This window comes from Scyliorhinus torazame, chromosome 4, assembly GCF_047496885.1.
Source record: "Scyliorhinus torazame isolate Kashiwa2021f chromosome 4, sScyTor2.1, whole genome shotgun sequence".
Lineage (NCBI taxonomy): Eukaryota > Metazoa > Chordata > Chondrichthyes > Carcharhiniformes > Scyliorhinidae > Scyliorhinus > Scyliorhinus torazame.
The window spans coordinates 222,221,414-222,365,592 of record NC_092710.1 but is presented as its reverse complement, the minus strand read 5'-3'; the positions used below and the strand labels follow the sequence as shown (position 1 = coordinate 222,365,592).

Genomic DNA, 144,179 nt, shown 5'->3' with positions numbered 1-144,179 from the left:
GAAAGCCGGGACATTGAAAACAGCGCGAGTGGTGAGAAAGCCGGGACATTGAAAACAGCGCGAGTGGTGAGAAAGCCGGGACATTGAAAACAGCGCGAGAGGAAAGTGAGCCGGGACATTGAAAACAGCGCGAGAGGAGGGAGAGCCGGGACATTGAAAACAGCGCGAGAGGAGAGAAAGCCGGGACATTGGAAACAGCACGAGTGGAGAGTGAGCCGGGACATTGGAAACAGCGCGAGTGGAGAGAGAGCCGGGACATTGAAAACAGCGAGGGAGGAGAGAAAGCCGGGACATTGAAAACAGCGCGAGAGGAGAGAGAGCCGGGACATTGAAAACAGCGAGGGAGGAGAGAAAGCCGGGACATTGAAAACAGCGCGAGTGGACAGTGAGCCGGGACATTGAAAACAGCGCGAGTGGACAGTGAGCCGGGACATTGAAAACAGCGCGAGTGGACAGTGAGCCGGGACATTGAAAACAGCGCGAGAGGAGAGAGAGCCGGGACATTGAAAACAGCGCGAGTGGAGAGTGAGCCGGGACATGGAAAACAGCGCGAGAGGAGAGAAAGCCGGGACATTGAAAACAGCGCGAGAGGAGAGAAAGCCGGGACATTGAAAACAGCGCGAGTGGACAGTGAGCCGGGACATTGAAAACAGCGCGAGTGGAGAGAAAGCCGGGACATTGAAAACAGCGCGAGTGGAGAGAGAGCCGGGACATTGAAAACAGCGCGAGAGGAGAGAGAGCCGGGACATTGAAAACAGCGAGGGAGGAGAGAAAGCCGGGACATTGAAAACAGCGCGAGTGGACAGTGAGCCGGGACATTGAAAACAGCGTGAGTGGACAGTGAGCCGGGACATTGAAAACAGCGCGAGTGGAGAGTGAGCCGGGACATTGAAAACAGCGCGAGAGGAGAGTGAGCCGGGACATTGAAAACAGCGCGAGAGGAGAGAAAGCCGGGACATTGAAAACAGCGCGAGTGGAGAGTGAGCCGGGACATTGAAAACAGCGCGAGAGGAGAGAAAGCCGGGACATTGAAAACAGCGCGGGAGGAGAGTGAGCCGGGACATTGAAAACAGCGCGAGTGGAGAGTGAGCCGGGACATTGAAAACAGCGCGAGAGGAGAGAAAGCCGGGACATTGAAAACAGCGCGAGTGGAGAGTGAGCCGGGACATTGAAAACAGCGCGAGAGGAGAGAAAGCCGGGACATTGAAAACAGCGCGAGGGGAGAGTGAGCCGGGACATTGAAAACAGCGCGAGTGGAGAGTGAGCCGGGACATTGAAAACAGCGCGAGTGGACAGTGAGCCGCGACATTGAAAACAGCGCGAGTGGAGACTGAGCCGGGACATTGAAAACAGCGCGAGTGGAGAGAAAGCCGGGACAGTGAAAACAGCGCGGGAGGAGAGTGAGCCGGGACAGTGAAAACAGCGCGAGAGGAGAGTGAGCTGGGACAGTGAAAACAGCGCGAGAGGAGAGTGCGCCGGGACATTGAAAACAGCGCGGGAGGAGAGAAAGCCGGGACATTGAAAACAGAGCGGGAGGAGAGCGAGCCGGGACATTGAAAACAGCGCGGGAGGAGAGAAAGCCGGGACATTGAAAACAGCGCGAGAGGAGAGTGAGCCGGGACATTGAAAACAGCGCGAGAGGAGAGTGAGCCGGGACATTGAAAACAGCGCGAGAGGAGAGAAAGCCGGGACATTGAAAACAGAGCGGGAGGAGAGTGAGCCGGGACATTGAAAACAGAGCGGGAGGAGAGAAAGCCGAGGCATTGAAAACAGCGCGAGAGGAGAGTGAGCCGGGACATTGAAAACAGCGCGAGTGGAGAGAAAGCCGGGACATTGAAAACAGTGCGAGAGGTGAGTGAGCCGGGACATTGGAAACAGCGCGAGAGGAGAGAAAGCCGGGACATTGAAAACAGAGCGGGAGGAGAGTGAGCCGGGACATTGAAAACAGCGCGAGAGGAGAGAAAGCCGGGACATTGAAAACAGCGCGAGTGGAGAGTGAGCCGGGACATTGAAAACAGCGCGAGAGGAGAGAAAGCCGGGACATTGAAAACAGCGCGGGAGGAGAGTGAGCCGGGACATTGAAAACAGCGCGAGTGGAGAGTGAGCCGGGACATTGAAAACAGCGCGAGAGGAGAGAAAGCCGGGACATTGAAAACAGCGCGAGTGGAGGGTGAGCCGGGACATTGAAAACAGCGCGAGAGGAGAGAAAGCCGGGACATTGAAAACAGCGCGAGGGGAGAGTGAGCCGGGACATTGAAAACAGCGCGAGTGGAGAGTGAGCCGGGACATTGAAAACAGCGCGAGTGGACAGTGAGCCGCGACATTGAAAACAGCGCGAGTGGAGACTGAGCCGGGACATTGAAAACAGCGCGAGTGGAGAGAAAGCCGGGACAGTGAAAACAGCGCGGGAGGAGAGTGAGCCGGGACAGTGAAAACAGCGCGAGAGGAGAGTGAGCTGGGACAGTGAAAACAGCGCGAGAGGAGAGTGAGCCGGGACATTGAAAACAGCACGAGGGGAGAGAAAGCCGGGACATTGAAAACAGCGCGAGAGGAGAGTGAGCCGGGACATTGAAAACAGCGCGAGAGGAGAGAAAGCCGGGACATTGAAAACAGAGCGGGAGGAGAGTGAGCCGGGACATTGAAAACAGCGCGGGAGGAGAGAAAGCCGGGACATTGAAAACAGCGCGAGAGGAGAGAAAGCCGGGACATTGAAAACAGAGCGGGAGGAGAGTGAGCCGGGACATTGAAAACAGAGCGGGAGGAGAGAAAGCCGAGGCATTGAAAACAGCGCGAGAGGAGAGTGAGCCGGGACATTGAAAACAGCGCGAGAGGAGAGAAAGCCGGGACATTGAAAACAGCGCGGGAGGAGAGAAAGACGGGACATTGAAAACAGCGCGAGAGGAGAGTGAGCTGGGACATTGAAAACAGCGCGAGTGGAGAGTGAGCCGGGACATTGAAAACAGCGCGGGAGGAGAGAAAGCCGGGACATTGAAAACAGCGCGAGAGGAGAGTGAGCCGGGACATTGAAAACAGCGCGAGTGGAGAGTGAGCCGGGACATTGAAAACAGCGCGGGAGGAGAGAAAGCCGGGACATTGAAAACAGCGCGAGTGGAGAGAAAGCCGGGACATTGAAAACAGCGCGAGAGGAGAGTGAGCCGGGACATTGAAAATAGCGCGAGTGGAGAGTGAGCCGGGACATTGAAAACAGCGCGAGTGGAGAGAAAGCCGGGACATTGAAAACAGCGCGAGAGGAGAGAAAGCCGGGACATTGAAAACAGCGCGAGTGGAGAGTGAGCCGGTACATTGAAAACAGCGCGAGTGGAGAGTGAGCCGGGACATTGAAAACAGCGCGAGAGGAGAGTGAGCCGGGACATTGAAAACAGCGCGAGAGGAGAGAAAGCCGGGACATTGAAAACAGCGCGAGTGGAGAGAAAGCCGGGACATTGGAAACAGCGCGAGAGGAGAGAAAGACGGGACAGCAAAAACAGCGCGGGAGGAGAGAAAGCAGGGACATTGAAAACAGCGCGAGAGGAGAGTGAGCCGGGACATTGAAAACAGCGCGAGAGGAGAGAAAGCCGGGACATTGAAAACAGCGCGGGAGGAGAGAAAGACGGGACATTGAAAACAGCGCGAGAGGAGAGTGAGCTGGGACATTGAAAACAGCGCGAGTGGAGAGTGAGCCGGGACATTGAAAACAGCGCGGGAGGAGAGAAAGCCGGGACATTGAAAACAGCGCGAGAGGAGAGTGAGCCGGGACATTGAAAACAGCGCGAGTGGAGAGTGAGCCGGGACATTGAAAACAGCGCGGGAGGAGAGAAAGCCGGGACATTGAAAACAGCGCGAGTGGAGAGAAAGCCGGGACATTGAAAACAGCGCGAGAGGAGAGTGAGCCGGGACATTGAAAATAGCGCGAGTGGAGAGTGAGCCGGGACATTGAAAACAGCGCGAGTGGAGAGAAAGCCGGGACATTGAAAACAGCGCGAGAGGAGAGAAAGCCGGGACATTGAAAACAGCGCGAGTGGAGAGTGAGCCGGTACATTGAAAACAGCGCGAGTGGAGAGTGAGCCGGGACATTGAAAACAGCGCGAGAGGAGAGTGAGCCGGGACATTGAAAACAGCGCGAGAGGAGAGAAAGCCGGGACATTGAAAACAGCGCGAGTGGAGAGAAAGCCGGGACATTGGAAACAGCGCGAGAGGAGAGAAAGACGGGACAGCAAAAACAGCGCGGGAGGAGAGAAAGCAGGGACATTGAAAACAGCGCGAGTGGAGAGTGAGCCGGGACACTGAAAACAGCGCGAGAGGAGAGAGAGCCGGGACATTGAAAACAGCGCGAGAGGAGAGTGAGTCGGGACATTGGAAACAGCGCGAGTGGAGAGTGAGCTGGGACATTGAAAACAGCGCGAGAGGAGAGAAAGCCGGGCCATTGAAAACAGCGCAAGTGGAGAGAAAGCCGGGACAGTGAAAACAGCGCGGGAGGAGAGTGAGCCGGGACATTGAAAACAGCGCGAGAGGAGAGTGAGCTGGGACAGTGAAAACAGCGCGAGAGGAGAGTGCGCCGGGACATTGAAAACAGCGCGAGAGGAGAGTGAGCCGGGACATTGAAAACAGCGCGAGAGGAGAGAAAGCCGGGACATTGAAAACAGAGCGGGAGGAGAGTGAGCCGGGACATTGAAAACAGCGCGAGAGGAGAGAAAGCCGGGACATTGAAAACAGCGCGAGAGGAGAGTGAGCCGGGACATTGAAAACAGCGCGAGAGGAGAGAAAGCCGGGACATTGAAAACAGAGCGGGAGGAGAGTGAGCCGGGACATTGAAAACAGCGCGGGAGGAGAGAAAGCCGGGACATTGAAAACAGCGCGAGAGGGGAGAAAGCCGGGACATTGAAAACAGCGCGAGAGGAGAGAAAGCCGGGACAGTGAAAACAGCGCGAGTGGAGAGTGAGCCGGGACATTGAAAACAGCGCGAGAGGAGAGTGAGCCGGGACATTGAAAACAGCGCGAGTGGAGAGAAAGCTGAGACATTGAAAACAGCGCGAGAGGAGAGAAAGCCGGGACATTGAAAACAGCTCGAGTGGAGAGTGAGCCGGGACATTGGAAACAGCGCGAGTGGAGAGAAAGCCGGGACATTGAAAACAGTGCGAGAGGAGAGAAAGACGGGAGATTGAAAACAGCGCGAGTGGAGAGAAAGCCGGGACAATGAAAACAGCGCGAGAAGAGAGACAGCCGGGACATTGGAAACAGCGCGAGAGGAGAGAAAGCCGGGACATTGAAAACAGCGCGAGTGGTGAGAAAGCCGGGACATTGAAAACAGCGCGAGAGGAGAGTGAGCCGGGACATTGGAACCAGCGCGAGTGGAGAGAAAGCCGGGACATTGAAAACAGTGCGAGAGGAGAGAAAGACGGGAGATTGAAAACAGCGCGAGTGGAGAGAAAGCCGGGACAATGAAAACAGCGCGAGAAGAGAGACAGCCGGGACATTGGAAACAGCGCGAGAGGAGAGAAAGCCGGGACATTGAAAACAGCGCGAGTGGTGAGAAAGCCGGGACATTGAAAACAGCGCGAGAGGAGAGTGAGCCGGGACATTGGAAACAGAGCGAGATGAGAGTGAGCCGGGACATTGAAAACAGCGCGAGTGGAGAGAAAGCCGGGACATTGAAAACAGCGCGAGTGGAGAGTGAGCTGGGACATTGAAAACAGCGCGAGTGGAGAGTGAGCCGTGACATTGAAAACAGCGCGAGAGGAGAGTGAGCCGGGACATTGAAAACAGCGCGAGGGGAGAGTGAGCCGGGACATTGGAAACAGCGCGAGTGGAGAGAAAGCCGGGACATTGAAAACAGCGCGAGAGGAGAGAAAGACGGGATATTGAAAACAGCGCGAGTGGAGAGTGAGCCGGGACATTGAAAACAGCGCGAGAGGAGAGAAAGCCGGGCCATTGAAAACAGCGCGGGAGGAGAGAAAGACGGGACATTGAAAACAGCGCGGGAGGAGAGTGAGCCGGGACATTGGAAACAGCGCGAGTGGAGAGTGAGCCGGGACATTGAAAACAGCGCGAGAGGAGAGAAAGACGGGAGATTGAAAACAGCGCGAGTGGAGAGAAAGCCGGGACAATGAAAACAGCGCGAGAAGAGAGACAGCCGGGACATTGGAAACAGCGCGGGAGGAGAGAAAGCCGGGACATTGAAAACAGCGCGAGTGGAGAGAAAGCCGGGACATTGAAAACAGCGCGAGAGGAGAGTGAGCCGGGACATTGAAAACAGCGCGAGTGGAGAGTGAGCCGGGACATTGAAAACAGCGCGGGAGGAGAGAAAGCCGGGACATTGAAAACAGCGCGAGTGGAGAGAAAGCCGGGACATTGAAAACAGCGCGAGAGGAGAGTGAGCCGGGACATTGAAAACAGCGCAAGTGGAGAGTGAGCCGGGACATTGAAAACAGCGCGAGTGGAGAGAAAGCCGGGACATTGAAAACAGCGTGAGAGGAGAGAAAGCCGGGACATTGAAAACAGCGTGAGTGGAGAGTGAGCCGGGACATTGAAAACAGCACGAGTGGAGAGTGAGCCGGGACATTGAACACAGCGCGAGAGGAGAGTGAGCCGGTACATTGAAAACAGCGCGAGTGGAGAGTGAGCCGGGACATTGAAAACAGCGCGAGAGGAGAGTGAGCCGGGACATTGAAAACAGCGCGAGAGGAGAGAAAGCCGGGACATTGAAAACAGCGCGAGTGGAGAGAAAGCCGGGACATTGGAAACAGCGCGAGAGGAGAGAAAGACGGGACAGCAAAAACAGCGCGGGAGGAGAGAAAGCAGGGACATTGAAAACAGCGCGAGTGGAGAGTGAGCCGGGACATTGAAAACAGCGCGAGAGGAGAGAGAGCCGGGACATTGAAAACAGCGCGAGAGGAGAGTGAGTCGGGACATTGGAAACAGCGCGAGTGGAGAGTGAGCTGGGACATTGAAAACAGCGCGAGAGGAGAGAAAGCCGGGACATTGAAAACAGCGCGAGTGGAGAGAAAGCCGGGACAGTGAAAACAGCGCGGGAGGAGAGTGAGCCGGGACATTGAAAACAGCGCGAGAGGAGAGTGAGCTGGGACAGTGAAAACAGCGCGAGAGGATAGTGCGCCGGGACATTGAAAACAGCGCGAGAGGAGAGTGAGCCGGGACATTGAAAACAGCGCGAGAGGAGAGAAAGCCGGGACATTGAAAACAGAGCGGGAGGAGAGTGAGCCGGGACATTGAAAACAGCGCGGGAGGAGAGAAAGCCGGGACATTGAAAACAGCGCGAGAGGAGAGTGAGCCGGGACATTGAAAACAGCGCGAGAGGAGAGAAAGCCGGGACATTGAAAACAGAGCGGGAGGAGAGTGAGCCGGGACATTGAAAACAGCGCGGGAGGAGAGAAAGCCGGGACATTGAAAACAGCGCGAGAGGAGAGTGAGCCGGGACATTGAAAACAGCGCGAGAGGAGAGTGAGCCGGGACATTGAAAACAGCGCGAGTGGAGAGAAAGCCGAGACATTGAAAACAGCGCGAGAGGAGAGAAAGCCGGGACATTGTAAACAGCGCGAGAGGAGAGAGAGCCGGGACATTGGAAACAGCGCGAGTGGAGAGAAAGCCGGGACATTGAAAACAGTGCGAGAGGAGAGAAAGACGGGAGATTGAAAACAGCGCGAGTGGAGAGAAAGCCGGGACAATGAAAACAGCGCGAGAAGAGAGTGAGCTGGGACATTGAAAACAGCGCGAGTGGAGAGTGAGCTGGGACATTGAATACAGCGCGAGTGGAGAGTGAGCCGGGACATTGAAAACAGCTCGAGTGGAGAGTGAGCCGGGACATTGGAAACAGCGCGAGTGGAGAGAAAGCCGGGACATTGAAAACAGTGCGAGAGGAGAGAAAGACGGGAGATTGAAAACAGCGCGAGTGGAGAGAAAGCCGGGACAATGAAAACAGCGCGAGAAGAGAGACAGCCGGGACATTGGAAACAGCGCGAGAGGAGAGAAAGCCGGGACATTGAAAACAGCGCGAGTGGTGAGAAAGCCGGGACATTGAAAACAGCGCGAGAGGAGAGTGAGCCGGGACATTGGAAACAGAGCGAGATGAGAGTGAGCCGGGACATTGAAAACAGCGCGAGTGGAGAGTGAGCCGGGACATTGAAAACAGCGCGAGAGGAGAGTGAGCCGGGACATTGAAAACAGCGCGAGGGGAGAGTGAGCCGGGACATTGGAAACAGCGCGAGTGGAGAGAAAGCCGGGACATTGAAAACAGCGCGAGAGGAGAGAAAGACGGGACATTGAAAACAGCGCGAGTGGAGAGTGAGCCGGGACATTGAAAACAGCGCGAGAGGAGAGAAAGCCGGGCCATTGAAAACAGCGCGGGAGGAGAGAAAGACGGGACATTGAAAACAGCGCGGGAGGAGAGTGAGCCGGGACATTGGAAACAGCGCGAGTGGAGAGTGAGCCGGGACATTGAAAACAGCGCGAGAGGAGAGAAAGACGGGAGATTGAAAACAGCGCGAGTGGAGAGAAAGCCGGGACAATGAAAACAGCGCGAGAAGAGAGACAGCCGGGACATTGGAAACAGCGCGAGAGGAGAGAAAGCCGGGACATTGAAAACAGCGCGAGTGGTGAGAAAGCCGGGACATTGAAAACAGCGCGAGTGGAGAGTGAGCCGGGACATTGAAAACAGCGCGAGAGGAGAGTGAGCCGGGACATTGAAAACAGCGCGAGTGGAGAGAAAGCCAGGACATTGAAAACAGCGCGAGTGGTGAGTGAGCCGGGACATTGAAAACAGCGCGAGAGGAGAGAAAGCCGGGAAATTGAAAACAGCGCGAGAGGAGAGAGAACCGGGACATTGAAAACAGCGCGAATGGAGAGTGAGCCGGGACATTGAAAACAGCGCGAGAGGAGAGAAAGCCGGGACATTGAAAACAGCGCGGGAGGAGAGAAAGACGGGACATTGAAAACAGCGCGGGAGGAGAGTGAGCCGGGACATTGGAAACAGCGCGAGTGGAGAGTGAGCCAGGACATTGAAAACAGCGCGAGAGGAGAGAAAGCCGGGACATTGAAAACAGCGCGAGAGGAGAGAAAGCCGGGACATTGGAAACAGCGCGAGAGGAGAGAAAGCCGGGACATTGAAAACAGCGCGAGAGGAGAGTGAGCCGGGACATTGAAAACAGCGCGAGGAGAGTGAGCCGGGACATTGAAAACAGCGCGAGAGGAGAGAAAGCCGGGACATTGAAAACAGCGCGAGAGGAGAGTGAGCCGGGACATTGGAAACAGGACGGGAGGAGAGAAAGCCGGGACATTGAAAACAGCGCGAGTGGAGAATGAGCCGGGACATTGAAAACAGCGCGGGAGGAGAGAAAGCCGGGACATTGAAAACAGCGCGAGTGGAGAGTGAGCTGGGACATTGAAAACAGCGCGAGTGGAGAGAAAGCCGGGACATTGGAAACAGCGCGGGAGGAGAGAAAGCAGGGACATTGAAAACAGCGCGAGTGGAGAGTGAGCCGGGACATTGAAAACAGCGCGAGAGGAGAGAAAGCCGGGACATTGAAAACAGCGCGAGTGGAGAGTGAGCCGGGACATTGAAAACAGCGCCAGTGGAGAGTGAGCCGGGACATTGAAAACAGCGTGAGAGGAGAGAAAGCCGGGAGACTTAAAAAGCGCGGGAGATTTTAAGAGCGCGGGAGGAAAGAGAGCCGGGCGGGACATTGAAAACAGCGCGAGAGGAGAGAGAGCCGGGAGATTTAAAAAGCGCGGGAGATTTAAAAAGCGCAGGAGCTGCGAGTCAGAGCGGAGGTTTTAAAAGATCGCGGGCTAGTTTCGGGAGCCGTTCGGAGAAGGAGGAGCAGTCTCTGTCAGGGAGAGAACCTGAGAACATCTAAGACACTCAGAAGGTAAGAAGGTAGGTAAGTGATTTTTACTCATTTTTACTTTTATACCTTTTTCAAGTTGTGTGTGTCGGGGGGAAACTGAAGTGACATCACAGAAAAGCTGTGACCTGAGTGGCTGGTTGGGAATCTACACTAAATTTAAAAAATTAAGCATTGGTAACTAATTAAACATAGTTACTGAATTATAATTTAGAGGGGTATCTAAGCCAGTAATCGGAGAGTACTATATTTAGCTTTCGCATTTATATTAGAAATTTAGTGCTAGGAAACAGATAGTTAACAGTAACTAAAAAACATTTTTTAAAAAAAAATATTTGTAAAAATTTTAAACTTTTAATTTTAATTAATTGACGCAATGTCAGTTAGAGGGGTGCAGTGCTCTGACTGTGAGATGTGGCAGGTCCGGGAGGCTTCCAGCATCCCGGATGGCTTCATCTGCAGAAAGTGCACCCAACTGGAGCTCCTCACAGACCGCATGGTTCGGTTGGAACAGCAATTGGATGCACTTAGGAGCATGCAGGTGGCGGAAAGTGTCATAGATCGCATTTATATAAATGTGGTCACACCCAAGGCGCAGGCAGAGAAATGGGTGACCACCAGAAAGGGCAGGCAGTCAGTGCAGGAATCCCCTGTGGTTGTCCCCCTCTCAAACAGGTATACCCCTTTGGATACTGTCGGGGGGGGGGGGATAGCCTATCAGGGGAAAACAGCAGCAGCCAGAGCAGTGGCACCACGGCTGGCTCTGATGTTCAGAAGGGAGGGTCAAAGCGCAGAAGAGCAATAGTAATAGGGGACTCTATAGTCAGGGGCACAGATAGGCGCTTCTGTGGACGTGAAAGAGACTCCAGGATGGTATGTTGCCTCCCTGGTGCCAGGGTCCAGGATGTCTCCGAACGGGTAGAGGGCATCCTGAAGGGGGAGGGCAAACAGGCAGAGGTCGTTGTACATATTGGTACTAACGACATAGGCAGGAAGGGGCATGAGGTCCTGCAGCAGGAGTTCAAGGAGCTAGGCAGAAAGTTAAAAGACAGGACCTCTAGGGTTGTAATCTCGGGATTACTCCCTGTGCCACGTGCCAGTGAGGCTAGAAATAGGAAGATAGAGCAGCTAAACACGTGGCTAAACAGCTGGTGTAGGAGGGAGGCTTTCCGTTATCTGGACCACTGGGAGCTCTTCCGGGGCAGGTGTGACCTATATAAGAAGGATGGGTTGCATCTAAACTGGAGAGGCATAAATATCCTGGCCGCGAGGTTTGCTAGTGTCACACGGGAGGATTTAAACTAGTATGGCAGGGGGATGGGCACGGGAGCAATAGGTCAGAAGGTGAGAGCATTGAGGGAGAACTAGGGAATAGGGACAGTGGGGCTCTGAGGCAGAGCAGACAGGGAGAAGTTGCTGAACACAGCGGGTCTGGTGGCCTGAAGTGAATATGTTTTAATGCAAGAAGTATTACGGGTAAGGCAGATGAACTTAGAGCTTGGATTAGTACTTGGAACTATGATGTTGTTGCCATTACAGAGACCTGGTTGAGGGAAGGGCAGGATTAGCAGCTAAACGTTCCAGGATTTAGATGTTTCAGGCGGGATAGAGGGGGATGTAAAAGGGGTGGCGGAGTTGCGCTACTGGTTAGGGAGAATATCACAGCTGTACTGCGGGAGGACACCTCAGAGGGCAGTGAGGCTATATGGGTAGAGATCAGGAATAAGAAGGGTGCAGTCACAATGTTGGGGGTTTACTACAAGCCTCCCAACAGCCAGCGGGAGATACAGGAGCAGATAGGTAGACAGATTTTGGAAAAGAGTAAATACAACAGGGTTGTGGTGATGGGAGACTTCAACTTCCCCAATATTGACTGGGACTCACTAAGTGCCATGGGCTTAGACGGGGCGGAGTTTGTAAGGAGCATCCAGGAGGGCTTCTTAAAACAATATGTGGACAGTCCAACTAGGGAAGGGGCGGTACTGGACCTGGTATTGGGGAATGAGCCCGGCCAGGTGGTAGATGTTTCAGTAAGGGAGCATTTCGGGAACAGTGACCACAATTCAGTAAGTTTTAAAGTGCTGGTGGACAAGGATAAGAGTGGTCCTAGGATGAATGTGCTAAATTGGGGGAAGGCTAATTATAACAATATTAGGCGGGAACTGAAGAACATAGATTGGGGGCAGATGTTTGAGGGCAAATCAACATCTGACATGTGGGAGGCTTTCAAGTGTCAGTTGAAAGGAATTCAGGTCCGGCATGTTCCTGTGAGGAAGAAGGATAAATACGGCAATTTTCAGGAACATTGGATAACGAGAGATATTGTAGGCCTCGTCAAAAAGAAAAAGGAGGCATTTGTCAGGGTTAAAAGGCTGGGAACAGACGAAGCCTGTGTGAAATATAAGGAAAGTAGGAAGGAATTTAAGCAAGGAGTCAGGAGGGCTAGAAGGGGTCACAAAAGTCATTGGCAAATAGGGTTAAGGAAAATCCCAAGGCTTTTTACACGTACATAAAAAGCAAGAGGGTAGCCAGGGAAAGGGTTGGCCCACTGAAGGATAGGCAAGGGAATCTATGTGTGGAGCCAGGGGAAATGGGCAAGGTACCAAATGAATACTTTGCATCAGTATTCACCAAAGAGAAGAAATTGGTAGATGTTGAGTCTGGAGAAGGGTGCGTAGATAGCCTGGGTCACATTGAGATCCAAAAAGACGAGGTGTTGGGTGTCTTAAAAAATATTAAGGTAGATAAGTCCCCAGGGCCTGATGGGATCTACCCCAGAATACTGAAGGAGGCTGGAGAGGAAATTGCTGAGGCCTTGACAGAAATCTTTGGATCCTCACTGTCTTCAGGTGATGTCCCGGAGGACTGGAGAATAGCCAATGTTGTTCCTCTGTTTAAGAAGGGTAGCAAGGATAACCCAGGGAACTACAGGCCGGTGAGCCTTACTTCAGTGGTAGGGAAATTACTGGAGAGAATTCTTCGAGACAGTATCTACTCCCACTTGGAAGCAAATGGACGTATTAGTGAGAGGCAACATGGTTTTGTGAAGGGGGGGTCGTGTCTCACTAACTTGATAGAGTTTTTCGAGGAGGTCACTAAGATGATTGATGCAGGTAGGGCAGTGGATGTTGTCTATATGGACTTCAGTAAGGCCTTTGACAAGGTCCCTCATGGTAGACTAGTACAAAAGGTGAAGTCAGACGGGATCAGGGGTGAGCTGGCAAGGTGGATACAGAACTGGCTAGGCCATAGAAGGCAGGGAGTAGCAACGGAAGGATGCTTTTCTAATTGGAGGGCTGTGACCAGTGGGGTTCCACGGGGATCAGTGCTGGGACCTTTGCTGTTTGTAGTATATATAAATGATTTGGAGACCAATGTAACTGGTCTGATTCGTAAGTTTGCAGATGACACAAAGGTTGGTGGAATTGCGGATAGTGATGAGGACTGTCAGAGGATACAGCAGGATTTAGATTGTTTGGAGACTTGGGCGGAGAGATGGCAGATGGAGTTTAATCCGGACAAATGTGAGGTAATGCATCTTGGAAGGTCTAATGCAGGTAGGGAATATACGGTGAATGGTAGAACCCTCAAGAGTATTGAAAGTCAAAGAGATCTAGGAGTTAAGGTCCACAGGTCACTGAAAGGGGCAACACAGGTGGATAAGGTAGTCAAGAAGGCATACGGCATGCTTGCTTTTATTGGCAGGGGCATTGAGTATAAGAATTGGCAAGTCATGTTGCAGCTGTATAGAACCTTAGTTGGGCCACACTTGGAGTATAGTGTTCAATTCTGGTCGCCACACTACCAGAAGGATGTGGAGGCTTTAGAGAGGGTGCAGAAGAGATTTACCAGAATGTTGCCTGGTATGGAGGGCATTAGCTATGAGGAGCAGTTGAATAAACTCGGTCTGTTCTCACTGGAACGAAGGAGGTTGAGGGGCAACCTGATAGAGGTCTACAAAATTATGAGGGGCATAGACAGAGTGGATAGTCAGAGGCTTTTCCCCGGGTTAGAGGGGTCAATTACTAGGGGACATTGGTTTAAGGTTAGAGGTGCAAGGTTTAGAGTAGATGTACGAGGCAAGTTTTTTTACGCAGAGGGTAGTGGGAACTCGCTACCGGAGGAGGTGGTGGAAGCAGGGACGATAGTGACATTTAAGTGGCATCTTTACAAATACATGAATAGGATGGGAATAGAGGGATAGGGACCCAGGAAGTGTAGAAGATTGTAGTTTAGTCGGGCAGCATGGTCGGCACGGGCTTGGAGGGCTGAAGGGCCTGTTCCTGTGCTGTACATTTCTTTGTTCTTTGTTCTTTGTAGTGAATGAGTTGGGTGAGCGGACAATGAGTGAATGGATCAGACAGTTAGTGAATGGGTGAGTCGGTTACTGGGTGAGGTGAGTGGGATTGATTATAGAGATGGAGAGGGTTTAGTTGTGGAGCTCAATTGAGTTATACTGACTCGTCATGGAGTTCGATCAAATATTAAACCGTGTAACATTTCTAGGGTAAGTACCCAGGTAGATCCCATGTTTCTGAAACAAGTCTTCAACCCTGAGCTCAGTGTTGGAGACATTTGCAGAGGGTCCAAGCGAGCGGAAATTAGCCTATCGGAAAGGTAAATTTCTTGGGCAATTTCTGTGCATGTGTGCATGACCGGACGTCTGCGGGGTCCTGACGTGAAAATCCCAACTTAATCCGGAGACCAGAAGATTTGAGCTCAGTGTTTTGGCAACCTCAGCAGTAGTTCAGTTCAGTTGAGAGTTTTGCTTTAAAGGAAATGCAAGAACCATAAACATTACAAATTCCTTATTCTTTACTCGAATGACAATGTTTAACATTGCTATCCAACAAAACAAGACTATCAGTTGGCTCTATCAATGCTACCTTTGCTTTGGATGATTGCAGATATCAGAGACATCCCTGAAGAAAATGAAACAATGCCAGTACTACTGGAGACACAAACTCCCTTCAGAGGAAGTTTTGCTGTGTGGCTTCAACCAGTGACAACAAACATGTATGAACTGTGGCCATTATCACCATTACATTGCATTGACACTTGGTGACCAGCCATAGGTAGCAAAAGGGGAAGATGCAGGCCAAATTCAGAAAAAGTGCTAATGTGACTTCATACTAGTTTTTAGTGTGAATTTCACATGTGTGGATTTGCTTTAAAATGTACTACTTTGTAGCAATTATACAAATCTCATACACGTCCAATTATCCATTATTTCTAAACCTGCTGGATTCAGGTCAGACTAGGTTAGATATTTTTCCATTTAGATGTTAATTTTTGATTAAAGAGGCACTAAGCTTTAGCTTGTTACAACACTTCCTTCCACAAATTATTAATGCACCATAATCCATACTTGGCATGTGAGCAACAAAGTAGGATCCAGAATCAATTTAGGGGTTCAGTTATAGGAGCTTGCTATTTCGTGCTTACCACAAGTCATTTATCCGGAATTCTCCGACCGCTGGGATTCTCTGTTCCCGCTGGTTGCGCATCCCCGCCTGCGGGTTTCCCGGCAGCGTTGGGTGTCTTCAATGGGAATTCCCATTGAACAGCAGTGGTGGTCGTTCCTGGCTGCAGCACAGACTGTATTTTGCTGAGCCCTACTTGGGCCGAAGACTTCTTTAAACCAGCGTCACTTACCTCAGTGGGAGCATGGACTGTATTTTTTTTGCTGGGCCCCCTCCCGTGCTGAAGATCCCCAATCCTCCCACCCTCCAGCTTCACCCGGAGTCTCAAGAGTCTCTCACCTCGGGCACCATTCCATCTACAGTGCCCCACACTCCTGTGATGCTGACTTGTGCTCCTTGTTCTCTCTTCTCTTCCCTGCTTTGCTCCCCTATATACCTTCCAAGGGGGCGAGTACGTCATTCCACCTCTCTCGTCCCCTGACAATCACCTTCCTACTATCTATTTTGTTAATTAAATTCCAACGCGACAAAGCCCACATTGCGGATGGCGTGGCAATCCTGATGGCCACTCCAGCTACGCCAGTGGCGGGGCCGACCAGAGCCACCGATGCGGGGTTGGTAGCCTCTTCGGCCTCCACTGCTCCCGCAGCCCCGCCATCATTTTGGTTGCTGGCCCGGAAGCTGGGCGTAAAGTGCTACGCTCACCCCACCGTCACCATAGAGACGTGCGTTCGCGCAATGGCCGGGGTCCTTGGCCCCTCGGCCATTGTGGCCGCCTCTCGAATGTACAGGAAAGTTGTGTTCTTCCTGAGGGCCGAGAGGGCAGTTCACCTCGTCCTTGAAAAGGGGCTCGCGGTGGGCGGGTGGACCCTCTTGAGGCCACTGTCAAGCGGGTCATATTGTCCAATGTCCCACCTTACCTCCCTGCCGAGCTCCTTCTCCCCCACCTCCAACTACTAGGGGGGGTTCGTTCTGAGGTAGCGCCGTCCCCTCTCGGCCTGAAGGATGCCCCCTCAGCCACATCTACTCTTTCTGGCGCCAGGCTTTCATCCGCTTGGCCCGGGAGAATGTATTAGAGGGGGGATTCGAGGTCTCCCATCTCGGGGAGACCTTCCGCATCTTCTGGTCTGCAGATGGCATGCGGTGCCACGCCTGCAAGAAGGTGGGGCACATGCGGAAGAACTGCCCCGCTTCCAATGCCACCACTGAAATAAAGGTGGCTGCGAGTGGCACCGCCGGCCCCTCCCCCTCCATTGGCATTACCACCCCGACCCTACAGGGGGAGACCGTGCTGGCGCAGACTGGCCAGTCGGCTGCCGGAGTGGAGGAGGGAGGGCATCCACCAGGCCGAAAGAAAGCAAGGCAGGGATCGGCTGCAAATACCCCAGACCCCATCAGCCTCGAGACCCTTGCGCCCCGGAACTCTGGCCTGGGGGCCACCGTGGACACTCAAGCTCATCCCGGGCTCATTGATGCCACAGATATAACTCGAGGAATTGTATAAAACACTGGTGAGGCCACAACTGGAATATTGTACGCAATTCTGGTCACTACATTACAGGAAGGATGTAATTGCCCTGGAAGAGTGCAGAAGAGATTTACAAGAACGTTGCCAGGGCTAGAAAAGTGTTGAGATTGGATAGGTTGGGGTTATTTTCCTTGGAATAAAGAAGGTTGAGGGATGACTTAATTGAGGTGTACAAAATTATCAGGGGAAGAAATAGGGTGGACAGGATAAAATTGTTTCCCCTGGTGGAGAATTCCAGAACCAGGGGACAGAGACTCAAGATAAGTGGCAGTAAGTGTAGAGGGGACATGAGGAAGAACTATTTTACGCAGAGGGTAGTGAGAGCCTGGAATTTGCTGTCTGAGTTTGTGGTGGAGACAGAGACCCTAAAACTCTTTTAAAAAGTACCTGGACCTGCACCTTAAGTGCTCTAAACTACAGGACTATGGACCAGGTGCAGGACGATGGGTGTCCTCAGGCTGGCATTGACAGTTTCAAATTCCTAGGGGTGCACATCTGCAAAAACCTGTCCTGGTCCACCCACGTCGACGCTACCACCAAGAAAGCACAACAGCGCCTATACATCCTCAGGAAACTAAGGAAATTCGGCATGTCCACATTAACTCTTACCAACTTTTACAGATGCACCATAGAAAGCATCCTATCAGGCTGCATCACAGCCTGGTATGGCAACTGCTCGGCCCAGGACCGCAAGAAACTTCAGAGAGTCGTGAACACCGCCCAGTCCATCACACAAACCTGCCTCCCACCCATTGACTCCATCTACACCTCCCGCTGCCTGGGGAAAGCGGGCAGCATAATCAAAGATCCCTCCCACCCGGCTTACTCACTCTTCCAACTTCTTCCATCGGGCAGGAGATACAGAAGTCTGAGAACACGCATGAACAGACTCAAAAACAGCTTCTTCCCCACTGTTACCAGACTCCTAAATGACCCTCTTATGGACTGACCTCATTAACACTACACCCTGTATGCTTCATCCGATGCCAGTGCTTATGTAGTTACATTGTATATGTTGTGTTGCCCTATTATGTATTTTCTTTTCTTCCCTTTTCTTCCCATGTACTTAATGATCTGTTGAGCTGCTCGCAGAAACATACTTTTCACTGTACCTCGGTACACAAGACAATAAACAAATCCAATCCAATCCAATCCAAGATGGGCCAAATGGCCTCCTTCTGTGCTGTAACCTTTCTATGGTTTGGGTAGCTTCATATCAAAGTCTCAACATTGAAAGAGTATAAGGTTGGTTTGCAGCCTTGGGGGAATGAACACAATAGTAAAGGGGGCAAAGGTGCATCATATCTTCCATCCCATCAGTGGAGGGCAGGCCTGGGTTAACATTGAATGTCATTTATCACTGGCCAAATGGATTCCACTCATTGACCACGAGCAACTGAAAGTCATAGTTATGTTAAGAAAATTAAGAATGGAGTGCAGAGCTACATTGGTTTAATCATTTCAGTCACAGCTTATCACCCCGAGAAGGCTCAAGATGTCCCATCTCAGGAATGGAATGTTGCTCACCTCTCTGTGTGTGTTAGAGTCTCAGGGATAAGGCTGCATCAAACACATTGCAATCGCAGCACCCAAAGCAGTGCAGCCCCTCACCTCCCATCAGTCCCTCAATCACAGCTTCCCTTTAGCCATTGTTGTACTCAATATTTACTTCAGAGAATGTACAAGGACTATTTGATCCAGGGCTCACTGTTGCTTTTCTCAGATTCCACATTCAATGGGTGAGAAGAGAGAGAGAGACACGTCAGTACATGGAGCTCCAGCAGGAGGCTCCACCTGCTGGTCATGGCCAATAGGAATCTAAGCATAAAGAGGAGGGCGAGGAGGAGTCACACAGTGGAGGGAACTTGCCAAAATGAGGGTTTGTAACTTAAAATGAGTGAGGGGCAATGATGGGCATGCTTGATTGTCCAGTGACCTCGTAAATCACAAAAGCTACTGTGGTAGTCAGCACTGTTGTATTGTATATACTGTATACGAGAGTATTACGGTAAGGCCCCTGTACTACAGGTACGGGGGTAGATCCCTGCCTGCTGGCTCCGCCCGTAGGCGGAGTATAAATGTGTGTGCTCTCCGAACTGCAGCCATTTCGGCAGCAGCTGGGGGAGGCTCCAAATCTCTGCACAATAAACCTTCGATTGCTCTCTACTCTCGTCTCATCGTAATTGATAGTGCATCAATTTATTACGCAGAGATTTTACAACGATGGACCTCCGCATCAAGCCTGACCGCCTGCGGCTGCACCCTCAAGCAGACAACGCCAAGTCGGCCTTCGCACATTGGCTAACTTGTTTTGAAGCATACATTGGATCTGCGACAGACCCACCCTCAGAGGCACAGAAGCTCCAGATCCTTTACACGCGACTGAGCTCCGATATCTTTCCCTTCATCCGGGACGCACCGACCTACGCTGAGGCCATGGCGCTACTGAAGGTGAACTACACTCAGCAGACTAACAAAATCTACGCCAGGCACCTCCTGTCCACGCGGTATCAACTCCCCGGTGAGTCTGTGGAAGATTTCTGGCGTGCCCTGCATGCCCTGGTGAGAGACTGTGATTGCCAGGCCATTGAACATTCTGACCAGCTAATGAGAGACGTGTTCGTTATGGGCATAGGGCCAGCCTACATCTGCCAGCGCCTCTTAGAAGGGGCTAGCCTCGACCTCGCGGCGACCAAGAAACTAGCACTCTCGCTCACAGTCACCTCACGCAATATACAGGCGTATGCCCCGACCGCACAGCCCACCCCTCCTGGGCATCGTGGACCCTGCCAGCGAACAGCCCACATTGGACCCCTTAAGCATGCTCCCCCAGCCAACACCGCGCAGCAGCCAACCAACCCTGGGGGACCCAAGTGCTACTTCTGCGGACACTCAACACACCCCCGGCAGCGCTGCCCGGCATGGAGCGGCTCTGCAAGGCCTGCAGGAAGAAAGGACATTTTCTGCTGTGTGCCAGGCCCACTCGGTCGCCGCTATTGTCCCGGCAGCCCCCATGTGCGACCCGCAGGCGCCGCCATCTTGCTCCCGTCACAACACGTGCGGTCCATGGGTGCCACGATTTTGCTTGCCATCTTGATCGCCTCACAACACGTGCATCCCGTGGGCGCGGCCATCTTCCCCGCTTCAGGACCCCTGCTCATCGGGCACCTCATCGGGCCGCTCATCACCTGCAACTGCCGCTGACCAGCCACGCCTGGCCTCCATCACGATCGACCAGTCCCGACCGCACAACTTCGCGACCACGTCGACGACAGTGAAGGTCGATGGGCACAAGATATCCTGCCTTCTGGACTCCGGGAGCACTGAGAGCTTCATCCACCCTGATACGGTAAGGCGCTACTCCCTCACGGTACACCCCATCAACCAGAGAATCTCCCGTATATTGCACCGCCACCCTCACCATCCAGGGTTCATCGGCTTCCGGCTCTACGTCCTCCCCAACCTCTGCGCTGCCTTGCTACTCGGCCTGGACTTCCAGTGCAACCTCCAGAGCCTAACCCTGAAATTTGGCGGCCCTATACCCCCCCTTACTGTCTGCGGCCTCACAACCCTGAAGGTCGACCCACCTTCCCTGTTTGCAAACCTCACCAGGGATTGCAAACCCGTCGCCACCAGGAGCAGACGGTACAGTGCCCAGGACAGGACCTTCATCAGGTCTGAGGTCCAGCGGCTGCTGCGGGAAGGCATCATCGAGGCCAGCAACAGCCCCTGGAGAGCCCATGTGGTAGCGGTGAAAACTGGGGAGAAAAACAGGATGGTCGTTGACTACAGTCAGACCATCAGTCGGTACACACAGCTCGACGCGTACCCCCTCCCACACATATCTGATACGGTCAATCAGATTGCACAGTGCCGGGTCTTCTCGACAGTGGACCTGAAATCTGCCTACCAGCAGCTCCCCATTCGCAAGCCGGACCGCCAGTACACCGCGTTTGAAGCGGACCGCCGCCTTTTCCACTTCCTTAGGGTTCCCTTCGGCGTCACTAACGGGGTCTCGGTCTTCCAACGGGAGATAGACCGAATGGTTGACCGGTACGGACTGCGGGCCACTTTCCCGTACCTGGATAACATCACCATCTGTATCTACGACCAGCAGGACCACGACGCTAACCTTGCCAAATTCCTCCACACCGCCAAACTCCTCAACCTAACCTACAACAAGGAGAAGTGCATGTTCAGCACAATCCAATTAGCCATCCTCGGCTATGTGGTTCAGAACGGAGTTCTCGGGCCCGACCCGATCACATGCGCCCCCTCATGGAACTCCCCCTTCCCCACTGCCCCAAGGCCCTCAAACGATGCCTGGGCTTCTTCTCGTACTGCGCCCAGTGGGTCCCTAACTATGCGGACAAGGCCCGCCCACGTATCCACGCCACAGTTTTTCCCCTGACGGCCGAGGCTCACCAGGCCTTCAACCGTATCAAGGCCGACATCGCCAAGGCCGCGATACACGCTGTCGACGAGACGCTCCCCTTCCAATTCGAGAGCGATGCATCAGACGTCGCTCTGGCCGCCACCCTGAACCATAGAACATAGAACATAGAAAATACAGCACAGAACAGGCCCTTCGGCCCACGATGTTGTGCCGAACCTTTGTCCTAGATTAATCATACATTATCATTGAATTTACAGTGCAGAAGGAGGCCATTCGGCCCCCTGAGTCTGCACCGGCTCTTGGAAAGAGCACCCTACCCAAACTCAACACCTCCACCCAACACCAAGGGCAATTTTGGACACTAAGGGCAATTTATCATGGCCAATCCACCTACATGCACATCTTTGGACTGTGGGAGGAAACCGGAGCACCTGGAGGAAACCCACGCAGACACGGGGAGGACGTGCAGACTCCGCACAGACAGTGACCCAAGCCGGAATCGAACCTGGGACCCTGGAGCTGTGAAGCAATTGTGCTATCCACAATGCTACCGTGCTGCCCTTAAGAACAAATAAATCTACACTATATCATTTTACCGTAATCCATGTACCTACCGAATAGCTGCTTGAAGGTCACTAATGTTTCCGACTCAACTACTTCCACAGGCAGTGCATTCCATGCCCCCACTACTCTCTGGGTAAAGAACCTACCTCTGATATCCCTCCTATATCTTCCACCTTTCACCTTAAATTTATGTCCCCTTGTAATGGTTTGTTCCACCCGGGGAAAAAGTCTCTGACTGTCTACTCCATCTTTTCCCCTGATCATCTTATAAACCTCTATCAAGTCGCCCCTCATCCTTCTCCGTTCCAATGAGAAAAGGCCTAGCACCCTCAACCTTTCCTCGTAAGACCTACTCTCCATTCCAGGTAACATCCTGGTAAATCTTCTTTGCACCTTTTCCAAAGCTTCCACATCCTTCCTAAAATGAGGTGACCAGAACTGTACACAGTACTCCAAATGTGGCCTTACCAAAGTTTTGTACAGCTGCATCATCACCTCACGGCTCTTAAATTCAATCCCTCTGTTAATGAACGCGAGCACACCATAGGCCTTCTTCACAGCTCTATCCACTTGAGTGGCAACTTTCAAAGATGTATGAACATAGACCCCAAGATCTCTCTGCTCCTCCACATTGCCAAGAACTCTACCGTTAACCCTGTGTGGTAGTATGCATTAGGGGTCATGTGGGACTGTGAAGCCGTGATGCCATTGGCTGACAGATCCCGGGTCCTGGTTGGCTGTTGATCTCTAGCTCCGCCCTGAAGGCGGAGTATAAGAACCAGGAGTTCGCCCCGCAGCTCCAGTCTGTTGCTGAACTGCGGGGAACGAGTCACGCTTAATAAAGCCTCATCGACTTCATCTCTATTCGTCTCTCGTAAGTCTTTGTGCGCTACAATTTATTAAGCGTGACTCGTTCCCCGCAGTTCAGCAACAGACTGCCTATTGTAGCGCACAAAGACTTCCGAGAGGCGAATAGAGATGAAGTCGATGAGGCTTTATTAAGCGTGACTCGTTCCCCGCAGTTCAGCAACAGACTGGAGCTGCGGGGCGAACTCCTGGTTCTTATACTCCGCCTTCAGGGCGGAGCTAGAGATCAACAGCCAACCAGGACCCGGGATCTGTCAACCAATGGCATCACGGCTTCACAGTCCCACATGACCCCTAATGCATACTACCACACCCTGTATTCCGCATTCATATTTGTCCTTCCAAAATGGACAACCTCACACTTTTCAGGGTTAAACTCCATCTGCCACTTCTCAGCCCAGCTCTGCATCCTATCTATGTCTCTTTGCAGCCGACAACAGCCCTCCTTACTATCCACAACTCCACCAATCTTCGTATCGTCTGCAAATTTACTGACCCACCCTTCAACTCCCTCATCCAAGTCATTAATGAAAATCACAAACAGCAGAGGACCCAGAACTGATCCCTGCGGTACGCCACTGGTAACTGGGATCCAGGCTGAATATTTACCATCCACCACCACTCTCTGACTTCTATCCGTTAGCCAGTTCATTATCCAACTGGCCAAATTTCCCACTATCCCATACCTCCTTACTTTCTGCAGAAGCCTACCATGGGGAACCTTATCAAATGCCTTACTAAAGTCCATGTACACTACATCCACTGCTTTACCTTCATCCACATGCTTGGTCACCTCCTCAAAGAATTCAATAAGATTTGTAAGGCAAGACCTACCCCTCACAAATCCGTGCTGACTATCCCTAATCAAGCAGTGTCTTTCCAGATGCTCAGAAATCCTATCCTTCAGTACCCTTTCCATTACTTTGCCTACCACCGAAGTAAGACTAACTGGCCTGTAATTCCCAGGGTTATCCCTAGTCCCTTTTTTGAACAGGGGCACGACATTCGCCACGCTCCAATCCCCTGGTACCACCCCGGTTGACAATGAGGACGAAAAGATCATTGCCAATGGCTCTGCAATTTCATTTCTTGCTTCCCATAGAATCCTTGGATGTATCCAGTCAGGCCCGGGGGACTTGTCTATCCTCAGGTTTTTCAAAATGCCCAACACATCTTCCTTCCTAACAAGTATTTCCTCGTGCTTACCAATCTGTTTCACACTGTCCTCTCCAACAATATCGCCCCTCTCATTTGTAAATACAGAAGAAAAGTACTCGTTCAAGAACTCTCCTATCTCTTCAGACTCAATACACAATTTCCCGCTACTGTCCTTGATCGGACCTACCCTCGCTCTAGTCATTCTCATATTTCTCACATATGTGTAAAAGGCCTTGGGGTTTTCCTTGATCCTACCGGCCAAAGATTGTTCATGCCCTCTCTTAGCTCTCCTAATCCCTTTCTTCAGTTCCCTCCTGGCTATCTTGTATCCCTCCAATGCTCTGTCTGAACCTTGTTTCCTCAGCCTTACATAAGTCTCCTTTTTCCTCTTAACAAGACATTCAACCTCTCTTGTCAACCATGGTTCCCTCACTCGACCATCTCTTCCCTGCCTGACAGGGACATACATATCAAGGACACGTAGTACCTGTTCCTTGAACAAGTCCCACATTTCACTTGTGTCCTTCCCTGACAGCCTATGTTCCCAACTTATGCACTTCAATTCTTGTCTGACAACATCGTATTTACCCTTCCCCCAATTGTAAACCTTGCCCTGTTGCACACACCTATCCCTCTCCATTACTAAAGTGAAAGTCACAGAATTGTGGTCAGTATCTCCAAAATGCTCCCCCACTAACAAATCTATCACTTGCCATTACCAAGTACTAAATCCAATATTGCCCCTCCTCTGGTCGGACAATCTACATACTGTGTTAGAAAAGCTTCCTGGACACACTGCACAAACACCACCCCATTCAAACTATTTGATCTAAAGAGTTTCCACTCAATATTTGGGAAGTTAAAGTCACCCATGACTACTACCCTGTAACTTCTGCACCTTTCCAAAATCTGTTTCCCAATCTGTTCCTCCACATCTCTGCTACTATTGGGGGGCCTATAGAAAACTCCTAACAAGGTGACTGCTCCTTTCCTATTTCTGACTTCAACCCATACTACCTCATTAGGGTGATACTCCTCGAACTGCCTTTCTGCAGCTGTTATACTATCTCTAATTAACAATGCCACGCTCCCACCTCTTTTACCACCCTCCCTAATCTTATTGAAACATCTATAACCAGGGACCTCCAACAACCATTTCTGCCCCTCTTCTGTCCAAGTTTCCGTGATGGCCACCACATCGTAGTCCCAAGTACCGATCCATGCCTTAAGTTCACCCACCTTATTCCTGATGCTTCTTGCGTTGAAGTATACACACTTCAACCCATCTCCGTGCCTGCAAGTACTCTCCTTTGTCAGTGTTCCCGTCCCCACTGCCTCATTACACGCTTTGGCGTCCTGAATATCGGCTACCTTAGTTGCTGGACTACAAATCCGGTTCCCATTCCACTGCCAAATTAGTTTAAACCCTCCCGAAGAGTACTAGAAAACCTCCCTCCCAGGATATTGGTGCCCCTCTGGTTCAGATGCAACCCGTCCTGCTTGTACAGGTCCCACCTTCCTCAGAATGCACTCCAATTATCCAAATACCTGAAGCCCTCCCTCCTACACCATTCCTGCAGCCACGTGTTCAGCTGCACTCTCTCCCTATTCCTAGCCTCGCTATCACGTGGCACCGGCAACAAACCAGAGATGACAACTCTGTCTGTCCTGGCTTTTAACTTCCAGCCTAACTTCCTAAACTTGTTTATTACCTCCACACCCCTTTTCCTACCTATGTCATTGGTACCAATGTGCACCACGACTTCTGGCTGCCATCCTCCCTCTTAAGGATCCTGAAGACACGATCCGAGACATCCCTGGCCCTGGCACCCGGGAGGCAACCAGGCAGGCAGCCCCATGGCATTTTTTTCCCGCACCCTCCATGCCTCCGAAATTCGGCACTCTTCTGTCGAAAAGGAGGCCCAAACTATCGTTGAAGCTGTGCGGCATTGGAGGCATTACCTCGCGGCAGGAGATTCACTCTCCTCACTGACCAATGGTCGGTTGCCTTCATGTTTAACAACACACAGCGGGGTAAAATCAAAAATGATAAGATCTTGAGGTGGAGGATCGAGCTCTCCACCTACAACTACGAGATTTTGTATCGCCCCGGTAAGCTCAACGAACCCCCCGATGCCCTATCCCGAGGTACATGTGCCAGCGCACAAGTGGAACTACTCCGGACCCTGCATGATCTCTGTCACCCAGGGATCATCCGCTTTTATCACTTCATAAGGGCCCGCAATCTGCCCTACTCCATCGAGGAAGTCAGGGCTATCACCAGAGACTGCCAGGTCTGCGCGGAGTGTAAACCGAACTTCTACCGGCCAGACCGTGCGCGCCTCGTGAAGGCCTCCCGCCCCTTTGAACGCCTCAGCGTGGACTTCAAAGGGCCCCTCCCCTCCACCGACCACAACACGTACTTTCTTAATGTGGCCGACGAATATTCAAGTTTTTCCTTCGCCATCCCATGCCCCGATATGACGTCTGCTACAGTCATCAAAGCCCTCAACACCATCTTCGCTCTGTTCGGTTTCCCCGCCTACATCGACAGCGACCGGGGATCCTCATTTATGAGCGATGAGCTGCGCCAGTACCTGCTCAACAGGGGCATTGCCTCGAGCAGGACGACCAGCTACAACCCCTGGGGAAACGGGCAGGTGGAGCGGGAGAATGGGACGGTCTGGAAGGCCGTCCAGCTGGTCCAGAAATCTCCCGGCCTCCCGCTGGCAGGAGGTCCTCCCCGACGCCCTTCACTCCATTCGGTTGCTCCTGTGCACGGCGACTAACAAAACCCCCCATGAACGTCTCTTTGCCTTCCCTAGGAAGTCCACCTCCGGGGTTTCGCTCTCAACGTGGCTGGCAGCTCCAGGACCCGTTCTCCTCCACAAGCACGTGTGGCTCCACAAGGCGGTCCCGTTGGTTGAGAGGGTACAGCTACTCCATGCAAACCCGCAGTACGCCTACGTAGCGTACCCCGACGGCCGCCAAGACACAGTCTCCCTCAGGGACCTGGCACCAGCTGGGTCGCCACACCCCCCCCTTCTGCCCGGTGCCACCCTCACTCCTCCCGGCGCACGCCACCACAGCCCCCGCTCCAGGACGATCCGTCCTCTCCTTGGTCCCACCCGGGGATGAAGATGAGGTCGACACGCTCCCGGAGTCACCGGCGACCGAGCCAACGCTTGCATCGCCACCGGGACTGCGGCGCTCGCAACGACGGATCAAGGCGCCCGACCTTCTAAATTTGTAATCTCTTTCTTAAATTTTAAACAATCTGTATGTATATAGTTTTCCACCACCCCCGCTGGATTCTTTTTTAACAGGGGGTGAATGTGGTAGTCACCACTGTTGTTTTGTATATACTGCATATGAGGGTATTACGGTAAGGCCCCTGTACTACAGGTACGGGGGTAGATCCCTGCCTGCTGGCTCCGCCCAGTAGGCGGAGTATAAATGTGTGGGCTCTCCGAGCTGCAGCCATTTAGGCAGCAGCTGTAGGAGGCCACACATCTCTGTGTAATAAAGCCTCGATTACTCTCTACCCTCGTCTCGTCGTAATTGATAGTGCATCAGCTACATTCTGCATGAAGACTTGACGCCATATGGGATTGGAGGCTTCCCCCTGCCAAAGGCTTTGAAGGTGAAGGCAGCATTGAATTCTGTTGCCTCTGCACCTTCCCAGGGGATCAACAGGAAACCTGTGCAGCCTTTTCTCAGTCTGGAAAATATCTCTCCATAAAGGAGATGACCGATACCCTTTTCAGGAAGGCCCATGATGACGTCAGGTTTACTCTGGATGAGGAAAGTCAGGCTCACAGATTCACTGACTTCACAGCTATTTCAGGCTTCCCAAAAGTGCAGGGAGGAATAGACTACACCGCTGTGGTTATACATGCTCCATATTTATAAACCCCAAGGCCTACCATTGCATTCATGTGCAAATCGTATGTGACCGTCACAAGTACATTCTGCACTTGTGTGCACGTTACCCTAGGTGTTGCCATGATATTCAAACATACATCATAACACATACATAATGATAGACAGACCAACGGACCAATTAGCACACATAACACGACAGCCAATCACAGACAAGAGCAGACACAGTGTAAGACAAGAAACACGACACTTCCTGGGCAGTCCATCTGGAGACAGCACAGGGCCAGGACCTCATTAGCAAGACACTCACACAGTCACAACGTGCTGAGTACCAAGTCAGATGTATAAATAGTTGGATGGAATAAAACTGCGTTGTACCAATCGCAACCGTGTTGGTTCGTCTGTACCTCAGAGCACCCAACACCTCAGGTTTTGCCATGCTTCCTCATTTTCAGTCACTCCTGGGTACCTAGGATTTTCAAAGGATCAGAGTATCTGCAAGGATGATTGCTGGGGGTTAAGGACTATCCATTTAAACACTGCCTGATAACTGCTATGCGTTGCCGTCAAACACGTACCAAAGAAAAGTACAATACTTCTCACAGCTGCATGTGCTCCCTCACAGAGCAAACCATAGCGCTTCTGAAGATGCAATTCAGGTACTTGGACCACTCAGCTGGCTCTCTGCAACGTGCACAGCAGGATGTTTCCCACATGATCAATTTGCCGTGTCCGTTGCAATCTGATTATGCAAAGAGGGAAGGCCCTGCCAGAGGGTGAGCTGGAGGATGATTAAAGCTCACTGGAAGATGAAGAGGTACAAAAAGCCCAGTGGGCTGCTGAGGGATAGTATAATTGCGCTGATGCCATGGAGGAAGGAAGATGTGGGAGACATGCCCGTGATACTTTTATTGCCGACAGGTTCCAGGAGAAATGCACTGAGGTGAACCATCGCTGTGAGAGCAAGTCCTGCATTTACACTTGCGCATTCTGACCTTATGGCTCGCTTGGATTTGATCTTCACTTTGGTCAGCAGTGACTGGCTAGTGCGCTGTCAATTTTAAAAATCTAGTGAGGCATGGCTTGATGCTTTCAAAGGCATCTCATGACGCAACACTGACACGATGAGATGCGGAACAGCTTAGGGATCTCAGCTTAGGTTTGGACACTAACAGTGAGGAGACCCAGATGTCGTATCATTACTGATTAGCTGTCCTCAATCATTGCTGCCCCTTGAGAAATAAGGGTTCAAGACTTTCCCAGCATACACTTCCAATAAAGATATACACACATCTCCCTGACAACATACAAAACCTTGAGATAAAAGGATTCCAAAGTACAAAATCAAATGCATTCAGCTGTCCAGAACATTCACATACCTATCCAATAGATGTCAATGTCTATGTTAATGTTTATACTCCACTCAAGCCTTCTACCATATTTCCTCTTCTACATCTGTTATTGTGATCCTTTATTCATCCCCATTTGATTGTCTAGCTTCAGAAATATGTAATTTGGCACTCAAATGCAAGTATAGCACAAACATTTGCATGCATTGCATTTTAGGTTTGGTACTGAACTCTGACATAGAGTGCATGAGTGACAAGATATGTGTTAAATAAATTCTTACACTCCATAGTACAATTGTTCAGAGCCATAACTTGATTTTGGACATGGGTAAACATCTCCCTCTGGGGCTTTGTTAAGATATTAGCAGTTCCCCGTCATGCCTCTGGGTGCCCCCTCAATAAAGTGCTCTTGTTGTTAACCAATTAGCTGTCACAGTCCCAGTTACACCAGCAGATGGAGCTATGGAAACTCCACATTATTCACCACAGGTACTTCAGCCTTCAGGTAAATTTAGAAAATAAATTGTCTTTTACAGTATTGGATCAGACAAAAAAAGCTGTGTGAAACTTGACGGCTTCACAGTTGCCTTTTCGTGCCTAATTTAACAGCACCCTCTTCAATTTTACAGTGCTGGGGAAGATCACACAGCCAGTTGGAGGAGTGGGGCCTAAACGCACCGGCAAAGCCGGGATTCTGATATCGGGGTGCCCTTTTTAAGGGGATCTCCAATCTTAAAGTTACATTAAAGCCCCCCCCCCCCTCCCCGCACAGCCCCCCCCCCCCTCACCCCCTCCATGGAGAGCGAGTCCCCCTGGCGCACAGAGGGAATACGCCCCCAACCTCATGCAAACATCGGGGCAATGCACCAGCCATAGCGCTAAAGTTGGGGCATCTCCTCCTCACCATGCAAGTATCGGGATGATCAACCTGATTCCCCCCCCCATAGTGAGGCATTCTCTCATGGTGACACAATGGTTAGCACTGCTCCAGTGTCCAAGGTTCAATTCCGACCTCGGGTGACTGTGTGTGGAGTTTGCACTTTCTCCCTGTATCTGCGTGGATTTCCTCCGGGTGCTCCGGTTTCCTCTCACAGTCCAAAGACGTGCAGGTTAGATGGTTTGGCTATTCTAAATTGTCCCTCCGTGTACAAAAGATTAGGTGGGGTTACTGGGTTACATGGGAGGGATGGGCTTAGGTAGGGTGCTCTTTCCAAGGGCTGGTGCAGACTCGATGGACCGAATGGCCTCCTTCTGCACTGTAAATTCTATGATTCTTTGATTCTCCCGCCCCCACAGGAATCAGGATGGCCTCCCTCCCCGTCATTGCCCCCGCCCATCTTCACCGGCACCTACCCCACCTCCCACCCACTAACAAGCACTGCCCCTACCCTTAAAAAGCATCGTCTACCCCAGCCAACACACAAGAAGCCCCCCAATGGAGCTCCCCAGAGGGCTCACCCTTGGCAATACCACTCCGGTTGGCACCTGTCAGAGAGCCAGGGCACTGCCCAGCCATGGCCCTCACCACCTGAGGCTATACATTCGTCTTCTCCCCTGGCATCATCACCACGACTGCTTTTAAATTCTGAATACCAGCAGTGATTTGCGTCAGCTTGACATCATGCCACTGGGTGGGAGGATAAGGTGCGGGTGGATGTTTTGGCTTCGAGACCGGTTATGTAGATGTTAATGTATGAAAATTATGGAAATCAGATTCATACCCATACGTCACTGGCAGGGTGGAAAGGGGGCGGGGCAGGGAAAATCTCAAACGGAGATCTCGCCGGCATAAATCCCATTTTTGGCCGCTGGAAGATTTAGTACCCATTAGGGGATTTACACCCGGGATCAACGGAGCTGCTAAATCAAGGCCAATAGCTTTCAGATAATTGGCTAGGTTTCGAAAGATTTAAAAAACATTATGTTAACTATTTTTATTCTTACCTCTTCATCTTTTCCCCCACTGCCTTTTGCAACTTTCAACTTTAGTAGTCAGCCTACCACTGTTCTAGATGATACAATATATTCTCCTACTTATATCTTTACTTTCCCCATCAACACTGCAAATCATCAGCTCAAGGTATCCTTCCTTCTACCTCTTTCTCCTTTTATCCATCTTTGCACATTGCTTCCTCTCCTGATCTTCTGGCAGGTCTTCCATTCTGCTTGTGGGTCGTGGGCCAGAATCTTGCATTGTTTGGTTGGATGATGCATCTGGAAGCGAGCAAAATCACGCACGATGTCGTCAGACGCCATCACATGCTATGGGGATATTTTTATTGGTGGGCACGGGTGTGCGTTGGAAGCATGCCTGTCAACAATCAGGAAGTCAAGTCAAATTAATTGAACTGGAATTTTACTTTGTCCATCTGCCGTTAATGTTGGTGAGTGGGCCGAATGGCCAGGCAGCTTTTATGTTTCAGCTACAACATCGAACCAGGGTGGGATGAAAGTCAGGGCTGAAATAAAATTAACAAATGTGCCTGGGGACTGTGGTCCGTGTATGACTGAGCAGCCTAGATACTTATGGCATAGCTTTTCCCATGATATTCATTTTTTTTGGCAAGGCAGCAGCTCCCTCAGTCAGCTCTGCAAGTGGCTGTCCCCCTGAGGGAGCACATTGGAAGCGCCAGCACATACCCTCTCTTTCCACAGTGCCCACCCTCCCTGGGAGTGCTCAGCCTTTCACAGAACTTGTTTCACGCTAGATAGCCAAGCAGCGTAATATCACATTAACAACGTGACCTTGGGCGATCCACTCCCCCGTCACACACACTGACCTCAGGCGCGACCTTAATAGAGAATCCATGTCCTGTTTATTTCTGTTTCAATCACTGCATTTTCCACTCAGTTACACTATACCAGTCCTGTGAAAGCCAGCTACCTTAATTAATTCCACATAATTGCTTACTCTTTTCAGGGCCCCACTCCCCCCCACTCCCACCCTGTACTGCAAGACACACAGCTCTCCTGCAATGCTCCAAATAATTTTGGGCCCTGCTTCCTCTAATATTGCACTTCCAGCACGTCTGCCCCACATTCAGGCAGCTTTGATGATAGATGTCACACTTTCCTCTTCAAACCTGCTTACTACTAAATGGAATCCAGAGAATTATTTAATTAAAGGATGCATGGCAAAATAAATTCAATTTCGCCAATTAATATCGTAATTAAATTAACTTTCCTGGTTGAGAGAACAGGAAAACTGTTTTTAATTGTGCAACCGAGTCAGACAAACTATATAATGTCCTGCTGAGCCAATAAAATCCCACAGAAAAATAAACACGTGACCAGTTAATTAATTGTGTTAAGTGCTGGCAAGTCTCTGGGATCCAATGAATTAAGTTGTCAATAGATGACTAGAAATTCACCACATTCATCCAACAATCTGCGGCACAGTGAATGAAATACAAATTTTTACTTACCACATCGCTCACTTAGATTATGGTTTGTCCTAAATCCCTTGAAATACTAAGAGCCCCTTTCCCCCACAATGACTAACTGCACATCCGTATCACATCATTACTTTGTATTGTCCCTTAAATATCCTCCCTCTTCCACCACCTGCTCTTTATGCTCCCACAATTGCTTACTGCTTGACAATGCGTCTCACTTCTGGGTCCCTGACTTATCTCTCAAATTAGCCCACTATCAACACCACCTCCCAAACATTGCATCCCTCACCAACATCACACCACTGCTATTTATTTATGAAACAAAAATTCTCCATCGTTCTATCAATATCTGCTGGAAAATCCACCATGATGTTTGTCATGCTGAATTAGAGAGCACATAATAATCTTTATTGTCACAAGTAGGCTTACATTGCAAGAAGTTACTGTGAAAAGTTTAAAAAATATATATTTTTATTCCAATTTTTAAAGAATCACACATAAATATAAACAACAATAATAACAAATTCTATCTCGATTGTAATAATAAAGAATAAAAAACATCCCTTTTCCGACCCCCCATTTGTTGAACAATTAATCGTCATCAACTTAAAATAAACGGTTGCCATCTCTGGTGGAGTCCATCAATTGAGTCCTTCATCGTGTACATGATATTTTTGAGATTACAAATTCCATAATATCTTCAAGCCATATTGAAGCACTTAGTGGAGAAGAAAATTTCCATCTCAGCACGGTAGCAGAAGTGGCTAGCACTGTGGCTTCACAGCACCAGGGTCCCACGTTCGATTCCCTGCTGGGTCACTGTCTGTGCAGAGTCTACACGTTGTCCCCGTGTTTGCGTGGGTTTCCTCTGGGTGCTCCGGTTTCCTCCCACAGTCCAAAGACATGCAGGTTAGGTGGATTAGCCATGATAAATTGCCCTTCGTGACTAAAAAGGTTAGGAGGGGTTATGGGATAGGGTGGAAGTGAGGGCTTAAGTGGGTCGGTGCAGACTCGATGGGCCAAATGGCCTCCTTCTGCACTGTATGTTCTATGTTCAAAATTAGTAACACTTGACGAGCAATTAATGAGGAAAAAGCGAGGACATCAGCCTCCGTCCTGGTCTGCAAATTCGGTCAGTCCAACATTCCAAATATGACTTCCAGAGGACAGGGATCCAATTTAGTTTGTAGAGTGGCCAACATGGTGCTGAAGGAGGAGACCCAAAAATCTATGAGTTTAGAACAAGACAAAAACATATGCATGTGATTAACCGGCTAATTCTACATCATTCGCACCCATCTTTCACTCCTGTAAACACCCTACTCATCTTTGATTTGGCTAAATGGACTCTATGAACAATGTCAATTGAATTAATCCTAATCTAGCAAACGATCATAGAACAGTACAGCACAGAACAGGCCCTGGTGTTGCATTTATTCCTCGTAGAATTTTATACTACACCTTCAAGATTAAATTCCAGTTTTAATCCCAACTAAAGATGTAGCTTCATCGCTATAAGTCTCTTTAGGGCAGCATGGTAGCACAAGTGGATAGCACTCTGGCTTCACAGCGCCAGGGTCCCAGATCGATTCCCCGCTGGGTCACTGCCTATGCGGAGTCTGCACGTTCTCCCCGTGTCTGCGTGAGTTTCCTCTGGGTTCTCCGGTTTCCTCCCACAGTCCAAAGACATGCAGGTTAGGCGGATTGGCCATGATAAATTGCCCTTAGTGACCAAAAAGGTTAGGAGGGGTTATTGGGTTACGGGGATAGGGTGGAAGTGAGGGTTTAAGTGGGTCGGTGCAGACTCGATGGGCCGAATGGCCTCCTTCTGCACTGTATGTTCTATGTTCTTATAAACTCACAAGGCTGGATTCTCCGCTGGGGATTTCTCTGTTCCACCAGAAGCGCACACACGCCCGGGTATTTCCCGATGGCGTGGGTCTGCCCACAATGTGAAACTGCATTGGATGGCTGGAGGGACAGAGAATCCTGCTGCCACCAGGGAGGGGGCGCTGCACCAGAAAACTGGTGCGGCGGAGCGCAAATCCCGCCCCAATGTTTTGCCCTCCTTCTTCCCAGTTAATTTTCTCGAACAATAAGGAAGGTGGTAACTCTGGAAACTTTAAAGAATTAACTATTTTTTACATTTGAGAGACTGATGAATTTATATATTTGCAAGGTGGTAACTCTGGAAAAGATGGAAAAATCTTTCTTGTGAAATTATATATTTGCAAATATAGAAATTCATCAGTGTCTCAAATGTCAAAATTAGTCAATTCTTTAAAGTTTGCAAATTGGCCTTCCACAAATAAATCTTTCATAACAAATATCCCTTTCTCCTCCCATATCCAGAATTTACTATTAAGTTTCCTCGATTCAAACGTATGGGCGGGATTTACCTGCTGTTCAAGCTGGCGGGAAAATCCAGTCCCACACCAGCGCACGGGTTTCCCGGTGATGAGGGGGGCTGTCAATGGGACAATGCCGGGACCAGTATATCCTGCTGGCGGGCTGCTTCCACCACCAAAAAACAAGGTGGGGGGAGACGGTTGTCAATAAGTCCCGCCCATGGTTTGCACATATCGGCACCAGATTTGATACTGCATTCAGTTTAAATTGATGGCAAAATGGTCCCGATATTTTTAATGTTGACGTTACTATTGGATTTCTAGAATATTTACCAGGAGTAAAGGGTAATGCAGCCATTACTAACGCTAAAGTCCTCACCTCTTACATGAGTCCAATTCCATTTGCACCCACTTCTCTTCTGAATTTCCGTACCATCCCAATATCTTTTCAGTATTTATTGCCCAATAATAGTGTAAACAATTTGGTAAAGCGAGGCCTCCTGATTGTCGATCTTTCTGAAGTACTATCTTCTGGATTCTGGCTATTTTAGGTGACGTATTTAATAGCCAAATCCATTCTGTAAATTTAGGCCATATCCCAAATATTTTCAATACTGAAAATGAATATTCCCATTCAATTCTAACAAAGGCCTTTTCAGTAACAATATAATCTGTTCTTTTTCTTCTGTTGGTGACAAAATCACATTTAATAGTTGCCTTATATTAGATGTGTAGCCATCTGGGATTGGCCACTTCCAACTAAGCACAGAACAACTCGTAAAGACTGATGGGTAAAATGGACAAGCCAAGAGTCAGGCAGGTTCTGAGCCTGAAATGCATATTTGTCAGCAAAGTCCAGACTGTATCGAAACCCCATCCCATTAGCATGTTAATCAGGCCGATTAGCAGGTGATGGCCCATCTCCCCCAACACAAAGGACTGGTACTCCAGCAACCGGGACAGTCCCAGACATTTCGGCGCCACTCCCTGTCCAAGGGAAACACAAACAACGGGGTCAATGACCGCTTGAGACACGCCCAGTCATCCAGATCCCCGCCCACTTATTGGTTAAGGAATCGAATGGAGTGATCAGGGATCACCCAATTAGTCAGGCCCAAATCGAAGGACCGCCCAAAAGAGCGCGAAATCCCCCAAGTATAAAGGAAGAGTTCGCCATATGCTCGATCTCTTTTGGCCTTGGTACCCCGGTCAGGGTCATCGCCAATCACAGCAACACCAGAAGCAAGTTCGAGTTCAACGCCCACTGCCAGACGGATGAGCCCAGCTGAGCAGCAGTTACCCCTTCGAACCCAAGAGATCCTGAATTAAACAGCGGCCACTGTTTCCTGACCTAAGCCGAGTGCCCGAAGTTAAGTACAGGTTGTCTTAGTAATATGAGTAGTTACCTAGTAGTATTTATGTTGCATGATTGATTGTATGTAAATAAAGTACCCTTGAACTTGAACTAACTAACTGGTGTTTGGCTCTTTGATCGATAGCCGGTTGAAACTTGTGGTGGTATCATTCGATACCTGGCGACTCTAAGCATTCGGACATAGACAATATAGAAAGAAGGTAAATTCACTGACTGCCCTAATTGGAACAGAGCCAGAGAAAAGAACATAGTAAAGAGGAATCGGCAACAGTTATTGGCGACACCTGACGGGACTCGACCCAAAAGTGACCGTGTCACTCTGAGAGAACCCACAAAAGCATTTGAATTAGAATCCAAATTGGCAAAGTAAAAGAAACCACAAGCGAAACCAGTATCAATCAAACCTCCAGAATTCAGAAGTGTGTAATTTGCGTGCGTACTAACAAAGGAATATAAGGTAAACTCGATAGATTTTGTTGCGTGAAACTTTCGGGAGTTGCATAAACCGGAAAATAGCTTGAGCCGTACCCGTGTTTGCAGCGCCGCTTTATTCCCCCTTGTCCCAAATTCCCGGTAGAAAGAAGTAATTGTAGGGATGGCCATGAAGGCAATGGAACGCCTTATGCATCCACAAGAGCCCGAGGTCGCAGCAACCAATAGATCAGAACAGTGTCTCATTTGGGAGGAAGAGATTAGGAAATACCTAAAGGGGAAAGGATGGCCCCTATGGTCGGAATTTTGTTCAAATGAAGAGACAGGTCCTGGCAGCATAGGACAGACTTGTTGGGACAGCCTGACCGAGATCCATAAAAAGAGTTTAGCTAAGGTTCGTAAGCCGATGGCATTCGTGTCCTGTCTGGCACAATTACGAGGCACAGAGGAGGTCGTGAAGATGCTCCGCAAGCAGCTAAAGGAGAAAGAAAAAAGTAGAGAGGAGATTTAAGTGAGTGCGAGAAGTTAAATGTACAGCTCCGGGAGCAGTTAGCAGTGAAGGACAAGGAAATGGATGGTGTCAAGAGGGCACATCAATCCTGTCTCGCCCACCTTAGCAGCTTCCAAATCCAATTTGATAAGGCCTACCAGGACACACAGCGTGCTGTACTGGTAAGAGAAGAGACAGAGAATCAGGTACAGATCCTAAAGAAACAATGCAATGATTTAAAAGCAGCCCTCCGAGCACTACACAGTTCCACCACGGAACAGAGGCAGAGTTCAGTGGATCATGCCAAATGCAGGCAGCAAATTGCAAGGTTGCAATCTCTGCTATCAGTTCAAAATGGGTTTAGAGACACCTTTGGTCCACAGCTAGTCTAGGAAGACGGCCCCGATTGGCAGGAACTCAGTGAAACGGCCCAACAGTACGTAAGTGAGACCGATAATCAAAATAGAGCCCCTCAGGCCCCGAAAAGAAAAGCACCCATATCACCGACTGCACAGGCAGCACCCAACCCAATGAACCCCATTACCACGCAACACAGGGTTACCATGGAAGGCCAACCCGATTTTGTGTACACCACCCCATTATCGATCACCCAGTTACGAGCCGCCTGCGAGACGTTCCACCCCACATCGGACCCACATCACTTTTTCGAGTTAGTGAAATCCGGTAGACGGACTCAACCGGTGCAGGCAGAAAAAGGGAGAGCACCCAACAGCGTTTGCTGGACGCCTTTAGATTCGTTTTACTGCGGTATTCGGTGAGTTAGCCCGCGCCCATTTATCAGCAGAGAATACGGCCAAATGGACCCGTACATTAGTGTCCCACACACAGAGGCAAGACAGAAGGCTTGGCCAATTATGACCCCTCAGACCCAGCACACAATGTGGGTTCTGAAACGATTGTCCAGAGCTTGGGAACAGTGGGTACAGAAAAAGACAGAGCATGAGAGAGTACACGCCACCATGAATCCAGTAAGGGCATACCAAGACCCCACATGGGTAAATGAAGGCAGAGGTACAGCGCAGCACCCCAAGACACAGGAATGCTATAATTGCGGTCAGAAAGGACATTATGCCCGAGAATGTCAAGCTCCCCCCCCCCCCGAAGTAGCAAAGGAATCACCACCCAAACACCCCACCCCAGAAACAATACCCGACCCATTCACAGCGTTAGCGCCCGACCAGATAATTCGGCCATGAATGGCACCGATTGACGGTGTTCGGGCTCCCCAACTTGGGTCTGCGATACCCTTTGGGATAACTTCGGAAGACCAGTCGTTGCGGGGACACCCCATAGAGTTCCTTTGGGAGACAGGAGAGTCCCGAACCACGTTAAACTCCTCCATCATGTTCCAGAAAGAGATTTGGCCCACTACGGATACCATTACCTTTAGTGGCTTTACAGGTCACCTCCAGAAGGGACACATCACAGCCCCTGTGGACGTACAGCTCGGTAATATCAAGACAAAACACTCGGTTGTTTTAGTAGATTTGCCTCAGACAGCAGAACACATCCTGGGCGTCGATTTCATGAGTACACACAACCTTTCATTTGACCCAGTCAACCGATGCATCCTGGAAAATGGCTAGAGCAGTGTGAGCCCCCGCCACGCCCACAGTAGGAGATTATGCCCACAGAATCAGTTCAGTAGGAGAGTACTGGTTTGATCCACAAATCATTACCACAGACAAAGCGGTTAGAGAAGTCGTGAAAAGACATAAAACTGTGTTTGCCCAGCACAAGCATGACGGCGGCAAAATCCCAGGAGTAGTAAACATTACAGGTCCCGATCCCAAGCCCCAGAAACAGTACGGCTTCCCACAGCAAGCCGAGGGAGAGATAGCCAAGGTAATTCAAAGCTTAGTGAATCCTGAGGCCATGTTGAGACAGGGACTCCAATCAAAAAAAATTTCCGTATTAGATATCAGTAATGGCTTTTGGTCAATACCACTGGACAAAGCATAAGAACATAAGAATTAGGAGCAGGAGTAGGCCATCTGGCCCCTCGAGCCTGCTCCGCCATTCAATGAGATCATGGCTGATCTTTTGTGGACTCAGCTCCACTTTCCGGCCCAAACACCATAACCCTTAATCCCTTTATTCTTCAAAAAACTAGCTATCTTTATCTTAAAAACATTTAATGAAGGAGCCTCTACTGCTTCAATGGGCAAGGAATTCCATAGATTCACAACCCTTTGGGTGAAGAAGTTCCTCCTAATCTCAGTCCTGAATCTACTTCCTCTTATTTTGAGGCTATGCCCCCTAGTTCTGCTTTCACCCGCCAGTGGAAACAACCTGCCCACATCTATCCTATCTATTCCCTTCATAATTTTATATGTTTCTATAAGATCCCCCCTCATCCTTCTAAATTCCAACGAGTACAGTCCCAGTCTACTCAACCTCTCCTTGTAATCCAACCCCTTCAGCTCTGGGATTAACCTAGTGAATCTCCTCTGCACACCCTGCAGTGCCAGTACGTCCTTTCTCAAGTAAGGAGACCAAAACTGAACACAATACTCAAGGTGCGGCCTCACTAACACCTTATACAATTGCAGCATAACCTCCCTAGTCTTAAACTCCATCCCTCTAGCAATGAAGGACACAATTCCATTTGCCTTCTTAATCACCTGTTGCACCTGTAAACCAACTTTTTGCGACTCATGCACTAGCACACCCAGGTCTTTCTGCACAGCAGCATGTTTTAATATTTTATCATTTAAATAATAATCCCTTTTGCTGTTATTCCTACCAAAATGGATAACCTCACATTTGTCAACATTGTATTCCATCTGCCAGACACTAGCCCATTCACTTAGCCTCTCCAAATCCCTCTGCAGACTTCCAGTATCCTCTGCACTTGTTGCTTTACCACTTATCTTAGTGTCGTCTGCAAACTTGGACACATTGCCCTTGGTCCCCAACTCCAAATCATCTCTGTAAATTGTGAACAGTTGTGGGCCCAACACTGATCCCTGAGGGACACCACTAGCTACTGATTGCCAACCAGAGAAACACCCATTAATCCCCACTCTTTGCTTTCTATTAATTAACCAATCCTCTATCCATGCTACTACTTTCCCCTTAATGCCATGCATCTTTATCTTATGCAGCAACCTTTTGTGTGGCACCTTCTCAAAGGCTTTCTGGAAATCCAGATATATCACATCCATTGGCTCCCCGTTATCTACCGCACTGGTAATATCCTCAAAAAATTCCACTAAATTAGTTAGGCACGACCTGCCCTTTATGGACCCATGCTGCGTCTGCCCAATGGGACAATTTCCATCCAGATGCCTCGCTATTTCTTCCTTGATGATAGATTCCAGCATCTTCCCTACTACCGAAGCATGCCAGTATAAATTTGCTTTCATCTTCCAGGGACAGCAGTACACGTGGACATGCCTTCCACAAGGCTTCCACAACTCCACCTCCATTTTTCACAGACAATTGGCAAACGGATTATCTAAATTTTCCCGCCCTGAATGCCTTGTTCAGTATGTGGACAACTTGCTCCTCCAGACTGACACCAAGGAAGAGCACATCTCTGAATTATTAGAACTCTGATGTGTTGGGTGCTCTGGATCCGCGGAACGCATACAGGCCACCAACACTTAAAATAGTGCAACACTATTTTATTAAGTTAGAAACTGTTGAACATACGTTCACTGTGGGTTAACACGATGTTAGATTAAACTAAAGACCTATGCCTGTCCGAACCAGTCTATGCACTCAGCACATGGTGAGGAATCGTGCTGTTAGCTGTAAGCTCTGTCCTTGTAGGAGGCTGCATCCCGAATGAGCGGGAACTCTGATGCCCCCTGTCTTTATGATGAGTGTGCTCTAACTGGTGATTGGCTGCGGTGTTGTGTGTGTTGATTGGTCTTGCTGTGTGTCCATCAGTGTGTGTGTATCTGTGAAGAATGTGATATAAAATAGTTACTTTAGAGATATTAGTTACTGTAATGTAGAGATAGGCCAGTCTCATTCTGGTGAGTTCACAGACAAAGGATTTCAGACCGCATGGCAAAGCAGGAAGAGGTGTGTCCACCATAGGAGGAGAAAAGGATGCTGGGTAATAGGGGCCAGAGGAAGGGATTGGAAGTGAGCCAATCAGAATGTCTGACTAGGTCAGGAGGGGTATAGGCTGACCTATGGGAATCGTGTATGTGAAACTTGATACCATTTGAATTGATTTGCAGAGATCCCTTTGTCTCTTTGTTCATTCGCTTTCCGGGATGTAGGAGATTGGTGTGTCCTATGCTTCTGTGAAATGAAACAGGCTTGCAAGCTAAATAAAATAACTAATGCTGCACCTGCAAATCCATCTCGACTTTTATTGAGGCCAGACTGACGGGTAAAGAAATTTGGGATTTGACAATTGGTGCCGAAACCCGGGATTTCTCAAGACGGTTCTGAACAACTGCGAAATCAGAATTAGACTGATTATGAACAGGGAGAGTGGGAAGAAGGGGCCCACAATATATAGCTGGAAAATCACCGCGCATTGCTTTTTCCCCTCTTCTTATCGTCTGATTAGTCTGGTCACTCGCGGTTGGTACGGAAAGATCGTCTCGACGAAATCAAAGGTCAGTCTGGGGATTAGCAAATTAAACTGATAGGATATCATAATTGATAGTTCAGTTTTGGGTTAATTGTGTTGTTGATTAACTGATGGGACATCGAGAGATGGTTCAGTTCTACGAGTGTTGTTGATTAACTGATGGGACATCGAGAGATGGTTTAGTTCTACGAGTGTTGTTGATTAACTGATGGGACATCGGGAGATGGTTCAGTTCTACGAGTGTTGTTGATTAACTGATGGGACATCGGAAGATGGTTCAGTTCCACGAGTGTTTTAAATCTATAGTTGATTAAGCTAAAATTGTACCCTTGGACTGTGGTGGCGAAGGGCGCAGTTCTGAGGACTAGTTGAGATTGTGGGGAATGCTGCATATTGGTTGAAGCAGAAATCTCTCAAAGGGTTAACAGCAGCAGCCAAAGTTAAAGACGACAGACTGTGCTTCTCACTCAGGCCTTGAGATAACAGCAGCAGCCTGTAGTGTAATTGGATACCTTTCCTTTGAGTCAGTGAACTCCAGCAAAGTTACGTTTTGAATTAATTAAAGGAAACCAGTGGGTTTCTCCACCTCTTTGATAAAAGTTATTATTTTCGAAAGCAATTGATTGAAATTGCCAGAATCTTAAGTTTTACTTACTTAAAATAATGTTTATCTCATTTTATTTGTGAATTAATAGAAACTTAAAGAAGATCACTGACACCATTTTAAAAAGTGTAAATCTGGAGATGATAGTTGACTTTGCCAACATTTTTGTGAATGTAAGAAAAACTTGTTAAAAGAAAAATTGTTAAGATAAAGAATTAATTAAGTTGTAAATGTTATACAAGTTTGTGTTAAGCAAATCGTAAATTTAGTTCTGAGTTGAGATCAGAGCTAAGCTTGCAAGTTGCAGTAATTCAATTTGAATTTTCAAACATTTTTAAGTTTAAACAAAAAACACTGTTAGAACCTTTTCAATCGTTTTGCCAAGAAAAAAAAAAAAAAAACGCCCAAGTAGAGACAGGAAAGGCACGGGTCAAACAAAAGATGAGCTACGTAGTTCAATGGCTGGCCTTGAATTGACAGAAAATGATAAATTCAATAATTTAGAAAAGTCACTAAAAGTTCCGACTGCACCTGTAGCATTGTCTGCACTAATTCCAGAACCACCAGAGTATAATAATTGATATCCAGTCACTGCTCCCAGACTCCAATCATGCCAGTAACTCCAGCCCTTTTGGGTGATAGTGTGGGTCCTGATTTACCATCTTCACGATCAGTAGAGAAAGAGGAGCTCTGTTCCGCAAGCCCAGTTAGCTCTAGGACCAGATCTCGGACAGCGAGAGAAGGGCTTGATCCTAACCAAAAACAATTAAGCATACCACCTAAATCCCTCCAAACCAAGGGTAAACCGCAAATTTCAGAACAAAGGGAGCTGCAACAGATGATTTTGAAGAGAAAGAACTCCCTCTAGTGACAGGGAGGGACGTCGAAGTCTTGGAAGAACCAGTGGAAATAGCTAGAGTGCCCCCTGGTGAGACTCGGAGACAGTTGCCGATTAGGAAGATACCAATCACTTGAATTATGCTAGCCATGCCGCACTTCAGCAAGCCCATGCGTTAGACGATGATAGGCGGACACAGATCCTGAATGCGTTGAATAGCACATTTCAAAAGCCCATAAATATTTCTGCTATCTTAGACCTAAAACCTAAGAAGACTGAAGAGCCAGAGGAATTTCTGGAACGTTTTAATGAAATCTACTGTGGGCAGTCAGGCGACGTGCCATATCAAAATGGTTAGAATTCCCCTCAATATTGTGCTATGTTAATGCATTGCCTACCACCCTCCGTGGCTACTGCTGTGAAATGTAATAACATGAATTGGACAGAGAACGACCCTTCCCAGATGGCAAGGGCAGTCAGATTTTATTGGAAGGAGGGTGTAGGCCAGGTAGGAGGCTCAGTTACAAAGGTTAAAACTGAGTATGTAATGAAAAAGGATGATTGGCGACCCCAACAAGCGGCAGAAATGGTAGTTTACCAGCAGGAGCCCCAATATTGTGACTTTGGGTGGGTGGATCAGCGAGGGGGAGGATAACAAACCCACCCAAAGGGACCCTCAGCTCCTTTTTATGGCCCACTGTATGCACCAACAGCTTTACAACCGCCGCCCCCTCTGAGGGGCCATTGGTCTACTGGGAGAAGAGGACGGGGCAGATATAGAGGGAGCAATGCATGTTTTAATTGCGGCCGTGCAGATCACTGGCAACAGGAATGCCCCTTTAAAAGACAGGCAGCAGAAGGAGGGGGTACCCACCAAGGGGAAGACAGACGAGATACACTGACTTCTCCCAGGCAAACCCTTTCCCAACACAGGATTGACTAGCTAATTTAGTCATAAGGACTCTCCAATCGGACAGGGAACCTATTATCTCTCTGCAGATAGGAGATGAACATCACTCATTTGTAAACGACACTGGAGCAGCCATGTCTTCTGTGCAATTAGAACTTCGACTACCACTATCCGACCACACGCAGCAATTGTCGGGGTTCTAAGGACAGGTGTGTGAGTATCCTATTTCTGAACCTGTGACAGTCACTTACGAGAATAAGTCTGCAGATCATCAGTTTGTAGTGACTACTGGATTGGACTGTAACTTGTTGGCCCGAGATTTACTGTATCTTCCAGCTACAGCTAGAGTATGGAGACGAAGGAGTAACGGTCCAATCATGGAGGATGAGACAACAGTGCTATATTTCTATCACCCCCAGTGGTGGACGTTAGACATTGAACATTCACTGCATCACGTTACCCTGGCCTATGACAGAACCGGACAAAACAGGGAGTTGGAGGACAAATACCGGCCATTAATTGGGACCGAATGGCCAGTCAAAGGTACAGCCACAGTCACGGGAAAAGAAGGTACAGCCGATTTTGTTACAATACCACCACATTTATGGCCACAGTCAGCTTCGGTAAGCCCTCATATTACACGTCAGGTCCACGACCAGTACAATGCCAGGGATCTGGGGCAAATGGTCAGGAGGGCAGTGGATCATTCGGATCCAACACAGTACGCACTTCAAGTCATGCCAGACGGCACTGCCATAAAATATTTTGAGGTCCCTGAAACAATTAACACTCGACTGCAGCATCACTGGGGACATGATGTTTTGGAATATGTCAATCCACAGGTCTGGGCGAAATACCCATCACAAGTGGGAAAGACAAATGTTACACCTATAAAGGTAACGATTAAGGATCATGTAAAGCTACCTTCCATTCGGCAATACCCCCTGAAATCCCAAGCTGCTCCGTCTATAGACAAATTAATTCAAGAGCTGTTGCAACAGGGTATTTTGGTCCCTTGCCAATCAGAATGTAGCACCCCCATACTTGCTGTGCCTAAACCAGCCAAACCAGACCAGTACCGATTAGTACAGGATTTACGTTCAATCAATGCCATCGCATACCTGTTACTTGCTCTCACCCTCCAACAGGATATTACGGTGTATAGCTCCCACTCGGTCATCGCACTACTGAGGCAACTGCAGACTCAGCATCTTACCGCAGCTCGTCAGAATAGGTATGAGATATACCTTTTGAACAATCCACGTCTGACATTTAAACACTGTACCACTATCAATCCAGCCTGTTTTCTTAGTGGTCCCCCTGTCCATGAAGACGCACCTGGCCACGACTGTTTAGCCTTGATTCAGGAAACTACCACAATAAGGGACGATTTGAGTGATACTTCGTCAGAACAACCTGACATGATTATGTGTGGTCAAATATCCCACCGGGGTTTAGTTAATGACCTACTGCAGGCCCTCCTTATGCCCGCGCAGATTTCCGTTATTAAATGCGCTGCCCACACAAATGGTAAGACCCCAGCTGACGTTGGTAATGAACAAGCAGATTGTGCAGCGTGGACAGCCGCGCAAATTCAGCAAGTGATGGTGCCTAAAATGTTAAGTCAGACTAAACGATCTACTATAAATGTGTCTGCTTCTGACAAGTCAATGCCAACCATCCAAGACGTCATAAGGTTACAGGAGGACGCTCCTGAGAGTGATAAACAAATGTGGAAACGGTTAGGTTGTACATATGATTCTGTTTCCTCTTTATGGACCACGCCTGTACATCAGACTTGTATGTCTGATGTACTGGCTTTATGGGTCATCGAATGTGTACACTTTGCAACTCATTGTGGGGCTCGGGGGACTAGTGATTTGTTGCTGGACACTTGGTGGCACCCTAAAATGCAGGGGTTGGCCCAGAGTATCAGTAATCGGTGTTTGATTTGTCAGCAATATAACACCGGAAAAGGTATCCCTTGTGGGATGGGGCAAACCCCGTTGCCCAGTGGTCCCTTTGAGACGCTCCAAATGGATTACATTGAGTTGGAAAGGTGTCAATGTTATAAATATGTTTTGGTCATTGTGGATGGGTTCAGCAGATGGGTTGAGGCGTATCTGACTACCGATAACAAAGCTGCTACTGTGGTTAAAGTTTTGATGCGGGAAATCATTCCCTGGTACAGTATACCAGCTCAGTTGAGTTCTGATAACGGGCCTCATTTTCTTGGACAGATTAACCTGCCTCCCTTCTCCAGTGCTATTTTATAGGTGTGGAGCATGATGGGGTGGCTACGCACCGTCTGTGTGATATTTGGCCTCACCTCGCTTGGAGTGTTATTGGCGATGGACATGGAAAAGGGGAATATTATCTATATTTGTAACCCCAACCAATCTACAAGGATACATCACCTATGCAAAGGTGATGTTCTTCGCTGCCCCCATATACGAGGACATGGTATCGACTCATGGAAGGTCGTCAAAGTTAAGGAGAATGCAGGAGTCAACGAACAAAGAACAAAGAAATGTACAGCACAGGAACAGGCCCTTCGGCCCTCCAAGCCTGTGCCGACCATGCTGCCCGACTAAACTACAATCTTCTACACTTCCTGGGTCCGTATCCCTCTATTCCCATCCTATTCATGTATTTGTCAAGGTGCCCCTTAAATGTCACTATCGTCCCTGCTTCCACCACCTCCTCCGATAGCGAGTTCCAGGCACCCACTACCCTCTGCGTAAAAAACTTGCCTCGTACATCTACTCTAAACCTATGCCCCCTAGTAATTGACCCCTCTACCCTGGGGAAAAGCCTCTGACTATCCACTCTGTCTATGCCCCACATAATTTTGTATACCTCTATCAGGTCTCCCCTCAACCTCCTTCGTTCCAGTGAGAACAAACCGAGTTTATTCAACCGCTCCTCATAGCTAATGCCCTCCATACCAGGCAACATTCTGGTAAATCTCTTCTGCACCCCCTCTAAAGCCTCCACATCCTGCTGGTAGTGTGGCAACCAGAATTGAACACTATACTCCAAGTGTGGCCTAACTAAGGCTCTATACAGCTGCAACATGACTTGCCAATTCTTATACTCAATGCCCCGGCCAATGAAGGCAAGCATGCCGTATGCCTTCTTGACTACCTTCTCCACCTGTGTTGCCCCTTTCAATGACCTGTGGACCTGTACTCCTAGATCTCTTTGACTTTCAATACTCTTGAGGGTTCTACCATTCACCGTATATTCCCTACCTGCATTAGACCTTCCAAGATGCATTACCTCACATTTGTCCGGATTAAACTCCATCTGCCATCTCTCCGCCCAAGTCTCCAAACAATCTAAATCCTGCTGTATCCTCCGACAGTCCTCGTCGCTATCCGCAATTCCACCAACCTTTGTGTCGTCTGCAAACTTACTAATCAGACCAGTTACATTTTCCTCCAAATCATTTATATATACTACAAAGAGCAAAGGTCCCAGCACTGATCCCTGTGGAACACCACTGGTCACAGCCCTCCAATTAGAAAAGCATCCTTCCATTGCTACTCTCTGCCTTCTATGGCCTAGCCAGTTCTGTATCCACCTTGCCAGCTCACCCCTGATCCCGTGTGACTTCACCTTTTGTACTAGTCTACCATGAGGGACCTTGTCAAAGGCCTTACTGAAGTCTATATAGACAACATCCACTGCCCTACCTGCATCAATCATCTTAGTGACCTCCTCGAAAAACTCTATCAAGTTAGTGAGACACGACCTCCCCTTCACAAAACCATGCTGCCTCTCACTAATACGTCCATTTGCTTCCAAATGGGAGTAGATCCTGTCTCGAAGAATTCTCTCCAGTAATTTCCCTACCACTGAAGTAAGGCTCACCGGCGTGTAGTTCCCGGGATTATCCTTGCTACCCTTCTTAAACAGAGGAACAACATTGGCTATTCTCCAGTCCTGAAGCAATTGCACCGGTCCCGGCGATGGGAAGGGAACATTATATGGACATTGCCTTGTTTTTGGAGTACATGTAAATTTGATTTTGGATGTGTTAAGATTGGTGCGATAAAGGTAACATCAGACCGTCAGGAGAGCGTAGGAAGAGGCTATGAGAGAGAGAGAGGGACTAGAGAGAGGACAGGGCATGTGAGAAGGGAAGTACAGCTAGAACATAGGTTACCGGGAGATACACTTAAGTTAGTTAAAGGCCAAACTGAGGAAAACCCGGGTAGTATGAATCTCTTCAACCAGATTTACCACCGCTTGTATGGCCAGGGACGGGTTGTCTGCTACCCGAACCCCGCAGCAGTGTCTAGGTTATTTTCTGTTTCACCGCTTTGGGGCACTCCCCAAACGGTGGTTCATTGTCAGCGTTCCAAGCCACCGCCCGAGCAAGTCACTCTTCCTTACGATCCGGGTTCAGCACCACCGGCTATTCGCCTTCCCCTTCCTTGGGAAAATTCCCATTGACAGTATGATAGGCTGCAACGGTGAAGGGCGTATATACCTAGCCACTTCACTCCCAATAGGGATTCCCGGTCGTATGAGAATTGTTTCAGCAGTGAAGGATACGGCTGTTTGCTGGTAAAGGTGGAAACGAATATAACATGTCTGTTCCCCACCTGTACGGACAGGAGGTGCCATATCACCCAGGCGTCTGGCCAATGCGTTTGTTACAACACCACTTGCGTTCCATTGAACGCCGGCCTCCAGCTCCTTTGTGGCTGGGGGAATGTCTCTCATATCACTGTTGGGACTAGGGCTTTCCGCATTGCTAGGCGGCCCGAATGGGCGTTTCGAAGCTAGATAAACTGGGCTACTGGGGGGTTCCTTGGCTGTCAGCAATAGGAATTATTTTATTTGTGGCCTTACCATCTTGGGAAATGAAACCTTGGGAGCCCTCGGGGCAATAACCAAGGAATTGTCTCAGCTACGGTTGTTTGCAATGCAGACCCGGTATGCTCGTGACTATCTTCTGGCCCGTGAGGGTGGGGTATGCACCATAGTGTAGGGCAAGTGTATCATGGGAGTTCAGGACTTGACCGCTAACATCACTAAATTTATGGATCACATACGGGATCACCTGGACGGAATGCAGGATCCTGGCGCTTGGGGTAACTGGGGATTTGGAGGTTGGAAGGACTGGTTGATAAATATGGCCATGTATTTAGTGGTGGCTATCGGCTGCATCTTTGTGGGCCCAGCCATCCTTAAATGTGTGATGGGTAGAATGTGGGGTGCACTGGAACAGATCAGCGCCCCTAAAATCTTAGCTGTCAAAATCCATGAGCAGATGAAGGGGGGCTACGCCAGGAATTGGAAATGCAGTGACGGATCTTTTTAGATGAGGGACCGTAGCTATGGATTGGATAGTTCGGTTATCATGGAATGATAAAAGGAGGGAATGACGAATGTGATATAAAATAGTTACTTTAGAGATATTAGTTACTGTAATGTAGAGATAGGCCAGTCTCATTCTGGTGAGTTCACAGACAAAGGATTTCAGACCGCATGGCAAAGCAGGAAGAGGTGTGTCCACCATAGGAGGAGAAAAGGATGCTGGGTAATAGGGGCCAGAGGAAGGGATTGGAAGTGAGCCAATCAGAATGTCTGACTAGGTCAGGAGGGGTATAGGCTGACCTATGGGAATCGTGTATGTGAAACTTGATACCATTTGAATTGATTTGCAGAGATCCCTTTGTCTCTTTGTTCATTCGCTTTCCGGGATGTAGGAGACTAGATGTGTCCTATGCTTCTGTGAAATGAAACAGGCTTGCAAGCTAAATAAAATAACTAATGCTGTACCTGCAAATCCACCTCGACTTTTATTGAGGCCAGACTGACGGGTAAAGAAATTTGGGATTTGACATCTGCACCATGATATACTGGTGTATATTATGACAAACCCCTTATAATGATTGGATGCAAAATTAACCCCAAGAAAGCCCAAATCCTTCAGGAAAAGGTCACTTATTTAGGTACAGTCATCACGCATGGGAAGCATGAAATAGAACTCAAATGGATTGATTCCATCGTAAATTTGCCCTTGCCCCAGAACGTTACAGCCCTCCGGTCATTTTTATGACTGGTTGGCTATTGTCGGAACCATGTCGATGGATTCGCCACAAAAGCAGCCCCACTCTCCGATTTACTAAAGAAAGAGGCACCATGGAAATGGCTTCCACAGCACACGGATGCCGTGGATTCATTGAAATGCGACCTGAGCACAGCCCCGCTTTGCAAGCCCCAGATCCACACTCCCCATAAACGATAGAGGTAGCGACCGCCGACCGAACCCTTTCGGCTGTACTCCTGCAGGAAAGGCACGATCGTCTAGGACCCGTAGCCTACGCCTCACGAGTCTTAGATCCAGTCAAGCAAGGATTTTCAGCCTGCGAGAGGCACCTGTTGGCAGTTTTCTGGGCGATACAGTACTTCTCGTACATAACCGGACTCAACCCAGTAACCATTTTGACCGAGCACATCCCGACACAGCTTTTACTGGACGGCAGGTTAAAGGACGGCACAGTAAGCCAAATTCGAGCAGCGCGATGGACCCTTCTCCTACAGGGACGTGACATTACCGTGAAACGGACAAAAACGTACATGAGTGCGAGATCATAGCCCCCAAGCACAGCACAGGCCTTTTTGTTCCCAAGTCGGTACCAAGAAAGACAAGTATCGGACCCCAGCCCCCAGACAAAGCACTAAGAATTTATGTAGACGGATCCTCCACAGTCCTTAAGGGAAAAAGGATAACAGGCTGTGGTATTTATGTAGAGGACGCGCAGGGACGCGCTTTAGAAGAGATAGCTTTAAAGTTGCCTGGACACTTAGGTTCGCAGGCAGCCAAGTTAGCAGCCATTGCTTACAATGTCCAGCACCCCGATTCATTTCCAACCCCTGCAGACATATATTCGGACAGTTTGTACGTCTGCAACAGCCTTACGGAATTCCTACCCCTGTGGGAATCGAGAGGATTTATTTCCGCGGACGGAAAACCTCTACCCTCAGCCCCACTACAAAAACATATCCTTCAGACAGCTAAAGGCAGAGAATATGGCATCGTCAAAGTAAGAAGTCACCATCGTTCCTCCCCACCCGGTAACGTTAAAGCTGACGCCCTAGCGAAGGCAGGCTCACGACATGGCGCAACCCCCCGAGAGTGCCCCAGTACACGCAGTTCAGGCCTCACAGCCCAACATCCAAGACCTCGCCCAGGCACAAATGGAAGACGAGACATTGAGGGAAATTTTAAAAGGAAACTTTCCAACTCCCTATGAAAAGTTCAGAAATTCTTTGACGGCTCATGAGGGAATCGTTTTAAAAGATGGAGTTTATGTAGTCCCCACCCAGGACAGGAATGAGATAATCTGCAAGTTCCATGACGGACATGGACACCAAGGGAGTGAATCCACCCTTGCCCACCTCAGACCCCTCTGCTGGTGGCCTGATTTGAAAACCGACGTGCCCCATTACGTCGAAAATTGTTTAATTTATGCTCAAAACAACCCCGACCGGTATACGAAAAAAGCCCAACTAGGACACACCCGCCCTGTAAATGGCCCATGGACAAACCTGCAATTAGATTATATTGGTCCCCTTCCCCCCTGCAGAAATGGATACAAGTATGTGTTAGTGGTGATAGACACGTTTACGAAATGGGTCAAAGCGTTCCCATTGAGAACAAACACAGCCAAGGCCACCGCAAAGGTCTTAACAGAACAGATTTTTACAAGATGGGGACTCCCCCGTTCTATTCAGTCGGACCAAGGTTCCCACTTTACGGGCAGGGTCATGAAAAATGTTATGACAATATTTGGAATTAAACAAAAGTTCCACATTGCCTATCACCCGCAGTCCAGCAGCATAGTAGAGCGCACGAATCGTACGCTAAAAGCCACCCTTAGGAAAATGGTGCACAACACAACATGGGACACAGTGCTCCCATTCACACTGATGTTTATTAGGAACACAGTGTCGAGCTCTCCAGGATATACCCCCCATACCCTCATGACCAGACGATCCATGAAGGGTACCGAATACTTGTTCGGACTGGATTTGGCCAGCCCCGCAATCACCACCCTGACCCATGAGAAAGCAGTCCAGCACATGGTATAGAATATTAAAGCAACAGAGCTCACTGCAGCTGTTCGATTAGGCGCTAAACGAAAGCAGAGTAAGGCCTGCTTTGGCAAAACAGTACACCTGACAGAGTATACAGTCGGACAGCAGGTAATGATCACCTTGTACACCCTAGTTCGTTCCTCTCCCCTAAATTTGCAGGACCCTATTCAATTTCAGACAAGGCAAGCCCCTCGGTTTACAAAATCGCGTTTCCAAAGAGAAAATCAGGATGGTTCCATGTAAAGCAGCTTAAGGTTTATGGAACGCAGTGCAGCCACTCGCACCATCTCTCATTGGCAATGGCAGACAATGACTACCCGAGTTCCCCATCCCCCAGCAGCAGCACGTCCACAGGCACGACCTTGACCACGCCGCCAGCATCAAATTTCACCCTGATGCTTGATTCGGCTCCTAGCGACAGAGACAGCGACAGCACCACTGACGCCCCTGAAAGACGCAAACAGATCCCACAAACCTGGCCCCAGTCACTACAGGCCCAGAGACCCGACGACGATACACCCAGCCCCTTTGAAACAATTTATCTGCCCACTCCGGAACCTGACCCGCGACACCCACCCTACGGACCATGAAGCACTGGCACCGTGACAATTCCTGTCGTTTGTCGAGAAATTATGAAATGGACCCCACATTGGCACACGCCGCGTTAGCACGCAAACTCCATGAAAGAGTTTGGCACCCGGGAGATGGAGACGGCTACGAGTCGGACTCCCACCATGGTAACCCCTTTGCAAATCTTTATGAAATGGTATCTTGAGGTGTGCAGATGATGAGTCAGGAACCGATGGAGATTTACGGTGTACTGTACCCTGATGGAGTCTGCCCGCTTTTTCTTCTTTAATTTGTTTTTTAAAATGTTGAATGTTTGTTTATTTGTGCGACTACTCGTGTCGATCTCACTGAATTTCTTGACAGTTTCTTCTTTCGGTCTCACACCAACGTTCTTGATACAGTCATAACTACTCTTCTGACGCCACATGGCAGTTTGACGCCACATGGCAGTTAAAGAAACAAGTTTGTTCGAGCCCATATAGTTACTCAGGCAGTGGAGTAACGGCACTGATCCCCGCCCTGCCTGGGGATTCCCTATTCATTTGTTCAGCCAAGCTCGGGGAATGGAGCAATGGCACTGATCACCGTCCTACCTGGGGATTCCACTCATTCTTGCCCTGCCGCGGATCATACGCACCATCCCATTCGACAACTTGGTTTCAAAACTCCTTTTCTGGGGTTTTTTCGAGTCCTGTGGTTTAAAGAATGCTCTTTGCCACTACTTTTGCCCCCAGCAAGATTCGCTGCTATGCAATCAGAAAGGCGAAGGCCAAGACATCGGCCTTCCTCCTCTCCATGAGCTCCGGCTTTTCTGAACCCCAAATATTGCAAATATTGCCACCAGAGTCTGGGTCCACCTCCTCCTCCACTATCCTGGCTAAGACCACGAATAGTCCCACCCAGAATCTTCCCCATTTTTCGCTACCCCAAAACATGTTGCGTGATTCGCTGGCCCCTGCCCACACCTCTCACATTCATCTGCTACACCCTGAAAGGACCCACTCATTCTCGCCCGAGTCATATGCACCCTGTGCACCACCTTAAACTGTATCAGGCTCATCCTTGCACAAGAGGAGTGCCTCACTCCAAACTCCCCAATTGATCTCCTCTCAACTTCTCCCTGATCTTCGTTACCCGCTTGCCTCACTGCTCCCCAGCCACTTGTATATATCCCCAATTCTTCCCTCCCCTTCCACATCCGGAGGCAGCAGTCGCTCGAGCAGGGTATATCCCGGCACCCTAGGGTACCTCCTTCAGACCTTTTGCGCAAAGTCCCTAACCTGCAGATACCTGAACTCACTCCCCTTCGGCAGCTCTGCCCTTAGCTCCTCCAGACTGCCGAACCCTCCCTCCAAATACAGATGCCTCACCTTGACTAGCCCCACTTCCCTCCACCTGTATACACTATCCATCCCCCCCTCCCCCCACCCCACACCGGCTCAAACCCATGATTCTCGCACAGCGTTAGCACCAACATCCCTTCCACCCTAAAATGCCTCCTCAACTGATTCCATATCTTCACTGTGGACTGCACCATCAGCTTCTTGAATACCTACTTGGAGCCATTGGCAATTCTGCCGTCACCATAGCCCTCAAACTAGACCCCTTACAAGATTCCTCTTCGATCCTAACCCACTCTACCCCTTCTCCTTCCCACCACCACCGCACCTTGTCCACATTCGCCGCCCAATAATAATGAAGCAAGTTCAGCAACGTCAACACCCGCTGCTGCCTCTGTAGCAATGTCCTCCCCACCCTTGGCACCATCCCCGCCCATACAACATCAGAAATGATTGTGTTCACTTACCAAAAAAAGGCCTTTGGTGTAAAGATCGGGAGAACTTGAAAGATAAACAAGAACCTCGGCAGAATATTCATTTTCAGCACTTGGACCCTCCCCGCCAGCATTAAGTGCAGTGTATCCCACCTCTTAAGATCCTCCCTAGCCTCCTCCACCAGCTTCGTTAAGTTCCACTTATGGAGCCCCGTGCATTCCCTCGCTACCTGAATCCCCAAATACCTAAACCCATCCCTTGCTACCGTAAATGGCATCCCCCCTAAATTAGCCCGCTGTGCCAGCTCATTCACCGGGAATACCTCGTTTTTCCCTACATTCATCCTTTGCCCATTATGGGAACCACTCTTTAGACCGAAAATATGTAACAGTTCTGGGTGGATCATTAATTCGTGGCTTCACTCGAAGCAATCAATGTGCCCGATCAAGTACAATGGAGGGTTACTGTTTCGCCACACCTATCAACCTCTTTAACATTGTTTCAAAATACTCAGTTGGACTTGGACCTTCCACCCCCTCAGGAATTCCGACAATGTTCAGATTAAGCCATTTTGATCTGTTTTCCAGGTTATTGATTCTTGTTCTCAGACCTTTATTAAGCTCGTCCATCTTTTTTAACTCTGTATTGAGGCCATATCGTCACTGCGTTGTGACAATGTATCTTATATTTCCCCCAAAACCTTACATGTTGTCATACTGTCATCGATGTTTTGTACACCACTTCCTTTATAGGTTCTAAGGCCTCATCCACTCATTTCCTGAGGGACTTGATAATCTCTCTTCCATGACGTTCAAAATGTTTTCCAAACGGTTTGTCAAATTCAGTGGCCCCCATCTCAGATACTTTTTCGAATGTAATTGGGAAGATTTTACCTGAAGGAACTGAGGTATTTCCTCTGCCATTTTAAGTCCCTCAGGACTATATACTTTACCTGATCTTTCTGAAGGAATGTAGTTTCCGTTTCTTTTAGACAAGCTTTTTTATAATCCTAGACATTCCTAATTATTAAATTATTAATTGGGATGGGTCTGTTTATCTATAACTTTTGAGAAAGTCCAATAACCCACAATTCTGGCAGAGCTAGCTACAGTTCAACTGTCATCTATATCTAATCCCACAATCTAATAAAATAAATAAATAAATATAATCATTATTGTCACAAGTAGGCTTACATTAACACTGCAATGAAGTTACTGTGAAAAGCCCCTAGTCGGCACACTCCGGTGCCTGTTCGGGCACACAGAGGGAGAATTCAGAATTCTCAGCTGGTACGGGAATTGAACCCGTGCTGCTGGCCTTGTTCTGCATCACAAACCAGCTGTCTAGCCAACTGAGCTAAACCAGCCCCAATGTATATAAAAATATATATAATATATAGACATATACACACACATATGTATATATATATGCACATATACATTATGCAGTTCATAGAAATGTTTAATGACTGTAATACTTACCACTACTGCTGTGAATGCCAATCCACCACTACTCCTTAAGACGTCATTAATTCTTTCAAGCCTGTGGAGTCATCCACCGACAAAAGAGTTTTGCCTTTCAATGTAACTGCAGCAACGAATAGGAAAGAGAATTTCCTGAGGAAATTCATTACAGCGGCGTATTCATCTCCCACGGTTAACACCTTGGGGTTGGGATTTCCGGTGGCATATGCAAGCGGGTGGCCGCATCAGGAAGAGCTCCCGCCGGTGGCCACGATTTGCGGCGCTTTCGGGGATTTCCCCGATTCATTGATCACCCCCCCCCCGACTATCGTCGGCCTTTGGGGTCGTCACGGGCAGCTAGCGGGGCCGGTTTGAAAACCGGCGAGGAACCCCGCATGGGTGTCGGGCGGCGGGGGCTGAGGTGCCGGGCCCAGCGTGCTCGAAGGCTTTGGCAGTGGGGGCAGAGCCAAAAGGAGGCCGAGGCAGCAGGCCCGAGGCAAGGGCGCGATGTAGGTGGGATATCCCACATCAGATGGCTCCCACCTAGAATTAAATAAGAAAGCTGAAGTCCGGTCCCAGGGGAACTCTGGGGGAATGTAAAAGAGCAGAGAAAGAAGTTTGGTGGAAGTTCTTTTTTTCTCCCCTTTTTTTTGTGTGGAGAAAAATGGTTTGTTTTTCTTAAAAAAATCAACAGATTGTTGAAGGACAGAAGGGTGAAAAGGGGAAAAAAGAAAGGAAAACAATAAGCCGCTAAAGGATGCGAAGAGCAGCGTCGAAGAAAGGAGGAAACGCGGGCTCGCCGCTGAATGAGGACGACGAGCAAAAGTGTTGACAAGATGGCGGAAGCCGAACCGCATGCTGGGGCCGCACTACTTACGGTGGAGAAGATGACTGAGGTGATGGCGGTGGAGCTGGACAAACAGTTCATGAGGCACATGGAGGCCTTGAGGAAGGAGACGGCGGTCGCAATGAAGTCATTGGTGGTGGAGGCAATCACCCCGGTGAGAGTAAAATGAAATGAAAATCGCTTATTGTCACGAGTAGGCTTCAATGAAGTTACTGTGAAAAGCCCCTAGTCGCCACATTCCGGGGCGGGGGGGCTGGTACGGGAATTGAACCGTGCTGCTGGCCTGCTTTAAAAGCCAGCGATTTAGCCCAGTGAGCTAAACCAGCCCCTGTGGCAAAGACATCGGCTGAGGTGAGAGAGCAGGGCGAAAAGATGAAGGAAGTGGAGGGGGCCGCCTCGATGGGGGACGTGCTGCGGAGGGTTGTGGAGGTCAACAGAGGACTCCGAGCAAAGCTCGAGGACTTGGAGAACCGCTCAAGGCGGCACAATTTCAGAATTGTGGGCTTGCTCGTAGGGACAGAGGCCCAAGGCCAACAGAGTACTTCACGAAGAAGTTGGCGGAGCTGATGGGGGAGGGTGAGAACCCCTCCCGGTACGAGCTAGACCGAGCTCAACGGTCATTAAGGCCGAAGCCCAAAGTGAACGAGCCAACATGAGCAGTAATTATCTGCTTCCATATGTACTGCATGAAGGAGAAGGTGTTAAGCTGGGCGAAGCAGAAGCGCGAGGTGCAGTGGGATGGTGCTGTAGTTCGGATCTACCAGGACTTGATGGTGGAATTGGCAAAAAGACGAGCGGCGTTCGGGCGAGTGAAGGCGGCATTGTACAAAAAGGGGGTGCGATTTGGTATGGTGTTCCAGGCGAAGCTGAGGGTAATGTATAATGCCAAAGACTTTTATTTTGAGACAGTGGAGGGGGCTGAGGCGTTTGTGAGGGCAGACGGCTTGGGACAGACGTGGGGAGCAGAGCTGGAAGAGAGACTGTGGACTGTGTTTGGGCAACTGGAAAATGTATAAATGCTACAACTTTCTTTTTACTGATGTGTATTGTAATTTACTTCTCTTTGCATTGTAACAGAGTTCAAGTTAATGGTTGGGTTGATTGGCATTCTGTGTTGTGACGGTTTTATCTTATTTTAGTGAATTGTATGGGTTGGATTGTTGTTTTTGTTTTTTCTTTCTCTGGGACTTGGGTGGAAGGGGACGATATATCTTGGCTGGGGGAGCCACCCGCGCTAGCTAACTAAAGTCGGCTAGTGAATGGAGGTGAGGTGAGAGGAGGGCTGCGGACATTGGAACCTGGATAGCAGGTTTCAATGGGCCTACGAGGCGAGCGAGAGGCGGGGGGGGGGGGGGAGGGATTGATGCTGGGAGATGTTTTGTCAAGGGGAAATGTAGGGGGGGTTTGGTGTTAATAATGGACAGAGGCGGGTCAGGCTTATGTGGCAGGGCCCAGTGGTATGATGATGGTGGATAAGAAGGGTGGGGGGGGGGGGGGTGAGAGATCCCCAGTTAGGATAGTAACGTGGAAGTGAGAGGGTTAGGAGGTCCGGTCAATAGGTCAAGGGTGCTTGCGCATCTTAAAAGTTTGAAAGCCGATGTGGCAATGCTGCAGGAGGCTCACTTGAGGGTGAAGGACCAGGTGAGTCTTAAAAAGGGCTGGGTTAGTCAAGTGTTTCACTCTGGATTTGACAGAAGGGTTCGAGGGGTAGCGGTGCTGGTCAGCAAAAGAATACGGTTCCAGATGGAGAAGGTGGTGGCAGATCAGGGGGGTAGGTATGTGATTGTGACAGTGGCGTGGAGGGGAGGTTAGTGGCGCTGTTAAGTGTATACGGTCCCAATTGGGACGATGTAGGATTCGCGAAGAAGGTGTTTGGGGCCATCCCCGACTTGGACACGCACGAACTGATTGTTTGGGGGGGGGGGGGGGGGGGGGGAGGGGGGGGGCGGGACTAGTACTTGGTGCAGGAGACAAGGTTGGACAGATCACAGCCGTGCTCGCTGGTCCCATCAGGGGGGGGCGAAGGCGCTGGCTGGGCTAATGGTGGAAATGGGAGGGGTGGACCCTTGGAGGTTTCTGCACACAAGGGAATGGGAGTACTCGTTTTTCTCAGCAATCCATAAGGTATACTCGCGGATGGACTTTTTTGGGTGGGGAAGGCTTTGCTGGCTGGGGTTAAGGGGTCGGAATACTCGGCAATTGCAGTGTCAGATCATGCTCCGCATTGGGTGGATATGGTGCTGGAGAAGGGGGTAGCGCAGAGGCCGGGGTGGAAATTGGATGTGGGACTTTTGGGGAACCAAGTGTTCTGTGAGAGAATTGAAAAGGGAATTAAGGAATATGTAGGTTTGAACGTAAGGGTGGTGTCGAAGGCAGTTGTCTGGGAGGCTATAAAGGTGGTGGTGAGGAAATTTTGTTTAAGCTAGGGTGGACAAAGAGGAGAGGTTGGAGCGGCAGAGGGTAATAGATGAGATGTTGGAGGTAGATAGGAGGTATGCAGAAGATGGGGACCCAGTGAAGCTGGAAAAGCGGAAGGAACTACAGGCGAGCTTCGACCGACTATCCACCAGGAAGGCGGTGCGCCAACTGAGACGAGCAAGGGGTGCAGTTTATGAACATGGAGATAAGGCAGGTCAGCTCCAGAGGGAAGCAGTGGCAAGGGAATTTCTTCAGGTGAGGGATAGGGCAGGGAAGTTGGTGGTGGCGCCGGATCTGATTAACAAGGTTTTTGAGGAGTTTTATGAGAGGTTGTACAGGTCACAGCCACCTGGGGAAGACCGTGAGGTGCAGGAATTTCTAGATGGGTTGGAGTACCCGAGGCTAGGGGAGGGGGACAGGGCTACATTAGAAGGAGCAATAGTGGAGCAGGAGATAAAGGATGCGATTGGGAGGATGCAGTCGGGGAAGGTGGCAGGGCCGGATGGGTTTCCGGCAGAATATTATAAAAAATTCAAGGATAAGCTGGCACCCCTGATGGTGGGGATGTTTGAGGAGGCGATAGGGAAGGGGGTGTTGCCACAAACTTTGGGGCAAGCATCGATTTCACTTTTGCTAAAAAAAGGTAAGGATCCGACGGAGTGTGGGTCGTATAGGCCCGTATCACTTCTGAATGTGGACGCAAAAGTATGGCGAAGGTACTGGGGGGTAGGCTGGAGGAGCGCCTCCCGAAGGTGACAGGTGAAGATCAGACGGGGTTCATGACAGGGAGGCAGCTTTTTTCGAACATTAGGAGGGTATTGAACGTCGTTATGGCACCGGCGGAAAGAAAGGAAACAGAGGTGGTTGTGGCATTGGACGCCGAGAAGGCGTTTGATCGGGTAGAATGGGGGTACTTGATGGCAGTTCTAGAGCGGTTTGGGATTGGACCAAGATTTGTGAACTGGGTAAAGCTACTATATAAGGAGCCGAGGGCGAGTGTCAAAACAAACAACATCAGCTCGAGATACTTTTCTCTCCACCGTGGGACTAGGCAGGGATGTCCTATGTCCCCCCTGCTGTTTGCACTCGCGATTGAGCCGTTGGCCATCGCATTAAGAAGTTTGGGAGCATGGAAAGGAATAGTGCAGGGGGGATAGAGCATAGGGTGTCCTTATATGCCGACGATTTTGTTATACGTGTCGGAACCGAGTGTGTCAATAGGGGGAATCTTGGAGCTACTGCAAGTATTTGGGTCTTTCTCGGGGTACAAGCTGAATCTAGACAGGAGTGAGTATTTTGTGGTGTCTTGGCCGGGGTGGGGGGGCTGCCATTCCGTAGGGCAGGGACTCACTTTATGTATCTGGGGGTGCAGGTTGCCCGGGTGTGGGGGAGGCTTCGCAGGTACAACATCTCTAGTTTGGTGGGGAGAGTGAAAGTCGATCTGGCAAGGTGGGACGGCCTTCCTCTGTCACTGAAGGGTCGGGTACATGCGGTTAAAATGAATGTGTTGCTGCGATTTCGGTTTATTTTTCAATGCCTACCGATTTTCCTGCCAAAGGCTTTTTTCAGAGAGATTGAGGGAAGGATTACCTTGTTCATATGGGGAGGGAAGGTGGCCAGAGTGAGAAAAGTGCTGCCTCAGAGGGGAAGGCAGGCAGGGGGTTTGGGTCTTCCGAACCTGATGTAGTACTACTGGGCGGCGAATGTGGAGAAGGTGCGGAGCTGGTTCAGAGGGGTTGATTCCCAGTGGGTCAGAATGGAGGAGAGTTTGTGCAGGGGGTCGGGACTGAAAGCACTAGCAACAGCGCCGCTCCAGATAGCTCTGGGGAAATACTCAGGGAGTCCGGTAATAATAGCTGCATTGAGAATTTGGAGGCAATTTTGCCAACACTTCGGGTTGGGGGGCAGGGTCAAGGGAAATGCCGATTCGGGGGAACCACAGATTTGAGCCAGGGAGGTGGGATTGACATTTTTGTAAATGGGAGGAGGAGGGGATTAAGAGGCTAAAAAATTTGTTTCTTCGGGGTCGGTTTGCAGGATTGAAGGAGCTGGAAGCGAAGTATGGGCTGGAGCAGGGGGAAATGTTTAGATACATGCAGGTTTGAGATTTTGCCAGAAAGGAGATAGAGTTTCCCGGAGGAACCGGCCTCCACATTGCTGGAGGAGGTGCTGACGACAGGGGGACTGGAGAAGGTGGTAGTGTCAGTGGTTTACAGAGCTATTTTGGAAGAGGATAAGGCATCACTGGAAAGGATCAAAGCAAGGTGGAAGGAAGAGTTGGGAGAGGTTATAGAGGAGGGGTTCTGGTGTGAGGTGCTCCGGAGAGTGAATGCCTCCACTTTGTGTGCGAGGTTGGGGCTGATGCAGCTGAAGGTGGTATACAGAGCACACCTCACGAGGGCGAGGATGAGCCGATTCTTTGAAGATGTATGTGAGCGTTGCATGGGGGGGGGGTGGGGGGGGCTAATCACGTTCATATGTTTTGGTCCTGTCCAAAGCTAGAGGATTACTGGAAGGAGGTTTTTAGGGTAATTTCCAGGGTGGTGCACGTGAAACTGGACCCGGGTCCCCGGGTGGTCATTTTCGGGGTGTCGGACCAGCCAGGGTTGGAAACGGGGGCGGAGACAGATATCGTAGACTGCACCTCGTTGATCGCCCGAAGGCGGATCCTGTTGGGATGGAGAACTGGATAACATCGAACATTAGTTGGGGGGGGTGGGTGGGAGGGTTAGGAGGAGGTGGACTGTGTGTGTTAATGGTGACTATGGGTGATTCCCGATTCCTTTTTGTCATTTGTTTATGTGAACATGCAGGCTAATGTTTGGGGTTTGGTGGGAGGGTGGGATCATTGTTATTGTTATGGGGATTTACATATTTGTTGCTGATTATTGTTTATTGTTGGTGGGTGTAAATTTGGGAGAAAATGTGAAAAAGGATAATAAAAATATTTTTTAAAAACTGGGGCGCAATTCTCCCATCGGGAGACTAAGTGCCGATGCCGGAGTGAAAATCGTAGTGTTTCACTGCGGCGGCGGAGGCCGTTCCCAGCCCCCTATTCTTCCGCCTCCAGGGGGCTAGGAGCGGCGCCGCGTCATTTATGCGCGCCGGGCCTTGGCGCCGCGTAAAAGCGGCGCCACATAAATGACGTCATCCGCGCATGCGCAGGTTGACCGCCGCCAACCCGCGCATGCGCGGTTGCCGTCCTCCCCGCGGCCGCCCCGCAAGAAGATGTCGGATGGATCTTGCGGGGCAGCGGAGGAAAGGAGGTCCTCCTTCAGGGCCATACCCCTTTTGAGTTGCCCCCCCCCCGGTGCAGGAACCTCCCCCCCCCCCCTCCCTCCCCACAGGTCGCCCCCCCAGCGTTCCCGGGCTGTTCCCGCCAGCAGCGACCAGGTGTGGTTGGCGCCGGTGGGAACCTGTCTTGTTCGGCAGGCCGCTTGGCCCATCCAGGCCAGAGAATTGCCGCTCGTCTGTTACAAACAGCGAGCAGCGATTCTCCGAGCGGCCAGCCGTGATTCTCGCCGTGCCGGTTTGGGGGGGGGGGGGTGGGAGAATCGCGTGCGGGTGCCGGGGTGGGACTCACGCGGCGGCGGCGGGGGGGGGGAGAATTCCGCCCCTGGTGTTTGAGATTTCTCCCTTTGGCTGACATTTTCCGCTAAACCCGAGGTGGTCTGCATGAGGAAGATTGGGCAGAAATGCTTTGCCGTATAAACTAATGCGATGTTGGTCTACCTTTTCTTGGTATACGTTTTCACAAACTAAGGAATGAGAGTATAAATCTGTGCTGAATTTGTTAAATTACCAGAAATTCTAATGATGGACGAGATGTCATGCTCGCTTTTCCGAGGTCATGACTTGGGTTGTTGAGTTTTTTAAAAATTTAAATCAGCTAAGCAAAAGTAACTTAACAAAGTACGTTACTTCATCCAAGAATCAAGTGTCTTTTTAATAGAATATTTGAATAAGAAGATGGACTTTTTGCAAGCTGTGCCCAGCATACCCTCTATCTTTTACTCTCATTCTATGCTTCTAAAACTTCATTATAACTGTAACATTACATTCTGCAGTCTCTCCTTCCTTCCCTATGTGCGGTATGCGTTGTCTGTATAGCATGCAAGAAACAATACTTTGCACTGTATACTAACACGTGACAATAATAAATCAAATCAAAAAATTGATTTCTTTCCCATCACCAAACTGCAAAAAGAGATGTTTATTTCATTTATAATTTTCTAGCAAAAAAATGCAGTTACATAATGATTTATAATTCACTGAATGTGACTGATATTGGGAAAATAAAAGTTTTCAAAATTAGCTTGCTTGTAACATTGTATTTGTAACCATTGTCTCGCAGTAATAGATTATAGAATTAACAGTGCAGAAGGAGGCCATTCGGCCCATTGAGTCTGCACCGGCTCTCTGAAAGAGCACCCTACCCAACCGCACACCTCCACCCTATGCCCATAACCTAGTAACCCCACCCAACTCTATGCCCATAGCCCAGTAACCGCATCCAAGGGCAATTTCGGACACTAAGGGGCAATTTAGCATGGCCAACCCACCTAACCTGCACATCTTTGGACTGTGGGAGGAAACCGGAGCACCCGGTGGAAACCCACGCACACACGGGGAGAACGTGCATACTCCGCACAGACAGTGACCCAAGCGGGATTCGAACTTGGGACCCTGGAGCTGTGAAGCAATTGGGCTAACCACCATGCTACCGTGCTGCCCTAATCTAATATTCAACTGCTATCAGTAAATTTCAGATGGGTTGAATCAATTCAGTTAATTTCCGTTGCATCTTTTTTGACATTTAGAAATGTTACAATATGTGCTGTAAGTGTAAATTTGTACATTGGGAGCACAAAGCAATTATGTATATGCATAAACAAAATTTTCAGACAGGAGCGCATATATATAAAATGTATCCACGTCATCATCATAGTTAGGTCCAGAATGTTTAACAATAATTTCTCCAAACATTGGATTTAATTTTGTGAAATAGACATTTTTTTCTTTTCAAGCAGGTGGTATTACATTCTGACATTGGGGTTCACCGCTATGTTTGTAATTTCAGATGGGTTAATCACAAAGGTGGAAAGAAAAGGCATATATTTAAAAGAAAACTGTTGAGGTGCACTGCTGATAGACATCAATTATGCTCTAGGTTTTTTCCTTGCATCTTCATCCCAGTCAAAATCCAGAATACAATCATCTTCCAACTCATCAGTGGAGAAGAGGTACTTGCTCATAACGCCGGTCATAGTACCAGCTGATGGAAATCCGAATGTCTTCCTTTTTCTAGATGATGCTGCAGAGTCAGTATCTGGATTTCGTGCCACAACAGTTACATTTTCAGTCGTGTTCTTCTCAGTTTTCCCCTCAGGTGGACTAAAAGAGAAACTAGCAAGTTTTGCCAATGTGCTGGAGGCCACTTTCACCTGGCTTGTCACAGCCGAACCTTGGCTAGTTTGTAGGTTTGTTTTGGGCTCTGCAGAAAGTGAGTAGTACTTTGATTCAGGCAGTGTTAATTTTTGAACCTCGTGTGTGGCATTCAAAGTGTTACATAATTCGAAGGAAAGTTCCGTTCCACTGCAGTCTACAGCAGGTGGCCCTTTGCTTTTCATTTTCTGTGGGAATCTACATTTAGAGGTACAAGCCTGTACTGTTTGGAGATTCTTCCCAGGAGTTCTAGCTCGTGTTGGCTGTTCAGAAGCATACATCGATTTGGTATTTAATTCTCCACCTTCAGTAGTGTCAGAATGCAGCATCAAAGAGTCAGAAGCAGAATTACCTGCAACTGAATGTCTTAGCTTCTGCTTTGGTTCGAATGCAAAACTTTTCAGTTTGGTCAGTAGATGGTGAGAATTCACATTAGTTTCTGAATCAGGAGGAGCAGTGCCACTTTCCTGCACGGCATTCTCTGACCCAAATGGATGAATTGACTTATTTGCTGCAGCCTGCAGGCCACGTGGAAGGCATTGGGCTGAACTGCCACTCTTTAGGGTACAGATGCCATCTGAACAAGAGTTAGCCACATTAGAAAGTGCAGTAGTTTCACTTAACTTGGTTTGGTGACTGTTGCCAAGGGTTTTGTCACTTTTGCACATTACACTTTGTGAAACCCGGGAAGCATGAAGTTTTTTTGACACCCGCACTGTTATAGCAGAACTAGATGTGTTTGAAGAAACACAAATCTCAGTCTTTGCTGGTCTTTTTATGTAGTCCTTACAAGTAGTTTTATCAATTTCAGAATCCTCGATGTCTGGACCAGCAGGATTCAAATGAATTGGACCACACGAGATTTCAGATCGTATACTCCTGCTAGATGTGTTTACATTTGGTGCAATTCCCTCCGTATTACTGATCGGTGGTGGATTGGCATTTAATTCAGGAAAAAGGCTTTGATTAGAATTCTCTGAAGGCACCTCATTTGTGATGGATTTGTTCTGTCCAACTTCACCTCCTTTTGGCTGCATTTCATCACTTTCACTTTGAAAATCAACAAACCAGGTCAGACCATTGTCAGTTTGATCAACATCTTGAACGGCACTGGCCTTCACATCATCACTTTTTGAATAAAGAGCAGAATCAGAAAACTGATTGGATTTGTCACTTGAGTTTGTACATACAGGAGGTAGCTCATGGCCTTTTTCATTGAGAACCCTTAAAGAAAATATTAGTGTGTCATAAAATACATTCACAGATGTAATAAAATTATAACTGCATTCACATATTAATACCTAATCAAGAACAAGGACATTCCTTCCTGACACCCCCCTCCTCGATTAAATGTAATGTAAAGCCGACGTAAACTGATGATCATCTCCGTTTCAAAAAAAACTACTCCGGCGATATAACAGCGACAAAACTAGTTTTAGTACAAATAGTTGATGCAATGTCCATAATAACACCAAAGGGCTGACTGGAATTTCAGAGGCTGGGAGAGTTGAGAGGTACACCAGTCACCGGTGAATGTTATGGAAACTCAGGCGAGGAATATAACAGGCGGTCGATCTACTGCCGGCTGTTTAACTCTACCACTGAAGATTAAAATTATCCTTCAAATTCCGAAGTACAGAGAGTATTTTTGGTAACTTTCTTTTTCCCCCAAAAAAGGAAAGCTCTGCTTTACCTAATTGAACTTGGACCAGTTCAAAGCAGCGCAGTATAACTGCACTATTGCAATGGAATACAACACATGAATCCTCAGGTGTAAATGCTGCAGGCCTCATCAAAGTGTCAGAATTAGGTTACTCAGGGCATTCTGTGGTGAGCAGAAGCTGGTGCATTGCTAGACTCGGTTTCATGTTTTTGACTTTAAAAATTCTGAGCAGAATTTTCCCATATTTTTAACAAAGTGCCGGTCCTGGCAACAAACTGGGTGGGGGAGGATCCTGCCGATGTCAATGGGAAAACTCACCGTATATTCAGCCTTGTTAACAACAATTATTTTCCCCACATGATTCACGGCTTGCCGCTGATTCGCTGACCCTGGGAAAATTTAATCTCTCAAGTAAGTGGGACATTCCTTTTAAATGCCTCCCCAGCATTTGTTTCATGTCCAAGTTGGGGGGTGATGGCTGCCAGGAAGTCAGCACCACATTTCACGATGGGAGCTATCACCAAACCTCTGGATTGTGTCGAGCAGATGCGTGACATCCTCTACCCACGATTGGCCAGACATCCAGCAAGCAACTTCACAAACTGCGCTTGGGAGGCTGTGGCCGCAATAGTGAGTGCCCTGGTTTCCCTCCCCCACCCCAGTAGATAATCTGCTCCTCACATCCATGATCCCAGTCACCTCTTACGCATGCCAGGCCTCATCACCATCTGACCTGGCAGGACTCCCATCTAGACTCTCCCCAACAGTCTCATTGCAGGACAAACTCGAGCACAACTGGCGTGAGCGAACACAGCCTGCGGGAATCATGTCCGAGCTGAAAACCCCAACATCCTTTAAGGGCAGAGCCCTTGAGCTGGCCGGCAAGGAGCAGGACTGCACATGTGCAGAGGGAAAGGCGGAAGCAGCAAACAAAAGTGAGAACCCTCAATACATGTCGCAACTAGCTTTCCCTTGTGTCAGGCAACACACACTTGACGCGTATGAAGACTGCGATTTTCATTCAACTTCATCCTTAGAGGGCACCTTTGTTCCCCGACTTCTCATGGGCTGTTATTTAAAGCAGCCTTCTAACTTGAACAGTCAGCCACCCATACACTCATCCCCGACAGCCTGGCCTTCATAACCAGTGGTCTTGAACTTGCAGACATCTCATGCCCCCAGCTTTCAAAGTGCAGCCTGAGTGTGGGGGTTGATTCTGACTGCACCCGTCCCCCCCTGTGTGAGGGTCTTCAGCACTCATGAGACTGGGAACCACCGCTTCTCAGAGTTCCCCCCCTCAGCCTATGCAGCATGGCATCTCATGGGACCCCACAGTCAATCACAGTGCTGACCCTATGGATTCACCTACTCCCATCCACTTTCCAGTTGCAACTCTAGGACAATCCCTTAGTTAATAAGATGCTGTTCTCGATCTTCCTTGGCGATATTCTCGTTAGGACACCAGTGAGGGACCTGGGAAATCTGAAAACGCAATTGCGTTTCTCAATACTTGTTGCATTTTGCACTCTCGTTTCCTTTTCGCTGATGGCTAACATGGGCTGAAAATTGCCCCCCTCAATGCCTAACTCTATGAAGGGACCAAAGTGTAAAAAAAAAGTAAAGCAAATTCAAGATCTGGATACTTATTTCTCTGGTTCCAAAGCAAGTTCAATTTTGGAAATATTTGTTTTGTTATCGACTAGGTCACTGATAAAGCCGTTGATCCCAATAGATTAATAGTTAATTTTTCCACTGACAAAGTTTATTAAAAGGGATACTGGTTAGCTTTTCTTATTTTTAATAGATAACTAAATATCAAATCTACTAAACAAATAAATGTAACTCTTTGTAATGCTTCTCAGCCTCCTGTGGGCCGAGGCCGACATTTCACCTGTCAAGTCTCTGCAGCTCTTGATGAAGAATATCATTTAGGCCCAATCTTTCCAGCAGCAGCTCACATTGCATTTTGTATTGCTCTTTCGGGTTTTCTGGAAAGGAAGTGTGCAATGCATTCACACCACCAAGTAGAGCACCTCCCTGGAAATGAGAAGTATCAGAACGTTTAACAAAATGAACTTATATTAGGTACATAGGTATTAGAAGTAGGCAATTCAACCTTTCGAGTCTGCTGCCCCATTTAATCAGATTATGGCTGATCTAAACTGGCTGATATAAACTGTACAAGGACAGCAAACACTTCAAATCTGTCCTGTCTCATTATGGTGCAAACAAACTGCACCGTTTAACTCAATCTCCCCCACTAGCTTGCAGTATACCAAAACAAATTAGTTTGGTCTGAACCCAGCATTCCATATATCTTATTCAAATTTAAATCAATTATAAATTACAAAGAGTAGATCCAAAAGGAAATCATTTTCTATTGATTTTATTTCACTGGAATTAATCTGGTTTGCAAATTCCAATTGTGACCAATTTCGACACTGGATCCTGAACACGAGGTGACCGTTTTTTTTATGCCCCTTTCTACACAGAAAGATGTTTTTAATTCTTTGTAACAAGCCTACCTGCATGGATGACTCCATTACAGAGATCACCGTGATGGCATCTTCAACAGTTACTGTATCTCTGAACATCAGCTTTGAGTGAGCTGAAAAATAGTTTTTTTTTCAATAAAGCAAAGTAAAAAACAGACCATAACATATGTGCAACCTAATTGAGCTTGCATCACTTAAATATACCAGCAAACAATTCGCATTTGTAAATGCAGTGGAGGGAGGTTTCCTCCACCTACTACCTGTAATTAATTCAGAAACCTGTTTGTAAAGAACACGTTTACATTTTAATCGCATCTGAAGCACAGAGGACTCGTCCCTCATTATTGTTTGAATTAAAAATAAAAAAAGCTCAAAAGGCTTTCATTATCTTTTGATGGAACCTGGCAGTTTCCAGCCTGTTTTGCTATATTGAAATGTAAATTATTAACAGCTTGACCTATTTAAATAGAGCCTTTCACAACAATGAGGACCCACGCAAATTATCCTCAACACTCCTTTAAGAATTCAGCAAATGTACAAATAATGTGCATATTTGAGGGAGTTTCTCTCAGTTATGTGCCATCTCAGATTTGTTTATATTTACGTTTCTCCATTTTGTAGAGAAATATTTTCTCAGTAAGTTCTTACCAATTATAGGTCTCACTTTGGACTTAACCCAAGAGTGAAATTACTGCTGCCTTGTCAGCAAAGTACTCGGGTAACAATGTAATCTAAATATGAGACCGCTGGCTGGAATTTAGCAGCAATGTACGGAGCAGGTGAGGGTATTTTTATATAATCTTATTTCCTTCAGTGTTGCTTTCTGTACAGGCCTCATGGAAGCACTGGCAGCTTCAGTGGCCAGCGATTCATGCATTACATCGATAACGGTGAGGTAAATCATCAGATCAGTGAAACAGGCCATGCCTGACTTAAGGCAACATCCAGGCTTGGGCTGGCAAGTGGCAAGTAACATTCGAAGCACACAAGGACCTCCAATGACCAACTCCAACATGAGAGAACTCAACGACTTCCCTTCATCACAAGGTCAGCCACTTGCCACAGAATACCAGTTTTTGTTGTGATGCATCAGGCTAACACATGGGCCGTCAGGTCAGTTCAAAGACCACGGGCGGGAGTCTCAGCCCACGCCGGGTTGGAGAATCGCCGTGCCGGGTGCGAAGCCGGTCCACCAATTCTCCGCTCACCGGGATGGGCCGAGTGGCCGCCCAAAAAAACCCGAGTCCCGCCGGCGCTGTTCACATCTGGTCTTACCCAGCAGGACCTCGGCATCCATCCTGCGGGGAGGTGGCCTGGTTGGGGGGGGGGGGGGGTTCTGACCCCAGGGGGCCTCTGCCGTGGCTTGGCCCGTCATCAGGGCCTACTGATCGGCGGGCCGGCCTCTCGTGTTGGGGGCCGAGTTTGCTCCGCGATGGCCCCTGTAGTCCTACACCATGTTGCGTCGGGGCCGGGTCGGAGAAGGGAGCTACCGTGCATGTGTGCCGGTCGCAGCGCGCATGCGCAGACCCGCAGCGCCCATTTGACGCCGGTATCGGTAGCTGGAGTGGCATGGGTCGCTCCAGTGCCGTGCTGGCCTCCTGTAGAGCTCAGGATCGCTGCACCTAGGGGCCTGTGTACGCCATCGACTTAGCCTCAGGATCAGAGAATCCCGCCCCACGTCTAACAGTGCCGTCTTCACCTAACATTATTCTGAAGTCCTGGAATGGGGCATGGACCATGACCTTTTATCTCCGTGATAAAAGTGCTACCATTAAATGATAACATCATGATCAGGATTTGTACTGGCAAAATAGCCAAACAAATTGTCCAGCTGAGGATTTGTGTGAGCTTCATATAGAGCAATAGAGTTTTACAGCACAGAAAGAGGCCCCTTGGCCCATCGTGTCTGATTGCTATCAAACATCTATTCTACTTCGGTGTTCCAGCATTTGGTCCGTAGCCTTTAAATGTTCCGTTGTGGAACAACTCATTCACTACCTCATCCACTGTGACCACGTCAGAAGCAAACATCATTCCTTTGGCGTATCTCCAAGAATACAGAACCAAAGGACCTTGTTGCTTTGTGAACAATTAGTCCACTTCTTTGTCATCAAAATTTCTCCTTTTGCAGCATTTATTGACCTGTAACCCCTGTGAATGTTGTGCTCCACAGGCAAATGCGGTACAGGCCAAACTCTCTCAGCCGTCATTATATATCTCAGCAGTCAGCGTAAGATGGGAAGCAATTAGAACCCAACAGAGCCTTGCTCTTGACAGCTAAATGGGGAGATGGCCACCATGTCACAGCAGAACCTGGCAGAATGAGCAGTTGTATGAGGAAGTTTTAATGGTCTGTTAAACAGTTGTTATCTTTTCAAACTATAGTGTCCAAAGAAGATATTATTAGAAACAATATTCAAGGAGCTAAAGCCTCAATTCAATAATTACATCTTTACTACAAACCAATGGTAATTTTAACAAACAAATGACCCATTGGCATTTTATAGAATTAAACACTGCCTCAACTTAATGCTGGGAAGAGAAAGGTTGCTGTATGAAATTTGTTTTAGCTACAATCTTGTCAATCTACATTATATGGGTAGCACAGTGGTAGCACAGTTTCTTCACAGCTCCAGCGTCCCAGGTTCAATTCGCGACTTGGGTCACTGTCTGTGTGGAGTCAGCACGTTCTCCCCGCGTCTGCGTGGGTTTCCTCCGGGTGCTCCAGTTTCCTCCCACAGTCCAAAGATGTGCAGGTTAGGTGGATTGGCCATGCTAAATTGCCCTTAGTGTCCAAAAGGTTAGGTGGGGTTACTGGGATAGGGTGGAGGTATGGGCTTGAGTAGGGTGCTCTTTCCAAGGGCCGGTGCCGACCTGATGGGCTGAATGGCCTCCTTCTGCACTGTAAATTCTATGATGATTCTATGATATATCCAGGGTTTCATGGTGAAGCTATGCACTCAGCGGTTTTCAAGAATACTGTAAAAAGTAATGTATTTGAGCTAAAGCGATGGCTTTTAAAGCAGACCAAGGCAGGCCAGCAGCACGGTTCAATTCCCGTACCAGCCTCCCCGAACAGGCGCTGGAATGTGGCGACTAGGGGCTTTTCACAGTAACTTCATTGAAGCCTACTCGTGACAATAAACATATTTCATTTCATTTCATTTTTCAGTGATTACAAACATCTTTTCATGCAAAGGAGCGACTGCACCTCACAAGCATTTCAAAGTGTGATTGATTACTGTCATGAGCTGTATTTATATTAATATGTATGTCAAAACTATTCTGAAAAGTTGTGTGTATATCCACAAAAACTGAAAATCCAAAGAATCTTACCTTCAGCTAAACGGACCAAGCTCTCGAGCATGCGTATGGTGGTTCTTGCTGCATTTCTGAACCCACTTTGACGTTGTACTTGGTAATACTTCACAAGGATTTTATCTGCTTCGTCAGAAATTTTAGGTTGCAAAGTTTTGATGAGACAGAAGTAGATTTTCATTTTCTCCATGGTCCACAATTTTTCAGAGATTGGTGGGCAGGCTAAATAATTTTAAGAAAATACAATATAAGACCATAAGACATAGGAGCAGAATTAGGCCACTTGGCCCATCAAGTCTGCTCCACTATTCAATCATGGCTGATATTTTCTCATCCCCATTCTCCTGCCCTCTCCCCATAACCCCTGATCCCCTTATTAATCAAGAACTTATCTATCTCTGTCTTAAAGACACTCAGTGAATTGGCCTCCACTGCGGCAAAGAGTTCCACAGATTCACCACCCTCTGGCTGAAGAAATTCCTCCTCATCACTGTTTTAAAGGATCGTCCATACCCTGATGCCACTTTACCCTATATCAATAGATATATTGCTCTTTAACTAATATAAAACTATTTTATGCAACCTGCAAATATTTATTAAAACTATTAAAATGTAATTGAAAGCATATTAAATAAATCATAAAAAAGGAAGAATAATTGATTTGTTTGATCTTAAATGCAGACCTTTGTTTTCCAGAATGAAAGACGCTATGACTTTGTCCCATTCTTCATTTTTGGTATCCAGGAGTACCAATACTAGATCAAATCTGCTCAGGAGTGGGCTAGCAAGTGCCGTATTTACAGTAATAGATTCATCAGTATCATACTGGCCTTTTGGATTTGTAGCTGCTAGTACAGTGGTTCTTGTGTTCAGCTTGCACACTAGCCTAAATGTGTAGAAAATATGGACAGCATCAATCTACTATGTCAGAATATTGAACACGGGAAAAATTCTGTTTACACTTAATCGTTACTCACATCCCGAGTTCTTATATTGAAACCAGTTACAATTGTAGCCACACTTCTTTCATTTATATCGTGCCTGCTGGTTTTCACAATCTGACATGAGTTGCATGTTGTCGTCAGACTTTAAAAATGGTTGGTGAGACCCAAACCCAGGATTCCGGCCTCCATTCGGGGCACTGACAATTTTCCTCAACGTGGGATGAGGCCGGTCAGGAGCTTGCTCAGGGCTGGACTGATATTGTCGAACCGTGGCAGAAATGGACATTTCTGAACTTACGCAATTTTGATGGAGGGGGGCAGGTTTTGGTTGGCCACATAAACCACACCAGGATGAATGTGTTGTGGACCATAGCTGAACCAGGGTTTGGAGAGAAAAGTGCAATAAGTGTTCCTATCTCACATCATTATGAAATGCTGCATTGTATGTTATGCCTGTTTTTACTACAATGAGTGATGATCAGGTTTTGATTTAAAAATGTATGTGGTGATTAAATAATACGACTACCAGGTTGTCACTTCTGACAACTGACAAGGGAAAAAAACAACAGAGTGGGAAAATCATCAGACACATTAGAATATATTATTCACTGGATAAAGTGCTGTTGACTTTGACAGGTGGCTGAGTTCATGGCTGTGTTCAAAGGCTCTAATGGATTCTGATCAAGTGGGTTTGTTAACACAGTTGTTCAGTAGAATGTCATTATGAATGCTTGGCTGATTTTCAACCACGAACAGATTCAGTTCTGTGGGGTTTACTTACAGAGCTATCAAGGGGAATGTGAGCTTGGTCATCTTGACAAATTTACGAGCTTCTAAGAGGAAAATGGTCTTTGAAATGGCTATTCAAATAATGCTTCTTTATTTTGACAGGTTTATAAGCTTATGACAGGGCTCATGAGATCTGTTTTAGTAGATACTGGGTGAATGAGTTGAAAGAGCTGTAGGTATCAGGAAGCATGGAGGGGTTGAGGCAAGCATAAAGGAGACATGGGATTACTGGCGATATAGGGTAAAGTGGGATCAGGGTATGGAGGTAAGGGGGCAAGAGGCATAGGGTGTGCGCGGATATATGATGACAGGACGGTTAGAGGCGAGGGAGGATAGGAGGCATAGGGTGTGAAGGGGTAGGAGCTGTGGGTTAGAAGGGTGAGGTTTATAGGGACTTCACACTGGTCTCCAGAACTAGGCTGATATCTCAGGAAGTGGAGGAAGGCCTTCCTTAAAATTGTATTTGATCACGATTGGCATTGGCCCGCCTCTGTCTCGGGGTCGACTCCAGGCTGTTCCTGCCTCCCCTTCCCCGATGAAAATAGCACCGTCAGGAACGGCTGGGTAGGAGGCGGGATCGCGACATCAGGAAATCTCCCTACTCCTGGCACAAAGATGGAAATCCAACCCAATGACTCAGTATACACTGCAGGGCAGGATCAAGAAGGAAGAAATGTATTATGCAAGATATATCAGATTACTATAACATAGGAAAGTTACTTATTCATAATATTCTAAAATTACAGCAAGTTGCAGTGAACTACCCAAAGGTCCTTCACAAATTAACGGTCAAACCTGGATGGCTGAATCAGGAAAAGTCTCCAAAGATGTAATGAAAGAAGTGGGTTTCAGAAGATATTTTTGAACGTGAAGAGGAATATAGTAAAAGGAAAGGTTTAAGAAGAGATCTGTAGATTGTCATGATCAAATACAGTGCTAGTGATGGTGGAAAGGGGGAACGGCAAAACCATGGTAGCTCAGAATCCAAAAAGCAAGTATCTAAGCAGGGAGGTAGAGCTGGAACAGACTGCAATAGTAGCTTTGAATGAAGTTATAGAAGGATTTGTAAATGAAGAACTGGAAACCACAAAGATTTGGGGGAACTGGAGTGATGAGTATGGAAGACCCACATTTGGGGATGTAAATGCTGGATACATTGAAGCTTGGGAAACCCACATATATAATGTTGGAAAATCTATGCCTGGATGTGACGAGGGCATCGATTTTTGTATAGTTAGGGTGAAGGTAAAGAGGGGACAGAGATGATGTAGGGTTTAAAGTGCAGCACGGGTTTAAGTTGGGTGCTGAAGTTGTGCAAAATCATATTCAACCAGAGAGCAGACAGCAAGGGCATGAAGTGCAGCATTCCTGGTAGGACCCTAGGGAGTGGGACAATGGGTTTAGTCTTGCCAGCGTCACGTTACACAAGGGGCCAATTCATCCGCCCTTAAAAGATGGGCAAGAAGTTGGACATGGAAGTTTGGGGAAGAGTTTAATCTCCACTGCAATTAATCGTCTGCCCAATCAAACTATAGATGCAGTGCTTCCAAGATTCCCAGTCTTAAAAGGTATTTTGCATGACCAGAGGGAAGGAAATGGAGCCGAGTTAGACAGGTAGACGGGAAAGGGCTCTTTTTCCATTTGTTTACAGGATGTAGGTGATACAGGCAAGGCTGCATTTATTGTGCACGTCCAGTTGCTCTGAGAGTATTTAGAGTCGACTATATATTGTGGAATCAGATTTTTATGATGAGCTGGCAGCTCACCCACAAAGCACCAACCAGATTAATTGAATTCAATTTCAATTTGCCATGATGAGATTTAAATCCTCAACCTCGGAGTTGTTAGTTGAGTATTATAACCACGGAACATCACTTCCAGATGCACAATAGCTGTAGCTCAGAAATACACTTTTAGAGCCTTGCAAATAAAGTTTGTTGAGCAGTCACGGTGCCAGTTGAGGAGCTGCAGTAATATTCAGCACAGTGGTTAGCACTGTTGCTTCACAGCACCAGGAACCCGAGTTAGATTCCCAGCTTGGGTCACTGTCTGTGCGCAATTTGCACGTTCTCCCTGTGTCTGCGTGGGTTTCATCCGGGTGCTCCAGTTTCATAAGAACATAAGAACTAGGAGCAGGAGTAGGCCATCTGGCCCCTCGAGCCTGCTCCACCATTCAATGAGATCATGGCTGATCTTTTGTGGACTCAGCTCCACTTTCTGGCCCGAACTCCATAACCCTTAATCCCTTTATTCTTCAAAAAACTATCTATCTTTATCTTAAAAACATTTAATGAAGGAGCCTCTACTGCTTCACTGGGCAAGGAATTCCATAGATTCACAACCCTTTGGGTGAAGAAGTTCCTCCTAAACTCAGTCCTAAATCTACTTCCCCTTATTTTGAGGCTATGCCCCCTAGTTCTGCTTTCACCCGCCAGTGGAAACAACCTGCCCGCATCTATCCTATGTATTCCCTTTATTATCTTATATGTTTCTATAAGATCCCCCCTCATCCTTCTAAATTCCAACGAGTACAGTCCCAGTCTACTCAACCTCTCCTCGTAATCCAACCCCTTCAGCTCTGGGATTAACCAAGTGAATCTCCTCTGCACACCCTCCCACAAGTCCCGAAAGACATCCTGTTAGGTGATTTGGACATTCTGAATTCTCCCTCAGTGTACCCAAACAGGCGCTATAGTGCGGCGACTAGGGGATTTTCACAGTCACTTAATTGCAGTGTTAATGTAAGCCTACTTGTAACACTAATAAAGATTATATTAAAACAAAGTTGCACAGTAAATGGATCACATGGCACAATTGCCAGTACAACATCTGGGAAAAAAAATAAGGTAACTTTCTAACAACATTCTGTACAACATTCCACCTTTTATCCAAGATCATTGAAGTTATTTGGATCAAACATTGATCACACAATGGTCTTTCGAATATTCTTATTTCTATTCCAAATATTTGGCTTGTTCTCTGAATGGTTTGTAGCTAAAATTGAATTGATCACTTTATCTGCTGTCAGATAGGTTGATTGCACAGATATTCGAAGATTTTGGAAAGAGGTCTGAAAGCAAATGGCACAGTACTTTGATCGTTACAGCTAGCAACCTCAAGAGATAGGAATGAATACCTTACCCTGCCTTTGCCACACTTATAGTCTGTTGCTCCATTGCCTCATGGATGCTACTTTTATCATGTTCTTTAATACTGTTAAACTCGTCAATACAGCACAGCCCTCCATCCGCTAGAACCAGTGCTCCTGCCTCCAAGTTCCATTCACCAGAGTCCTTTACCGCAGTCACAGTCAAACCTACAGGAAACAGAGGAAGGAAAACAATATATACATACTGATGTCAAGTGGTGATTCTCACAGGGAGTGAAAGCCAACTATTGTACATTTCCCATCACCATTCTAAAAATTCATTCCTTCTCCAGGTGTGGACAGCACCAGCAAGGCCAGCACTTATTACCCATATCTTGTTACTCTTTTGAAGGTGGAATGAGTTGTCTTCTCAAATGACTGCAGACTATGCAACAAACATACTGTCATGATATTCAGGTAAACATCATGGTGCAAACATACATACTGATGGACAGATCAACGGACCAATCAATACCCACACATCACAGCCAATCACAGGCAAGAGCATACACACTATAAAACGGGGAGCATGACACTTCCCGTTCATTCCAGCAGGAGACAGCTCAGGGCACAGAGCTCACAGCGTGCCACTCAGACATTCACCATGTGTTGAGTGCTTCTCCAAGATAGTGTTAGGGATAGGTCCACAGATTCAAGCGTAATGAACGAACCACAGTAACCAGTTTACCATTGTAAATATTGTTAATAATAAAACTGAGTTGTACCATCCGCAACCGTGTTGGTTCGTCTATGTAGCAGAGCACCCAACATGACACATACCCCACCATGTTGTTAGTTTGCTTGAGACTTTTGATCCAGTAGACATCAAGAACAATATGTGTCAATCTTGATGACATGTACTTCAAAGCTGTTGCTATTAAACTTCTTAACTGTTAAATTTAAATGGTGATTATACCACCAACTAATTACCATTATTTCAATTACAAAGTCGCTACTTGCAGTGTATTAAATGTGCTGGAAATGTTGGGCAGAAACAGATGCTCATTAAGGGAGTGAAAGCCAACTATTGTACATTTCCCATCACCATTCTAAAAATTCATTCTAGTTTCGAGGCCTAGTTTCTAGGCCTAGTTTCGGGAGCCATTCGGAGGAGGTGGAGCAGTCTCTGTGTGAGTATAAAAACCTACTTTAACCCGGGGATTGCGGCCTAGTTTCGGGAGCTGTTCGGAGGAGGAGGAGGAGCAGTCTCTGTGTGAGTATAAAAACCTACTTTAACCCGGGGATCGCGGCCTCGTTTCGGGAGCCGTTTGGAGGAGGAGGAGCAGTCTCTGTGTGTATAAAATCCTAACGGTAACTTCCTGTTTTCCACTTTTTTTTTCAAAAGTGACATCAGAGGGAAGCTGTGATCTGATTGGTTGATAGCAAATCTGTCCCAATTTAAAAAAAAACACAGCTAAACTCGTAAACTTAAATTAAACTAATTAATTAATTAGAGATGTCTGGTCAGGTGATGTGCTTGAGCTGCTTGATGTGGGAGCTGGCAGATCCCATTGCGAGCTGCAGCAACCACATCTGCAGTAAGTGTTGGCTGCTCGAAGAGCTCCGGCTCAGAGTTGCTGAGCTGGAGACTGAGCTTCAAACACTGAGGCACATCTGGGAGGGGGAGACTTACCTGGACACTGTGTTTCAGGAGGCAGTCGCACCTGTCAGAGTAAGTAGTTTAAATCCTGCCAGTGGCCATGGACAGCAGGGTGTGACTGCAAGTCAGGCAGGTAAAGGGAACCAGCAGTCAGGAACTCAGGAGCCTCAGCCCTTGACCCTGTCCAACAGGTACGAGGCACTTGCTCCATGTGGATGGCGAACAGGGCTGCAGGAAGGATGAGTCAGCTAACCAAGGCACCATGGTTCAGCAGGCCATTAAAGGGGAGGGAGTAAATAGGCAAGTTGTAGTTGTAGGGGATTCTATTATCAGGGGGATAGATAGTATCCTTTGTGAGCAGGATAAAGAGTCCCGCATGGTATGTTGCCTGCCCGGTGCTAAGGTGCGGGACATCTCTGACCGGCTTGAAAGGATACTGGAGAGGGAGGGGGAGGATCCAGTTCATAGAATCATAGAAGTTTACAGCATGGAAACAGGCCCTTCGGCCCAACCAGTCCATGCCGCCCAGTTTTTACCATTAAGCTAGTCCCAGTTGCCCGCACTTGGCCCATAACCCTCTATACCCATCTTACCCATGTAACCATCTAAATGCTTTTTGAAAGACACAATTGTACCCGCTTCTACTACTACCTCTGGCAGCCCATTCCAGACACTCACTACCCTCTGAGTGAAGAAATTGCCCCTCTGGGCCCTTCTGAATCTCTCCCCTCTCACCTTAAACCTATGCCCTCTAGTTTTAGACTCCCCTACCTTTGGGAAAAGATGTTGACTATCTACCTTATCTATGCCCCTCATTATTTTATAGACCTCTATAAGATCACCCCTAAGCCTCCTACGCTCCAGGGAAAAAAGTCCCAGTCTATCCAGCCTCTCCTTATAACTCAAACCATCAAGTCCCGGCAACATCCTAGTAAATCTTTTCTGCACTCTTTCTAGTTTAATAATATCCTTTCTATAATAGGGTGACCAGAACTGCACACAGTATTCCAAGTGTGGCCGTACCAATGTCTTGTACAACTTCAACAAGACGTCCCAACTCCTATATTCAATGTTCTGACCAATGAAACCAAGCATGCCGAATGCCTTCTTCACCACCCTGTCCACCTGCGACTCCACCTTCAAGGAGCTATGAACCTGTACTCCTAGATCTCTTTGTTCTATAACTCTCCCCAACGCCATACCATTAACTGAGTAGGTCCTGGCCTGATTCGATCTGCCAAAATGCATCACCTCACATTTATCTAAATTAAACTCCATCTGCCATTCGTCGGCCCACTGGCCTAATTGATCAAGATCCCGTTGCAATCCTAGATAACCTTCTTCACTATCCACTGTGCCACCAATCTTGGTGTCATCTGCAAACTTACTAACCATGCCTCCTAAATTCTCAGTTGTTGTGGTCCATGTCGGTACCAACAACATAGGCAAGTCTAGGAAAGAGGACTTGTTTAGAGATTATAAAGAGCTAGGATTCAAATTTAAAAACAGGTCCTCAAGGGTCATAATCTCCGGATTACTGCCCGAGCCACGTGCAAATTGGCATAGGGAGGCAAGAATAAGGGAAGTTAACACGTGGCTGAAAGAGTGGTGTGGGAAAGAGGGGTTCCTTTTCATGGGACACTGGCATCAGTTTTGGGACAGGGGGGACCTATACCGTTGGGATGGTCTCCACCTGAATCGAGCTGGGACCAGTGTTCTGGCGAAAAGAGTAAATAGGTGGTCAATAGGACTTTAAACTAGAGATTGGGGGGGAAGGGGAAGTCAGGGAACCAAGAGGTGAAGTAATCAGTGGGAAGCGTAGCTGCTTAGGAATACAAAAAAGCACGAAAAGACAAAACTCAGGAGAGGTTACGATAGTCCCCATCTCACAAAATATGACACAGTGTATGGAAAGGCTCAGTAAACCAAAGTCCACCACACTAAGAAAACAAAAAGGGACGGTCAATACGGCAGGCAGCCGTACAAAAAGGCAGCACGGTAGCCTTGTGGATAGCACAATTGCTTCACAGCTCCAGGGTCCCAGGTTCGATTCCGGCTTGGGTCACTGTCTGTGCGGAGTCTGCACATCCTCCCAGTGTGTGCGTGGGTTTCCTCCGGGTGCTCCGGTTTACTCCCACAGTCCAAAGATGTGCAGGTTAGGTGGATTGGCCATGATAAATTGCCCTTAGTGTCCAAAATTGCCCTTAGTGTTGGGTGGGGTTACTGGGTTATGGGGCTAGGATGGTGGTGTTGACCTTGGGTAGGGTGCTCTTTCCAAGAGCCGGTGCAGACTCGATGGGCCGGATGGCCTCCTTCTGCACTGTAAATTCTATGATAATCTATGAATAGAGAGTTAAAGGTGCTATATTTAAATGCGCGCAGTGTACGGAACAAGGTAGATGAGCTTGTGGCCCAGATTGTGACTGGCAGGTATGATGTGGTAGGCAGCGCAGAGACATGGTTGCAGGGGGTTCAGGACTGGCATTTAAACATCCAGAGATTCACAACCTATCGAAAAGACAGAGAGGTGGGCAGAGGGGGCGGGGTTGCCTTGTTAATTAGGAATGAAATTAAATCAACTAAACAACATAGGGTCAGATGATGTGGAGTCTGTGTGGATAGAGTTGAGGAACCACAAAGGCAAAAAAACCATAATGGGAGTTATGTACAGGCCTCCTAACAATGGTCAGGACCAGGGGCACAAAATGCACCACGAAATAGAAAGGGCATGTCAGAAAGGCAAGGTCACAGTGATCATGGGGGACTTCAATATGCAGGTGGACTGGGTAAATAATGTTGCCAGTGGACCCAAAGAAAGGGAATTCATTGAATGTTTACAGGAGGGCTTTTTGGAACAGCTTGTGATGGAGCCCACGAGGGAACAGGCCATTCTGGACTTAAGTGTTATGTAATGAGCCAGACTTGATAAAAGATCTTAAAGTAAGGGAACACTTAGGAGGCAGTGATCATAATATGGTAGAATTCAGTCTGCAATTTGAAAGAAAGAAGGTAGAATCAGATGTAAAGGTGTTACAGTTAAATAAAGGTAACTACAGGGGCATGAGGGAGGAACTGACGAAAATCGACTGGGAGCAGAGCCTAGTGGGAAAGACAATAGAACAGCAATGGCAGGAGTTTCTGGGAGTAATTGAGGACACAGTACAGAGGTTCATCCCAAAGAAAAGAAAGGTTGTCAGAGGGGGGGATTAGGCAGCCATGGCTGACAAAGGAAGTCAGGGAATGCATCAAAGCAAAAGAGAAAGCCTATAATGTGGCAAAGAGTAGTGGGAAGTCAGAAGATTGGGAAGGCTACAAAAACAAAGAGAGGATAACAAAGTGAGAAATAAGGAAGGAGAGGATCAAATATGAAGGTAGGCTAGCCAGTAACATTAGGAATGATAGTAAAAGTTTCTTTCAATACATTAAAAACGGGAGGCAAAAGTAGACATTGGGCCGCTCCAAAATGACGCTGGTAATCTAGTGATGGGAGACAAGGAAATAGCTGAGGAACTAAATAAGTACTTTGCGTCAGTCTTCACAGTAGAAGACATGAGTAATATCCCAACAATTCAGGAGAGTCGGGGGGCAGAGTTGAATATGGTAGCCATCACAAAGGAGAAAGTGCTAGAGAAACTAAGAGGTCTAAAAATTGATAAATCTCCGGGCCCAGGTGGGCTACATTCTAGAGTTCTAAAGGAGATAGCTGAAGAAACAGTGGAGGCGTTAGTTATGATCTTTCAAAAGACACTGGAGTCAGGGAAAGTCCCAGAGGATTGAAAAATCGCTGTTGTAACCTCCCTGTTCAAGAAGTGAACAAGAAAAAAGGTGGAAAATTATAGGCCAATTAGCCTAACCTCGGTTGTTGGCAAGATTCTAGAATCCATCGTTAAGGATGAGATTTCTAAATTCTTGGAAGTGCAGGGTCGGATTAGGACAAGTCAGCATGGATTTAGTAAGGGGAGGTCGTGCCTGACAAACCTGTTAAGAGTTCTTTGAAGAGATAACAAATAGGTTAGACCAAGGAGAGCCAATGGATGTTATCTATCTTGACTTCTGTGGTAATACCAAGTATTGCAGTACCTGAGAGGTGGATGCCCATTGGCTAGACCTAGGAGTCTACCAAAGGCTAACATACATAGCTCCGCCCTGAGAGGCGGGGTACAAGAACCAATGCATTCCCAGCAGCCACCACTTTCTGTATCGAAGCTGCTGGGTACAGTTCTAGCTGATTAAAGCCTATTAGTTATGACTCACCTTGTCTCGAGAGTAATTGATTGTGCATCAATTTAATCAGCTAGAACTTCTGAAAGGATGGATCTCCACATCAAGCCGGAGTGCCTTCAGCTCAGCCCCTACGCAGACAACTCCGCTGCTATCTTCAAGCTCTGGCTGGCGTGTTTCAAGAGCTTCGTCGACACGGCCGTCGACACCCCCACGGAAAGACAGAAAATGCACCTTCTACGCTCCCGGGTCAGCCCTGCAATCTACCCTCTGATCAAGGAGGAGGAGAATTATGCTGCAGCTATCAAGCTGCTGGAAGGACATTACATCCATCCTCTGAAGCAGGTCTACGCCCATCACCTGCTGGCAACTAGAAGGCAGAGCCCAGAGGAAACACTAGAAGACTTCTATCGGGCTCTACTAGTGCTGGGCCGAAACTGTGGCTGCCCAGCAGTTACAGGGAACGAGCTCACGGAACTTTTAATTCAAGACGCTTTCGAGGCAGGTATGACTTCCCCCAACATCCGCAGAAGGTTCCGTGAAAGGAAATGAATGAAATGAAATGAATGAAAATCGTTTATTGTCACAAGTAGGCTTCAAATGAAGTTACTGTGAAAAGCCCCTAGTCGCCACATTCCGGCGCCTGTTCGGGGAGACTGTTACGGGAATCAAACCGTGCTGCTGGCCTGCCTTGGTAAATGGACACACTGGGCCTCACTGAGGCACGCGCCCTGGCAGGGTCCATGGACGTTGCGTATAAAAACGCACTGGCTTTTGCTCCCGGACGCACGGCGCCCCCCGGGCTACGTGGCACCCCGTCGCGGCAGCCCCCCAGACTTTCCCGCTAACCCCGCGGGCCTGCGCGGCAAGACGGCCCGTTTTCACCACCGGCCAATGCTGCTTCTTCTGCGGCCAGGCGAATGATCCCCGCGCGCGCTGCCTGGCCCGCACCGCCACCTGCAAAGGGTGCGGCAAGAAAGGCCACTATGTCGCGGTCTGCCAGGGCCGCGCCGTGGCAGCGGTCTCCAGCGATTATCGGCAGCCTTTGTTTCAGGTCCCGGCCGTCCAAGGCCCACCGCCGCCCTTCTATCCCCAGGCAACGTGCGACCCACGGCCGTGGCCATTTTGCCCCCCGGCCACCACGCTGGATGGATGGGCGCCGCATTTAGTCCCTCACCGCCGCCATCTTCGGAATCCCCGGACTCCATGTGCGACCTGTGGCTGACGCCATCTTGGATGGGGCCTCAAGCCCCCAGCACAGCCGACTCCACGCTGCCCGACCAGAACTCCCCCTTGCTGCAGCTGGCCTTCGTTACCCTGGACCAGAGTCGGCCCCGGACGCTGGCGAAAGCCACCCCAACGATCGTCATCAACGGCCAAGTGACGTCATGCCTGATCGACTCCGGGAGCACGGAAAGCTTTGTCCACCCCGACACGTTAAGGCGCTGTTCTCTTGTCACCCATCCCGTAAACCAACGGATCTCCCTGGCCTCCGGATCACACGCAGTGGAGATAAAGGGGTTCTGCCTAGCGAACCTCACTGCCCAAGGCAGGGAATTCCGCAATTTCCGCCTGTACCTTCTGCCGCACCTCTGCGCAGCCACCCTTCTTGGGCTGGATTTCCAGTGCCACCTACAAAGCCTGACCTTTAAATTTGGCGGCCCTATACCCCCCCTTACTGTCTGCGGCCTCGCGACCCTTAAGGTCGACCCGCCTTCCCTGTTTGCGAACCTCACCCCGGATTGCAAACCCGTCGCCACCAGGAGCAGACGGTACAGTGCCCAGGACGGGACCTTCATCAGGTCCGAGGTCCAAAGGCTGCTGAAGGAAGGGGTCATCGAAGCAAGCAACAGCTCCTGGAGGGCTCAAGTAGTGGTGGTAAAGACCGGGGAGAAACATAGGATGGTCATCGGCTATAGCCGATGTTTACGCAACTGGACGGGTACCCTCTCCCCCGTATAGCCGACCTGGTAAACAGGATTACGCAGTAGAAGGTTTTCTCCACTAGCTCTGCCCTGAGAGGCGGGGTATAAGAACCAATGCCATCCCAGCAGCCTTCACTTTCTGTATCGAAGCTGCTGGGTACAGGTCTAGCTGATTAAAGCCTATTAGTTATGACCCTCCTTGCTCGAGAGTAATTGATTGTGCATCAACTTCCAAAAGGCCTTTGATAAAGTGTCTCACAGGAGACTGCTGAGTAAAATAAGGGCCCATGGTATTCGAGGCAAGGTACTAACATGGATTGACAATTGGCCATTAGGCAGAAAGCAGAGAGTTGGGATAAAAGGTTCTTTTTCGGAATGGCAACTGGTGACAAGTGGTGTCCCGCAGGGTTCAGTGTTGGGGCCACAGCTGTTCTCTTTATATATTAACGATCTAGATGACGGGACTGGGGGCATTCTGGCCAAGTTTGCCGATGATACAAAGATAGGTGGAGGGGCAGGTAGTATGGAGGAGGTGGGGAGGCTGCAGAAAGATTTAGACAGTTTAGGAGAGCGGTACAAGAAATGGCTGATGAAATTCAATGTGGGCAAGTGCGAGGTCTTGCACTTTGGAAAAAAGAATAGAGGCATGGACTATTTTCTAAATGGTGACAAAATTCATAATGCTGAAGTGCAAAGGGACTTGGGAGTACTAGTCCAGGATTCTCTAAAGGTAAACTTGCAGGTTGAGTCCGTAATTAAGAAAGCAAATGCAATGTTGTCATTTATCTCAAGAGGCTTGGAACATAAAAGCAGGAATGTACTTCTGAAGCTTTATAAAGCACTAGTTAGGCCCCATTTAGAATACTGTGAGCAATTTTGGGCCTTACACCTCAGGAAGGACATACTGGCACTGGAGCGGGTCCAGCGGAGATTCACACGGATGATCCCAGGAATGGTAGGCCTAACATACGATGAACGTCTGAGGATCCTGGGATTATATTCATTGGAGTTTAGGAGGTTGAGGGGAGATCTAATAGAAACTTACAAGATAATGAATGGCTTAGATAGGGTGGATGTAGGGAAGTTGTTTCCATTAGCAGGGGAGACTAGGACCCGGGGACACAGCCTTAGAATAAAAGGGAGTCACTTTAGAACAGAGATGAGGAGAAATTTCTTCAGCCAGAGAGTGGTGGGTCTGTGGAATTCATTGCCACAGAGGGCAGTGGAGGCCGGGATGTTGAGTGTCTTTAAGACAGAAGTTGATAAATTCTTGATTTCTCGAGGAATTAAGGGCTATGGAGTTGAAATCAGCCATGATTGAATGGTGGAGTGGACTCGATGAGCCGAATGGCCTTACTTCCGCTCCTGTGTCTTGTGGTCTTAAGTGGTTTGGACTTTGTTAATGTGTAATAAATAAATTACATGAAAACAACCCAACCAAGCAGTTCAGGTATCCCAACCAGTTTTTCCACAAAGGGCAATTTCTATCTTTGGCCTTTCTCGTCTTTCCTCTACTGCTGCTACTGTGCAAGGCATCATTGAGAGAGAAGAAAGGAATGACAAACCACCAATACAGATTAAATCAGATCATGTATTTTCTGTGCAAAGTACCAATGGCATTGTGAAGTTTCTTTTTTTTTCACTTCACGATTTTAAAAAATCCATCCAATGTGTTTTTAAAAATTCATTTTCTATAGGATGTGGGCTTCGCTGGTTAGGCCAGCATTTGTTACCCATCCCTAGTTGCCCTTCAGAAGATGGTGGTGAGCTGCCTTCTTGAACTGCTGCAGGCCCGGAGGTGTAGGTGTCATGATATACATCAGCATATCATGGTGCAATCACACACACACTGACACACTGATGGACACACAGTCGGACCAACCAGCATACACAACATCGCAGCCAATCACCAGTGAGAGCACACGCATTATAAGGACAGGGGACACCAGAGTTCCGCCCCTTTCTAGCAGCAGCCAGCTCAGAGCACAAATCTCACAGCCTGCCTTTCAGACATTCACCATGGGATGAGTGCCTCACCTGGATAGTGATAGGACAGGGTCCACAGATAAGCTGGTAATGCACGTACCCAAAGTTACAGTATGTTATTACAGTTGAGTTGTTAATAAAATAGAGTTACACCATCTCCAGCCGTGTTGACCTGTTTGTAGACCAGAACATCCAACACAACAGTAGGTACACCTACTGTGCTATTAGGGAGGGAGTTCCAGGATTTTCACCCAGATGGTTGGGCCTATAACACTACCCTGACGAACTCCTGTAGTAATGTCCCGGGACTGAATGACTGACCTCCAGCCACCACAATCATCTTCCTTTGTGCTAGATATAATTCCAACCAGTGGAAAGTTTCCCCCCCTCCCCCCCCCCGATTCCCATTAACTCCAGCTTTGCTAGGGCTCCTTGATGCCATACATGATCAAATGTTGTCTTGATGTCACAGGCAGTCACTCTCACCTCACCTCTGGTATTCAGCTCTCCTGTCTATGTTTGAGGCTGTAATGCGATCAGGAGCTGAGTGACCCTGGTGGAACCCAACCTGAGCGTCAGTGAGCAGGTTATTGCTAAGTGAGTGGCGCTTGATAGCACCGCTGATGACTCCTTCCATCACTTTACTGATGATTGAATGTAGACTGATAGGGCGGTAATTGGCTGATGCACGATCAATTGCACAGAGACGAGAGTTGAATACAACTGAGGCTTTATTCCTCTAAGATGTGTGGCCTCCTACAGCAGCTGGCGAAATGGCTGCTGTATAGGGAGCACACATATTTATACTCCGCCTACTGAGCGGAGCCAGCAGGCAGGGACTATCCCCGTACATGTAGTACAGGGTCTTACCACACATCTCCTAATATATACAACAGTGGTGATTACCACATTGGCCAGGTTGGATTGGTCCTGCTTTTTGTGTGTAGGAAATACCTGAGCAATTTTTCACATTACCGGGTAGATGCCAGTGTTGTAGCTGTACTGGATAGATGGCAAAATGTGTGAGCAACAATGCTTGCTGCAAGAGGTGGGGTAGTATTCAGATTATAAGGGTTTGGATAAATGGACCAAAGCGTTCAGTAATTCAATACCAATTTTAAAGACATATATTTTGACATATTTTTCTACAATACTTTCACAAAACCAACAGCGATATGGGACACAGAAGTAGAAGCGGTTGGTGTATCAGCTGAGGAGACGGGAGATGGAAAATTGGAGCACTACACTGATGCTGCTAGTTGGAGCAAAAAATCACAGCATGACAGTTTACAAAGGCAGTACCTATTGTAAATGTGAACGCATAACAGGTAAAGTTCTCAGGTCGTGCACGTAGGCAAAATATTCTTAATATATAGATAGATATTAGTCATTTTCCTCTCAATTTGTTTTGGTGCTCAGGATAATTAGAGTAGGAATGGGATATCAGGGGTTATCAGTTGATTAATCAAAAGTCAACAAACTCTGCAACTAATTCACTGCATTTTATGGGACACATCATGATATTGTCATAGTCTGCACATGACATCACTTGGTACAATATTAACTTTGGCCACTGACTGAAAATCCTTTAAAATAAGGCTGTAAACTTAAGGTATTGTTTTTAATCATAGAATTTACAGGGCAGAAGGAGGCCATTTGGCCCATCGAGTCTACACCAGCCCCTGAAAGTGCCCACAACTCCACCCTATCCCCGTAACCCCACCTAACTTTTGGCACTAAGGGCAATTTAGCATGACCAATCCACCCATCCTGCACATCTTTGGACTGTGGGAGGAAACCGGAGCACCGGAGGCAACTCACACAGACATGGTGAACGTGCAGACTCCACACAGACAGTGACTCAAGCCGGGAATCGAACCTGGGACCCTGGTGCTGTGAAGCAACAGCGCTAACCATTGTGCTACCGTGCCACCCCTTAATAGATACATAATGTGAACAGTTGTGGTCCTAGCACAGTTCCCTATGGTAACCCACTAGTCACTGCCTGCCAATCGGAAAAAAACATTCATTCTAAAAGGAAATTGACCCTCATTATACATATTTTACATGGCTGCAAATGTGTTAAAAATAGGAATCATGTTCCTTGTCAATCTTTCTCCAGAAAATTCGAAACTTGGCATCTTGAAACTGGAATTAACCTTATAGTCACTATATCAAATTATCCGTACCACGTCCCCTTGAACTTTAGGCAATGCATCCAATATACATTTGTGGATACTACTGCAATGTTTCCAAGCGATTGTTTTGATTCTCTCTTATTGGAGATGGTCATTGCCTGGTACTTGTGTGGCGAGAGTGTTACTTGCCACTTGTCAGCCCAAGCCTGGATATTGTCCAACATTTCCAAGCTTCCTTTATCCAATTAATAAGTCATAAAATATTAAATTAACTTCTTTTGGCAATGAAGTATTCTCAACATCCATCCAAAGGACTTCATTTTCACCATTAGCAACATTTTGAAACTGTTAATAATTTCAGTGAACACAGAAATCTTATTTTCTTTCCATAACTGTCACTTACATTTAATGCACTGTGCTAATTTACATGAACTTAAATTTTTCTGTCATAATGTCTACTTAACTAATTTTCTAGACCTTTGATCAGTCTCCCCTATAACCATCATACACTTGATTTATGCATCAAACTCTGGTCACTCATATGGAAAGTCCTGCACCAGCCCCTGAAAGATAATTCTCTCTGTATGTAACTTTCTCAACCAACTCCTTTACTGAAGTACTGTTTTATCAGTACATTATTCAATTTTCCCTTTTATAATTATTAAGATTAATTTTCTCTATGCGACACAGTAAATCAGAATTAGTCAGGCTATGGGTGGCACGGTGGCACAGTGGCGGCACTGCTGCCTCACAGCACCAGGTTCAATTCTGACCTTGGGTGACTATTTGTGTGCAGTTTGCACCTTCTCCCCATGTGTGCACGAGTTTCCTCCGGGAGCTCTGGTTTCCTCCCATAGTCCAAAGATGTGCAGGTTAGGTGGGGTTACAGGGATAGGGCGGGTAAGTGGGCCTAGGTAGGGTGCTCTTTGTGGGTCGGTGCAGACTCGATGGGCCACATGGCCTCCTTCTGCACTGTAGGGATTATAAGATAAAATAAGCATTTAAAGCAAATTCCAAACAAAATAATACAAAAGTGATTAAGCATGTTGAATGTACCATATATACTTCTTAATAATTTCTTCATGAATTTCAAAATCTGTTTTGCGTTACAATTTTGTTAATTGTACAGTATCTAAATATTTCACTTGCCTGCACTGGTAGATCCAATTCCAGCTGTTAGTACTGACCGAGGCACAATTTTTGCCGCATATTTAAGAAATTGAGATTTTCCAGTACCTGGGTCCCCTACCAATAAGAGATGGGGTTCCCCTGTGAAACAAAGGAAGTATATTAATGAACACATATTGCTTAATTAATTAATTAGACACAATCAAAATGTACCAGGAAATCGAGCATTATTCATTGAAAGGTGAAGCAGCCAGGTGGAACACAGCATTCACAGCAATGGGTCTGTGATCACAGTCTCCAGGAGGAAATGACAATCGTGGAAAACACATGTAAAAGAATCAGGGATTGCCCGTGATTATCAAAAAAAAAAAGCAGCAAAAATATGCAGATACCACTCCTTTCTGTGTGAGTGCCAGATTGTAGAATCGCCACTTGTATAAAATGTAATCATTTTTAGCGGACAAAACCACAAAATGTTCCCTGTATCAATGTGAATAGTTCAGAATCATATTCAAAACTATGGATTCACAAATCTCATTATTTATATTTCAGTATGTTTTCTGGAATCTTTATAATTTGTGTGGTACTAAGCTGTAAGAAAAGGACTTCTTAACTGATCCATCTGCTTCAGGCGATTCGATCCAGAGGCAGATACTCCTGTGTTGTGAAAGGGTTTGTTAATTTGCTTCGTTTCTTCACTGGATTCTACTTTTGGGAGATCATCTCTTATTTTTTGAATAAGCCAATGTAAGACTTGAATATTCACCTCTTGCCTGACACGATGGCGCAGTGGTTAGCACTGCTGCTCACAGCGCTGAGGACCCGGGTTCGATCCCGGCCCCAGGTAACCGTCCATGTGGAGTTTGCAAATTCTCCCAGTGTCTACATGGGTCTCACCCCCACAACCCAGTAGATGCAGGAGGCAGATTGGCCACGCTAAATTGCCCCTTAATTGGAAAAAGAAATGAATTGGGTACGTTAAATTTATAAAAGAAAAGAATATTCACCTCATTTTCTTTCTCATAGAAATATATGTATTGATTAAGTATTTCAGTGAAGAGTGATGTAGTGATGGATTGCTAAACGAAGGCCCGGATTTTCGTTTCCGGGGCAAGACTGGGAGAATGTGGCCTAGGAGGTTGTGATTTCGTTCCGGGGTGACATGGTTCCCTGGGAGTCAGGTCAGATGACGCCGCACCCCAGAATGAATGAAGAGAATGCATGTGCGGAGGTAGGCTGGCAGTGAGGTTGGGGTGCGTGAACGACTTGCACTGGTGCACCGGCACAGAATTCAAGGTCTAATTTTTAAAAAACAGGAAACCATAAAACAGCCCTCCAGCTCTCACTCCGCATGCCCAACCCATACCATATCATGCACCACATACACCACCCCCATGGCCACCTATACCCTCCCTGCCAACTTATTCCCCTATGTCCAAGCCCACATGAACATACAAATTAGGAGCAAGAGTATGTCACTTGGCTCCTCGAGTGTGTTTTGCCATTCAAAAATATCATGGCTGATCTGATTGTAACTTGAACTCCACGTTGCCGCCTATCCTCAATAACCTTTCACGCCCTTGCCTGTTAAGAATCTGTATAATTTTGCCTTAAAAACGTTAAGGGACTCCGCTCCCACTACCTTTTCAGAAAGAGAGTCCCAAAGCCTCACAACCCTAGAGAGAAAAAAAATGTCATCCGTCCGAAATAGGTAACCACTTTTAAAAATATATATTTTTATTCAAGTTTTTAATATTTTAACATTCTAAATACACAACATAACATAACAAAAACAACAAATTCCCCCCTCCAGCACCCAATAACCGAGAACAAATACCCCATTTTGACCCCCCTCCCCCTTAACAGTTGACCATAACCAGCTCTTTAAAATGTATTACAAACATACTCCATTGTTTTGTTATGCTCTTGTCGTAGCATAAGCTGCTTCCTTGATGTGCAGTCTGACAAAGGAAGGTTGAGACTTGGAGATAGCTTTAACACGTTTATTAAACTATCAACAATTCTCCTACTTGGATTCGACGCTACTGTTAATCCTGCTATAGCTACTCAGACTGATGAACCAGTCTGCTACAATCCATGTGGTGGGAGTAATGTTCAATCAACCCTGTGTCTGTACTCACTGAGAGTCTCCACTGGAAAGAGACTGAGCATGTGTGATGTGTCCTTTTATATGGGTTGGTGTAATGCCCTTCTGTGGCAGTGTCACCTGTGTGTGTATCGTGACTGCCCATTGGTCGTGTCCTATCTTACTGACCTATTGGTTGACTGTCTGTGTGTCATGTCTCTGGTGTGCCCTCTAGTGTCTAGCTAGGTGTACATTAACCCTTTGCGTACTTAGTGATGTATATCACCACATCCCCCTTTTTTTGTGTTACATATTTTCTGTACAGTGTTAAAGAAAATTGAACAAACTAGGTAGATGAGTGATACTCTGTACAAGTTATGATAACAGTGATCATTAAACAATAAGTCCAAATCATATGCATGAGTCCAAAGTTCATTAATTATTATGGTCGAGTAGCTTTCTTGTTTAGTTGGTGAGTTGGTGATGTTGATGGTAGCATTGCATTGTAAACGCCATCAGTGTCCCTGTGCTGAAGGAACCAAGAAGTGGTCAAATCACTTCGTTGTCGGATTTGGATTCTTTTTTTTTCTTTTGATGCTTGTGGTGGTAATTCTTGATGGCATCTGTCCTGAAAGCCAGGTTGCCTGTTGGTAGTGCAGCAAACGTGAATTGGTAAGATGCATCGTCCTGCCATGGCATGTCATTGTACTGAGCTGAGCAGTAACAGTGTCCCTCATTTGCAGAGTTGTACCACGTCGTACCAGTCGTAGTTCCATTGGTGTTGTTTTTGTCGACGTTGTTGCCTTTGGTACGCTTCTTGCCATTGTCTCTGATGTTGTTGTTGTGGTGGTTGGTTTTGTTGCCGTGTTTACTGCGCTCAAGGACCATACTCTGCGGATAATACGAGTCCTTCACACAGTTACTCGTGTTAGCGTGCTTTGTGGCATCTGCTGTCTCCTTGAGCGTGCCGTCACCGAGTTTGCGGCGCTCCCCGTCTGGAGTCATGTCCGGCTTACTTGAATCAGCTTTGGCTTGTCGATGCTCCCCGTCTAGAGCCCTTTCTGGTTCACCTGAATCAGCTTTGGTTTCTTGATGCTCCCCGTCCGGAGTCACTGCAGGTTCACTTGAGTCAGCTGAGATGTCTTAATGCTCCCCGTCCGGAGTCATTTCAGGTTCACTAGCAGCATCGGAGGTTTCTTGATGCTCCACGTCCGGAGTCAAAACATTCAGGAATGCATTTGCTTGTGGAGGGGCTCGAGCGAATGAGGTTTGAAGTAATGTGGTGTCACCGGAGTCACCAGTAGTCTCACTGTGATTGACGAGTGCCTCTGTACATTCTAGCTGAGGTCTGTCACGTTGCACATCTGGTATGGGAAGTGGGATGCCGTCGTCCCTTGTCCCACATACAGTGGGTAGAGCCTCAGTGTCTTCTTGTGGTTCACTTGAGCTGGGTAGACTGTCAGAGTCTTCTTCTGGTGGCTCAAATAATCTGGGTGGACTGTCATAGTCTGCTTGCTGTACACTGGAGCGTGGTAGACTTGTTAACTGGAGCGTGGCAGACTGTCATAGTCTTTCTGTTTTTCACTTCAGCGTGGCAGACTTGCATTGTCTGCTGCTGGTTGCTCAGAGGAGGTTGCTAGACCCTCATGGTCTTGTTCATGCAAGGACTGCGCTTTGGAGTCTTGCATTGCTTCTATCGTGGGGGCTGTCCACGAGTCTCGCTGTGGAGTCTTTCATCGCTTTCTGCGTGGAGTCGGGGACGCTTCGCGGTGCGTGGACCACTCTCTGTGTGGCAGCAGGCTGCTCTCCGTGGGATTGTACCGCTCTCTGTCTCTTGGTGTCAGGCCGCAGCATAATCCTGCACCCACGAGTCGGGATGTTATATCTGCTGCGCTGAAGATCCTCAAATCCGAAGAACTCGTCGTCGGGGTCGTCAATGTGCAACACGTCTAGTTGCGGTTCGGATTTGGTACTGGGGTAGCCTCCCAAGGTGAAAGCTTTGTCTGAGTCATTGTCTTCCAATACCATATCATCACGTTTTGTGTCGGAGCTGGCATTGGGCTCGCGACGTCCAAAGAAGAATTCAAGGTCTGAGTCATAGTCTTCAAGGACTGTATCATCTCTTTGGGCGGTGCCAACTGCTTGTTGCAGGGTTCTGCGGAAGTTACTTTCAGCTACGATTCGAATTTCAGTCATTGTGCTGTCGTTCCAGTGAAAGAATCGGATTTAAGGCTTTAAAGTTTTTTCCCCGTGATTTGGGACATTTCCCCTTTAAGTGGGCGTGGTCCGGGGCCTCTGATGTCACGACGCGCGTGACGTAGTGCGTAGGAAGCGATTGCGCATGCGCAGATCGCTGTTCCTTTACTTGGGGCCTTTTTCACAATTGCGCATGTGCGGCTTCTCGTGCATGCGTAAATGGACCTTCCCGTTCTGTGCGCTCTTTGTGCAACTGTGCATGTGCAACACCTTTTCCAAGATGGCTGCAATTCAAAACTGCCGTTCGTTGCTGCAAGCCGACCTCGCGGTGAGTTTTGGCGCCTCTTTTACCTTTTCTTCTTGTATGCTCCTCGCAGAATTCTTGGAATTTGTCTAGGACTGCCTGGAAATCGCTCTTGCTTTGCCCCTTTGAGTATTTGAAGGTCTGGAAGATTTCAGCTGCTTCTGGACCCGCGATGGTAAGTAGAAGCTTTATTTTCTCTGCATCCGCCACGCCATCTAAGTCGGACGCTACCAGGTAGATCTCGAATATCTGCCTGAACCAACGCGAGTTTTCACTGAGATTGCCTTGGTACGTGAGCTGCTGTGGAACCGGAAACCCGAACATCTTGCCTGGCTGTTGTTGCTGGTTGTCACTGTTCGCTGAGTTGAAACTTTCTGGATTTAACAGTCCACTCCTGGAACCATGTTTTGTTATGCTCTTGTCGTAGCATAAGCTGCTTCCTGGATGTGCACTCTGACAAAGGAAGGTTCAGACTTGGAGGTAGCTTTAACACGTTTATTAAACTATCAACATCCATTTCATGTGGAACCCCCCCACTCGCCCCCCCCTCAAAATAAATTTCACCTTCTCCAAATACAGGAACTCCCAACAGATTCCCCAGCCATACAGAGGCACAGGTTGGAGAGATTGACCTCCACCCCAACAGGACCTACCTGCGAGTAATCAATGAGGCGAAGGCTAAAACATCTGCCCCCACTCCAGTCTTCAGCTCCGGCAAGTCTGACACCCCTAACATGGCACCCAGGGGGTTGGGCTCCAAGTCCGCGTGCAAGATGGCCGACATCGTGCTGAAGAACGACCTCCAAAATTTCCCCAACTTCGGGCAGGACCAGAACATATATACATGATTGGCCGGGCCCCTCCCACACCATTCAGAAATGTCCTCCACCCTCTCAAACAACCAGCTTATCCTCGACTTCATCAGGTGTGCTCTATGTACCACTTTAACTGCATCAAATCCAGCTTCGCTCACAAGGTTAAAAAAAGTCATCCTTTGCAGCACCTCACACCGCAACCCCTCCTCCAGCGCCATCCCCAGCGCCTCCTCCACTTGGCGTTAACCGTCTCCAGAGACACGCTCTCCTCTTCCAAAATGCTCCCGTAGATCACTCAGATGACTCCCCCCTCTAACCCCATCAGTCACAGCACCCCCGCCAACAGCGAGGTGCCACTGGAAAAGTCAGGAAAATCATCTTCGAGGCGTCAGGCCCAGTCCCGAGCTATCTGATGATCACTTAAACAATGCCTTCTAGTTCTAGATTCTACCACAAGAAGCCCTTCATTACCTCATGCCAACCAAGCCACCCACTCATGGCAACAGGCAAACAATCATAAAATCACAGAATCTCTACAGTGCAGGAGGCGGCCATTCGGCTGTTGAGTCTGCACCGGTCCTTCGAGTGAGCACCCTTTCCCACTCCCCCTAACCCTGTAACCCCATAACCTAACTTGCACATCCCTATACACCAAGGGGCAATTTCTCATGGCCAATCCACCTACTCTGCACATCTTTGGACTACGGGAGGACACGGGGAGAACGTACAAACTCCACACAGACAATGACCCAAGGCCGGAATTGACCCGGGTCTCTGCCGCTGTGAGGCAGCAGTGCCAACCACTGTGCCACCGTGCTGCTATTTGTTTTAACACTCCACACAGTTTTTTTCAATGAGCAAAGGGCAGGAGTTTTAAATGCCATGGTAGCTCCCTTTGGCAGTACACTTTGATACAATTGTTCTTTTACAGTTCCACTGAGTTTACAGACTTCTTGTGCACATTGATGCATTTTTTTAGAAATCCCAAAGTGCACTTTCCCTATTCCAAAGGACATCTTGCCTCTCTAAAAGGGTACTCCGGATATTAAAATGAATCCACAAAGTTCAAACCTGCTCCTACCAGGTTGAATCGGTGCACGGCAGGTTTCAGACACCGTTCACACCAAAATTATATGCATGGGAAAATTGCTGATTTCTACAGATACTGCTGCACAACATCCGCGAAGTGAAACGCAACACAACCCCATTTTTGCCCTTGCAAAAATAGAAGGTGCCATGTTCAGTGGGGGACTTCCAATCTTCAGGCTCATCCACCATTTTTGCAATGACAGAGAGGCTCGCCTTCATTGTGAAAGTCTAGGCAAAAGGTCATGTAAGGTGGTATGCAGCTGTACTATTGGGAACATATCAATTTCTATTCCTTTCTCTCTCGATCTGGGGAGAGACTTTGGGATGCTCTGTTGCAGAGGGATCTGGATGTCTTCGTGCATGAATCGCAGAAAACTAGCATGCAGGTACAGCAGGTAATAAAGAAAGCGAATGGAATGTTGACATTTATAGCTAAAGGAATAGAGTATAAAGGTAAGGAAATGTTGTTGCAACCAAACAAGGCATTATTGAGACCTCACCTGGAGTATGGTGCACAGTTTTGGTCCCCTTATTGGAGGAAAAATATAGTGCCACTGGAGGCAGTTCAGAGGAGGTTCACTAGATTTATTCCAGAGATGAGGGGTTTGTCGTATGAGGAGAGATTTAACAGTTTAGGTTTATACTTTCTAGAGTTTAGAAGAATGCGGGGAGATCAAATTGAGGTATACAAGATGACAAAAGGATAAAGTAGATGTGGAGCAGATACTTCCTCTTGTGGGACATTCTAGAACGAGAGGGCATAGTCTCAGGATAAGGGGTAGCAAAGTTAAGATGAGGAGGAACTACTTCTCCCAAAGGGTTGTGAATCTGTGGAATCCGCTACCCAGAGTACAGTGGTTGCTGGGACAGTGAGTAAATTTAAGGGGGATTAGACAAATTTTTAATTAGTAATGGGTTGAAGGGTTACAGAGAATGGGCAGGAGGGTGGAGGCCATGATCAGATCAGCCATGGCCTTATTGAAAGGTTGGGCAGGCTCGAGAGGCTAAATTTCCTACTTCTCCTCCTAGTTCTTATGCACTAAGAAAGAACCATTCTCTCTAATTCCACCTTTCAGCTCTTGGTCTGTAGCCCTGTAGGTAGCAGCACCTCAACACAAATCTAGTGTTCTTGATTAATATGGGGATTTCTTGATTAATAAGGGGATCATGGGTTATGCGGAGAAGGCAGAAGAATGGGAATGTGGAATGTGGGCAGCACGGTAGCCTTGTGGATAGCACAATTGCTTCACAACTCCAGGGTCCCAGGTTCGATTCCGGCTTGGGTCACTGTCTGTGCGGAGTCTGCACATCCTCCCCGTGTGTGCGTGGGTTTCCTCCGGGTGCTCCGGTTTCCTCCCACAGTCCAAAGATGTGCAGGTTAGGTGGATTGGCCATGATAAATTGCCCTTAGTGTCCAAAATTGCCCTTAGTGTTGGGTGGGGTTACTGGGTTATGGGGATAGGGTGGCGGTGTTGACCTTGGGTAGGGTGCTCTTTCCAAGAGCCGGTGCAGACTCGATGGGCCGAATGGCCTCCTTCTGCACTGTAAATTCTATGAAAATATCAGCCATTATCAAATAGCAGAAGAGACTCGATGGGCCAATTGGCCTAATTCTTCTCCTGTATCTTCTGGTCTCTAGGTCTCCAGGACTCTTTCTCCGATGACAGCCATTCTTATGGAACATATTAATTATTTCTCTTTACGAGTTCTGGTAAGAACATAGAACATTACAGCTCAGTATAGGCCATTTGGCTCTCGATGTTTCGCCGACCTGTGAAACCACTCTAAAGCCTATTTACACTATTCCCTTATCGTCCATATGTCTATCCAATGACCATTTGAATGCCCTTACTGTTGGTGAGTCCACTACTGTTGCAGGCAGGGCATTCCACGCCCTTACTACTCTCTGGGTAAAGAACCTACCTCTGACATCTGTCTTATATCTATCTCCCCTCAATTTAAAGGTATGTCCCCTCGTGCGAGACATCACCATCCGAGGAAAAAAGCTCTCACTGTCCACCCTATCCAATCCTCTGATCATCTTGTATGCCTCAATTAAATCACCTCTTAAACTTCTTCTCTCTAACGAAAACAGCCTCAAGTCCCTCAGCCTTTCCTCAGAAGATCTTCCCTCCATACCAGGCAACATTCTGGTAAATCTCCTCTGCACCCTTTCCAATGCTTCCACATCCTTCCTATAATGCGGCGACCAGAATTGCACGCAATACTCCAAATGCGGCCGCACCAGAGTTTTGTACAGCTGCAACATGACCTCATGGCTCCGAAACTCAATCCCTCCACCAATAAAAGCTAACACCGTACGCCTTCTTAGCAACCCTCTGAACCTGGGTGGCAACTTTCAGGTATCTATGTACATGGACACCGAGATCTCTCTGCTCATCCACACTGCCAAGAATCTTACCATTAGCCCAGTACTCGGGCTTCCTGTTATTCCTTCCAAAATGAATCACCTCACACTTTTCTGCATTAAACTCCATTTGCCACCTCTCAGCCCAGCGCTGCAGGTTATCTATGTCCCTCTGTAACTTGTAACATCCTTCCGCACTGTCCACAACTCCACCGACTTTAGTGTCATCTGCAAATTTACTCACCCATCCTTCTACGCCCTCCTCCAGGTCATTTATAAAAATGACAAACAGCAGTGGCCCCAAAACAGATCCTTGTGGTACACCACTAGTAACTGAACTCCAGGCTGAACATTTCCCATCAACCACCACCCTCTGTCTTCTTTCAGCTAGCCAATTTCTGATCCACATCTCTAAATCACCCTCAATCCCCAGCCTCCGTATTTTCTGCAATAGCCTACCATGGGAAACCTTATCAAACGCTTTACTGAAATCCATATCCACCACATCAACTGCTCTACCCTCGTCTACCTGTTCAGTCACCTTCTCAAAGAACTCGATAAGGTTTGTGAGGCATGACCTACCCTTCACAAAGCCATGCTGACTATCCCTGATCTTATTATTCCTATCTAGATGATTATAAATCTTGTCTCTTATAATCCACTCCAAGACTTTACCCACAACAGACGTGAGGCTCACCGGTCTATAGTTGCCGAGTACAGCACAGGAACAGGCCCTTCGACCCTCCATGCCCAGGCCGACCATGCTGCCCGACTAAACTAGAATCTTCTACACTTCCTGGGTCCGTATCCTTCTATTCATGTATTTGTCAAGATGCCCCTTAAATGTCACTATTGTCCCTGCTCCCACCACCTCCTCCGGTAGCGAGTTCCAGGCACCCACTACCCTCCGTGTAAAAAACTTGCCTCGTACATCTACTCTAAACCTTGCCCCTCTCACCTTAAACCTATGCCCCCTAGTAATTGAACCCGCTACCCCGGGGAAAAGCCTCTGACTATCCACTCTGTCTATGCCCTTCATAATTTTGTAGACCTCTATCAGGTTGCCCCTCAACCTCCTTCGTTCCAGTGAGAACAAACCGAGTTTATTCAACCGCTCCTCATAGCTAATGCCCTCCATACCAGGCAACATTCTGGTAAATCTCTTCTGCACCCTCTCTAAAGCCTCCACATCCTTCTGGTAGTGTGGCGACCAGAATTGAACACTATACTCCAAGTGTGGCCTAACTAAGATTCTATACAGCTGCAACATGACTTGCCAATTCTTATACTCAATGCCCCGGCCAGTGAAGGCAAGCATGCCGTACGCCTTCTTGACTACCTTCTCCACCTGTGTTGCCCCTTTCAGTGACCTGTGGACCTGCACTCCTAGATCTCTCTAACTTTCAATACTCTTGAGGGGTCATTTATAAAAATGACAAACAGCAGTTGCCCCAAAACAGATCCTTGTGGTACACCACGAGTAACTGGACTCCAGTCTGAACACTTCCCATCAACCACCACCCTTTGTCTTCTTCCAGCTAGCCAATTTCTGATCGAAACTGCTAAATCTCCCCGAATCCCATGCCTCCGTATTTTCTGCAGTAGCCTACTGTGGGGAACCTCATCAAGCGCTTTACTGAAATCCATATACACATCAACTGCTTTACCCTCATCCACCTGTTTGGTCACCTTCTCAAAGAACTCAATAAGATTTGTGAGGCACGACCTATCCTTCACAAAACCGTGTTGACTATCTCTAATCAAATTATTCCTTTCCAGATGATTATACACCCTATCTCTTATAAACCTTCCCAAGATTTTGCCAACAACAGAAGTAAGGCTCACTGGTCTATAGTTACCAGGGTTGTCTCTACTCCCCTTCTTGAACAAGGGGACAACATTTGCTATCCTCCAGTCTTCTGCCACTATTCCTGTAGACAAAGATGACTTAAAGATTAAAGCCAAAGGCTCAGCAATCTCCTCCCTAGCTTCCCAGAGAATCCTAGGATAAATCCCATCCGGCCCAGGGGACTTATCTATTTTCACACTTTCCAGAATTGCTAACAGCTACTCCTTATGAACCTCAAGCCCTTCTAGTCTAGCAGCCTGAATCTCAGTATTCTCCTCGACAACATTGTCTTTTTCCTGTGTGAATACTGACGAAAAATATTCATTTAGCACCTCTCCTATCTCCTCGGACTCCAAGCACAACTTCCCACTACTGTCCTTAACTGGCCCTACTCTTACCCTCGTCATTCTTTTATTCCTGACATATCTATAGAAAGCTTTAGGGTTATCCTTGATCCTACCTGACAGACTTCTCATGTCCCCTCCTGGCTCTTCTTAGCTCTCTCTTTAGGTCCTTCCTAGCTAACTTGTAACTCTCGAGCGCTCTAACTGAACCTTCATGTCTCATCTTTACATAAGCCTCCTTCTTCCTTTTGACAAGTGTTTTGACTGCCTTAGTGGACCACGGTTCCCTTGCTCGACCACTTCCTCCCTGCCTGACAGGTACATACTTATCAAGGACACGCAGTAGCTGTTCCTTGAACAAGCTCCACATTTCCATTGTGCCCATCCCCTGCAGTTTTCCTCTCCATCCGATGCATCCTAAGTCTTGCCTCATCGCATCATAATTGCCTTTCCCGCAGATAGAACTCTTGCCCTGCGGTATATACCTATCCCTTTCCATCACTAAAGTAAACGTAATCGAACTGTGGTCACTATCACCAAAGTGCTCACCTACCTCTAAATCTAACACCTGTCCTGGTTCATTGCCCAGTACCAAATCCAATATGGCATCGCCTCTCGTTGGCCTATCTACATATTGTGTCAGGAAACCCTCCTGCACACATTGGACAAAAACGGACCCATCTCACGTACTTGAACTATAGCGTTTCCAGTCAATATTTGGAAAGTTAAAGTCCTCCATAACAACTCCTCTGTTGCTTTCGCTCCTATCCAGAATCACCTTTGCAATCCTTTCCTCTACATCTCTGGAACTTTTCGGAGGCCTATAGAAAACCCCTAACAGGGTGACCTCTCCTTTCCTGTTTCTAACCTCAGCCCATACTACCTCAGTAGACGAGTCCTCATCAAACGTCCTTTCTGCCACCGTAATACTGTCCTTGACTAACAATGCCACCCCTCCCCCTTTTACCACCTTCCCTGAGCTTGAAATATCTAAACCCCGGCACCTGCAACAACCATTCCTGTCCCTGTTCTATCAATGTCTCCGAAATGGCCACAACATCGAAGTCCCAGGTACCAACCCATGCCACATGTTCACCCACCTTATTCCGGATGCTCCTGGCATTGAAGAAGACACACTTTAAACCACCGTCCTGCCTGCCGGTGCACTCCTGCAACTTTGAAACCTTACTCATGACCTCACTACTCTCAACCTCCTGTATACTGGAGCTACAATTCAGGTTCCCAAGCCCTTGCTGAACTAGTTTAAACCCTCCCGAAGAGCATTAGCAAATTTCCCCCCCAGGATATTGGTACCCCTCTGGTCCAGGTGTAGACCATCCCGTTTGTAGAGGTCCCCCGACCCCAGAATGAGCCCCAATTATCCAGAAATCTGAAACCCTCCCTCCTGCACCACCCCTGTAGCTACGTGTTCAACTCCTCTCTCTCCCTATTCCTCGTCTCGCTATCATGTGGCACGGGTAACAACCCAGAGATAATAACTCTGTTTGTCCTAGATCTAAGTTTCCACCCTAGCTCCCTGAATTCCTGCCTTACATCCCTATCCCTTTTCCTACCTATGTCGTTGGTACCTATGTGGACCACGACTTGGGGCTGCTCCTCCTCCCCCTTAAGGATCCTGAAAACATGATCCGAGACATCACGCACCCTGGCACCTGGGAGGCAACACACCAACCGCGAGTCTCTCTCGTTCCCACAGAATCTCATATCTATCCCCCTAACTATGGAGTCTCCAATGACTAATGCTCTACTCCTCTCCCCCCTTCCCTTCTGAGCAACAGGGACAGACTCTGTGCAAGAGACCTGTACCCCATGGCTTACCCCTGGTAATCCCCCCCCCCCCAAACAGTATCCAAAGCGGTATACTTGTTACTAAGGGGAACGACCACAGGGGATCCCTGTACTGACAGCTTTCTCCCAGCCCCTCTCACCGTCACCCATCTATCTTTATTCTTCGGAGTAACTACATCCCTGAAGCTTCTATGTATGACCACCTCTGCCTCCCGAATGATCCGAAGTTCATCCAGCTCCAGTTCCCTAACACGGTTTCTGAGGAGCTGGAGATGGGTGCACTTCCCACACATGAAATCAGCAGGGAGACTGACGGCGTCCCTCACCTCAAACATTCTGCAGGAAGAACATTGCACTACTTTCCCTGCCATCCCCTCTAGATAAAAAAAGAAAAAGAAAGAAAGAACTTACCGGTTATTCACTCCCCTCCTCAGCCAGCACTCACTCAGTAACCTCTGCGCCCCGCACGATAAGTGTGACTTGACAACAGCTCCTCCACAAACCACCTTCAAGTTAGGGTGACCACAACGGAGGTATGCAAATTACCCCAACAGCCAATCAGCAGCTCCGCTCTACTGCCCTCTGCTGGATGCTTGTCTTCACTTGAACATCTAGGGTCTCTTGCTCAGGTACACCTTCAAGTTAGAGTGACCACAACAGAGATATGCAAATTTCCCCCACAACAGCCAATCAGCAGCTCTGCTCTACTGCCCTCTGCTGGATGCTTGTCTTCACTTGAACAGCTAGGGTGTCTTTCTCAGGTACACCTTCAAGTTAGGGTGACCACAATGGAGATATGCAAAGTTCCTCCGCAACAGCCAATCAGCAGCTCCACTCTACTGCCCTCTGCTGGATAAGGAGAATGGAATAAACAGGTGCAGCAACGATTCATGGATAGTGGTTTGAGGCCAAGAGGCGATGAGGAACAGCAACTCACACTGGCCCAGAGGTCAATGTATGGAGTTCCACAATACAAGATCTGAACTCAGTATCATTAATGGTGTGGTACATTGTTTAATCACTATAAAAATACCTCAATCTCTTCGCAAGGATGTACTAAAGAGCATACACGATCCACATCCAAGGATTGATAAATGTAAAAGCAGAGCTCGTGACTCTGTTTACTGCCCAGGTATAAACCAGGATATTGACAGGATGGTCAGTTGTTGTGACACATGCCAGACACATCGTTGTAAGCAAACAAGAGAACCTATACACATACCTGATTTACCTACGGCATTATGGCACAAAGTAGCTATTGATCTCTTTCACCTAGACTATTTTCAAACTATCCAGAAATGGCTTCACTGTCAAGAATGTCAAGAAGTGTAATTCTGCACACCAAGTCCTTTTTTGGGGCTGATTTAGCACACTCTGCTAAATCGCTGGCTTTTCAAGCAGACCAAGGCAGGCCAGCAGCACGGTTCGATTCCCATACCAGCCTCCCCGAACCGGCGCCGGAATGTGGCGACTAGGGGCTTTTCACAGTAACTTCATTGAAGCCTACTTGTGACAATAAGCGATTTTCATTTTCACAAAGAATTCCGCAAGTTGTCGCGACAGTCCTTGTTTTAGCTGTAAAGAGTGGCGACACTTCGCAGTCACGTATGATTTCAATCACGTCACATCAAGTCTGTTGTACCCTCAAGCCAATGGAAAAGCCGAAAAAGGTGTACATATTGTTAAACAATTGATGAAGAAAGCAATAGACAGCCAATCTGATCCATATCTCGCAATATAGAGTTACAGAGCGTCACCATTGTCACATGGTAGATCGCCAGCAGAGTTTCTCATGAATAGAAGGTTGCGTACCACTCTTCCATACTTGGCAAAGGAGGAGCATACAGTGGTACTGCAGGAAATGCAAAACATTAAAGCAAAACAAAAGCAGTTATATGACAGGAGTATCTCGAACTTTACCACCTCTGAATAGTGATGACATTGTGAAAGTAGAAGATTCAGGCAATTGGTTGAGAAAAGCCATTGTACTTGAAGAAGTAGCACTTCGATCCTACAATGTACAGACAGACAATGGGTTGGTTTTAAGAAGAAATCATCGCGCACTCTTGAAAACCAGAGAGGACTTTCACAACAACGTGATGGAAGACAAATCTACGTCAGAATTAATGTCAGCTGCAGTGTCAGCTAGTTCAGCAGTTCCTGAGCATGAGAATGTCATGGAGAACATTGAATCTACAAGTTCTGAGCAGCAAGATCAAACTTTGAGAAGATTAACCAGAGTTAGAAGAAAGCCTGTTCGACTCAATTTGTAGATTATATATATAGAAAATAAACATATATAAATATATATAAAAATATATTTGTTAAACACGTTTTTAAAAATCATAATACTGTTGGACTCAGGCTCATGATATCACATGTAAATATACTGATGATAATATATTAATTTATTCCTTCAAAGGAAAGGGAATGTGATGATATCTTGGTTGTAATTCACCGCCTGACCACTTGGAGTCTCACTAGTGAATGGTAGAGTCAGGTGATCCCTCAGACTGGCTGGACGAAATTGGAGAGAGGTTGCTTGTGCTTCAGCTCACTGCTATTCATCTGTCATTTTGTATATAGTTTACCCACAGTTAATGTTAATAAATCATTTATAGCTTTAGCTACAAGTGTTCTTGGAATATAAATCAGGCAATCCGACAAGAACAATACAGACCCATTTAACCAAAATAGAATTATAGATGATCCAAAGTAGGACTCCTCATCCTTGAAAGAGAGACAGACAAAGAGGTGATCTTACAAATATAAGCAAGATCATAAAATTTAAAATTAATCTGAAACATTACTTCAAATCAAACAGCAGTAGGACAATGACACTGAAATTCTAAACGGTGATACGCAAAATTTTGAGTTGATTTAGGAAATCACTTTTGACTAAATGATCAATACATGAAGGAAACATTAAAATCATTTGAGGTAAAACCAGAGGGGGAGATTGTGATTTTGTTGTTGTTGAATACCCTGAATGACTTTCCTCAACCAGATTGTGTGCTTTTTGTTTCAAGGGCTGCATTGAAACTATTAAATAGATTAGATAGAATAAATATCAATAAATAGAAATAGTTTAAAAAAAAACATATCTTGCAGTCTGGATTTGTGAGAAAAATAAGTGCTACAAAATAATTTAGATTCATTAAGATTTCATAGCTATTGCTGTAGTACTAACCTCGAACCTTTGTGCCTGCTCCATCAATTCTTTGAACTCCACCTGCCAGCACCATGGCAACAGCTAGTTTAACCACATACATTCCAAATACCTGTGGACAAAGGCTGGCCAGGATTTCATTTCTCCCTTGAAAATAAAAATATGAAGAACATCTATGATGAAAGAAAGCAGCAAGACCATTATTTAGCATCAAATAAAACAAACACATTTCTACACACACACAATCTAATACAGAAAATCAGTGCAAGCACTATATGCCACTAACGCCCAGTTCTACGCCTTGCGTAAAGGTTGGACCGTAATTTTAAGCAATTGTTTTATCCATTCGCAATTGGGCCATCTATTTTTTGACTCTGAACTAGTCCAGCTATTAATGGAATCCTGCCATACACACGCTACACATGAGTCTTTAGGAATTATGGCACAGTTATCAAGAAGTTCAGTAATACGATAGTATAGTAAAAAAGTATATATCACTTTATAAACATTAATAGCTTAATTTTAAAACTTAGATTCAATGTAAATGCTACGTGTTAAAGTACTGACTTTGTGGCAGTGAGTGATATCTAGAACATAACATAAGAACATAAGAACTAGGAACAGGAGTAGGCCATCTGGCCCCTCGAGCCTGCTCCGCCATTTAATGAGATCATGGCTGATCTTTGTGGACTCAGCTCCACTCTCCAGCCCGTACACAATATCCCCGAATCCCTTTATTCTTTAGAAAGGCATCTATCTTTTTCTTAAAAACGTTTAAAGAAGGAGCCTCAACTGGTTCACTGGGCAAGGAATTCCAGAGATTCACAACCCTTTGGGTGAAGAAGATCCTCCTACACTCCGTCCTAAATCTACCTCCCCTTATTTTGAGGCTATGCCCCCTAGTTCTGCTTTCCCCGACCAGTGGAAACAACCTGCCCGCACCTATCCTATTTATTCCCTTCATAATTTTATATGTCTCAATAAGATCCCCCCCGCATCCTTCTAAACTCCAATGAGTACAGTCCCAGTCTACTCAACCTCTCATCATAATCTAATCCCCTCAACTCTGGGATCAACCTAGTGAATCTCCTCTGCACTCCCTCCAGTGCCAATATGTCCTTTCTCAGGTAAGGAGACCAAAACTGAACACAATACTCCAGATGCGGCCTCACCAACACCCTGTACAATTGCAGCATATATGGTTCAAGTTTAAAGACACTGGATTCCATCTAATAAAAGTACACCATATGTGATTCACATAGTTGACTTAGCCTCTGCTGGTAGTACTTAAAGAAACCCAAATTAACCCTGTGTTCAATGACAGAAATGACGAAGGAGAGGATTCTCTGGAAGGTAACATTTCAGACCATGAACCTCAGATCACAGAAGCACAAAGTATGGAATTCAAACTTATAGCTAGATGTTGTCAGCTTATTCTATTTTCAAATATTTTCTCCTCAAAATTTATCAAGTTTGAACATGTTTTCATTCAGCTTCCCCAGTTATCTCCTGCACTACCATAACTCCTGCTAGGTTATGGTTGCGACTGCAGTAGCTCTTTGGTATCTCGCTCAAACAAGTGTTTTCTCAACTGTCAGTATTCAGCTGGTTAAGTTTCTTCAGCCATTCAATTAGTTTCATGGTTGATCCCCATAATTAATATAAGGTTAATCCCCATACTTAATATAAATAATTTTAAACTGAAGATAAGAAAGGTGAAGTTCATGAAATAAAAACAGAAAATGCTGGAAATATTCAACAGGTCAGGCAGCATTGGTGGAATCAGTTTCCCAAAATTCTTTATAGTTTTAGTCTTTGTGCTCTGATATCAGTCTATGAATTGATGCTGTACCTCCTTCAAGGCCAATATATAATTCCTGAGAGGGTGGCATGGTGGCGCAGTGGTTAATACTGTTGCCTCACGGCACCAAGGACCCAGGTTCGATCCCAGCCCCGGGTCACTGTCCGTGTGGCTTTTGCACATTCTCCCAGTGTCTGCATGGGTCTCAACCCCACAATCCAAATATGTGCGGGGTAGGTGGGTTTGGCCTCGCTGAATTGCCCATTAATTGGAAAAATTAAAAAACTGCATGTGTACAACTGAAGCATCACTTCATCACAAATTGCACACATTGCACCTCCTGGTGCCCAGCAGAGAAAACAGCCAACTCGAAGAATACCACAGGCTGACTGCTAACAAACCACTCCCACTGACACACAGGACCCAAAAGAAACAGACCACGCACACATCTGAAACACTGTAGCCCCGACTGGAACATACTCCCTACCTTACAAATTGAGGACAGTCCCACCGAACGACAACCTGACCTGAATCTACATAACCCTGAACTGATTGAGAATGGGCTACAAGAACACATGAATAAGGAGTGAAAGTATGCCATTCGGCCCTTCAGGGCTTGCTCTGCCTTCAGTAAAGTCGTGCTTGATCGTTTTTTTGGCCTCAACCCCACTTTCCTGTGCAAGGAAGTTCCACAGTTCCACGAGTTCATGAGTTCCTCAGTTGGTCAAAAATATGTCTAGCTCAGCTTTTAAGAAATTCAATGACCCAGCCTCCATTGTTTAGAGGGGAAGAGAATTCCACAGACTATCCTCTAAGAGTCAAAACTTCTCCTCATCTCAGTCTTAAATTAAATGGGAGATCCCTAATTTTTAAACAGTGTTCTCTAGTTCTAAACTCCCCCACCAGGGGAACATTCTCCCAGCTTCCATCCTGTCACATCCTCTCCAAATCTTATATGTTTAAATACGGTTATCTCTCATTCTTCTAAAGCCCAATGAGTACAAATCCAGCCTTTTCAACCTTTAATTTTCTTTATTCATTTGTGGGATGTGGGCATTGTGGTGATGTGCATCAATGTAAATGCATGTAGGCTAGCTAGACACTAGAGGGAGCACCAGAAACATCACACACTCACACTCAACCAATAGATCAGTTAGATAGGACATTATAGCAATTACTTGAGTGAAGAGACTGAATGAATGGTAGCTAAATAATAAATTATATTCACGATACACACAGAGGTGACACCACCACAGGAGGGCATTACACCAACCCATATATAAAGGACAACACACACATGATCTGCCTCTTTCCAGTGGAGACAGTCAGTGAGTAGAGACACAGGGTTGATTCAATATTACACCCACCACGTGGATTGCAGCAACTGGTTAGTCAGTCTGGATAGCTATAGTAGGATTAGCAGTAGTGTCGAACCCGAGTAATAGAAGTGTAAATAGTTTAATAAACGTGTTGAAGTTATCTCATCGTCTGAACCTTCCTTTGTCAAGCGCACCACAAGGAAGCCGTTTATGTTACACCTACAACATAACAAATCAGCATTACTGACAATTTCCTCAAAAGATAATCCCTTCATCTCAGTAATCAGTCTCGTGAACTTCTCCGAACAGCTTCGAATGTGATTATGATCTTTCTGAAGTAAGGAGACCAAAATTCTATACAATATTCCAGGTGTAGTGTACTGGAGGCCCTGTATGGCTGCAGCAACCTTTCTCTACTTTTATCTTTCATTCTCCTTGCAATAAACAACATTCCATTTGTCTTCCTAATCACCTGCTGTACCTGCATACTAACTCTTTGTGATTCATGTACCAGGACACCCTGCAATCTCTCTCCATTCAAATCATATTCTGCTTATCTATTCTTCCTGCCAAAGTGGACAACCTCTCATTTCCCACATTGTACTCCATCTGCTAAATCTTTGCACACACTTAACCAGGGACAAGGGTTCAATTCAGGCCTTGGGTGACTACCTGTGTGGAGTTTGCAACTTGCCAGTGTCTGCGTGGGTTTCATCCAGGTGCTCCGGTTTCCTCCTACAGTCCAAAGGTATACAGGTTAAGGAGGGTTACAGGGATAGAGCGGGCACGTAGGCCTAGGTAGGGTGCTCTTTTGGAGGGTTGGTGCAGATTCATGGGCCAAATGGTTTCCTTCTGCACTGTAGGGATTCTATAATCTATGAAATCCCTCTCTAGACTCCAAATCACCGAGACAACTTACTTTGTTACCTTACTATCAGTAAATTTAACTACCATTCATTCAGTCTCTTCACTCAAGTCATTGATATAATGTAAAAAGTTGAGGCCCCAGCACTGATCCCTGTGGCACTCCACTTGTCACACCTTGCCATTCGAAAATGGCCCATTTATCCTTACTTTCTACTTCTTGTTGGCTAATCAATCCTTTCTCCATGCTAATCCCTATGCAATGAGCTCATATTTTATGCAGTAACGTTTGATGCGGCACATTATCAAACAACGTTTGGAAATCCAAATGCACCACATTCACAGATTCACCTTACTTCCTCAAAAAACTCGAATAAATTTGTCAAACACATTTTTCCTTTCGCAGAACCATGAACCCTGATGGTATTATGATTTAAATATCCTCCTGTTACTAGAGATACTAGTATTTTCCTATGACAGATGTTAGGTTAACTGATCTACAGGAAGGAATTCTCCCAACCTGCCTGTGGCGGGAATGGTGGTGGACGGCACAGTGAATCAGGTGGGAGCCAAAAAGTCGGAAACCCACTGGTGTAAAATCCCATTGCAACACTCCCAATGGCGGGTTTATGGCAGGTCTTTCTTCCTGCTGGCAGGTGGTGCAAACGCTATTTGATCTCATGAATGATCATCAAAACATGTGTCCGCCGGAATCCTGTCAGGCCTTCCAATCTATCACCAGAGGAAAATCATGTTGGTGTCAAAAATTAGGGAGGTAGAGAGAAAACAGGGAACTATAGACGAGTGAGCCGAACATCGGTAGGATGAGAAATTGCTGGAGTCCATTATACAGGATTTCATAGCACAGCATTTGGAAAGCAGTGGTATAATCAGACAAAGTCAGCATGGATTTATGAAAGGGAAATCATGCTTGACAAATCTACTGGAATTGTTTCAAGATGTAACTAGCAGAGTTGACTTGGGAGAACCAGTGGATGTTGTTTATTTAGACTTTCAGAAGGCAAGGTCTCATGTAGCAGATTACTGTGTAAAGTTAACATGGGATTGTGGGTAGCATCTTGAGATGGATAGAAAGCTGGTTAGCAGACAGGAAGCAAAGAGCTGGAATAAATGGGTCTTTTTCCGATTGACAGGCTGTCTTCCCTCTACCTTCCAAGAGATGGAAGTAGAAAAAGCACTTGGGGCTAAAGGAATGGAGGGGGGGTGCAATGTGGAAGGAAGGCTATGCAAGGAGGCGGTAGGAAAAGGGCAGGGCTCATGATGGCAGACAGAGGGGCAAGGAGATGGATGGAGGAGATGCACATTGGAAGGTAGAGGGAAGACTATGGGGAAGGAAGCTGGACCCCGATAAGAATGCATGATGTGCAGACAAACAAGGAGGTCTAAGGGTTTGCACATGTATTACGAGAAGGGGATGTATGCAGATGGGATGATTCGCACAAACACTAAACAGGTTGGAGCTGGTGTGCTTTGTTATGGTTACCGTAGGCCATTGACCTCTTTCGAAACGGGAATCATGTCAAGGCTCCTGTTTTAAGTTCAGGGCCGGCAGCCAGGAGTCGGAGAGTGCAGACATTCCTGCTGTAAAATGGAAAGGAGTCTGTAGCCATCTGGGATGGCCACGTCCCGATTACAAAATTGACACCCGCAAAGAATGCAGGGAAAATTGGACAATGCTAAGAAACTAGCAGGTGCAAGCTCTGTCTGTTGATTAGAACCTTAAACGCTCAGACAGGACACAAACTACCAAACAACCTACATACTAATGAGCCATCTCCGGGGACAAAAGGGAAACATTTAGAAACACAATATTAGGACAGACTCCCCGGCGCCAGAAGATGCTTAGACAAAGCAGACCGACAGTCACCAGGACACGCCCAGCGATCAGGGAACCACCCCTCCCTTGGAGGAAAATCGATACAACTGATTGAGAAAGACCCAATTAGTTGAGGCCAAGTTCAAGGCCCGCCCAAAAGAGCGCGAAGCCCTTTGCAGTATAAGAGGTATCCCCCAAGGGAGAATCTTCCTCCTTTGGCTTTGGCTCTCACCGAAGAGAGAGACCTGCCTAGCAGCTGCATCAGACCAAGTAAGTCCCAAGTCAACGCACGCTACAAGATAGATGCTCCTAGCTGCTACCCTGTAAACAGCTCTACCCAGCAGCCTCAGAACCGAGCAACGGCCATTGTTCCTCTGACTGAGTGGGCGCCCGAAGCTAAGTATAGGCTTTAGTAATAGTGGTAGTTTAGTTTGTAGAGTTTATGCATGAGTAGATTTGACTGTGTGTAAATAAATGAGCATTGCTTTTGAACTTACTAACTGGTGTATCGAGTCATTGATCAGTATTCGGTTCTGAACCTTGTGGCGGTGTCGAAAGATACCTGGCGACTCTTGAGCAAACGTGATTAATAGAGCCAAATTAAGAACCAACCAAAAGTTAGCAACAAGTCGCAGATGACAGGCAGTCTAGGGGTTATGTGGACCTCAGTCTGAAGTCAGAGAAAAGAGACAGTGCAGAACAACAGCGGGCATGCAGCTGAAGCAATCATTTGACACCTGGTGTATCCCAGCTGAAAGGAGGGCCAAGTCCTGTTTAGTTCACTGTGCAGGGCTGTCCTATATTTGATGTCCCTGGGCATGGCGGGCGGTCTACTGGGCTGCAGAAGATATGGTGATGATGGTCACCGTGGGCGTCTGCAACTTGTCATTAGAGAACAGATATACAGTGGAAGGGAGCTTAAGTGACTGTGCACACAGCCTCCAAAATAGGGGCGGGGGTACATGTCCAGGTGAGTCATGGAGCATGGAAATGTCCACCACCATCAAAAGGACAGAATCCAGTATTAGTGGCTTCTCAACGTGCTCATTGTGAGGGAGGTAGGGGCAGCACGGTAGCCTTGTGGATAGCACAATTGCTTCACAGCTCCAGGGTCCCAGGTTCGATTCCACCTTGGGTCACTGTCTGTGCGGAGTCTGCACATCCTCCCAGTGTGTGCGTGGGTTTCCTCCGGGTGCTCCGGTTTCCTCCCACAGTCCAAAGATGTGCAGGTTAGGTGGATTGGCCATGATAAATTGCCCTTAGTGTCCAAAATTGCCCTTAGTGTTGGGTGGGGTTACTGGGTTATGGGGATAGGGTGGCGGTGTTGGCCTTGGGTAGGGTGCTCTTTCCAAGAGCCGGTGCAGACTCGACGGGCCGAGTGGCCTCCTTCTGCACTGTAAAATCTATGATAACTCCACCCTGTGATAAAGGTGCCAAACCACCATCTCAACGTTCAGGTAAAATGGAGTCATCCCAAAATCGAAAAGAAGATCGGTTCTTTCTGGGGGGGGGGCATGATGAAATGTAGAAGGACTGCTAAAATGGCCTCTGGGGCTTCTTCTTGGTGCTTCTACAGTGGACAGGGTCCAGGTCAGTTACACAGGATTCAAAGCCCATTTTCCAGGAAGCAAGAGCAAGCTCGATTTCTAATTTTGAGCTTTTAATGGGATAGGCACAACTCAATAGGCTCACGTCAAATGTTGAAAAGCTACAGAGTATAAGGCGGGAATGCAGCTTTGCAGAGTGAAGGCTTTAGTGAAGGGAGCCACAGCTACATCAATTCCGACATCCCATCAGTGAAAGGGAGTTACAGGATAACAATTAATACCACTCATCAGTGGCCAAACGGATTCCAACTATTTTGATGGAAACCAAATACACTAAATTAAATAAACTGAGGAAAAAAATTAAAAGGTGTAGCCCCTTAAAAGAATACTGACTTAAACGAAAACAAATCATTAATGAAACTTAAAACATCAAACTAAAATGTGATTAAAAAGGGTCAATAAAGCATCCAGTCCCTGCACCGACCAGCGGGCAAGCAAGGCCTCAATGGTGTCCGTGGACACCGCATGTTCCCTCTTCAGGGATACCCAGCCAAGAACATAGTCATAGTAGAGGGGCAGACAGTTTGGTCGGATTACCTCAGTCACCCGCTGCCTGGACCTGATAATGGCAAGTGTGGCCAGCCGAGGGGCAGGTTCACAAGGAGGTCCTCCTCCCTCCCCGCCCTTATCCACACCGGGTGCCCATAGGTCAGGAGCATGGGGCTGAAGTGCAAGGAAAACTGTCACAAAAGATTTGTCAAAAAAGTAAAAAGGGTGCGCAGTCTATAACAACGCACGGTCCATGGACTCCAGAAGACCTAAAAACAAAGGCAGGCATATTTGGAGTCCGTGAACTGATGCAGTCTACAGTTGTATGGGACTACTGCGTGCAACACCCTCCACTCCAGTTCCCCAAGTTTAAGCTGGAAGACTCCAGCATAGAGGAACCTCCAGTGGGGACCTCCGCCACCAGATGGCAACACAGCCGTCATGTCCAGCCGACGGGCGAGGGCAAAGAACTGAAGGGTGTGCAGCAGCAGCTCATAGACGAACCCCATTTGTGCAGAGTGAAAGGACACTGAGGATATTTCCACAAGGCAACTAGGACTGCGGGGCTCCAGCTTTTTTGGGGGGAGGGGGGGGGGGGGGTGAGCTACACCTACTCTCAGACAGGAGACCACCGCACACCTGCGCCACCTCAACACCACAAGTGCCAGTGGGTCAGAGTGGAACCATTTTGAGGTAATGGATGGCATTGTCGGGAGCCGGACATCCACCACTGCATGACATGCCAATTTGTGGGGTGTCATCCAGCCCACTCCTCTGCCACCCAGCGTGTTCCCGATCCGGATCACCCTGGTTGCCGCAGCCCACCCTGAAGGTGATGGCTGCACCCAATTTCTTTGTGTCTTTCCAGGAAGCAGCTTAAGGATCTGTGCGACATTTCAGTCACAAGTTCTCACCCCACAAGACTCCAGATGTAACACCTGTGGAATGGAAAGCTGCTAACCTTTATATGTGTGTTAGAGTCCTAGGGTAAGGTACCATGAGGACAATGTAATCTAAGTTGCCAAAGCTCGCTGCCCAACTTCTTTTATCGGTCTCACGTTCAAATTGGTGCATTGAGGAGTTGATCAACACCTTTTACAAGAGGACATGCTGAGAGTTTGATAGTGGAGGGAGCCGAGAGAAGAGTTACCCTGGCTGAGCAGATGAGATCATTAATCCTCTTCCTGCACTGGACAGCAATGGCCTCCAAGACCAGAGAGGTTAGAATGCTGAGCTTCTTTGAGCCACCCCTAGGGTAGAGGACTTGCAGGTGGCCTGAATAAGGGCTCCAAAGGCCCAGGCACTAAAATAAGGTGCTGCCTTCTTCTTGAGACCACTAGCCTTGGGTCTGGGTTCCGGAAATTGTGGTGGATTGGTGAAGACAGGTGGACTGGGGAGAGTGATACTAGTGTGCTGGACATGTCTTTAAATTTGTCACCAAGACCTTCAAACCCACCTGCTGAGGGCAGGTGGACAGATGAATCAGCTGACTGCCCACCAGGTGAGTCAGAGAGGAACTTGTCAGTGCATTATTAATGAGATTCCAAGTGCTGAATCTGGCACGGGATCCTGCCATTGCGGACGGTGGGATAGTTACCACCGGAGCCGCCCACCATTGCGCTTAGTCTGAAAATGGGAGAATGCCACCCGAGTTTCCGGCTTTCTGTCTTCCTCCTTTCTTGAGTGAGAACTAGCGGTTTTCCAAGTAGAGTAGTAGATTGGTGGGGTTTGTGCATGAAAAGGAAGATGGATGACTTGCCTTCCAACACCGCTAAATGGTGGTGACTCCATATGCAATCCTACAATATTCCGTATGACAGTCAGCAAATCTGAGTGAGGGAAAGCTCCCAGCATATTTCTACACTGAATCCACACAGATCCACCACTCTCTCCTGAATTTTAATATTTTCACATTTTAAATTGTTATTTTTTGGAAGATTTGATAATAAACTAAGAAATAGAAGCTCTTTTACCCTGGAAATTTACAGCTCACCTTTTAGTGAAATGTTTGCAAAAGGGTTCATATACCAGGTATAACATTTGAACAGCTGACAACTGTTGGCCTGTTTGCAGCACTTCCAACTCATTCATGACACATGATTGTCGTAATTTAGCCAGCCCAGCACAACAATAATCTATTGAGGCAATAGACATAGAACATACAGAACATACAGTGCAGAAGGAGGCCATTCGGCCCATCGAGTCTGCACCGACCCACATTAATCCCTCACTTCCACCTTATCCCCGCAACCCAATAACCCCTCCCAACCCTTATGGACACTACGGGTAATTTAGCATGGCCAATCCACCTAACCTGCACGTCTTTGGACTGTGGGAGGAAACCGGAGCACCCGGAGGAAACCCACGCGGACACGGGGAGAACGTGCAAACTCCGCACAGACAGTGACCCAGCGGGGAATCGAACCTGGGACCCTGGCGCTGTGAAGCCACAGTGCTAATCACTTGTGCTACCGTGCTGCAATGACTATATCTAATGCAGTGACTTTTCTTTTTAAGAACTCTGGCAAAAATTCCAATTTTCTTAAGATCAACTGCATTAGCTGTTCCATTCTATGCCTTTCATAGTCATTCTTCCATGTTAATAGCCTACATTTTTCTTCAACAAAGTTAGTCAACCACTGCACAGCTTTGCTTAATCTAGTTAAAATTTATCTACAAACCATATATTGGAATTTTACCACTGTGCGCTGGAAGACTCAAAGAAGTTACTGAGTCAGTTTAGACAATTATTTACGCAAGGCACTCAGCTGCACCTGCTAGTGGGTCATCTTTGTAGTTATCCCAGAAGTTTTCAAATTCTTTCCGGACATCCTCATCAATAATAACTCCAGTCGGCTGTTCGTTGTTCACCTCAAGATTATTGGCTTTCAGGACAAGTTCTAGGTCACAACGGGAGTCCTGACTGAGAGGTTTCCACCTCTGCATAACCACACCATAAACAGTAATATCGTCACCTAGATTAAAAACAAAATCAAACACATTATTTTTAGAATTGTAGAATTTTACAACACAGGAGGTCATTCGGCCCATCGTGATGCACTGGATCCCGAAACAGCTACCCAGCTAGTCCCATTTCCCAGCCCTATCCTGTAGCCCTCTAAATGAATCACTTTCAAATATATATCCAGCTCTCTTTCGAAACCTCCTATGGAATCTGCCTCTACCACTCCCCGAGGCAATGCATTCTAAATCCTAACGACTCTATAAGTAAAGACGTTTTTACTCATCTCTCTTGCTGACCACCCTGAAATTGTGACCCCCTAGTCACGGATATACCAACTAGTGGAAACTGAATATCCTTCTTTACCCGGTCAAGATTTTTCACAATTTTGAACACCTCAATAAGGTCACCTCTTAATCTTCTCTGCCCCAAGAAGAACAAGCTCAATTTCTCCAATCTTTCCTTGTATCTAAAATTTCTCATTCCTGGTATCATTCAAGTAAAATAATAATTTTTATTAGTGTCACAAGTAGTCTTACATTAACACTGTAATGAAGCACTGTGCAAATCCCCCAAATATCCTCTTCACTCGCTCAAGGGATTTAATATCCTTCCATAAATCCTGGGGGCGATTCTCCGAAATGGAGCCCACATGTTTGCGCCGTCGCGAACGCCGTCGTGTTTCACAACGGTGCAAACCGGGCCCGGGTACGACCTATTCTGTCCCCCACAGGGGGCCAGCACGGTGCTGGAGCGGTCAGCCGCTCCAGCCTCTTTTCCCGGTGCCAAATGGGCACCGCGCCAACCTGCGCATGCGCGGGGGACTTCTTTAGCCAAACTGCGCCAAACGCGCAGGCGCAAATGGCGCCGGTTCTCCGCACCTCGGAGAATCGCGCGCCGGTGTCGGGGCGCAGTTGCGGCGATTCTCCAGGCCGGCGTGGGGCTCGGAGAATCGCCCCCCAGGTGCCCAGAACTGAACACGACGTTCCAAATGTGTTCTGACCAGTGATTTGTTGAGGTGTAGCTTCACTTACTTGCTTTTAGACTCTGTACCTATTTATAAACTCAAGGATCCTATAAGCCTTCTTAACTGTTTCAACTTGCCTGGCCACCTTCAGAGAATAATGCACTTGAACACGGAGTTCCCTCTGCTCCTGTACTCCTCTCAAAGTTGTACCATTAAGTCAATATTGTCTCTCCATGTTTCTTCTTCCATAATGCATTACATCACATTTCTCTGCATTGCAATTTATCTAACAGGTATCTGTCCATTTGGCCAACTTGTCAATGCCCCTATGAAGTCGCTCAGTTTCATCCTTATAATTCACTATTCTCCCTTGTTTAGTATTATCTGCAAATTTAGAGATTTGCCCTCAACACCTATCTCTAAATCATTTGCATAAATCAGAAAAAGCAAGGGTCCCAACACTGAGCCCTGGGGAACACCACTTTCAACTCGTCTCCAGTCTGAAAAATACCCATCTATACCTACTGTCTCTTTCCTGTCTCTTAGCCAACCTAGAATTTCATGGAATTTACAGTGCGGAAGGAGGCCATTCGGCCCATCGAGTCTGCACCGGCTCTTGGAAAGAGCACCCTACCCAAGGTCAACACCTCCACCCTATCCCCATAACCCAGTAACCCCACCCAACACCAAGGGCAATTTTGGACACTAAGGGCAATTTATCATGGCCAATCCACCTTACGTGCACATCTTTGGGCTGTATTCCATGCTGCCAAGGACCCATCAATCCCAAACACTTCTAATTTGCTAATCTGCTGTGTGGCATCGTATCAAATGCTTCCTGAAAGTCCAAATGTACACCATTCATAGCACTACTGTCATCCGCCGCCTGTGTCACCTCGTCAAAGAACTCAATTAAATTTGTCAGACATGACCTGCACTTGACAAAACCATGTTGACTGTTTAGTATTAATTTATTTTTCTCTAAAGTGTATACTTATCTCATTCCGTATCATGGCCTCCATCAGTTTTCCCACTATTGATGTCACGCTGACATACCTGTAGTTTCCTGCGTTATTCTTTGCCCCCTTCTTAAAAGGTGTTGCATTTACAATCCTCTAGTCCCCCAGGACTAATCCGGTGTTCACATAGGCCTGGAAACATTTCTGGCTCCACAATTTTCTCCTTTTACCTCTCACAGCAATCTAGAATGCACCCCACCCGAGCATGGCGACTTCTCTACCTGGAGTGCTGTCAGCCTAGTTAGTACCCCTTCTTCATCTATCACTATACTGCTCAGTTGCTCAACACTCACATTTTCTTTTTTAAAAAATATATTCATTAAAGTTTTTTAACACAATTTTTCTCCCTTACAGACAATAACCCCCCGCCCCCGTAACAAAAAAAACCGAGAAATCGCGCAGAGCAAGATATATACATGGCCAAATGATATATTTACACAGCCTCGTATACTGGCCCTCACCCATACGTGCCAGTTTCCCCAACCCTTCATGTTATCTCTTGCTCATCCACCCTCCCAGGCAGTCCCCCTTTTCCCTCCCCCCCCCCCCCCCCCCCTCCTCCCAGGACGTCCCCTCCACCACCCCCCCAAGGTTGCTGCTGCTGCTGACCAACCTTCCTCCGCAAGATAGTCTAGGAACGGTTGCCACCGCCTGTAGAACCCCTGCGCAGACCCTCTCAAGGCGAACTTAATCCTCTCCAACTTTATGAACCCAGCCATATCATTTATCCAGGCCTCCAGGCTGGGGGGCTTCGCCTCCTTCCACATTAGCAAGATCCTTCGCCGGGCTACTAGGGACGCAAAGGCCAGAATGCCGGCCCCTTTCGCCTCCTGCACTCCCGGTTCGTCCACTACTCCAAATATTGCTAGTCCCCAGCTTGGCTTGACCCGGACTTTCACCACCTGAAATATTGCTCCCGCCACTCCTCTCCAGAACCCCTCCAGTGCCGGGCATGACCAAAACATATGGACATGGTTCGCCGGGCTCCCTGTGCACTTTCCACATCTGTCCTCTACCCCAAAGAACCTACTCAACCTCGCCCCCGTCAAGTGCGCTCTGTGGACCACCTTAAATTGTATCAGGCTGAGCCTGGCACACGAGGAGGAGGAATTAACCCTACCTAGGGCATCAGCCCACAGACCTTCCTCGATCTCCTCCCCCAGCTCCTCCTCCCATTTACCCTTCAACTCTTCTACCAGCGCTTCCCCCTCTTCTTTCAACTCCTGGTGTATTTCCGACACCTTGCCCTCCCCAACCTATACACCCGAGATCACTCTATCTTGAACTTCTTGTGCCGGGAGCAACGGGAATTCCCTCACCTGTCGCCTCACAAAAGCCCTCACCTGCATATATCTAAAGGCATTTCCCGGGGGTAACTCAAATTTCTCCTCCAGTGCCCCTAGGCTCGCAAACGTCCCGTCGACGAACAGGTCCCCCATTCTTCCAATCCCCGCCTGATGCCAGCTCTGGAACCCCCCGTCCATCTTCCCCGGGACAAACCGGTGGTTACCCCTGATTGGGGACCACACCGATGCTCCCATTGCAGACCGGTGCCATCTCCACTGGCCCCAGATCCTTAGCGTTGCCACCACCACCGGGCCCGTGATATACTTTGTCGGCGAGAGCGGCAGCGGTGCCGTCACCAACGCCCCCAGGCTCGTTCCTTTACAGGACGCCATCTCCATCCTCTTCCATGCCGCCCCCTCTCCCTCCATAACCCACTTGCGGATCATCGCCACATTTGCTGCCCAGTAGTAGCTCCCCAGGTTTGGCAGCGCCAACCCTCCTCGGTCCCTACTGCGTTCCAGGAACCCTCTCCTTACTCTCGGGGTCTTATTCGCCCACACAAACCCCATAATACTCCTGCCTACTCTCTTAAAAAAGGCCTTAGTGATCACGATGGGAAGGCACTGAAACACAAACAGAAACCTCGGAAGGACCACCATTTTGACCGACTGCACTCTATCCGCCAGCGAGAGCGGTAACATGTCCCATCTTTTGAAATCCTCCTCCATTTGCGCCAACAAACTCGTCAGATTCAGTTTATGTAGGGTCCCCCAACTCCTGGCTATCTGGATCCCTCACCCTCCAGTCCCCCAGAGGGGGGACTCCCGTCCCGACCACCTCTTCTGTATCCCATTCCCTTTCGGCCAGTGCAGCCCCGGCATCAGCCCCCTCCACTCCCTCAGGGAGACCCAGGATTCGCAGATTCTTTCTCCTCGATCTGTTCTCCAGGTCTTCGAGTCTTCCCGCCCACCTCTTGTGTAGCGCCTCGTTCTGCTCCACTCTCACCGCCAGGCCCACGAGCTCGACCTCGTTCTGCCTGACTCTTTTCTGTACCTCCTGGATCTTAGCTTCGTGGGCCTTCTGGGTGATCCCGAGTCCTTCAATTGCCGAAAGCATAGGCGCCAACATCTCCTTGCGCAGCTCCTCGAAGCAGCGTTTGATGAACTCCTGCAGCTCCCCTTTGTCCCTGGCTGCCGCCATTTTGTTTTCTTCCCCTCTCTTCTCCCATTGCTCCAGTGCCACTCCTTTGGCCGTTACACTTCTGGTCCGTTTCATAGAAGTTGGAGGGGGATCTCTCTCTTCCCTGCCCCACGGGCTGCTTCAAAAAAAAAAAAAACAAGTTCCGTTGGGGCTCCTCTAACGAGCCCGAAGGTCCGTGGTAGGGGGAGCTGCCGAATCGTGCGGCTTAGCTCCGCATAGCCGCAACCGGAAGTCGAGAGGGAATCCTTTTGGCAGTGTTCGCTTCACCAGTCTGCCCCAAAAAGTCTATGGAAACTCCTGAAAAAGGTCTGGGAGTCCGTTCCAGACGGGAGCTGCCGAATGCGCGACCTACTCCTCCATGGCCGCCACCGGAAGCCTCGTCCCTGCTTCTTCAATGGCCTTGGTAGATCTTTTCACAATTGTTCCCTCTGCTGCTAGAATTCACCTTTGATAGAGTCAAGTCAGATTGCAGCTTTAAGCTTGCCCTTCCCCCGCCTGCATGCTGGAAGAGGCCCTGTTTATCCTGTTGCAGCCAAATCTTTTACTGTTTCTGCCGGGTCTGGTAGCCAAAAGACATAACATTCCTGGGGGACACTGTCAGGGGAATGCTGCAGTCTTCTTCCCACACCGGGAAATGTCAAACAAATGCCGTGGGGGCCCTGTAAAAGAACCCAAAAGTCCGTTCTAAGCGGGAGCTACTGAATATGCGACCTAGCTCTGCATAGCCACAGGCTTTGTCACCATCTTCTAATATGGTAAGGACAAAAGTAAAGTACTCAATTAGTACCTCTGCCATAACCTCTACTTTAGTGAGCAGCATACCCTACCTGTCCCTTATGGGCCCCGCTCGATCATTCACTAATCTTTTGATATTAATATGTTTGAAGAATATTTTACTATTTGTTTTAGCGCAGCCTGACATCTTTTCCTCATGCTTCATGTTAGCCTTCCTTATCTCAGCCTTAGTCTTTCTCCTGCATTTGGGATACTCTTCCCGATTTCTTACGCTATTACTATTCCGACATGCATCATTTGCCTCTTTTGTAAGTATGTGACAGCTAGTTATTTTCTGTCCCAGTAATATAAACAAACTATTTTAATAATCTGTAGTTAACAGTCCTTGAAGTGGCCATTTGTTCCATTGTATAGCATTTTCCTAGAGCAATCCAAAACTAATCCCAGTAACCCACCTCTCACCCCATAGCCCCTGAAATATGTAGAAAATGCATGTTTTAAAATTTACAATGGACAAATGGAATTGTCTGTTCAGTATAGCGCTTATATACCAGCAATATTTTTGCATGTTGTATTTACATAAATTCAGCAAAAATATTTTCATACTAATTAACTATGTACATATTTCACGATATTTTATTCCAGCATTTACTGCCTTACATCTGTTCAGATCAAAGCAAATCTTCTAGTTCATAACTCATCTTTTCAATTAACTCAAATCACTATAAATGCTTGCAATGTGTTTTGCTTGTAAATTAGCCATCTAGTTTGGCACCATGTGCAGATCTTACATTACAAAGATGCTCCTCCTATATTATTCATGAATCGGCTGAACAGAAGAGACATAACAGAATCCTGCGGAGTTCAAACGTCACTCCACCTCTCTTGACAGAACTATTCATACATGTCCTCGTTCATTTTCTGCTTGCTTTTTAATCCAGCTGACCAATGTGTCATTAATTTCAAGACAATAATCATAAAATCTCACTCATAGCCTTCTGTAATGATTTCAAAGATTTAATTATCAACTGTGTAACATTTGAAGAATTTCAACTGCTTCAATATGCTGGTTTATTATTCCTTATGGTCTCTACTTGTTTAGATGAACGTTGATATTATCATAATGAGTTGCACGGTACGGCAGCACAGTGGTTAGCACAGTTTCTTCACAGCTCCAGCGTCCCAGCTTCAATTCCCAGCTTGGGTCACTATCTGTGTGGAGTTTGCACGTTCTCCTCGTATCTGCGTGGGTTTCCTCCGGGTGCTCCGGTTTCCTCCCACAGTCCAAAGATGTGCAGGTTAGGTGGATTGACCGTGATAAATTGCCCTTTGGGTCCAAAAAAGTTGGGTTGGGTGGGGTTACTGGGTTACAGGGGTATGGGCTTAGGTAGGGTGCTCTTTCCAAGGTCCGGTGCAATTTCAATGGGCCGAATGGCCTCCTTCTGCACTTTAAATTCTGTGATTCTATAATCTGTCTAGTCCGGTTAGCCAGTCTAATTTCCAACACCATGTCTTATTCTACTTTGAATAAAATAGAACATTGAAAGAGTTAAACATAAAATAGAGCCTACTATAAAGTCAATCAATTCCTCTTGTACTTAAATTGTTTTCTCCTTTTCTGTTTTAGGTCTGCTGATGCTACACAAATATGGCTCAGAGTGATTCAACTTCCAATTTGTAACCACTTTCTATGGAGAAGTGCTTTGCCTCTGTCAATTTTGCTTACAGTACAAACAGGTTAGGGAATTCACTGTGGGGACCTGTATGCACCACATTTCCTATGGGAAAGTCAGAAAAGATATCTCCAGGGTACGTTCAATACAAAACCTTTTGGGCTAAATTTTCCTGCCCCCCCCCCCCCCCCCCCCCGGTGGTGGGCTTGGAGGAGGGAGGGGGGGCTGTGAAAATTAGGTGGGGGTGAGTAGGAGCTGTATGGAGAGAATTCCCAGGCAGTTTCCTGCTACTGGGGACCATGGAAGCTTGCAGTCAGTTACACTGGATAATGCCCAATTAAGACGACTTTGAGACCTTGCTGAAGCACACCTCGTCATGTTCAAAGGCCACAGCTCAATGGAGGGAGGCTGCCTACATCAGGCTACCCGGTGGCCATCAAAGTTAGAGACTTCAAGCCCCTGGGCTATGAGCAAGAAAGGCTGCAGTAATGGCCCAAATGATCCACGGAGGGATTTCTTTCCCCTCTGCTCCAAGGGACCTACCAGTTTCTCCCCTCAGATTTAATTATATGATTTTATGCCTCTGAGGGCACATCCATCCATTGTGCCCAACCTGCCACAGCAGTGACCATCTCTCCCGAAGTCTGCTAAGACTTCAGAACTAAGCCCAGCCCTCTGATTGAGATGGCAGCATCAACAGATCACCAACCAACCTTGGTGCAGAGGTGGCTGAACAGGAGGCTGCCAATGGAAAGATTGCTGATCTGATCTCGCCAACAAGTGAAGGCTCAGGCTGCCCAGTTATACCCGATGACAGGGGCCAAAGCCCGCAGGAAAATGCTGCCCCATGTATTACTTTAACAGTCATATAATGTTGTTCTATAAAAGTGATAAATAGTTGTCTTCACTGGAATTTCATACAATAAAAGAGGCATCCAACGCTGAAATGGTGATCACAATTATCTTTTTAAATAATCTTTATTGTCACAAGCAGGCTTACATTGACACTGCAATGAAGTTCCTGTGAAAAATCCCTAATCGCCACATTCCGGTGCCTGTTCGGGTGCACAGAGGGATAATTCAGAATGTCCAATTCACCTAACAAGCACGTCTTTTGGGACTTGTGGGAGGAAACTGGAGCACCCGGAGGATACCCACGCAGACACAGAACGTGCAGACTCCGCACAGACAGTGACCCAAGCCGGGAATCAAACCTGGGATCCTGGAGCTGTGAAGCAACAGTGCTAACCACTGTGCTACTGTGCCACCCAATTACAAGTGAAATCTTCAAAGGTTGACATTACAATATAATAAGAGTGCAAGATATTGAAATGTTGCCACAATCACATGGGGGCAGCACGGTAGCATTGTGGATAGCACAATTGCTTCACAGCTCCAGTGTCCCAGGTTCGATTCCCGGCTTGGGTCACTGTCTGTGCGGAGTCTGCACGTTCTCCCCGTGTGCGCGTGGGTTTCCTCCGGGTGCTCCGGTTTCCTCCCACAGTCCAAAGATGTGCGGGTTAGGTGGATTGGCCATGCGAAATTGCCCATAGTGCCCAAAATTGCCCTTAGTGTTGGGTGGGGTTACTGGGTTATGGGGATAAGGTAGAGGTGTGGACCTTGGGTAGGGTGCTCTTTCCAAGAGCCGGTGCAGACTCAATGGGCCGAATGGCCTCCTTCTGCACTGTAAATTCTATGAACTATGAACAAAGGTTCCTGGTCTTCGTCAGGTTGTTATAATGCTTCCTCCCACTCAATACTTGAAGATGGGTCAAATTGTACAATAGCTTGTGTCTGATTTTATTCCTCCCCCATTTCAAGTCACAAAAATGATCCTGATATCTCTCCCAAACCTGTACTTGTGGTGGGTCCTGTGGGATTGCAAGACATGGAAAGACAGAATTGAGGAAAAGGGGGAAAAACACTACTTGAAATTAAACAAAAATCTAGTGGGAATAAAACCATTAAAAAACAACAACAAACATTTTGATTTATCAATTGACTTATATTATTATAGATGAATGAGCATTTAGCTGGTGGTTAGACATTATCAGTAATTAATGTTATCATGGAAATGAAGTGCATGTATATAGCTTGTTTAAATAAAATAATTGGGATACGGTTAAGATTGAACCAGCATGGAAAGGGACGGAACAGGGTGGACGGGAAGGGGAAAAGGGCACCTGGAAGGGGGAAACGGCGCCAGAATGGGGAGGGTCGGGGGTGATATGGCATCGGGAAGTGGGGGGGGGGGGGGGGGGGAGGCGAAACAGCACTTTATTCAACTTTAGGAGTTTTAAGGTTCCTAAGCATAGGGGGTGATTGACAAATTCCAGCCACTCATATAAGCCAGCAATTGAAAATTGAAGCCCGGGTGTATGAAGGGAGAATCCTGTCTGATGCAAAAATGCTCCCATCTCCTGATGATGGAACAGTAAACAGGCAAGCAATCCACCTGCCTGAAAATGCTTAGATATGACAATTGGGATCCCATGCCAGTTATTGGATCCGAACTGCCATTTTTCAGATGCATGTGCTCTGCACTCAAATAGCCCAATCAGCAGTCTTATAGGGATAGTGGTGGTACCTCAGAAAACGCCCTTTCCTTCTGGTGGAGCCAGGAGCAGTATGCTTGCTCTTCCAATCTGCACCCCCAACCCTTTTTCTTCAACCTCTTCTCCCCAAGCATCTCTTCCCACAGTTATCCCATTGAAGAATCTCTTCATTCATCCAATCAGGACAAACTGAGCCAGCTCAGCATGAGAGCCTGTTAATTTCCTATCTCTCCAAGCAGCAAGTCTACCTGTGGCATGGAAAAGAGGCCTGAGCCCCGAAAAAGGCTCGGGCTCATTCAGACAGGCCAACGCACCTGCTTTGTCCCCATTATGGGCCCTACATGAAAATTGTCTGCATGATCTCCAAGTTGTTTCATTCTTTTCCTTTGACATTTGTAGCACTGCAATGTGTAATACCTTCAATAGCATTGCAAATCTTACAGATTTTGAGCACCCATAGTTTGTTATTTCTGTGCTTCCAAAATTTTCACCACAACTAATAAAAGATTCAAAAAAATTACATTTTGTCCGAGCAATTGTGTCAAATTAAAAAAAGCTAAACATTCAAATTAACACTGAATTAAGAATTTATGTGTCCACTATCACTCCAATTTACGCGATGCATCATAAGAGCTGGGATTATCTGTTGCGAGTCCATCCCGCTACGACTGGTAGCGGGGACGGAGAATTTGGCACTCAGCCAAATCGCCAATTCATTGCAGCGGACTGGAGAATCCTGCCCAAGAGGTCTCTGCATTCACGTCTGTGAGCCAAAATGGTATTAATTCAAATCCCACTGCTGGATTAAAGCAGATAAACAAAGCTGATTTTCCAGTACTGAGGAAATGCCACTTTGTCGGAGGTGCATTCCTTTAGGTAAGACATTATGCAATCTGTCTGTTCAGCCGATACATCCCAGAATATTACTTAAAGATGGTCAGTGTGTTCTCCCTATATTATCGCCTGCAATCTTGCCTCAACCAGATCACAAATACGAAACACATTCATCAAAAGCCATTTACTATTCATGCTCATTTCTGCGTTAAGATAAATCTCAATTTTAATACTGAACAACGTTTGACAATAGTTCTCCCTCTTCTAATTTAAAACACATTCTTGTGAAATACATCAGGCCCAGTTTATAATGTTGTCTTTGGGAACTACATAAAAACAATGATTTTAAGGATGCTTCTTGTAAAATTAGAATAGCCTGACATTGGAGGAAATTATAGATGCAAACTATTGAACTGTGTTGAACAAAATAATAGCACATTATTGAAATGATTTTAAGTTTTAATCAAGGAACATTTTCAGGCTGCATCTATGGAGACTGGAGAGGGATCGGTATGATTTCATTAGTCACAGATTGGCTCCTGACCGTTGCATGCAACACTTACCAGATTTGCAAGTGTCCACAAGGTCATCTTCCAGTACAACCAACAAAGATCGAGGTATGCTTCCCACAGACAGCCTCTGAACCTAATATTGAACCAAGACAGGTATGTAAAGAATAATGCAAACAGCTGTCCTGAATACATGTCTAATTTTGGTCTCCTGTTCATTTCACATACATATTAACACATCCCTACTTCAGACAACTATTTTGTTTAAAAATAACCCGTGCACCGACCCACTTAAGCCCTCACTTCCACCCTATCCCCGTAACCCAATAACCCCTCCTAACCTTTTTTGATCACTAAGGGCAATTTTATCATGGCCAATCCACCTAACCTGCACGTCTTTGGACTGTGGGAGTAAACCGGAGCACCCGGAGGAAACCCACGCAGACACTGGGAGAATGTGCAGACTCCACATAGACAGTGACCCAGTAGGGAATCGAACCTGTACCCTGGCGCTGTGAAGCCACAGTGCGAATCACTTGTGCTATCGTGCTGCCCAGACCCAAACTCTTATGATGCATCGCGTAAATTGGAGTGATAGTGGATACATAAATTGTTAATTCAGCATTAATTTGAATGTTTAGCTTGTTTTAATTTGATACGATTTCTCAGACAAAATGTAAACTAGGGCCTGGTTTAGCACAGTGGGCTAAATAGCTGGCTTGTAATGCAGAACAATGCCAGCAGCGCGGGTTCAATTCCCGAACCGGCCTACCCGACCAGGCGCCGGAATGTAGCGACTAGGGGCTTTTCACAGTAACTTAATTGAAACCTATTTGTGACAATAAGCTATAGTTATTATTATAATTGTATTCATTCATTCCAGTTTAGTCATGGTAAATGTATGCAACAATTTTCCAGTGTTTTTACATCTTTTCTATACAGGTAATGTACAAGTTTGATATTACCTCATATTCTTCCAGCAACTTCCAGCATCCGTACTGATACAGTTAAAATTGGAACTCAGTAAGTTGCTGTCCGAGATGCCCTGTTCCACCAGAGAATTTACAGAGAATATCCTGGTGTCTTGCCAAGAGGCTTGGCATTCAAATGCCATGTACTCAACAAAAATGTGAGGTAATGCATTTTGGAAGGTCGAATGCAGGTAGGGAATATACAGTGAATGGTAGAACCCTCAAGAGTATTGAAAGTCAGAGAGATCTAGGTGTACAGGTCCACAGGTCACTGAAAGAGGCAACACAGGTGGAGAAGGTAGTCAAGAAGGCATACGGCATGCTTGCCTTCATTGGCCGGGGCATTGAGTATAAGAATTGGCAAGTCATGTTGCAGCTGTATTGAACCTTAGTTAGACCACACTTGGAGTATAGTGTTCAATTCTGGTCGCCACACTACCAGAAGGATGTGGAGGCTTTAGAGAGGGTGCAGAAGAGATTTACCAGAATGTTGCCTGGTATGGAGGGCATTAGCTATGAGGAGCGGTTGAATAAACTCGGTTTGTTCTCACTGGAACGACGGAGGTTGAGAGGCGACCTGATAGAGGTCTACAAAATTATGAGGAGCATAGACAGAGTGGATAATCAGAGGCTTTTCCCCAGGGTAGAGGGGTCAATTACTTGGGGGCATAGGTTTAAGGTGCGAGGGGCAAGGTTGAGAGTAGATGTACGAGGCAAGTTTTTTTACACAGAGGGTAGTGGGTGCCTGGAACTTGCTGCCAGAGGAGGTGGTGGAAGCAGGGACGATAGTGACATTTAAGGGGCATCTTGACAAATACATGAAAAGGATAGGAATAGAGGGATTCGGACCCAGGAAGTGTAGAAGATTGTAGTTTAGTCGGGCAGCATGGTCGGCACGGGCTTGGAGGACCGAAGGGCCTGTTCCTGTGCTGTACTTTTCTTTGTTCTTTGTTCACACATATGGAATTCTGCACGGGAATTTACAATTCTGAAATGCTCCAGGAAAAACTTGTTGTTTCAGGTGCAGATGATTTTTTAAAAAAAAATAACAGTGCTGCCAAATAAGCTCTGACAATGATAATTGCTGAGAATTACTCCTTCACATTTTGATTATTATTGGAGATTTTCAAAGAAATAATTCAAATGCTTTTGCCTTTTCTTTGCATATTTCTCTCTCTCCATTAATCCCTTTCTTTCCCTTTCTGTACATGATTTAACATTGAATGAAATATTCTAACCTATACTGCATGGCCTACAATGCTTCTTCAATCTGATTAGTTACTATTGCTTGCCCCATTCACACAGGTCCCGGACCCTTACTCTGTCGTTTGGGCTAATTTTGTTAACAATTGGCATGAAGTAATGGCATGTACTCAATACAACTGCAAACAAAATAAGTGAATTAGTTGGAGTTATTTATTTTTCTTTTCCTACATTCTTCTATCTTCAGCAGTCACAAATCTTTCTCAGAGGATGGCAGAGGCTTGAGACCCAAGGGCCAAATTGACTCAGCCGGTAGATGAATGATGCTTTCTGCAAGCTGCACGTGTCAGAAAATTGCAAGGACTCTGGCAATGAATTTCCATCCATTAAAACGAAAATGGAAACCTGGGCGTAGCATACCTGTGTCCCACTGTGTGCGTGCCTTCAAGCACTTCTTAATCGTATCCAAATCAATCCTGGAATCGAGTACCCTGGCCATTTTTAAATGGCTCCAGTCACCCTGACTCAACAGAAATCCAGCCCAATGTAAATAATTTGAATTTGGGCCATCTGACTCAACTCCAAAGGTTATGAGCATTTGCTTTCAGATTCAAGAAAGGCACTGTGAACCATAATTACAAATATTATACTGCACCTCACTGAGCAAAATATTTGTTAACTCAGAATTAATATTAAAGGCAATGAAAAGTGCTGTTTTTATACATCACCTGTTCCTGAATTTTGATTTCTTGGTAGTCTCTACAACTCGCAGGAGAGGACGAAGACCCAGATAGACATGTAAATTTCACTGAGTTGCAACCTTCTGGATTAAGGCAGGATGTAGGGCGGCAGATGGTGTAATGCTGTTCAAAGTCTGCAGTCACCGTGAAGATGTGTCGGCATTTGTTACACGTGTACTCGTGGTCAAACTCCAGCACCTTCACCATTCCGGTACGTATGACTGTCCCAACAATTGAAAGGAAGTGACTTACATCTCTAGTTTTTGGAATTCGATCCCTTGTCAATTCAGGACAAAGTGGCAAGCCTAACAAATAACGAAACAAATTACAATCAATGCTTCACCTAAAACATTAAATTATAAATTCATCTGTACTGACAACCCTTTGTCATTCGCTTTTCAGAAAACAATTCCTTTTACAAAGAGTCTTTCTTGACCTTGGGGCATCCCAACCGATTTTGTGAGCTAGTTTGAAGAACTGTAGTGACTGCTAGAATACAGGAAAACAGACCAATCATTTCGGTCTTGCAAACATCAATGAGGTAAATGACCAAATTTATTTTAATGTTATATTATTTGAGGAATAAATATTAGCCAGAATAGCATAAATCTCCGGCTGTTCTTTGGCTAATACCACAACATCTTTCATGTCCTTTTGTGAAAGCAAGCAGGACCTCCATTTGCATATGCAAAATAACTAATTTTTTTTTTTTTAATTCATTCATGGGATGAGGCAGTGTTGGCTGTACCAGAATTTATTGCCCATCCCTAATTACGTTTGAACTGACTGACTTGCCATACCATCTCCAAAGGGTAGTTCAGAGTCAACCACAATGATATAGGTCCCGGGTCGCATGTAGGCCAGGCCAGTAAGGATGGCAGACTTCCTTCCCTAAATGACGAGTGAACTAGATGGGCGTTTACAGCAATTGACAATGATTTTGTGATCATCATTATACTTCTAAATTCTAGATTTTTATGAAATTAATCTTTTACCATCTGCCATGATGGGATTTGAACTCACATCCCGAGAGCATTACCCTGGGTCACTGGATTAATGGTGACAAAACCACTATGCCACTGCCTTTCCATGTTTCTGTTCCTGATACAGGCCTGAACCCTGTACAGAAACCTGTACCAATTTGGCGAGGAGCATGCTTCTATTTTCATGCACTCTGCCTGTCATATGGGACATGTAGGTGCCTGTTTAACACCTGAATGTGTTGTGATGATCCCAGTTGTTGTTATAATTAGATAGGAAGATCCTGGAATGGAACCCTGGCTCAAAACACCATAACTTCTCCCTCTGTGTACCCGAACAAGCGCCGGAATGTGGCGACTCGTGGCTTTTCACAGTAACTTCACTGCAGTGTTAATGTAAGCCTACTTGTGACAATAAAGATTATTATAATTAGTTTCAACAACAAGGAAAAAAAAATTACACCTGAAAAAATTGGATTATAATATAATACTCCTTTATTCCCCTGTTATTTGAACAATTACACACTGGTTTTAGAATAAACATGAATTAAAAATACATCTTCAGCTACTGTTATGGGCCAGGGTTTAGAGAACCCCAAAGTGTATCATAGAGTTCACCTGACCCACAACTTTTAATAGATTGTGGTATGGGGAGCACACGGCACACTCTACAGGTGGTACATCAGAAATGGAAAAGTATTTTTTAAAGCAAAACAACGTTTATTCTATGAACTCAAGTTAACCGTTTTAAAACATACAGTGAACATCTTAGCAACCATCAATTCAAATACAACCCCCAAAGAATACAACACTAAATAATCCTTAATAACTTCCAAAACACCCAGAAGACAGAAGAAATACCTTTCAACAGAAGCACATTAGGTTTACATTCACTACTGAGAACATTTATAATTCTGAATTCACCAAATGATCAAGAGATAGTCTTTTAATGGCAGAGAGAACAGCCGTATACCTGCTTGGTCGGGCTTCAGCTCCAACACTGAAAACGAAAATAAAACACACCCTGCAGCAAACAGCCTAAAACAAAAGTAAAAAGCTGACAGACAGCCCAGCTCCACCCACTCTCTGACATCACTGCAGTAGTAAACACCCATTTCTTAAAGGTACTCTCACATGACACTACAATGGTCTCATTAACACATAAAGTCCCTTTTAAGCACACAAGATGACAGTGGGTAAATACACAAACTCCGTTCTGAACCTAAGTGTCTTAGTGTCTGTGGATTTCTGGACTGTATCTTGTTCCTTAGGAAGCCTACATCCATGCAACTTCCCTGTCCAGTCCAGTTGCTCCTGGCAAAGTTGCCAGATTTCACTCCCCAGTGTCCGATCTCCAACTGCAATATATCCAGCTAAAACTAAAATTTAAAAGCTTTTCTATCCTTACAAGCTCTGGGTGCTAAGCAACGACTGCAACTACTATCTATTCTTCATGCCGTAGCCCTCTCTAAGTACAATAGAAACACAATCGGAAACACAATTGGAACTTAATCAAACCCCACATAGCAAAAACCTTTGTCCAGCATAAATCCAGGCACAGAAATATGAAATTAAACACTCTTAAAACTATACCTTATTTCCAAAGTTTACCAATACAATATGAATTCCTTAAAGTTACCTTTCTTTTCCTAATAGTGTGTTAATGAGTTTCCAGACGTAGAACTCTACTCAGAGCCACTTGCTACAACCTGATGCAATTTTGAGCCAGTGCAAAATAAACAAAGAAATAAAACTAACTGAAAATACACCAACAACACACTCAAACACACACCGTTTTTTTCAACCTGCTACAGAATAATGCTATGAAGCAGGCCCTACATTTGAAGCATGTTTGTCAGGCTTCTGGGATGAATTTGAGCAGCACGGTAGCATAGTGGTTAGCACAATTGCTTCACAGCTCCAGGGTCCTAGGTTCGATTCCCGGCTTGGGTCACTGCCTGTGCGGAGTCTGCACGTTCTCCCCATGTGTGCGTGGGTTTCCTCCGGGTGCTCCGGTTTCCTCCCACAGTCCAAAGATGTGCAGGTTAGGTGGATTGGCCACGCTAAATTGCCCTTAGTGTGCAAAATTGCCCTTAGTGTTGGGTGGCGTTACTGGGTTATGGGGATAGGGTGTAGGTGTGGGCTTGGGTAGGGTGCTCTTTCCAAGAGCCGGTGCAGACTCGATGGGCCAAATGGCCTCCTTCTGCACTGTAAATTCTATCATTCTATGAATTTAACACTTTACTGTGTGGAGTGTTTGATGGCAGGGGCCATTTCACTGGACAGGAGATTGGTGGGTTGTTGGGGATCCCGCCTCTTCCCCAGTTACATCCATGCCTGTATTCACTAAGTGGCAGGCAGGGGACTCACAATATGCGAAGTCCAAGAGGTAAACCCTTCTGAGGTCACTTGCAAAAAGACTCGCCACTGCCCAATTTGGCAGGCCACCTCGAAAAGAGGCAAAGTTGAGCCCTCACTCACTCACCAGACAGTTAGAAAGATCTCAGATGCCCCCATTAATTACTGCCCTAAGTCTCCTTCCCGTCTGCAATAAACATAAGAAACAGAATATGAAAATTCAAGTAATGATCACACTACGATAAATTTCAGTTCGCAAATGATTTTAAAGTTCAGTATTCAATCTGACCTGAAATTCTCACATGAAGGTTTTGTTTCATCACCAAATGATGTGGTTCTGGATATGACTGCAGGATTGTCATGGTTGCTCTGTGCAGCGCATTGTCAAATATTGGAAACAGTTCATTAGGAAATGCATTTAAGTATTCACCAATCTCCATGCTGATTTCAAACAGTGTCAGTGCATTCACAATGACTGGATAGTGAGCACCATTATCTGGCTCTTGCAGAATATGAATGATATCATTTTTGTGGAGCTCCACAACGTAAGATTCAAATACTTGCCCAATTAAGGCAACCTGCTCTGGATTCAGATGCATTCTTCCTGTTTGGAAAATGGAAAGATAAGTGTGAAATATTGTTTACCTAACTCTGGGCAGCGAACGTCATCACAGCACCAGGTAAACCAGTGCTTTTGGGCACCAATACTGCAAAAGTAGCAATAAAAGCAAAAAGTGCTGAAAAACTCAGCAGGTCTGGCAGCATCTGTGTAAGAGAGAAACGCAGTTAACATTGAGTTCTCCAGAAAGGTTCCAAAGAGTCAAAAGCATGGAATCGAAACATGAGAAACAGAGTTAATGCTTTGAGTCCAATATGACTCTTCTTCAGAACCTTTATGTTAACTGCATTTCTCTCTCCACAGATGCTGCTTAGTTTTTCAAGCGTTTTATTTTGTTCAGGTCTCCAGCATTCACAATATTTCGCTTTAATGTATGCAAAAGTAACATTTGCCTTTAAACAAAAAGAGATTTTGAAAAACCATACGCTGGAGCTACATGTAGCCTAATAAAGATATTTCGTCTTCAACTGTCAATCCTACTTCATCATATTCATATTGAATTTGATGACACGGTGTCACAAATACATTTAGTAATTACCCTTACAAATATAGTAGCAAAATTCTTGATCCCCAGCAGATGGGCTAAAGTGAATTACAATATATTTGGGGTAGCTCACAGTCCCACCATGATACTACATCTAGAAAAATTAAGATGCGATCATTCAAATACACAAATCAATTTGTAACTGCTACTTTCCTCTAATGTGACTATGTTGCTAAGCAGTTAAACTGCACACTGCCTATTGAATCATGTATATCTGGAATCAATTCAGCATCAGTTCATTACTTTCTATCGAGTGTGTGACCAGGTAGAGAATGTAATCTTATACTACTCAGGTCACAATACAGGTCCAATCGGTCAAAAACAATTTTAAAACTATCAAACAAGACAGCAAATACTTTTCAAATATTAAAGGCTTAGCTGATTGATAAACCATATACATAGAACTTTGTTTAAGTGCATCTTTCACAGTGGGAAGTGCTGCAGCTACAGCGATTTAACTCAGCAAATTCCCTCCCTCATTAATACAGGTGTTGGACCCTGAAGTCCAATGCAGCATTAACAAAAAAGAGCAAAAGTTAAAGATCAATCAAAATTGTCACTTTCACAAGAATAATCATGAGTTAATCCATACACAAGATGGATCATGAAGCATTCTTTTTACCATTCCTACTACTTACCAAAGTGATTTCAAAAGAGTCTTACCTGATCAGCAATTGAATCCAAGTCCAAAGATGAAAGGTCAGTATCTAGCAGGTAGGTTGTAATGGTTACAGGACTGGAGCCGTAACCACAAAGCCTTGAGCTCGCAAAACTACAGTGGCACATTCTGAAAGTAAATTTACCACATCTGGTTATTTGAGGACTGAGCACCGGAACAAATGGTCACACAGTTTCCAGACTTATAAAAATCTAACGGGGTTGACTAATGCCCGAAAGGGAGCACGACACCCCTATCCAGTCTGGTATACGCATGACTTCAATACGGGATTCATTCGTAATCCATAGAAAGCATCCTATCGGGCTGCATCACAGCCTGGTATGGCAACTGCTCGGCCCAAGACCACAAAAAACTTCAGAGAGTCGTGAGCACCGCCCAGTCCATCACACAAACCCACCTCCCATCCATTGACTCTATCTACACCTCCCACTGCCTTGGGAAAGCGGGCAGCATAATCAAAGACCCCTCCCACCCTGCTTACTCACTCTTCCAACTTCTTCCATCAGGCAGATTCAAAAACAGCTTCTTCCCCAATGTTACCAGACTCCTAAATGACCCTCTTATGGACTGACCCGATTAATACTACACTCCTGTGTGCTTCACCCGATGCCACTGTACACTGTGTACCTTGTGTTGCCCTATTATGTATTTTATTTTATTTTCATGTACTAAATGATCTGTTTGAGCTGCACGCAGAAAAATACTTTTCAATGTACCGTGGTACTCGTGACAGTAAACAAATCCAATCCTCTAATGTCCTCTGAAGTGACCAAGCAAACCATTCAGTTTACTGCTGGAAAAATGTCTACTAAAGTATAAACCATGGGTGACGTTGAAATATAGATCTCATTCCAAGAATTGAGTTGAAACCTTTATAAATATTTATAATGCAAAAACCCTATTACCTGGTCAGAAGGTAGCCCCACTATTTAAGAAAGGAGGGATAAAATAAAAACAAGGATCTACAGACCTATTAGCCTGATATCAGTAGTAGGGAAATGCTAAACTATATTATATATTATGTGAAACTGGGCACTAAGAAAATATGGTGGGATCAGGCAGTGTCAACATGGCTATAGAAAGGGAAATCATGTTTGACAAACCTTTTTCTTAATTACTTTTCCTGAGTTACAAAGCCAGGGCTGAGTGTGGACAGGGGCGAACCCCTAATCCAGCTCCTTGCCCGCTCCAAAAACCAATTCAGATTCAAATTGAATCCAATTCTCCACAAGAGAGACATACAAGATCCAGGCATTGCACCTGATCCCACGCTCACCTTAGCCAAAAGGCCAAGAAGCAATATGTTTGACAAACCTGATGGGAGTTTTACGAGGATGTTACTAGCAGAATAGGTAGCAGCAGATGTGGTGCATTTGGATTTTTGGGAAGCTTTCGATAAGGTCCCACACAAGAGATTAGTAAGCAAAATTAAAGCACATGGGATTGGGGGGAGATATACTGACATAGATTGAAATTTGGTTAACGGACAAAAAGCACAGAGTAGAGATAAATGGATTGTTCTCAGGTGGCAAGTGGGATACTGTAAGGATTGGTGCTTGGGTCCCAGCTATTCACAATCTGCGCTAATGATGTGGACGTGGAGACAATATTTCCAAGTTTGCGGATGATACAAAACTTGGTTAGAATGGAGCTTGTGAGTAGGATACAAATAGACTTCAAAGGGATTTAAACAGCCTAATATAATGTGGAAAAATGTTGCATCCTCCACTTTGGCCAGAAAAACAGAAATGCAGAGTATTTGTTAAATGGGGAGAGATTTGGAAGTGTTCATGTTCTGGGTGTCCGATAGAGTTTTGATTTATTTATATAGATGCTCGTTGAATGCATGTAGCTGATAGGTAAATTATTAAAAATATCTTGACTGTGGGCATCCAGTCATTTTTTCACATAATGAATTAACCATTGTATTCCAATCTATTCAGCACTAAGAATGTATTGTTCTCGGTCTAATCAACTAATCAGTTACAGCAAGGTCTCCGTCGAGCTGTGTAACATAGCGAAGCGTGGGAAACCTATCCAGTAATTTTCCTAAAACTGCGCATGCAGCTGCTGAGCTAGTTTTGATAGGCACCAGTCAATCTTAAGTAACGTCCAATGTTTGATTAACAGATCATCCTCTAAGTAACAGACAGTTATTTTAACAAACCATGAGGTCTTAGCTGAGGATCAGAAATCAATGAAAGTAAATGAGGAGTTAAACCAGGGATAAGAATTCCCTTAAAAGTAAGACCTCGTGGTAGAGGTCTTTGTTCCTGAATTCTTGAATCATCTATCTGTTTGTTTGTGTTAAAGTGATTTATTTTATGCCATGTGCTGGACCTTTTTATGTATTGTTTGTTATCTTGTTTCTATGTCTTGATTCAGTTCTTATTCAAATGTATTTGAATAATTAGCAATAAAGTCGTATTTTTGACACCTCCAACCAACTGGAATACTAAACCTTATTAGAAGTTAAAATAAGAGTCCCAACAGTGTCCTTGTTCATAAAACACTGAAAGCTAACATGCAGGTCCAACAAATAACGAGGAAAGCAAATGGTATGATGATATTTATTGCAAAGAGATTGGAGTACAGGAGTAAGAAGTCTTCCTACAATTGTATGAAGACTGGTGAGACTGCACCTGAAGTATTGTATGCAGTTTGGTCTCCTTACCCAAGGAAGGATATACTTGCCAGGGAGAGTACAACAAAGGTTCACCAAACTATTTCCTGTGATGGGAGGATTGTCCTATAAGAATATATTGAGGAGACTGAGCCTGTATTCTCTAGAGTTTAGAAGAATGAGAGATGACCTCATTGAAGTGTACAAAATTCTTACAGGTTCACAGGTCTCAGAATAAGAGGTAGGCCATAGGATTGAGATGAGAAGGAATTTCTTCAGTCAGAGGGTGGTGAATCTTTTTGGAATTCTCTACCCCAGAGAGTTGTGCATAGATTTCTAGATGTCAAAGGATGCAGGGATAGTGCAAGAAGGTGGTGTTCAAGTACCAGATCAGCTATGATCGAGTTAAATGGCAAGAGCAGGCTCAAGGGGCCGACTCCTGCTCATATGTCCCTAGTGTACTTACACTTCCCTCCAGTGGAGGAACTGCAATACCAACATTGGGGGGGGGGGGGGGGGGGGGGCAATTATGGTGTAACAAGTTTTCATATAAATGTGGAAATAAGAATATAAAGCAGAAATATATGAAAATAAGATCAGAATAAATGACTAAATGGGAATAAAATTGGATTTGTGACGCCTGATTCAGTTATCCCTGACTCTTAACCTTACTTCACCTGAAGACATTTAGGCTTGATTCCTGATATAAAATAGTTGGATGTATCAGAAACAAATATCCCACAGTTCGACCCAATCGTTGTTCCCAGTTTGTATGAACATTATAACCTCCTCCTGCCTTACATCTCCCCCATACCATCATTCCAACTTGGTCCTCTTTCTAAATGCCCCTTCCCTTCACAATATCCATGTCTCAGGAACTCCTGAGACCCTCCAAAACCCAGCCTTGGGTTAAAATGTTGATAATGACTTCGATCTCTCTACACATTCCTTTTATTCTTTGCTATCTTCTGCACTTTCTTCCACAAAGCAGCGTGGATAGGATATCTTACCTGAAGGCGCTACAGAAGTGAAAATTGTTGTTTACCCCATATAGTTTCCTAAACGGTTGAGTCCCTTTACTTGCAGCAAAATTCACACTTCCGTATGCAATTTCGACTTACTTCGGTTGCTTTGCCATTGGACTCGTATCGTTTTAGATGTCCAGTAATGTGACGCTAGTCCTAGTTTACTATATGAAATAACAACACGCCCCTCTGATGAAAACGATGATTGTGGCTCGCGGTCTTTTCCTGCACACACTGTGCTGAGGTCGCCACCCGCTGCCGGTTCCATAAATTACACCGAGCAAGGGACTGCAGGAGCCGCGAGCTGGCTTCCCCGTGACAGCACAAAAAGGGAATCCAGGGCTCGTGGCACCAAGTGGCATCACAATAAGGGGGGGCTCCCGTGACATCACAATAAGGAGGGTTTCCGCAACATCACAATAAAGAGGAGCTCCCGTGACATCACAATAAAGGGGAGCTCCCGTGACATCACAATAAGGCGAACACAGGGATCATAGACCTAGATGGCATCAATCCGCAGTAACAGTTTTGATGAATATTAAGATTTCACAGACATTACCTGGAGCGGTCACCCAGTCACTCACTCTTCATTCACATCTCCCGCCTTTCATTCACATCTCCCGCCAGCCACTTTACCACGAAGAGAGACAGGGACAACAGTCGGTGATTCCCTGCCTCTTACCTCCCCGCCCCCACTTTAATCATTCCGATTTAAGTGAAATATCAGTGAATTACAGTTCACTGGTGTGACAATATCGGACAGTAGATACTATGCAGTAGTATTAAATACAAGGAATTGAACACTCAATTCTCCCCCCTCTAGTTCAGTGGTAGGTTCCCAGCGGTTACATTTCAGCGCGCTCTCATATACATTTTCAGTTTCACATAAAAAAAGAAACACAATTTAAACAATTGCGAACTCCGATTGTTTTGCTACAAGAAATTTGCATTTTAAAATTAAAAGTGCATTTTTGAGTTACAACTTGATTTTATAAAGTCATACATAGGGTGCGATTTAACGGGAAAATGCGTAAGTGTCATTTTGGGCACGTTTGTTTCTCAACGGGTGCGGTCTCACTGTCTGGATTCGCCAGACTCGAGCCTCAGTGACTTGCTGCTAACCAGAAGGAGCTGCTTTTAAACCCTCCTTCACCACTCATGCCCAGTCAACACAAGCATATCAGCGCGCAGACTTACCCCTTGTGGTAGGCACCACTCATGACATATATGTATTATGGCACTGCCCGTATATTAAGGTAAATCCCTGCCTGCTGGCTCCGCCCAGTAGGTGGCGTATAAATGTGTGTGCTCTCCGATGCTGCATCCATTCTGGTTCCAGCTACAGGAGGCACAGCATCTTGCACATTAAAGCCTCGATTGTTCCACCATTCTCGTCTTGTAATTGACGGTGCATCAATTTATTGAGCAAGATTTTTTAAACGATGGATCTCTGCATTAAGCCTGATCGCCTTCAGCTGAGCCCTCAAGCGGCCAACGCTATGTCCGCCTTTGACTATAGCCTGCTTCGAAAGCTACCATAGCCTGCTTCGAAAGCTACATCAGAACAGCCGCTGAAGAACCCTCGAACTCACAGAAGCTCCAAGTCCTGTATTCACGGATGAGCCCTGATATTTTTCCCCTCATCCGGGATGCGCCTACCTACTCCGAAGCGATGGAGCTCCTGAAGGGAAATTACGTTCGACCAGTGAATCAAGTGGCACCTCCTGGCCACGAGACAGCAACTCCCCTGGGAGTCTCTGGACGATTTCTGGCGTGCCCTGCACATCCTAGGTAGGAACTGTGACTGCCAGGCAGTTTCGGCAGTCCAACCCACCCAACTTTTAATTAGAGACGCTTACGTCATGGGCATGAAGTCTGCGTACGTCCGCCAGCGGCTACTGGAAGGGGGTACGCTCGATCTTGCGGGAACTAGGCAGCTCGCTAACTCGTTAGAAGTGGCCTCCTGTAACTTTCAGTCCTACGCCCCCGACTGCAAGGCACCCTCGTGGGCCCCACCAGCTGCCGACTCCAGCTCACCGCAAGCCTGCGCCACGCGGCAGCCAGCCAACTCTGGTGGGCCCAAGTGATATTTTTGCGGGCAAAACAAAAACCCCAGGCAGCGCTGCCCGGCGCGGAGAGCGACCTGCAACGGGTGTGGGAAGAAAGGACACTTCGCTGCTGTTTGCCAGGCCCGGTCGGTCGCCGCTGTTTCCAGGCCTTGCATTCCTACATCCCCAAGCGCGACCCGGGGCGCCGCCATCTTCCTGACTGCATGCCACGTGCGGCCCGTGGACGCCGCCATCTTTGATGCCGCCCGCCATGTGCGCCCATGTGCACATGGCGGGCCATTTTGGATTGCATCTCAGGATCCCTGCTCATCTGGCCGTTCATCGCCTGCCGCTACCTCCGCCACCGCTGACCAGCCCGGGACCTCCCAGCATCTGCCACAGCTCGCCTCTATCACCCTGGATCAGTCCCGTCCCCGCAACGTCGCGTCCGCAACGACGACGGTGAAGATCAATGGGCACGAGATGACCTGCCTCTTTGACTCCGGGAGCATCGAGAGCTTCATCTACCCCACTACGGTAAGGCGCTGCTCCCTCCCAGTACACCCCGTCACCCAGAAAATCTCCCTGGCCTCTGGATCCCATTACGTGGAAATCCGGGCGTACAGCATCGCGACCCTCACCATCCAAGGCGTAGAGTTCAGCAACTTCCGGCTCTACGTCCTCCCTCACCTCTGCGCTGCCCTGTTACTTGGCCTGGATTTTCAGCGCCATCTCCAAAGCCTAACTTTAAGATTCGGAAGACCCCTACCCCCCTCACCGTCTGCAGCCTCACAACCCTTCAGGTCGATCCACCTTCCCTGTTTGCGAACCTCACCCCGGATTGCAAACCCGTCGCCACTAGGAGCAGAAGGTATAGTGCCCAGGACAGCACCTTTATCAGGTCGGAGGTCCAACGGCTTCTGCAGGAAGGGGTTATTGAGGCCAGCAACAGCCCCTAGAGAGCTCAAATAGTGGTAGTGAAGACTGGGGAGAAGCACAGGATGGTCATTGATTACAGTCAGACCATCAATCGGTACACGCAGCTCGACGCGTACCCCCTCCCACGCATATCTGACATGGTCAATCAGATTGCGCAGTATTGAGTCTTTTCCACAATGGACTTGAAGTCCGCCTACCACCAGCTCCCCATCCACCCGGAGGACCGCCAATACACTGTGTTCGAAGCAGATGGCCGCCTCTATCACTTCCTTCGGGTTCCCTTCGGCTTCACTAATGGGGTGTCGGTCTTCCAGCAAGAGATGGACCGAATGGTTGACCGATACAGACTGTGGGCCAACTTCCCGTACCTAGATAACGTCACCATCTGCGACCACGACGTAAACCTCCAAAAATTCCTCCAGACCGCCAAACCCCTTAACCTCACCAACAATAAGGAGAAATGCGTGTTCCGCACCAACCGCTTAGCCATCCTTGGCTATGTCGTGGAAGATGGAGTCCCAGGGCCTGACCCCGACCGCATGTGCCCCCTCCTGGAACTCCCTCTCCCCCACTGCCCCAAGGCCCTGAAACGATGCCTGGGGTTTTTCTCCTATTACGCGGACAAGGCCCGCCCACACAGTCCACAGTTTTCACCCTGGCAGCTGAGGCTCGCCAGGCCTTCAACCGCATCAAGGCAGACGTCATCAAGGCCACGATGCACGCGGTCGACGAGTCCCTCCCCTTTCAAGTGGAGAGCGATGCATCGGACGTAGCCCTGGCCGCCACCCTCAACTAGGTGGGCAGGCCCGTGGCCTTCTTTCCCCGCACCCTCCATGCCTTCGAAAGTCGGCACTCCTTTGTCGAAAAGGGAGGCCCAAGCCATTGTGGAAGCTGTGTGGCGTTGGAGGCATTACCTGGCCGGCAGGAGATTCACTCTCCTCACTGACCAACGGTCGGTTGCCTTTATGTTTAATAATACACAGCAGGGCAAGATCAAAAATGGCACGATCTTGAGGTGGAGGATCGAGCTCTCCACCTATAATTATGAGATCTTGTATCGCCCGGGTAAGGTCAACGAGCTCCCAGATGCCCTATCCCGCGGTACATGTGCCAGCGCACAAGTGGACCGACTAGGGCTCTCCACTATGACCTCTGCCACCCGGGGGTCACCCGGTTCTTCCATTTCATCAAGGCCCACAACCTGCCCTACTCCATTGAGGTCAGGACCGTCACCAGAGACTGCCAGGTCTGCGCGGAGTGCAAGCCGCACTTCTACCGGCCAGATCAAGCGCACCTGGTCAAGGCCTCCCTCCCCTTTGAATGCCTCAACATGGACTTCAAAGGGCCTCTCCCCTCCACCGACCGCAACACGTAGTTTCTGAACGTGGTTGATGAGTAATCCCGGTTCCCTTTCGCCATCCCATGCCCCGATATGACTTCTGTCACGGTAATCAAGGCCCTGCACAGCATCTTCACTCTGTTCGGTTTCCCCACCTATATCCACAGCGATCGGGGATTCTAATTCATGAGCGATGAGCTGCGTCAGTTTCTGCTCAGCAAGGGCATTGCCTTGAGCAGGACGACCAGCTACAACCCCCGGGGAAACGGGCAGATGGAGAGGGAGAACGGGACGGTCTGGAAGGCCGTCCTGCTGGCGCTGCAGTCTAAATATCTCCCGGTCTTCCGCTGGCAGGAGGTTCTCCACGACGCGCTCCACCCCATCCGATCGCTGCTCTGCGCCGCGACTAACGGGACCTCTCATAAACGTGTGTTTGCCTTC

General features: G+C 47.2%; 1 protein-coding gene across 5 annotated transcripts; it reads right to left on the bottom strand.

Annotated features, from left to right (window-relative positions):
* Nucleotides 1-63,381: 63,381 nt before the first annotated feature.
* mcm9 (minichromosome maintenance 9 homologous recombination repair factor) lies at nucleotides 63,382-140,054 on the bottom strand. 5 transcript variants are annotated; one of them, XM_072499382.1, is made up of 14 exons: nucleotides 139,972-140,054; nucleotides 135,749-135,872; nucleotides 134,212-134,526; nucleotides 130,573-130,889; nucleotides 127,725-127,806; nucleotides 116,704-116,904; nucleotides 106,034-106,159; nucleotides 90,005-90,124; nucleotides 76,979-77,153; nucleotides 72,788-72,990; nucleotides 72,123-72,326; nucleotides 68,817-68,899; nucleotides 68,183-68,328; nucleotides 63,382-65,852 (listed from the first exon to the last, which is right to left on the bottom strand). In XM_072499382.1, the coding sequence occupies exons 3-14, from the start codon at nucleotides 134,519-134,521 to the stop codon at nucleotides 64,343-64,345; spliced, it is 3,477 nt and encodes a 1,158-aa protein (XP_072355483.1). In that variant the 5' UTR covers nucleotides 134,522-134,526; nucleotides 135,749-135,872; nucleotides 139,972-140,054; the 3' UTR covers nucleotides 63,382-64,342. The 5 variants fall into 5 exon arrangements, with proteins under 5 accessions (XP_072355483.1, XP_072355484.1, XP_072355485.1 ...); XM_072499383.1 differs by lacking the exon at nucleotides 139,972-140,054 and adding an exon at nucleotides 139,398-139,709; XM_072499384.1 differs by lacking the exon at nucleotides 139,972-140,054 and adding an exon at nucleotides 139,509-139,709.
* Between the last annotated feature and the right edge of the window lie 4,125 nt (nucleotides 140,055-144,179).

What these genes read in the sequence shown, in the direction of transcription:
- mcm9 (XM_072499382.1), bottom strand. Translation starts at nt 134,521, where the DNA reads ATGCATCTGAATCCAGAGCAGGTTGCCTTAATTGGGCAAGTATTTGAA. An exon ending in CCTTCATGTGAGAATTTCAG is followed by an intron (nt 130,890 to 134,211) that starts GTCAGATTGAAT and finishes GTTATTTGTTAG; the next exon opens with GCTTGCCACTTTGTCCTGAA. An exon ending in TTTCATTCTGGAAAACAAAG is followed by an intron (nt 72,327 to 72,787) that starts GTCTGCATTTAA and finishes AAAATTATTTAG; the next exon opens with CCTGCCCACCAATCTCTGAA.